Source organism: Callionymus lyra, chromosome 2, assembly GCF_982586985.1.
Source record: "Callionymus lyra chromosome 2, fCalLyr1.hap1.1, whole genome shotgun sequence".
Lineage (NCBI taxonomy): Eukaryota > Metazoa > Chordata > Actinopteri > Syngnathiformes > Callionymidae > Callionymus > Callionymus lyra.
This window is the reverse complement of record NC_141819.1, coordinates 37,769,254-37,877,164: the sequence shown is the minus strand read 5'-3', so window position 1 is coordinate 37,877,164 and position 107,911 is coordinate 37,769,254. Positions and strand designations below refer to the sequence as shown.

At 37.6% G+C, this 107,911-nt stretch overlaps 5 protein-coding genes and 1 non-coding gene across 8 annotated transcripts; 4 read left to right on the top strand and 2 right to left on the bottom strand.

Annotated features, from left to right (window-relative positions):
- Positions 1 to 8,917: 8,917 nt before the first annotated feature.
- fam20cb (FAM20C golgi associated secretory pathway kinase b) lies at positions 8,918 to 72,662 on the top strand. Its single transcript, XM_087785016.1, has 11 exons — positions 8,918 to 9,758; positions 12,451 to 12,626; positions 16,804 to 16,882; positions 60,571 to 60,663; positions 66,942 to 67,057; positions 68,000 to 68,180; positions 68,247 to 68,356; positions 68,423 to 68,504; positions 69,437 to 69,496; positions 69,561 to 69,711; positions 70,769 to 72,662. Exons 1-11 carry the CDS (start codon positions 9,265 to 9,267, stop codon positions 70,868 to 70,870), a joined length of 1,644 nt encoding a protein of 547 aa, XP_087641142.1. The 5' UTR covers positions 8,918 to 9,264; the 3' UTR covers positions 70,871 to 72,662.
- On the top strand, positions 66,125 to 66,197 carry trnar-ccu (transfer RNA arginine (anticodon CCU)). The gene has a single exon. It is a non-coding gene; the product is annotated as a tRNA-Arg (tRNA).
- A 5,398-nt stretch (positions 72,663 to 78,060) lies between the features above and the next one.
- Positions 78,061 to 82,530, top strand: foxl3 (forkhead box L3). Of its 2 annotated transcripts, XR_015710463.1 has the most exons (4): positions 78,061 to 78,472; positions 79,070 to 79,238; positions 79,308 to 79,812; positions 81,475 to 82,530. XR_015710463.1 is itself a non-coding variant. In XM_087783057.1 (3 exons), exons 1-3 carry the CDS (start codon positions 78,366 to 78,368, stop codon positions 79,758 to 79,760), a joined length of 729 nt encoding a protein of 242 aa, XP_087639183.1. In that variant the 5' UTR covers positions 78,061 to 78,365; the 3' UTR covers positions 79,761 to 82,530. The 2 variants fall into 2 exon arrangements, 1 of the variants encoding a protein (XP_087639183.1); XM_087783057.1 differs by having other exon boundaries at positions 79,308 to 82,530.
- Positions 82,531 to 87,599: 5,069 nt separating this feature from the next.
- tom1l2b (target of myb1 like 2 membrane trafficking protein b) lies at positions 87,600 to 98,315 on the bottom strand. Of its 2 annotated transcripts, XM_087785011.1 has the most exons (15): positions 98,188 to 98,315; positions 97,821 to 97,905; positions 97,125 to 97,203; positions 96,895 to 97,044; positions 95,855 to 95,989; positions 95,624 to 95,770; positions 95,059 to 95,175; positions 94,821 to 94,954; positions 94,704 to 94,755; positions 92,464 to 92,623; positions 92,213 to 92,339; positions 91,212 to 91,287; positions 90,951 to 91,010; positions 89,063 to 89,099; positions 87,600 to 88,941 (listed from the first exon to the last, which is right to left on the bottom strand). In XM_087785011.1, the coding sequence occupies exons 1-15, from the start codon at positions 98,237 to 98,239 to the stop codon at positions 88,793 to 88,795; spliced, it is 1,560 nt and encodes a 519-aa protein (XP_087641137.1). In that variant the 5' UTR covers positions 98,240 to 98,315; the 3' UTR covers positions 87,600 to 88,792. The 2 variants fall into 2 exon arrangements, with proteins under 2 accessions (XP_087641137.1, XP_087641138.1); XM_087785012.1 differs by lacking the exon at positions 90,951 to 91,010.
- An 853-nt stretch (positions 98,316 to 99,168) lies between these two features.
- On the bottom strand, positions 99,169 to 102,169 carry atpaf2 (ATP synthase mitochondrial F1 complex assembly factor 2). Its single transcript, XM_087785014.1, has 8 exons — positions 101,903 to 102,169; positions 101,786 to 101,830; positions 101,533 to 101,681; positions 101,126 to 101,223; positions 100,535 to 100,615; positions 100,355 to 100,467; positions 100,153 to 100,268; positions 99,169 to 99,523 (listed from the first exon to the last, which is right to left on the bottom strand). Exons 1-8 carry the CDS (start codon positions 102,012 to 102,014, stop codon positions 99,386 to 99,388), a joined length of 852 nt encoding a protein of 283 aa, XP_087641140.1. The 5' UTR covers positions 102,015 to 102,169; the 3' UTR covers positions 99,169 to 99,385.
- A 238-nt stretch (positions 102,170 to 102,407) lies between these two features.
- Positions 102,408 to 106,846, top strand: LOC148086775 (glucose-induced degradation protein 4 homolog). The gene is made up of 6 exons (XM_087785015.1): positions 102,408 to 102,743; positions 102,978 to 103,037; positions 104,220 to 104,327; positions 104,412 to 104,513; positions 104,581 to 104,711; positions 105,640 to 106,846. The coding sequence occupies exons 1-6, from the start codon at positions 102,552 to 102,554 to the stop codon at positions 105,701 to 105,703; spliced, it is 657 nt and encodes a 218-aa protein (XP_087641141.1). The 5' UTR covers positions 102,408 to 102,551; the 3' UTR covers positions 105,704 to 106,846.
- The last annotated feature ends 1,065 nt before the right edge of the window (positions 106,847 to 107,911 follow it).

The following is a 107,911-nucleotide window of genomic DNA, read 5'->3' as shown; positions in this document are numbered from 1 at the left end:
AGTAAGGTAGTTCTTCATTGGGGGGTAATGGTGATAAAATCACAGGTACAGTGGTCCTCAGACCCAGGGCAACTTATGTCCACATCCAACTTTCCAGACCTACACACATGCAACTCTTTCCTCGACAACTTTAGGCTTTAAAACTGTTTTGGGTCCTTCATGTCTCTTGTTCAACACTGCAGAAAACTGACCAGAAACTGTTTCCTTCATTTGAGAAAAATCTCTCAACTCAGGAAAATGTTGTCACAACACGATCTTGAGATTGTAATCCATGCGTTTGTGTCTTCTCGTCTGGACTATTGCAACAGTTTATTTTCATGTCTAAACAAGAAGGAGCTGTCTCGCCTGTAGTTAATATAAAACTCTGCAGAGAGAATTTTTACTCGCTCTTGTAGAAGAACTCACATTTCCATGATCCTTAAAACTCTTCACTGGCTTCCAGCTTCAAATTCTGGTTATTAGTTTCAGATCTGTTCATGGTCAGACCTTACATCAGTGATATGATCCAGCCTTACACTCCAGCTCGGGCTCTTAGGTCTGTAGATCAGAATCGAATGATGGTCCCACGCACAAGCTTCCGGACAAGAAGAGAGAAATCCTTCCAGGCAGTTCCAGTACCTCTAATTCATTCATTTTTATTTGTGCTTTTTCATAATTTTTAAAGTGCTTTGTGACCCTGGTCTATAAAGGCACTTTACAAATAACTGTTAATTAATCTCTCTGATTTTCAATAACTTTTGTCAGTCGACAAAGCTGTTTTTCATGGTTTAGGAAATGGTTACAGCCAAAACCGATGCAATAATTTACCCCTCCAAGTCGATTTCTTCACGACGTGCGCTAAGTCCTTTCAAGGGGCGACTTTAAGGATTGGTGACACGGTGTGACAATCCTCTAAGCCTGATCAGTCACAAAAGAGTGGCCATGGTTTGGGTGAAAAAGATTGAATCTCCTGTAAAGTAAGTGTTTTCAGTGGGCGGGGCTTAGCCACTGAGAAGATGTGGCATAAGTAGTAATGTGGATGAGTCCAATGATCTAAAGGGATGTATCGTTGTGCCTCAACTCTGGGAATTGATGTTGGAACTTCCGCAGTGAGATTTATTGCTCAGTGAAATGTGAAGGAGGCCTTGTGGTGCTCTTGGTTTTCTGCCAACAAAACAAAACTTAGAAGTGCTTTGCTGAGTGGCCTTCACAGACTTACTGGCAGAACAAAAACTGTGGTTCATTGTCAAATCTTCTATACCTACGACAGTGAATTCCTGCTTCGGTGGCTCTAGTTCTTTCTCATTGATCACTGGTTTCTTTATAAATCTGTTCGGAGCCCAGTTATTATGCACGTAGGTGTAGAAAATGTATAGAGAAACTTCTTTCAAGATACTTTTTACTGAATTTCGATTTGTGTTTAGGGGAACAAAAAAAACGGCCATGAGTTTTAATGGGTCTCATTTTTATTTTGTTCAAGAATGGAGCCTCAATAAATACACAGAACTAAATGGAGGTAATCTCAAACATATGCTTAGGAATTACTCTCGTGTTTTAATATGTTTTCAACACCATAGACCAAAGTTGCTTTTGATTCTTCGGGTTCTGTTATTTTGGGGGGTCACCCCGTATTAAAAATATTCATGAACAAATACAAACACACGTTATTTTTCATTTATCATTGGATTTGGATTACATTTTTTAGATTTTTATTGTTAATCTTTTTCTTTTTTTTAAAGCACTTTTTAAGCACCTTATGTTTGCAGCCTTTTTGAGCAGCAGCACTTCAGTCCTTTTATTTAAAATTGCTCTTTTAGTCAAATCCATACAAAAATACCAAGAGCAGCAGGACGTAATTGCCTTTTATTAGGATTCAAATACTGAATACTGTCAAGATGATTGAACCTCTACTGTTTTATAATGGCATGTTGGGAAATTATACATCTTATTGGACTTTTTTTTGTTGTTGTACTTAATCTGTTTTATAGCTAGAAATGCTGCCAAAAGCGTATGATTAGTTCAAATCTCCCGGCGTCATTTTTCAGAAACAATGAAATCCCTCTGAATAATGCATTTAGTCTAAATGAGATGCCAAATTATTCTTATCACCAACTTCTCCTCCCCCCTGTGAGCGATGATCACAAACAGAACACGTCTTTCCTTACACAAACTAAATATGCAATCAGGCATAATGTCAAACTTGTTTTGCGTTGACAATGAGACGAGCGTCAACAAAGATATTTGGTGTGTTCAGAAGGAAGAAAAGGAGATGACAAAAGAACACGGGGGCCTTAAGGGATGAAAGCGATCTATAGTAGGAGGATTTTAAAATAAAAGTCAACTGAAGAGTAAAGAATTTGCCAGTGCAAATACCTGCTGGTGTTGAGAAGAGTGAGCTTCAGTTAATGGAGTGAAGATCTGAACGACTGGTAGAAAGCAGCAGAAGAAGAGTTGAAGAGCAGCTGAGAGCAGCTCCAGGCTTATTGGGGCCAACAGAGGGCATTGTTATCGCTAATATCCATTCAAATGTGCTCTATCAGATGCAGCGAGTGTGGCGCTGCTCAAGGATGGAAATTAGTCTTGTTCCCGACTAAATCCTGGTCACGCCGAGGGCAGATTCCGACAAATGAATTTACCCAGACAAAACATGTGGAGAACCAGCTGTACTGGAAGAGACGAGCAACTTTCCTTCCACTCTCCGCCTTAATATCTTAGATTTGAACCTGCTGCGTTCACTCAGTGTTCGGTGAAGTGAAAAGTTTGAGTAAATTAAATATTTTATGCTGGAAAAACTTTGATTAGTTTTGTGTTTTTAATTGGATGACATTCCTTTACTCTTTACCCTTACTCTTTGAGGACATTTGAATTATCGAAAAAGATTAAACATACAGTACACATACTGACAAATAATAATATAAACAAAAATCAAGGATTCAATTAAAAAAACATTAAATGGAAGTTCAAATGCAACAAAGTACAGAAATGGGGGAAGGAGTTAAACACACTAAATAAAACATTTTATTTTTGTTATATAACCTGGTGTAAAAACATGTGAGAAAGGTAGTCGCCTTTTGTTTATTCAATATATTGGAGTAGCCACATTATATTGTATGTATGCCAATGTTTTTTTGAAGATTTGTAAATTTAACTTTTAAAAAGAATAAAAAAAAACGTGTTTGAAAAACTGATTAAATCTAATTTTGTTTTACAATGTTCTTGTGAGGGTTATAAATATTAGGGCCTTATATTTCATTTAAAACACTCACTAACAACTCTGTAAAACCTGAAGACAGGCATATCCAAAGGGCGACCATTGGGGCCATTTGCTGCCCTTGAGCTTCTTTCATGCGGTTCCTCATCTCCATTATAAATAATATAAAAGTCTTCAAATATCCACAAGCTATTTATGAACAAATCCAATGAGTTTTGGTGTTTATTCCATAAGATTAAGGAGCTTTTATTTTTTTAAATCTATCTTCTGTCTCTGTTCACATTAGACCCCGGCTTGTTTTCCCTTCATCAATCGTGGCCATCCTTAAAAAATCAAAAGTTTGGACCCCCTCCTCTTAAAAGAAAACTGCTGAGGCTCACACGTTCCATTGATTCATAGTAGATCAAGTCCTCGCTTCCACTATCATTCATCTCATAGTCCAGATGTCTTTCATACCAATAGTGTCTTTAGCGGGTGTAGTCTTAGGTTAGGGTTTAGATGAAAAAAAAAGGATGACTTTGCATATTTTAAATCAGGTGTTTGTCTGACACACTCATGTCTCATGACTACAAGTCACATCAAGGCAGGGACACGAGTGAAAATATCATTTTCTTAACTTGAGAGATCGTAATCAGGTCAGAGATGAACTTGTTGATCAAAACAATGAATTCAAGTTGAATCTTGAGCCATTCAGTGAATTAAAAATGAAACCAGTCAGAGTTATGTTTCTCCTGGAGCTCACAAGTTCACAGGGTTTGTCTTTCGCAGACATAGTAATTGCAATTATAACCTGTATTTAAGATTTCCTCATGAAAGAAGAGTAATGAAATAAAATCCTTGAGTGAAACAGCATCACATGCAGCATGAAATGATTAACAAGGTTGGGTCTTTTTGTGTTTTTCTTAGAAAATGTTTTTTAAAGCAACCTAAGACTGTGTAGTGTAACATCAGCGGAACACGTCTTGCAAAGCGGCAATACCATTTTAATCTAATACACTTTTATTCTTCCTGTATTCAGGAAATGTATTAAGTAACAGCAGTTAACAAAACATATATACAGTATATTACCATACACATTATATTAGGCATATAGTACACATAATATGAATAATAATGAAAAACAAAATAATACATTTTAAATAATAAATTAAATAATAACTAACAATCATAACATTATAATAATAAAATATAATCATAAAATATGATAAACAGGCGAAAACATAAAATAATAATTACAACACTCATAGTAAAATGAAATCATAATATATAATAAACAGGTTAATATATGATATAAATATGATGCAAGTGTGAAACTCCTCTGGTCAAACTGTCTGGATGTTTGCTGCACACCTCTCCTCAGATGTGTGAGATTAGCTACAGTACAATCCTGAGAGACACAGTGAAGTGTTGAAGACATTAATCTTGTGTATTTACAACCTGTGCTGGAGTCAGCTATCTCCTCTTCTTCCTCCTCCCGCTGATCTTGTCTCCGCCAAGTCTTCCGATGCTGTTGATACAGAGAATATCAGCGGGTTGTGTTCCTCGGCCCTGCTGTGATGTTTCACGATACTGATCTGAAGGCCAGTGTCAAAATAAAATCGCGTTCACCGTGCGTCACAAAGGCTGATATCTGACACTGTAAAAAGGCTGGTCCGTCCGGATTAGCGCTCAGATTTCATTCCACATAAAAGAGCTGGATTAATAAACTGCCGAATCTCACATTAGTCTGCTCATATTACAGGAACAGAAGCAGTAATGACCTCTGACAGCACACGGAATGAGAATTCTAGGCTGAGAGGAAAACGAGGAGCTGACGTTGTACAGTCTTGATTCCTTCAGCGACACAAGACGGGTCCTTGTGAGGAAGCACTGACCCATCTGCAGGCCCTGATCCATGTCTGAGCGACATCGATACACATTTATCTCTGATTGTTTGACCTCAGGCGAGTCAGCCGCAGGCTACGCTGGCTCTGGACAAGCAGACCTTTGTCTTGCACCGTATCACTGACATCAGACACTAATGGAGTTGATGGACTATTGTCTCTAATGGGAGGCACTCGTTGCTAACAGTCCCCAAAGTATTGTACTTAGAATCTGTACATGTTCCATCTGGAGCCTGTGTCTTTCACTTTTTCAAAACTCTAAATAACCTAATATGGAACTCTAACAAATGAAAACAAATCTTTGGCTGCAAACATTTTGGCCTCATGTTCTCTAGCTAGAGAAGTCTTACTGGAAACAAACTATTTTAATTGATTCCCAACAATCTTGTGCAAAAACGTCATTCTTCTAATATTTACTTACTTAAAGCTTCTCAAGGCAGTTTATTTATCTTGTGTTAGTTTCAAGGGAAGCTAAGAAAAAAAAAGAAAAAAAGAAATGGAAATTATGAAAGTTTTCTAATCATTTCAACCATTTTTTACTATATTGGTAAAATAAATGCTATGAAACTAAATTAAAATCCTCACATATACCCACTACTATCGGTTATTTGTTTTGTGAACTAAAACTCATAATCTATAAAGGTAAAACAGTTGGCCTTTTATTAGAAATGTAATGTCATATTTGTGTATTTGTAATTTCTGTCCAATTACCCAATTATTCGTTGTATTCGTTTCGAATTTTCAGTAGAATACTCAATATTTTTAGGAGAATACTTAATTAAGATAAAAATATTAAATGTAATCAATTATAATAAAACGTACATATTGGGGATCTGAATAGTGGTTTAATAAACATATGCCTAAAAACAAACATCAACAATTTATTTTTTTTCTCTAATTTAATACTTAAAACGCTATCAATTAATGAACAAGGTCTGTTGTAAAATAAACAATATGTGTAACACGTAGAGATTATTCACATTAATACACTGAAATACGAGCATAATAATATGTACGAGTCGGTCCTGGATGCTATTTGCTGTATTGGATGTAAACTGCATAATTCAACCACAGATGAGATATTTAAACGTGTTAAAAATAAATCTTTAAAAATGCCAAACAAGGTTTTCCGTCAAGATCCGATGAGTCAAATGAAAAGGACATTGAGTGAAGCTTCAAAGAGTCTTCATAGTCGTCAATATTTTGATCTTCTGAATGAGATAACTCTCGGAAACCAGCTCGTGTTTACGTCTTCAAAAGACCCTTTTTTTATATAAAACCCTGAAAAAAAAATCACACCCAAAATTTGATCATTCCTCAATGCTAACATCACGCTATGTTTTTGGCTTTTTTCTTGGAGTGTTGAAGACCAGGGCGAGCTTTAAATGTTAAGTAATGATTCATGGTTAGCTCCGTAGTTAAAGATCATCACGTTGAGTTCAAGATTAGCTCTCATCCCGACACTGCTATTTTAAATCTGCCTGTATATCAACTTAATGAACATTGGACACAAATGTTTTCGTACCATGACGTAAAACAACCATGGAAACCGTCTCCATTTGTCCCTCTTTGCCGTCAGCTGCTGCCCGAGTACAACTACAGTCTCTCTCTCACGGCGCTTTTAATTATAAACTAATCTAGAGAGGTGATCACAGACGCCACCATCACTTACTCAGGCGAGGATGCTGTACTATTTAATGTAAGCATGGCTGCAAACGTGGCGCTGTTGCAATTATCTGTGAAAGAGAAAACATTAGAGGATTTACAGGTGAAAGGTCAAAGACGGAAGAAAGATGAGTTTCTCCTTCTCCCATGAAGAAATGAGCTCCCTGGTTTTTCATTTCATGCAGCTTTTATACATGATAGGAGACGTGATTGGAAGTGAGTGGCAGCAGCGAGAGATGGAACTGGATCCTCGGACAGATGAGAGGACTAATAGACTCGTCTCGTGTATCGTCCATGGATTTCGGGAGGAATCTCAGACATCACATTCCACCAGATTAATTTTCGGAGCGATGGACGAGGTGTGTTTGTGTATCAGAGGATCCATTGTTCAGTGGATCCATTTAAAGATGTCGAAGCCAGTCTTTTATCAGCACCTCTAATCTTCATCCTCAAAAGAACCTCCAAGTAAAAGGATCTTCATTAAAACTTCTAAGCTATTTACGGACAGTCCTCTGAGGAATATCCATCAACAGACAGGGTGTGTCCCCTCCTTAAACATAATGGTGAGAACATCATCAGGAGTGACTCACAAAATACCTCAATATTATGTTTCACAACATGAGTCAGTGTGAGAAGGCGCTCTCTAATCATTCTTTTTAAATTGAAATTGAATTTAATTAAATCTCCTTGTAAGTGCTGATAACCATGACTTGAAATATATATTTAGATATAACATTTTATTTGATGAATACTGTATTTAAGATGTAGATATACAGTATAGATATCATTTAGATATATATTTAACATTAATATAAAAAAAATAAAGGGAACACTTAATGGCCCGTTCCCCAGACCTTAATCCAATTTAGCACATCTGGGACATCATGTCTCGCTCCATCCACCAACAGAGACTGATGCTTTAGTCCAGGTCTGGAAAGAGATCCTTCAGGAGACCATCCCCCTCAAGCCTCATTTTGGCTTGTTTTAAGGACATTACATCAAAGTTTCATCAGCCTGTAGTGTTTTTCCTCTTTGATTTTGAGTGTGACTCCAAATCCAGACCTCAATGAGTTAATACATTTAATTTCCAGGGATAGTTTTTATGTGATTTAGTTGTCAGCACACGTAGACAACCAAGTATTTAATAAGAATATTTCATTAATTAAGATCTAGGATGTGTTGTTTTAGTGTTCCCTTAATTTTTTTGAGCAGTATGTATATTAAAAATTAAGAAAGTAAGTAAGTAATTTTTATTTGTATAGCGCTTTTCCAGCCCAGGGTCACAAAGCGCTTGAACAATCAAAACAATATTCAATAAAGTATATATTTTAAAGATCAAGATAAAACTGAGAACACAACAGGAGTTCCAGAAAATCAAGTAAAAGCCTGAACAAATAATAACGTCTTCAGATACACGTTTAAGATTTAGATATACCTGTATAGTAAAGATAAAGCTACCTGTTTATATTTGAGATTTTGATATATAGTCAAGGTGTAGTTGAAAAGTTAACATTAAGATACCAATTTAATGTTTAGATGTATAATTAAAATGTATATTTATAGTATTTTATAGATAATCTAAATGTGGATGTCATGTAGATGTAAGATTATGATATATAATTTAAAAAAATCTGATATATACCTAAGATCTAGATATGTAGTAAAGCTGGAGATACATATTTAAGATGTAGATAAATAAGTAAAATGAGGATCTATTTTCAATATTAAGAATTATTATAATTAAGTCAACATTTGGATACAGATTAAACATTAAGTGCTTGTAGTGAGAATTATTGTTAATTATTATTTGGCATGTCATGAAAATAAATAAATGAGTAAATAATATATTTAACACTTAATAGATGCACAGTTATGTATTGTTGGTTGATGTTTATATTTAATAAGAACAGATAGTGCCTCATGTTTATTTATTTTGTCAACAAGAACGAGCTCTCACAGTTAAACGGACTCCTATTAAAAGTATTCTGGTCAAGAATACTAAGGTAGTTTCTCTGCCCTCGTCACTCATCCTCCTCTGTTGCGTTCACTGACCATCGGTGCGCGTTGGAATCTTCCAGCCAATCTGCGAGCAGTGACGTTGCGTTCAAGGCTGGCTCTATCTGCGCTCATATTTAACTCACACCCACAGTCGCACATGCTGGAGGTGAAGCTCCTGCTCTACCTGCGCACGGATCCACGCCGCGTGGATGTGGACCCCCGGGACTCCCCTCCACTCTTTCCCCGGAACCTTCCATGGCCGGACAGGACCCACGCACGCGCGCATCCCCGCACTTGATCGGATTTTCCGCCACTTTCTGAAGAGGATGTGGTCTCGCGCTCCACGGACCTTCTGAGCCCCCCACGCTGAAGACTTCAAGTGAAGATGGATCCTTCGCCTTCAACGTGTTCCTGCTGCGCGCGGCGTCCAGTGTGATCCACGTCCTGGGCGATGTAGCGAGCCTGCTGCTGTGCGCGCTCATCCTCTGCAGCAAGTACTCGCATCTGCTCCAGCGCGGCACCCTCAAGATGATCCTGCTGCGGAAATTCCGGGTCCTGATCCTCATGGTGTTCCTGGTGGCGTGCTCCATGCACATCATGATCGACTTGTTACCCAGGCTGGAGCGACACGGCGGCGGCGCCGGCGGCGGTTGCTCGTGCGCGCACACGCCGAGCGAGGAGCCCCAGAGCTGGGCTGGCAAGCAAGGCTGGAACAACAAGCACACGCTGCGGATCCTGCAGGACTTCAGCAACGAGCCCAGCTCCAACGTGTCCGCGCACTCCCTGGAGAAGACCCCGGGGGACAGGAGCCAGGTCTCCAGGAGGCTGGAGCTGCGCGGCCAGGACCGGAGGAGACACTTCGTCCAGGACTCCTTCTCCATGCCGGCGAGGGGCTCAAGGTTATCGGCTCTCTACGACCACCCCTTGTATAAGAGGGTCCTGCCGGCGCTGACGGACGAGGACACGCTCTTTAACGTCAACACCGACATCAGATTTGACCCCAAGGCGGCCGAGCAGGAATGGTACACCCCCTCTTTTAGTTTCATGGGGCCACAGGGTCCCCCAAACTACAAGAATAACCTTTTAAAACTAGTGATAAATGTGCGTTAAAAACAAACAATGAAGTGTTCTCTAGTTATTACATAGTAATTGGTCGATTACACTTAAATCCTGACATCTACTTGTAGTTATGATTATAATATATCACATTGGTATAAGTATTATTATTTAATTTAGCAATAAGACCAATGTTGGGCGATTGTTTTTCGATCAGGGGCCACATTTTATACAGTGGCTGACGGTTGTGAAGGGCTGTCAAACTAAACTTAAGGAGCGAAAAGCATAAAGTCAAGTAATAAAATTAAGCTAAATATGTTTAATTTTTCCAAATATTCTTTTCATAGTCACTTAAATCATTTTGATATACTTACAAAAAAGACCAAAAGCAAAGGGAAAAGGGCCTACATTAAAAACCCTGTCCGTGTAGAGAACTATAGAAATGAATACAAAATAAAATTGTTATTTTCACGAAGGGCCACATGAATAAAGGCAAAGGTGCGCACCTGGCCCCCGTGCCACACTTTGCCCATGTAAGAAACTAATGTTTGACATTATTAAAAACTATAGATAAATGTGCTCTGATATAAAAAATGAAGTTTGCTCATGGTATTTGGTAGTAACAAGTTGATTCCTAATTGTAATTCCACTTTATCTTAACATCAACTGACAGTTATGATTATAATATATATTAGATATTTAAACACTTATACAACACTTATATACGTTCATATTTAAACTATTATGGAAGTTGTTATGTTACACTGTGCAACATCAAACATTAGAAAATAACATATATAGTACAACTTATATAGTTTCATTAGGAAGGAAAATAAAGGACAAGTTGGAACTTATGTAAAAGTGGAATGACTTTGTCATTCAAATGTGGGAACGACAATACAAGGATAGAACTGCAGAGTAATTATCACTCGTCTGTACCTTAAACTAAGCAAAAAACTGTCCGAAGTTGATTTCAAGGGAATGTTTGCCATCCAGGTGTTTTAATAAGATCAAAGAAAATAGTAATTATTAAAAAATTATACTGGTTAGAACTGATACCAAAAGAGTTGCTTAAGGAAAGTATTACAACATGGAATTGGACGTAGTTCCATGAACGTTGTAATACTTTATTTGTCAAGCAAAAACAATATAATAATCATTATAGGTATTGAATATAATGTATGCGTCATAACATGGAGATTTACTGTACGACGCACAATTCTATCACCGTTTTTAAGATAGATTTGATTCCAAACACCAAATTTGAACCAAGAAAAAAACAGAGAAAATCTGTTATATAACGTTATAAAAAAAGCTTGAACGTTCTGACCCGGTTGGGTATCCTTCCCCAGGTGGAGGTGTAAGTAGGTGTTCAAGTATCTGGTGGATTTGTGTGAGATCGACAGAGGAACTGGTGCAACGTCTTCAGTCATCAGTCCAACCTCGCAGTTTCTTACCAATAAAAAGAAAGATTGGACGCTTCTGTGTCAAAGGATTAGTTCACACAAAATTACAATTCCTCTCATTTTCTATCCACCCTTAATTAACATGAATGTTTAGAGTGATGCATATCTTTTTGGATTTTTTTGTTTGTTGTGTAGCACCATCCTTGACCATTAGCTCACTTTTCTACGTCCAAAAAGAAACACAAATAAACATCTAAATACCTCCACACTGCTCGTCTGTAATCCCCCTCTTGTATTCAAGCGCTGACATGAGAAATTGTTCAGAATGAAATGTAATCTATGTCTATGAAGGGAACTTAAGTCAGCTAGGTTACCTTCTCACGGATGCTTCAGGGGTCCTACATGAACAGTGATGTGTTTTGGCCTGTATTGTCCACAAAGGCGTAAATAAGCTTTTTTTTCATATTCCAAGGAAGGTTTTAAACTAAATTAAAGCTCTGTAGCTAAAATATTAATTTTAAACGTCGCAAGTCTTCCAATGTTTGTTGCCTTCTTTAAGCCTTTTACAACTTATGACCCAATCTTTCAAATCATTTGGCGATCGGCTGAAAAATCCGCTAGCCCTTTTAAGTCCATGCAAGCTCCCCGGGCACTTCAGCTACTGAGTCTATATTTTAGGCCTGTAACAGTGGCAATGTGTGTTAGTATGGCAACGCTGTAAACATTTGCCCTGACAACTGCATCAACCATGAGAGGGTAACCTGGTCAATTCTGTATGTGGATGTTTTGAAGTGTGTCTTTTTGGACGTAGAACAGAGAGCGTCATTCGCGACCATTATATTGACACTGCACAAAAATCCCCTGTAATTCCACAATGACTCAGATCACTCTGAAATGATCCCAACCCTTAGTTGACACGAGGTTAAGGAGAAAACGAGTGAAATTTAAATCTTAGGTGAACTATCAATTTAACCATGAAACCCGACCGAAGCATATCCACCAATAAGTGGTAGATGAGCTCAGACTGTGGTAACTAGTAGAAGATTTCTTCTAGATAAGGAAGCAGCTCGGTGGTGCAGAGGTTTACGTTGTTTCCTTAAGTTTCCTCTGGAGTGCTTCAGGTGCTCATCTGCTGCTGCTCTACGCTGCAATTATGCTTCTCCAGTTGTGCACCTCTGCTCCGGGCTGTCTGGCAGCGCATCAATCCTCACTTCACTCTTAAAACTCTGCCAATCTTTTCCCTCTCACTCAGGAATGTGGAAGGCACCATGGAGGAGTTCAGCCCGACGGGGGAGCTGACAGCAGACTCCTACCCCAACTGGCTTCGTTTTCATATTGGAATTAATCGCTATGAGCTCTACTCCAGACACAACCCCGTCATCGATGCCATGCTCAAGGACCTGGTCACTCAGAGGATCACCAGCGTCGGTGAGTTTGATTGACCTGGTCTTAATGATTGTTTGTATGATTGGAGACTATAACGTGTCATCATTTGTTTCTTTACTGTTTATTTCCGTTGTGAAATTGTAATCAAAACTATATTTTAAAAATCCTCAAACGTAATCCAACCATTTTCATCTGTAATCAAACAATTATCAATTTTAATTTAAACAATTTTAACTGTAATCAAACAATTATAAATTATAATTTAAACAATTTTCATCTGTAATCAAACAACTATCACTTAAAATTTAAACTATTTTCAACTGTCATCCAACAATCTTCTTCTGTAATCAAACAATTGTCAATTATAATTTAAACAATTTTCAACTATAATCCAAAAATTTCCAACTAATATCAGACTATTTTCAACTGTCGTAAAAATGTTCAACTGTAATCCAACAATTTTCAACTGTAATCCAACACTATAGTCCAACAATGTTTAATTGTAGGAAAAAAGAAAATAAAAAACTATAATTAGCTCTAATAGTGAGGATAACAATGCATGGGTTATTTCAATTTTAATAAATTTCAGTGTGCACCCCCAAATAAAAACTACTATTTTCGGACCTAAAATATGTTTTTCTAAACTACGGCAAAAAAACAACAACAACTTTTGTTTCACGTGACGTGACACAGCTACACTTGTGTTTCCTCCGAAAGCATAATTCAACTTCTCTTACATTGTTGAATGGTTTGGTCAAACTTCTGCAAATGAAACACGTGATGCAAAGTTTCATCCACGCCAGGCTTTATTTACGTGACAAGCGTGACTCAGTGTATAGTGTTGCTGAACCAGATGATAATGCCGCGTGCACTTTACTGCTCCTCTATCCACACTCTACTACTTACATTTACATGGGATTGTCTTCCCCCCCTTTTTTTTCTGCTCAGTCCAGATCCCAAATTCCATGCGAGTAGATTCAAGGTCACCGGTTTTTGCACTGGACGTGAAAAGCGATTAGGGAATCTAGGTTTATCTGCCAATGACAAAGCTTTAACTGGCCCATAGCAAAGATTAATTACTCAGTGGGATTTGTGGAGATGAAATTCCTGCTGAAAAAACAGTTTTCTCTTCCATATTTTCTTAGTCGTATGCTCATGAAAATGAGTGACTCCTTATCTTCTTCTTCTTGATCACTTGATCGAGAGATAGATAGACGGAGTGATCTCACATTAATGAAAATATAGTGTTTTATGAATTCTTTAGTAAGTAAGTAAAGGTTGTTTGTAAAGTGCTCTAGACCAGGTTTATCAATCAAAAACAATATACAGTTAAAATATATACTTAAAAGATCAAGACACATAAGACAAACACAAGAGTCCCAGAAAATTAGGGAAAAGCACAAGTAAAAATGTCTTAAAATGTTTCTTGAAGGAGTCAGTAGATCCAAGCGCAGAAAAAATTTAGAGCAGGGATGTCAAACTAAATCACACTAGGGACCAGCGTTTGTCTTTCTTCATCAATTATGAAATTCCTTTCCTTACACTTAATTTTCACTTTAATAGGAAATCTTTGAAAAATGTTCTACATCCATAATCCATGTTTCTTATCTTATCTTCAACATAAGCATCTTCATAGGTCATAAACATAAACATTAATATACTTTTGTTTTAGGCCAACAATCTGGCGAGCCATAGTTTTAGAGCAATGATTATCGCAATGTTTAAAATCTCAAACTTTGTAAACAGCTGCGTGTTAAGTTGTACACTTGACTTTCAAATTCTACCTCACATGCTTCATTTCTGCCTAAAGTAACAAGAGGAAGTACAGAAGTGAAGGCCAGCTGGAGATTTGCCTGATGCAAATCTCAGTCCAGGAGTGAGTTTCAAGAAGAGTGATACGGAGAAACATTCTCAAGTGCTGATGTCCATTAAGTAGAAGTGAGAGTTCACCTGAAATTCAAACTTCACTCATTTTCTAATCTGTTCTTTTTTAGAGTTATAGGCAAAAATTATGGTAATTTGAATGTAGTTACTTGAGCTCAGTTGTCTTCGTCCAAAAAGACACTGAAAAACATCCTCGATACGTCTGTCACGTCCATCTTGCGTTAAAGCCTCTGCAAGAGGAATTGTTCTGAAAAAAACCTCATATAAGTCTATATTTTAAGTTTTTTTGTAGCAAAAAAATGCTTAATGCTAGTGTTTTTAGTTTATATAATGACATCAAAACATTGATACATAACGTAGGTTGTTCATGGTTTGTCTCTTAAATACGTTTGCAAAATTAAAAAAGTTACTTATGTAAAGTGAGATATTTGAGTCAACTTTCTAGTCTGATTAACAATGCAAACGTTACTTTTAAAAAGTGACGTATCTTCTACGTATTAACATATTAAATTAGACCTTTAGCGCCCCGAAAGAAGAAAGAAAGTTCAAACCAAAGTAAAGGTGTGTAGATGTCCATCAACACTGATTTATTGGACTTTTATTTTCTTAAAAACCTCATCCAAGATGGATTTACTGCAGAACAATGCAGACCTTTCAAATTCAAAGATTTCCTGAAATGTAGATTTTCTTGTACACAGAAAGAAAAGTGGGTTCAGGTGCTCCTTGTTATTTCCCATCTTGAAACATTAGATCTCAGATGAACTAGATTGATTTCTTCTGAGTATAAATGTCACAGCAACACACCTTTTGTTAAAGGAACTCATCTGAAAAATAACAAAATTACTTTTTAACAAACGTTGGCGAGTGTTTGTTGTTCCCTGCTCTTCATGTCCCAAGAGTACCTTTAGAATTCATTACAGTTTCTCATAAACAAGGGAACAGGAAGGCTCAACCTAGAAATATGAGTCCAGAGAGAGAGAAAGGGGATTCTCCAGAGAATAGACAAGGCGGGTAAACAGAGGAGGAACAGGTAGTGTCAGGGGAGCTCTCGCTGTCCTTCCTTTCTACTTCACTTTCTCTATCCATCGCAGAAAAATCTGAAAACACAAAGAAAAGCCAATCAAATAGCAGTATTTCATAGTCTTCTTATGTATTCTATCCTTTTTTTGTTTAAGTTATCTTTGTTTTCCATGCATTATAAAACGTCTCTTTACATTTTTTTTGCTGATGACTGCTTCATTTATATATCTGAAATTTGCGTTGAATAATTTAATCAATCTGTCAATAAACCAACCAATCAACTACCCAACTTAGCCCATACCTACCTACCTACCTACCTACCTACCTACCTACCTACCTACCTACCTACCTACCTACCTACCTACCTACCTACCTACCTACCTACCTACCTACCTACCTACCTACCTACCTACCTACCTACCTACCTACCTACCTACCTACCTACCTACCTACCTACCTACCTACCTACCTACCTACCTACCTACCTACCTACCTACCTACCTACCTACCTACCTACCTACCTACCTACCTACCTACCTACCTACCTACCTACCTACCTACCTACCTACCTACCTACCTACCTACCTACCTACCTACCTACCTACCTACCTACCTACCTACCTACCTACCTACCTACCTACCTACCTACCTACCTACCTACCTACCTACCTACCTACCAGCCTGCCTGCCTGCCTGCCTGCCTGCCTGCCTGCCTGCCTGCCTGCCTGCCTACCTACCTACCTACCTACCTACCTACCTACCTACCTACCTACCTACCTACCTACCTACCTACCTACCTACCTACCTACCTACCTACCTACCTACCTACCTACCTACCTACCTACCTACCTACCTACCTACCTACCTACCTACCTACCTACCTACCTACCTACCTACCTACCTACCTACCTACCTACCTACCTACCTACCTACCTAACTACCTACCTACCTACCTACCTACCTACCTACCTACCTACCTACCTACCTACCTACCTACCTACCTACCTACCTACCTACCTACCTACCTGCCTGCCTGCCTGCCTGCCTGCCTGCCTGCCTGCCTACCTACCTACCTACCTACCTACCTACCTACCTACCTACCTACCTACCTACCTACCTACCTACCTACCTACCTACCTATCTATCTACGTACCTACCTACCTACATACCTACCTACCTACCTACCTACCTACCTACTTACCTACCTACCTACCTACCTACCCTACAACTTTATAGTGTTACTTTTACTTTAACAATATTCAATGTTTAAAATATTAGGAATATTGATTTCTGTTTTGATGGTGTGTTTCCACAGCGATGAAGTCTGGAGGAACTCAGCTCAAGCTCATCATGACCTTCCACAACTATGGCCAGGCTCTGTTCAAGCCAATGAAGTAAGTGCAACAGCTCCTCCATCTGTTGTTATCATGTGGTCACGTGATACGAACGCTTCACGCTGGTCCATCTGTGGTCTCACCCTCCTGTGCTGCCCCCTAAATAGAAAGAAAATATATATTTTTCTATCAACCCATCGAGATAGGCCGCCGTCTACCTGGTGTCGCCTGGCTCGCTCGGCCAATCTCATCTCCTCATTCTGCTCTCTGGCAATTTCAAATGGCTTTCATTTCAGCACAACCTTCGTAGTGGATGGAAGGCTGACATCACTCTGCTGTGTCACAGCTAAATGTTGCGCAGGCATTTTCACCTTGTGGGCTCTTTCACATGACACCCGTCATCCTTCAGTTGGCGCTCTTCGGTCCTCGGGCGACACTTTCATTCATCCTCTTCACCATTATCATCATTGTGTGCTCTGACGGCTGCTGATCCACACATTTGCTGCTGTTGTAAATCAGATTTAATCACTTTACAGTCGCTTTATCGCATTACAAAATGGCTTGAAGGAATGTTTTGGGGGTTTTCTACAGAATTTATTTTAATGATTGATGAGGTTTGCGGGAACAAACACACCTAAATGCTCTGAATATACAATTATTGCAACAATTTAGTTTGCGATACCATTAAATGGGATTACGGTAAAATCCTCATTGACAGATTACATTTTTTTTTTTTTATTTATAATAGAGCAATTCATTACATAACCATGTTTGTCATGTAAAATGTATTATTCATTTAAAGCTCTTTTAATAAAGTAAAACACTTTTCAAATTCTAATTAACTATTATTTACTGTAGTCTGTAGATACATATTGCCAAAAATACTGTATATATAAATATAAATAAATAATATAAATACACTACTAACATACCTTTATAAAAATATAATTTAAAAAAAAGGAATCCTTACTTGATAAACATCCTTTTAAAAAGAAATATAATACACATAATATCACATAATACAACACGATAAAGTATCAATTACTTGCATAACTAAGAAGATATCCATATAAATACATAATAAATACACATACATACTACCTGATTATCCCTTTGACTATATACCATACACCAAGTTGATTGCAATACAACAATCAATTCCATTATATGTATAGATTTATCCACTATAATCCTTATAGTTAAAAGTCACATATATATTTACAATATAAAACATTAAGATTGTTTTAAAATACTGATATAAACTTCATGAACATTCATCGGAAAATCCTTTCTTTATTGACCATAGTCTAGAGTTCTGGGCTTACAAATGATCAAGTTCTTGACCAAAAATAAAACAAAACAAAAAATGTTTATTATGTTTAAAATGAATTAGTTCCATCAATACTGATAGCATTACCATTATATGACTTAACTTAAGTTCACGTGAATCAAAGTAGGAGAAAAATACTATGACAATACTGTTTAATGCTATGAAAGGTTCTGTAAATTCACTTCCCGACTGTCATATTTAGACGATAACTCATCCCAGGAGAAGTGTGATTTCCTCCTAATCCGTCCCTGATTGGTGGATTTAACTGTCACCCTGTCTTTGTGACGGGGCTGGTAATTTAATTGTGGGTTAATGGGTCTCTACACAGTCCAGTGTTTGGCGGGCGGGCGAGGCCGCATGGAGAGCAGGGTTAAGCCTGCGAATGATAGGTAGTAAAGCTTTTTTTTGCAACTCTGCGGGAGGAAAAGCTATTCAGAGACTGTTGTAATTACCACTTCGAATCAAACCACGCTTAGTCGGTCCAGGCGCAACAAGCCTGAAATCATCCTGACAGGCTGGGGGGGCAGGAGGGGAGGAGGCTCTGGTGTCAAGGTCAGATGGGAAGAGGGCGGAGGAAGCAGAAGGAACTAGAGAGGAGGTGAAAGAAGTTCTTGTAAAGTGAGAAAAGTCGGAGGAGCTGTAATTACAGTCAACGCAGCTTGAAGACAGCGTTTAAAGCAACATAAATAAATATAACCCCGAGACTAGGTTGGCAACACTGTAGGAGTTTTTCTCTAATGCTGTTTATCATCGGAAACAAAAATGGTGAATGGAAATAAAAAGGAACAATCTCACAAAGTCTGCCTATTTTAAAATAATGAAATAAAGATATACACATGATACATAACGTCTTGTTGACTGAATAATTGCCTCAACTGTTTATCTACAGTGTGTCAATTGGAGCCAAATATACAATTACCCTATATTTTTTCCATAAGTTTACCAGAGGACTCCAACAAAAAGCTGAGGCCAAACCCCTAGAATAGGATTGTTTTCCATTTTTTTTCTCGTCTAATAACGGCAACAATTTTCATAGGATCATTTGGGCAGGAAACCAGTTATAAAAGTAAAATGCATCTGGTCAATTGATGAAATATATGTTTTTCTTTTAACAGGGATAGATGGCCAACATTGAAAAAAATATTTCCACAATCAAATGAAATATTTTAAATTATAAAACAAAATGCTTTTTTTTTTATTTTTTTATTTTTAATTTGATCGCATTTTTTTTTCATTGAAATCATAATTTTTCATTAAAGCATTTCAGGGGGGATTTCACTTTATTAAAAAAAAAAAGAATAATAAGGAAATAAATCTACCTCCATAATTGTTATCCACACTAGTGCTGGTCTGGTTCAATCAAATCTGGAACTTCCAAAAAAATCTCTCCCAGACTTTGTTGTTTCAATAAAGTTGCCATTTACCGGCAGCCATTAAAGAACCTTACGACCGAAAATAAAAACAGTGTGTTGAAGTTGTTAGAGGTCTTGTTAAAGAGGGAGGGATGGAGCGTGAGAACAGTATACTGTATATGGATCAGTGCCGTGTCAGCAGTAATGACGATGCCGAATGAGATTTACTATTTTTGTTACAACGGTATAAAGCTCAGTCTTCTAAAGGAAATCATAGTGTCCTCCATTGCTGACGGTTCTGGCAACATGTCAGGAAGCTCACTGGACCCGGCCTTGCTCTGAGCACTTCTCGGGAGATTCAAGAGAAGGAGGAGTTTTTATTTGTCCTTATTTATGTTTAAATGGGCCTTAAAAAGCAAAGTGAGGACAGCGAGCGTTGTCAGTGGAGGCACAAACCAGATGATTATCTGCCTCGGATTTGGATCCAGACGTAAATATGGAACGACAAAAGGTGGCAGAGTCGGATGTAAATCTTCCGCCTGACAGTCTTGTCAGAGCTGCTGTAATTTCCGGACATTTGGTAATCCTGGAGTGCAGGAGCAGAAAGAGAGAAGAAGAGAAACAGGGACTTGACTTTAACAAAACAAAGCAGCCATGTTTCTGCTCCTTTGGGAAACTGACAGATTTCGCAAAGTCATTCCTTCTCCATGAAAAGCATTCCTGACGCTCGTCATCATCACGCCTGTTTTCCTCGCTGTAGTGTGGAGTCTGAGGCCGCGATGCAAATGTCAGGCGGCGAGGCGGCGTGTGCGCTAACGATCCGCCCTCCAACCATCCATATCTCAGCAGAACTGCTCCCCGGCTTTATCTGTTTATCAGCGCTGTCTTTCTCTGGCTCTGCATCCTCCATCATTCCCGGGAAAATCTGTTTTCAATCGCCACTCTCTCACATGCACGGAACACAGAACCGCTGTGTTATTGATCCGTCATGTCGTCTCTTTGTGCGTTTTCTCTCGGAGGGATGTCGTTTTTTGTTTATTTTTCAAATAACCAATCAACATTACAATAAAGACCACCCGCCGTCCGGGATAAAAGTTGAGGTCAGGGGTCGACAGGTCGCATCACAGGATAAGCCCCATTCTTCACTATACTGTGTTTTAATTTTAACATTTGAATATTTTTTTGAATTATTTTTTATTTACACATAGAGATTGATATTTTTATTCAAATCAGTGAAAAATAAATGTTCTAAATTCTATATTTTTTCATTTGTAACCTTTTAAAATCAATATAAAAATGTTGGTAAATTGTTCCATCAGAATATCAAAAGAGTACTTATGTCGTCATCGCATGATTGGCTGAAAGTTTGATTTTGATATTATCTATCTACCATGTCAGTACTGAGTAGTACTGTATTGTCAATACTCTGTTGGTACTGATTTAAGAAAAGTTAAAGCTGGTTTATTGGTAGAAATGTGTTGACTCAAGTCTGTGTGGGCCCCTATTTTCTGACGTTTTGTTGACATAAAAGAGCAGAAAATGATGGAAAAAAACCCAATAACATCTGAAGTTATTTATTACAAACAGGTCTTTCAGAGCAAACCTGTTTACTTATATATAGCTTACAGATGTTATTTCATTTTCTACACTTAAAAATAAGATATAAAGGACAATGTCTGACATATTTGTTTTGCTCATATATATATTTGTTGGGACCCATGGATTGATTTTATCTCTTAAATGAAACAACACAGTGATCTAAGGTTTGTTTTATATCTTGAGTATTTAAGTTGTGTTAACCAAAAATACATTTTTCAAACACTAAAATGGAAATAGTTTACATCTTATTCTTAGTAAAAAAAAAATGTCATATTTGAATTGTCATATTTGATCACCCGACAAGTCCAGCAAAGAAATAATAATTTGAAGAGATTCAATCAAAAATGAAGGCCAAATTACTTGTTTGTACATAGAAAACGAGTCTAAAAACAAGATTGAAGTGTTTTTTTTCTTCCTTTCATGGATTTATTTAACAAGCAATTTCAGTAAATAACATGTTTTTCTAGACTTGTCAGGTAAATGTAACTCAAATGGAGTCTAATTAGACCGTTTCACTCTTTTTTTTAAAAAAAAATCATGTCATATAATGTGGCATGAAGGAGTTTCAAAATAGAAACTTAGCTCAAAATTGCAGTCTTCACTGATAAATTATTTTCCAGCATCATGTTAGATATTTGTGTGGCAAACAGATGTCAAAAATTCAAATGGAAAAATAAAAAAGGATTCTGTGGTGAACTGCATTGACGTTACATTCATATTTGAAATATCATGAAATAATTTTAAAAACAGACTGATATCCCATCTGATGAGTCTCTTAGGAGGACATTCTGTCGGTTACTAGTCAACATGTATAAGACCAAGAACATAGAACATCAATGCCGGGACAAGACCAAGACCATAGACCGCCAGGTCTGAACCAAGACCCTGAAAACTCTTCTTGACACTAGCTTTTAAAACTAAACCACTCGTTTTGACTTACTGTATTTCACAAGACTCAGCACCTTTCTTTGAGAAATCACTGTCATTGGAGGTGTTGCACATCTAAGCCATTGATGATGGTGTAGCTGCACTGTAGCTGCAGTCATGCTTGCTAAGCAAGAGCACGACTCTGGTATAAACTTGTCCTCTGATGCAAAAGATAAATCCCTGATTCACCGTCTGCGGTCGAGATCACCATCCCACCCTCGACTCACCCACATGTGTCTCGCAACATATTCGAATAACACCGTGTGTGTGGGTTGTATGGTCGACTCCTGAGCGTGTTGCTCAAGGGAACAGCGGGAAACACCACTCTTGCGTTTCTCTGTTACAACAGCAGCAACTGTAACCTGACTAGCGCCGCCTGATGACTCGGCCGGATTATCCTCTTCGTCATCTTGTTTTGCCTCCAGCTGAGGCTGGAATTTTTTCAAGGTTTTTTTTCCCATAATTCAGGCTTTCGTATTCATAAACAAATGTGTTTGACAGCGCTCCGGGCGAAAGGTTTACAGTATTTCTCTTTCGCCGTGACTCTAAGATTTATTCTTTTGAAGGCTGGGGACCCGTGATCTGAAAGACGACCTGACAAGTTTCAGTTTTATGTTGCTTAGCCGTAAAATCCGGTAATTAAACAGTCATGTGGTCAATGAAATGTGAAAATATATGCTCATTCTGACAGCTTGGTTGGAGCTGGAATTATATTTCCATGTGTTCATCTCTTCCTGGCACATTGACATTATATATGTGAATTATAGCCATGAATATTATGGGTTTTTAGATCATAAAGCAGCACATTATTATTTAGCTTGATGCTAAAATTATTTATATACCAATTTATTTTTTATTTTTAATATACCGATTTTATTGATGAAAAGAACATGGATAACATAACACAAAAGGAAGCATATGAGTAAAACTACAGAGTCTGTGGGAGTAATACTATGAAACCTCAGGCAGAGATACTATGAAACCTCCGGCAGAAATGCTATGAAACCTCCGGCAGAAATACTATGCCTTTAGGAGTTTTACTCCAAAGCCTGCGGGAATAATACTAAGAAGCCTCCAAAGTAATACTACGAAGCCTTCAAGAGTAATTTTACGAAGCTTGCGAGAGTAATACTACAAAGGCGCTTTGAGTAATACTACAAAGCCTCCGGGAGTAGTAATACAGAGCCTACGTGAGTAATACTACGAAGCCTTGCGGTGTAATTCCAAAGAGTCTTGAGGAGTAATATCACGGAGCCTAATGTAGTAATACATCTGGGCCTCACATGGTACTACTACAGAGCCTTGTGGTTGTGCAGTGTAATACTTTGTGGCTTCGTGAAGTAGCATTTAAGTTTGAAAAACATGTTAAGCATAACCTAAAAAATTGTGACATACTGAGAAAATGTTTTTTTATAAACATGTATTTTCAGTTCTCAAACCCTCACAGGTCATTGAACACATCGTGCCTCGTGTGTACCTTCAACTGTGTGGTGAAGATACACATCCCTTGTTTATGGCCGTTTTGCCTTCAGCTGTTTACTTTGGTGATCAAACATGACTATTGCGGTTCCTGTCACTCATTAAAGGTCCGATCTACGGGAATAGAACACAGGATGTCTTTGCTTGTACCTGCTTGACGAGAGCAATATTTCTGTGGGCTGAGTCTCTGGAGTCCCGGGGGAGTACGAGCTGATGATCGACGGGGACTGATGATTGATTTAATGCTGGTCTTCCTGCTTCTTCCTGTTTCTGCTTAATTGTATCAGCTGTCAATCAGCCCACTGGCTCAGCAGCACAACAATCAATCATCTATATTCCTAAGAGAGATATGAGCGTTTTCTGCGCCCCCCCCCCCCCTCGTGAGATCTATACTGATACCGGCGTGTAATTTTTGATTGACACACGCGAGCTAGACAGCAGGCGTGACATAATGTCACCTTGCTTGTGTCAATAACATATTGACGACGTATTACAGCCCGCGGCGTACGTCTGTGCTAAAAGTGTCAAATATTAGTGGGAAAAATTGACTCCGTGCGAGAGCTGTTGTGTCGCCGAGCTGCGACGCCTGTGAGAGAACGAGCTGCAGCCGGCGAGGGCATGTCTCGACAACCAGCCCTTATTATCTCGGCTCAGAGCTGTCTTTGAATGCATCGCCTGAGACTGAGGGACGTTTGTTGTTTTCTCCTACCGTATAACTGATGGTTTATCATCTTGATCTTCCACTTTGTTTTGTCTTATACAAGATAATATTTCTGTTTCTCTTATCACAAAAACGGATCCATTCAAAAGTGGCTGAAATACGCGGCGTTCTCCTGCTATAATAAAGACATTTAGAGCCCCAAAGAGAGGGGGAGGAGAGAAGAGAGTAAGTGGAGGTGGATTATGGGTCTTTAATTGCAGAGAGGAGCATGAATTATGCTTTCCATAACTTATGGAAAGCATGAAAATCTAAAGCTGATTTATCTAAAACTGTATGTCATAAAATATGGTATAAATTGTGTTAAAATAAAATGTATAAAATTGGCAAAAGGAGCTGAAATTCTGGAATGTTGTTATATGTTTCTTATTTAGGACTGAAAAATGTGAAGGGTAAAAGTCCAATTGCTATTACATTACAGGTACCGTTGCTATTCAGTATGTATTAAAAAATATCACACTAATTTGAGTGCAAAAATTGAAATACATTCATTAATAAATAAATAACGCAATTATTTAAACATTCCGCAAAAATAAAAATAAGTTTTTGCAAGAAGAAAGTTAATTGGTTACACCAATATTTTTTTATACATTTTTAATATAATAAAAAAAGAAACAATAAAGTGTGCACTGCGTAGTCTCCGGCCGCTTTCGTTTCTGGCGCCACCTGCAGTAAAGTAAGTCCATATTTGATGATCAGTCTTCACAACATGGGGATGTAAGGTTGAATTATTTAATTCTACACATAGACGAGTCGGTCATATGCGATCTCAGCCTTTCGGTTTTCATGAGTCATTTTCAGTATTAGTAACCGCAGATTTATTCAACTGGTGCAAATAAAACTTTAACAATCTCCCTGATCTTCATCCTGGATCTTTGTCCAATGTTAAGAGAGTTATCAATCATTGTTTCTCTCTCCGTTTTCATGTGCTTGTTCTTCTTGGTTAGTTACACATCAGGACTATGTGTTTTAGTGGATGCCTGACGCTGCTCCTTCTTGAAAACAGCCAAGTGTGAACGTGCGGGTCGTAAACAACAAAAACTTTTATTGGTCTTGAGGGTGTGTGAAGAATCTGGCGGTAGGTCATGATGCGCGAGAAAAGATACAATAATTCCAAATATCTTCCTTAAAAGCTGCTGAGGGCGACTGTATCTTCTCGTTCTCAGTCGTTTTCCATTATCCGAGAAGGACTAATGTCTTCTAGCCATCTAGTGGCTGGAAGTTTAATTACAACACAAAAATGAAAAAGACTGTGAATATTTGCACATTAAAATAAAGAGATTTGAATTATTTTATTTTACACACTATATTACAACATAAACCATAAAATAACTAACATTAAAAAAAAATATTTATTGATATATTGCGGTTCAATATCTATAAAGAATCATTGAATCAATATCAATATTTTTTCTTGATAATAATTTCAGTCGTCAGCTTGAAATTATTTCAAAATGATATACGTTAACTTCACTTGTCAGACGTTAGCCTCACATGGGGAAGTCAATATCAAAATAAAACTCTTTGTGAAGACGCTGCGACTATGACGTTGCATCACTGGGACCTCATTCACTGGTGTTTTTTCACTGCGAGTGAGGAAATAAAGAGCTGGAGCGCCGCGGGACGAGCCATTCACGCAGCCAAATAAAAAGAGAGCTGCTTCCTTTTAGAGACAGTCAGACAGAGACACAATAACCTTCAGTTGCCACCACGCTGATCCATAAATGTTGCAACACACTTCAGAAATATCCAGCGCTACCGAACCGTGACCTCAAGCATTTACGTGCTCTGGCAAGAATAATTGCATATGAAGCTCTGCTCAAAGGCTCCGGGCTCTCGATACTGTAAATGTATTTGCATGGATTCCATGCTTCTGACTCCAACGCTTTATGGTTCTAATCGCGCAAGAACAAGTTATTATCAAGCAAATACACCAGGAGTGACAAAGAACTGCAGCCACGGCCGGGTCACTGTCCACCTCGACCACGTTTGTGCTCCTCATTCCACGCATGACGAAGAGAAACAAGATTGCGATCACAGAGTGAGATACTCAGTGACCTGGAGAAATATATGCATGTTCTTCCTCCACCGAGAAGGTCAAGTGTTCGACGGTTCTTTTGTTGCTGAGGAGGATTCTACACTCATGGCCCGTGGCACAAAGATACAAGCTGGAGAACATTTCTTTCTTTGTAATTTTTCCTGTATTTTTTTATTTATTTATTTATATTTATGAAGCTTATGTTCAAATGGAAAGTGGAAATAAAATAGAATTTATTAACACGCTCTTATCATCTGGAGATTCGGTCATTTCACAGTAAGTCCTTTTAATACATTGGAAAATGTTAATAGTATTTAATTATTATTGATCTTGACTCTGTGTTTGTCAAATAATTGTCACCAAAAAGGCAACCCGATATTTTTATGTTAAAGGCAGTATAGAAATAAAAGGATAAAATAAATATATATGAAATGAAATGAGATTAATAAAATAAATTAATATAGGAGACATCAATTATAGTAGGGACTTACCATAAAACAATAAATTCAATGACTGTCAACTTCATTATATATTTGATATATATTAAAAAGTTTATTTTGTAAAGATTTTTGTTTATATGTGCATTAATTGACATCTATATTTGACATACTATTTTATCTGATTTTAATCATCATCATATAAAGGTTTTCCGTGAAGGCAGCAGGTGCCAAGAAACATCTTTTTTTAATGGTTTTTGGTCCATATATCTACATAATATCCGGTCCTCTTCAAACGTTCTCATCTTCCCCATGAAAAATGTGAATATTATTCATTTATTATAAATCATCACAGCCAAATATTTAGACGTGTGGAATCACATGACTGGGTCTTTGTCCAGTGACTGTTTTTTTTCCTGGTCGCACCGAAACAATTCATAATTCTATGGTATTTGAATGCAATTCTTTAATAATCATTTATTTTTAATCAGATGTAGCATGCAGCTGTGCCTCTTGACACGTGATACTAATGATACAAATATGAACCTCTGCAAGGTAGTGAAAAATACATGTAAATACATGAAAATAACTGGTCCCAGGTCCAAAAATAGATAATTACACACAACACGAGATTTAACAAAAGTGATTCTGAATGTTTCTGCTCCGTCTTAAATGAAATAGAATAATAGATAGTTTAAAGTAGATTAAAAATCATAAAGACCTCTTCAGTTCTTAAGTGGCATTAACAACATAAATTCATGAGACTATCATGGAGGAGCAGATTTACGAACAGTTTTCGTTTTAGCAAACCAGCCTGTGTGTGTGTGTGTGTGTGTGTGTGTGTGTGTGTGTGTGTGTGTGTGTGTGTGTGTGTGTGTGTGTGTGTGTGTGTGTGTGTGTGTGTGTGTGTGTGTGTGTATATGTGGGGCATGTTGCATACTCTGACACACATCGTGTGTAACTATAGTCACCACACACATACAATCCATTGACTGTCAGGGGTTGTGTTTGAAAGTGTTTTTCTTGGATTGTTGAAGAGACAGCTGCGAGTCCTGATTGTTAATGTCAGTTGTGTGTCTGAAGCACTTGAAGATGAGTTATTTCAACATAAATGCTGTTGAACAGACTGAATCAGAAGTGATTTGCAGTGATTTGAAAGAAGAAAATACACCTCAGGACATACACTTACGCATCTAATCTTGGGTCCTTTGGGAGGCGGAGGAGGTGCATGAGGGTTTTTGCAGATATAGATATTTAACTTTATTGATAAACCTGAACTGGACAATAACAGGACAATTGCATTATTTTTCCTTAAATTATTTGAGAAGTCGTAGTTGTTTCTGCTTCGCCTTTTTGGTGTCATTTAAGTAGATTTTCTTTTGGCCAAACAACAATAAAAACATATATATGTTTTAACTGGCCTGGCAAATGTTATGATACATACTGTCTCATGCACACACAATTTAGCCCACAAATTATACTGACAGAACCATATGGCACCAAACAATTGCTGTTTGCCAAATTTTTGATTAAAAAATGGTTCATTTGTTTTTTTCATCGTCACATAGAGAAGGTTTAACCAGGAATGAGAATTTAAGAAACACAAAATATAATTCCTCGAGTGAAGGACGAGATGAATCCTCCTCCACTTCTCCAGTGTCCCTCTTTCAAACGATCACATGTTCGTGTAGATATACTTGGGAGCGTTTCCGTTCTCGCTCCATCCCAGCAATCGCGCTTCCAGGATGAGGAACGTGTGGATGATCTTATCGACTCTCCTTCAGGTGAATGTTATCAGCTCTAATGTTGCCATGTTGGAGCTGAGATAACACACTGTTGCAGCCAGTGAAGGCGTCTGCATCTGCATATCAAAGCAAGAATTCCTCTCCCATCTGTGTGTGTGTGTGCCAGGACTACACACACAAACACACACCCACACAAACACACACACACACTTGCAAGTAATTCACTTCAGCTGCAGAGGAAAGCCTCTTCTGGCTGCTCCTCTCTCTGATCATTCCTGATAAACTCTCTCATTGTTCCTCAGAATTAATAAAAAGCTGTTTAATTAGGAGCTTCATAACATCCCAAAACCATACCGTACGAATACATGCTATTTATGGATAAAACATTATATACGATTCACGATCAAGCAGATTTGTGATTTTAAAATAGAATCAATAACAAAACTTTTTGAATCCTCATTTAAGCTTGGTTTCTTTCACTAAGCTGACTCGTACAATTTCTGAAGTAGGAGTAAATAAGTTTAATTTTTTCTAATTAATAAATACTCTTTGGCAAGTAGGAATAATGTCATTTTAATGTCTAACAATAGAAATGTACCAAATGTTAATTGAAAAAAGAAAGAAATAGATTCAGATAAATGTAAAGTTGTGTAATTTATTGATTTTAACTGTCCAACAATTTCCTGCCATATTGATATTTAATCTGATTAAATAATTTTCATACTTGATCTACCGAGAAACATATGATTATATTCATAATTGAGTCTTGTTTAGAAGCTCTGGCTCAACATCAATTAAAAACTTTTTTAAATGAACATTCAAATGATCGATTGGTTTGTTTTTGTGCTGCAATTATTATTGTATCAAGTCCTCCATAACTAAAGTAACTGTGAGACAGTGAACTGGGGACAAGAGGATACAGTCGCCTCCAGCAGCTTTTAAAGCTGATGTTTGGACATATTTTGGTTTCAAATCAAATTAAAGCAGTTACGACTTCATCAAGAGTCATGTGGTCTGTAAATACTGCAACATCAGAGTCAGGTTCTCAACAATACTACAAATATATTGTGGTTCCTACAGTATCAGAATAATTTGCACTATATCGTTCTGTTTCCGCTGTAATGTGATACATAAAGTATGGCCTGATTCTTTATTATTACAAAATGTAAAAACAGTGAAATGTGATTACGATTTTAAATGTGACATAATATGTGACAGAATTACAGAGAGAAAAGTTAACGTTCTTTCAGTTAGGTCTTAAAATATCTTCCTGTTTCCATGACAACATATCGTATAAGTTGACAGAAACGATAAATTCATGTCGACATAAATGTCAGTGGTACTCAATACTGTAAAGAAAATATATTTATAGAAATCTACACGAAGCGTGGAACGTCTTTTCCTGGCTCATAACATGCTGGATGACCAGCGAAGTGTAGCTTTGAACATAAATGCGCAAAGTATTACTTTAGACTTGGCAGACCAGTCATCAACGGAGGTTGGAAGTTTAAATCTAAATAAATCAAACCTGTCTAGCCGCGACCGAACATGAAGGACTCACTGTTCTTCTCTGTTTACTTCCTCAGAAACCACATAAAGAAACAACATCATCCATCCTGTCTGCACTTTGTTCCGTTTTCAAACAAGTGATTCAACATTGTGTGTACTGTAGGTCTGCTGAGACACAACTCTGCTTTTATTACTGTCCAACCGCGAGAGTATCTGGGGACACGTTCATGTTCAATGTCAGCAAAACTGCACTGCTCAGCAAAAAAGTAATAAAGCGTTTATAGTTTCATCAGGATTTGTGGGTTTCATATTGAGGCAAATAAAAGTTGTCGTCAGTTGGCTTGTGTCTGCTCAAGCAAACAAAGGGGAGACATTTAAACCTCAATCATATAATATTTGCACAAGAAATTAGATTGTTAACATGCTATATTTACTGTCACGACAAATCAAATAAATGCAGTGAAAGATACATTTTGTATTCAGCAGTTTTCCAACATTTTGTGTACTTGAACACGACTTTAAATATGTGACCCTGCACCACCTTTGTTATTTAAACGTATCAGTTATGTTTGTTTTCATTCTGTTTCAGCACGCTTAAGTTTCACGAAGCAAAATCAGAAATTTAAAAAACACTTAAAAGTCTAAATCTGGGCTTTATAGAAGGGTTACAAGGAAATCTGAGTTTTTTTTAAGCTCATTTTATCAGCTTACATAAATTCCATGTATTTATTTTATTGCAATAAAAAGTTTCCGACTCGAATCATGGTAGATTGTAGATCAGTTATTATTTATGTCCCTAATTCTCCCTTTATTTTATGTTTAAATAAACATATTTATGTCTATATTATTGTTATTGTCTACAAAACTAATAATCATAATAATGGCATATGGTCCAATTTGTATCCCAATTAATTTTACTACTAATTTCCCAAACATTCTTGGCAAAGAGGACAAACAAATGAGTAAATTAAATTCATATAAATTAAAAACATGCAAAGAAGAGCGTTTACAACATACATTTTTTTAATGTATAGAAGTCAACCTTAAAAAAACTTTAAAAAGCATTTTCCTCATCAATGGTACTGTATATACATTTAAAAAATACTTTACATCCTAAAAACTGAAAACAAGTTTTAGAAAGTTAATCAGAGACAATAAGCGTTGAAAGATATTTATATTTATTAACAAACCTAAGTCAATATTTTAAAAAAGTTTCAATAATGTAATGATTTTGGGGAGATAATGTGCTTTTATGTGCATCTGTCTGGAAATAACTTAAAAAACGGATTAAAATAAAAATGCAAGGAAAGTTTTTTTTATATTCACATTTATGCATTTAGCTTCAATGCTTTTATTCACAGCGAGTTAAGATTTTTCCACATTTTCACACACCATTAAATGAGTGATGGGAGTAGGCTGCGATGCAGAACCCGCAACCAGGCCACAACTAACCACTTTACTGTCTAGGCTGTGTCACTCTGATAATGGAACTACACACAGATGACAAAATTGCGGTAGTTTGGATAACCATCCGGATCCTCAAATCATTTAAAGGATCTAGAATAGAGAGCTCCACTCACATTACTAGAATGCTGTGTATTTAAAAACATTTTAATTTGACCATCAATGGTGTCATTGCGATAACAAAGGCTACTAGAGTAAGAAGTTATGTAGATAAAATCAGAAAAAGTTATTTTCACGTCTACAAATGCTTCCAAAAGTATTCTTGCGCGTGTTTTCCAAACTTCCAAGCAGAACAGGAATGTTGTGGATCCTCATGACGGAGCAATTCAATGAGATATTGCAAGAGTTGAAAAACATCCCAGGATTTTATTTTCGTCCTCTGACTCTTCTCGTCACTTTCCTTCTTCCGTGATATTGTGTCGTCCTAATTCTGTTCACAAGGGTTTGCGATGGGAAGAAAAGGGCTATGGATACAGCTGTGACACATATTTTAAGAATCTTTTTTTTGATCTGCCGCGGCCTGGAGAGGCGGTGGTGGTTGATATGAAACAGGGTATCTGTCATCCTGCCACAGGGCCAGACAGCTCCAGTTTTACACAAGTATGCAGCGTTTTTTTTATGGTGCGGTGACGCGGCTTCAGACTCTCCCCGCTGCTTATTCTCTGAATTTTCCCCTCTTGCTTTCTGTCCTAACCTTCACTTACTATTAGAGCTTCTCTCCTTAGTGTCGCTGCAACACATCCCTTTTCTGAGCCGCAGTTAGTGTCAGCAGAAGCACCTTGGGGCGGTCATTATTCTGCTTTGTAGCAGGAGGTAAACTACCACATACAGCCATCACTCTCCATCAATCCCCATCGTCTCGCCTAATTATACCGCCACGTCCATGAGACTCACTTTTGGTGCTTGGATCTGTTGAGCGTCGGAGAGATACTTGGTCTAATTACGGCTTCCTCTCCTGCCGTACGAGTCCCAGGAATGTGGCGTTATGAGGGCATGTTGTGATGTGTAATTAGCAAACAGCAATGTAAGAGTCGGCGTGGAAACAAGATGTGTGAACGCGGGCTGTCAGCGTTCTGGCTCCGCAAAAGTCGCAGATTAAACAACATCTGTTCTCTGCTGCTGCGTTCTCTGTGACGCTGATTAAAGTGGAAAGCTACGGTTTGAAAACTAAATATCTGCGTTTTCTAATAGCTGCCACTGACAATCAGAAACACACACATGGTACGTGGACCAGCCATAGTCGAGGGATGTGTCAGCGGATGTAAATCAATGGCGTGGGTAACTGATTTTGGGATACCAGTTTTAAAAAAATAGACAAAAGTTATGTTACTTGGTGCACTTCAAATCCTTTAATTTGTTGAGATTTGTCATTGCACCCTGTGTATTGATTCTGGTTTTAATCGCTGACTCCACAAGAATATGTCAATATTTAATAAGCTACGAAGCCACTCATCCAGGCCCCGTGCTGTTACTCCACCAGGCTCCGTAGTATTACTCCACCAGGTTCCATAGTATTACTCAACAAGGCTCCGTAGTATTACTCCACAAGGCTCCGTAGTATTGCTCCACCAGGTTCCATAGTATTACTCCACCAGGCTCCGTAGTATTAATCCACAAGGCTCCGTAGTATTGCTCCACCAGGCTCTTTAGTATTACTCCACCAGGCTCAGTAGTATTACTCCACCAGGCTCAGTAGTATTACTCCAGCAGGCTCTGTAGTATTACTACACCAGGCTCCGTAGTATTACTCCACCAGGCTCCGTAGTATCACTCCACCAGGCTCCGTAGTATTACTCCACCAGTCTCCAAGTATTACTCCAACTGTCTGTCTAGAAGTTCTCAACATTGTGTTTAACTGGTTGATGATGCAGGAGCTTTTATTTTGAAGTTCTGAATGACAGATGACTACTCTTGATTTTGATGTCGTGTGGTGCTGGTGGAAAAATGTTTGGACACCCTTGACATCACAATCTCCTGTGATTGAACCAGAGCGATCTGAAGAAGAAGACACGTGGTCGATTGATCTCATGGAATCAATGTGTAAAATTAAATTGTTTGTGAGTTGATTTGAACGATAGTCTCATGTATAATATTCTATTGTCACTGCTGTATTTTGTCTTTGTGAGGGACATCAAAGACCTCTATTTGGGTTCAATAAATACTGCTAAGAAAAGAATCTCTAAAAAAAACACAATATCTTCAGTATTCATGGGCTTGAATCATTATGTAGATTATTTCAAAACCAAGCTAGTAATCTCATTGTGTCTGACACATTTTGTTTTGTTTAAGAAATGATTCACTTAAATTCTTTAACACAGAAAAATCATTTCTCCATTAAATTGGTTTGTTTGAACGAAGCCATATAGAGTATTAGACTTAGTTTTTTTATTTTTATTTTAAATCCACATTGTTTGAAACCCCTGCAAAAATGTTGAATGTGACCCTTATGATCCTGCGGCGTCCTCGCTTGAGCCGCTTCTTAACGCCTGATGGTTTTTGTGTCTGCAGTCAAAGACACTTTCAAGGTTTGCCTAAGTTTCCAATCGGTTTGACCTTAAGTTCTTAAAGTGATGGAGACTCTGGTCGCTCTTAACTTAGCTGTTAAGTTTGTCCATTTATTGCTTTAATAGTCGACACACGGAACTTTTAGGTTCAGACTTCTGCACACCTGACGGTTCCGACAATAAACCTGACAAGTCACGTGAGAAGAAAAAGAAAGTTCCAATTAGACGTTGATTCAAAATCTAATTAAAACTAAACTTGATGGTTGAGGGGCGGACGTTATGAAAAACAGAGAAGCCCATTGGTTCAAGTCCAGTGGTAAGAATAATAGAAAATGTAATAAGTAATAACAATCATGTAATAAGCTTTGAGACTCTTCATTCCTTCCAATAAACTTTAATGTCAATAAAGTAATACATTTAATTATAAACACAAGTAATTGTGCGACATAAATAAATGCCATAAAAGTCCTTTTGATCAGATTTTGACTATAAGAAATGAAGTAACAAAAATTGACACATTTGATTTAACAAAAGGTTCCTATATGTTTGTGATTTAATTGTAAATTGGGTTTTATACAGTTTCAGTTTTTGCTCTTAACAGCTGTTGTTCTTGCAAGAAGGAACACATAAAAGCCATACAATTGAATGGCCTTACCTAAACATTTGTAATCCAAAACAGGAACTGAAAGTATCCTGGAATTTATTCATTTATATTGCTAAAAAACTTTTTATTTTTATTTTTATTAAGAGACAGACGGCCAGAAATATAGCAAATAGCATAATCTCCTTTGGGGGGAAGGAATAATTGCTTTGTGGTAGAAAAAACCCAACACAAATGTTAACACTTCTCTGTCCTCACTGTAACCTTTATCACTGTGACTCAACCAGAGCAATTTCATTTATTACACAGAGAAAACACTCATTAAATAAAGTATGAAAAAAATTAAGACAAAAAGTTGACATTTATATTATATATTATATATTATATATCATACTTATGTACATAAGCAGTCCTGATACACTGAATACAGATAATAACCAAGAACAAAGAATATGTTGGTGGTTAATCTGAGACACAAAAGCTAAACTTTTGACCGGCAGAGCAAGATTTATTTGTTGGAAAAGTTTTCCTCAAAAAATGACCGCAGCGCCTCCATTAAATGTGATTTTAAATGTCATTAAAAACATGAAAGTAGATGAATTTAGTGTCACCGCTCTCCGCAGGGTTTGTGTTCTATCTGTGAAGATTATTCATGTCACAGGGCCGTGGATAAAGACAGGATCAAGAAAAGACCATATGGCCCGGCTCACCACCGGATTATGGTTTGTTGTTGTTTGCAAAAATAGCAGAGAGAGAGATCGAGGGAGGAAATGTGACTTCAGCATTGTTTGGCCGGCGAGGAGAAAGCAGCTTGGCAAAATGGCAGGGATTAGTGTGCTGCAAGACTCCAACTGTGATGCTGTGTGCTCAGTTAACTCAGGGAGGAGGCGGGGGGGCGTGAGCGGAGGTGAGCGTATGGCATGTTTGTCCAGTGCTTATTCAAATATGAGCTTTGGAGCCAAATCAGGCTGACTTCTGTTGAGGGGGGGGGCTGTCTCATCATTTAAAGTTATTATCGCCGCTCCTGACACTGATCTTTGTGTTCACTTTTAATCCGTCATATAAAATATTCCTTGGAATAACTTGGAGTCCGGCGTGCGCTCTTCATTTATTAGTCGCTCAGAACCCTGCGCTTCCTTCAGCAGCATTTTTAAGATACATTAAAAGCAGTTTTATTGAGCTCTCGCTCTCTTTTTTTTTCCACTCGCCGTAATGGAAAAGGGGGCGAGGGAGTATTGAATGTTTAACTTTATCTTGAATATGGAAATGTAAACAGTGTCAGCTTCAATTATTTCCTTAAATGAAATTTACATATGTCAATCACAGTCCGTCAATCATAAGTTCCTTTCCTTGGTCTGGCTGCAGAAGAAAGTCTTGGTAAGTCTATGATGTGGTGTCTTGTTCCGCGTCGTGGGGAATCCAATGACTGGAGGAAATGAATTGCTGATGGACACTTGGCTGCTCGTGCGGCTCCTTCACCAAACCATAGTTAGAGACTCTGACTAAAACAACAAGAAGCACAGCTTTAGCAGGCGCTTCATTCCCGCCCGAGAGACATCGTATCTCCAGCGTGCCCTGGGTCACCTCTGCGGTCTATGTCCAATTGGACACCTCGCCCCGGAGGCTTCCTAATCGAATGCCCAAGCCACCTTGACTGACTCCTCTCTCGCAGCTGATCCAGATGCCACCCTTCAATGAAAACCTATTTCAGCCGTCGGCAATGTCGGTTTTTCCGTCACTACCTACGGCTTGTGGTTTTATGTTATAGTTGGGACTAAGATAACAATGTCAGTTTTGTTCCATTAAACGTTGTGTTTATTTCTCTTTATTCTTTATTCGGGGCTGAATCGGTGCCTTCTGGGTTCACCTCACATATTATTGCCTATTCCTTTGCATCTTCAGTACATATTTGTGGCTTACTTTCACAGTGAAATCTTGTTTTATAGAAGGGGACTCTCAATTGTAGTTGTAAAGAACAGATATTAGTGTCGGTTTTCATTTTTGCTCTCTTTGAGGATGAGACCAGGCTTATACATTAGCAGGAAGAGTCAATTGATGATCGAGAACTGCTTGTTTACATTGAAAGTAAATGATCATTTCATATTAAATATTAATGAATCGTTTCAACTTTCGGAAAATACCCTTTTAAAGACAGAAGTAAAACACTTTTTTTAGTAAAGGGATGAATTAAGAAATCGATTTTATTTTTTTTTGAGTAAATTTGGTCTTTTTTCCTCAGTGTCAACATGCCTATTTTTCTTTGTGACACTAATTCAGCCACAAGTATCATTCTTTGTTCTATTTTCTTTTGTGTTGCACGTTCCTCTTCCTCATTCTCATGTCTGCGTCAAATCGAGAATTCCACCCACAGCATACCCTTGTATCTTTTCAACCCCCCCATTCCTTCTCTTTATACCAATACTTAGGTTTTCTTGAGCCACACCTCTCATTCTACGGCTTAAGCAGGATTGAAAGCCTTGTTTTTTTTTTAATATAAGAGATCCAGTCGAGAGAAAATCGCCCTGCTCCTCCCTTATTCTTTCCCTTCTGCCCTCTCATCCCTGGAAAATCTGAATCCGTCTCTAATTGTTCCTAAGCTACAAAACTTGTTTTCTTCTGCCCATGAAAGCAGCAGACGCTGCTTATAAACACTTAACAAGGCCACTTTTGTGTCCATCTCTCTGTCGTTGTGACTCAGTGTTCTATTTGTTGCTCCGTTTCAAATACAACCCTCCTTTTATACGTATTCTTGCTGTTGGTTTTTCGGGACAAGTTTATTTTTGACCCTCTTCCGCTTCCTGCATAGTTCCATTGCATATTTTTCACTCCGTGCCTCCAGCTTTCCTCCCTTCCCTCCCTTCGTCTCATGGCTCCAAGGTTTCATTATGTGTATTTATAGTGTATTTATAGGCACTTGGCCCTGTTTTCTATCTGCTTATCAACAGCCATGTTCCCCACCCACCAATTTACCAAACGCAGCCCTGAGATTCAGGACACCACAGGCCCAGTTCACGGCCACTCTCATCCACGGCTCCTTCTTTCTGTCGTCCAGGTCAAAATGCAACCCCAAAAATGTTTGATTTGTGACCTTCTGCAGTTGTTATTGTTCACTTTCAATCCCTTCGTCCCTTCTAACCTACTTTTCTGTGTCTTTCTCTGGTGCTCACTTGTCAGTTTGTGCTTTCCTCTGCTGTTAAACAAACCATCAGAGACACCGAAGACCCTCTCTGTTGCTCAGGGGCTTTCAAGGACGGAACCGTGGAGATGCAACCCTTGTCTCTTCTTGTCTTCCGTGCGTGATAGCCCTGAGATTTTAGAGGCAACTTCTTTTACCACCAAGGACATCACATGTTCTTGCCTTTGTCTAAGCATACAAAAAAAATAACCTTTTTTTTTTACGGTTATCATTTTTGGTGCGTTTCAGATAAAATGTCTATTTTATTGGATGAAAATCACAGCATAGTTCACTTTCCTGTCAATCATTCCTCGACATGACAGCATTTGATTGGATGTTGTTACATGCTTCAAGGTGGTTTGAAGTAAATATATTCTCAGAGAATGGCGTGGAATACTTTATTAAGTTTTTTGTTAAGTTGTAACATAAATTAAAACCTTCAATGCCATCAATGTATTCAGTTATCTTGGAAACTGACTGCATTAGTGTGGCCCTGGTGAGGTCAAAGTCCAACTGTATGATCTTGTTGATATGTTTCTGACAGCTAACCAAACTTTTTTTTGTAATTTGCTTAGTAAGCCATGTTTTATAGCATAACTAGTTAAACTATTTCATCTTTTTCCAACATTCAACGCTGTATGATTTGGACCCTTAGACGATGTAATTGCACAATCATTTCTGAGTTTCAATTGGATTTAGTATGAGACTCTCTGACTCAGTTTTTATGAATTTATTCCTGTAACTGTAACCTTTATGTTGCCGTTTATTTCTCCTAAAAGAAAAGAGTTTAGTTATTCAATTTCATGACTATTATTAATGCAATAGCTTGTAAAAAGAAAACGATTTCAAGCTCTTTCAATTTACTGTCATATTTCTTTTATAGCAAAGTTTCAGAATCACTCACAAGTTGTGAAATATTCCACTTTTTGTCATAATTACAAGGTCAGTGAACGCACCGTTGGGTGTGTTGTGCCTGTGTGGGAGCAAAGCGGCTAATTTTTAGTCACAAAAGCAGACGAAGATAGAAGTTGTTGGTTCGGTGCCGAGAGCACTTTGCATTCCCTAATCCCCTGCTGCAGCAAAGAAATCTGTCTAGCATAGAATGATTTTGAAGCCTCCACTCGCACATGAATGACTCCCCTAGTGTTGCTTTGATCAAGGACTTTCCAGGAACAGATCTAATGTGATTCGGAGAGAGTGAGACGTTGCACAAAAGCAGACAGCACGCAGCAGAACGAGCCACTTCAACTGGAGTTGACGTTGCTTGCAGATGTATGAATGTTTCATCTTCATTTTTCTCTCTTCGTTTCTGCCGCGTTCTTTGTGTTCTACGCTGATGAGAATGAAGGGAGGTTCTACAGGTGAGTTGGACCTGACTGTGATGCACATGGAGGGATCGTATCAAGGGAAAGACTTTGATCAGCTCATGCTGGACACTTTATTAGATCTATCCAGAATTAAATCAGAAGCACTGGTTCAACCGGTAGTCAGCCGACCACTAGGGGGCCACCAACTGGTTTACACCTCGTTAAATGGCCTGAAATCACAAGTGAATTTTTTTTTATCACGAAAGTTACCACTAGAAAAACAAGTGTTTTTTTCCGTCTGGGTTTTAATGTGTTGACTGTTTGCCATAGAACGGCTCATTGACTTTTACTTCGAGCTTGGCCTAAAGTACAAGGAAATATGATCAGTTCTTGAGAGTAGATCTAAGAACTGTTTGACACACTTTAAATGGACTAATCTGCAAGAAGTTGTTTCCGACTTTGTGTTTCATTTGTGATATTTCTTCTTGGGAGTTGCTCTTGAGTGCAAGTCATCCTGCATCGTCAAAGTGAGATTTCATTTCTTAATACAATCTATGGTGTCTCTCAGCGGCCAAAAATGACAAGATCTCAAGTTGAGGTTTTACTTGATCCCCGGAAGTAATTTTTTTAAGATCTTTTTTTAACTCCTTGAGGTATTTTTCTTTTAACTGGCATGTCTCTTTTGGGGCTCCGTAAGAAAGAACCAAACTCAGATACAGTGAAAGTTGCCTTTGTAAATGCATTTTTGGATTCTTCATTTCTAATCACAAGGTTGTATTCAATTTTTTTTTAATTTTGCACCTAAAGTTGTCAACATATTGTTTTCCTCCAGAGAAATATAAATACAGACCTAAGACCACAAACTGTTTTATCATAATAAACGTATTAACAATCAGGATTTTGTTATCAATCAAAAAAAATTGTGATCATAATTTTGTCCATTATCTGCCTGAGAATATGCTCTTAAGAAATCCCAAAATTCAGCTCAGCCTTTGTTCCAGAAGTGCTGGATGAAATCTTTGCTAGAGTGTAAATCTTTCAATACTAATATTTGTGAACTAGAGCTAACTACTTTTTTACTTGATGAAAATGTTTGTAAAGAGCCGGCAACAACCTTTCTGACCCTGGATTTAATAGCTTTATAGTGGCAGCCAGAAAGTAAGTGGATTAGCACGTTCTAATGTGGGGGTTATTTTGCATTGAGGAAGGCTCTATCTGTTGTACTAGGGTTTTGGGTTCTAAACATCAACACTTGGAATCAGTAGATGTTACGATTTCTACATGTACTTCTAGTGTTTTATAAATCAGAATTTTTGAGTGTTGGTGGCTTGACAAGCAGATCCAAGTTGCTGGAGGCGACTGTATCCTCTCGTCCTCAGTCATTGCCGGGACCTTGAGGGATTTCATTGTTCCTTCAGGACATTATAACTGCTGCCATCTAGCGACCAGAAGTTTATATAAAATAACAAAACAACTGCCAATAACTTGAATTGTAAACAACAAATAAATACCATGTCCTGAATATCGATACAGTATTGTTAAATAAATGTTGCGATATACAAGCAAAGTATTTCTGAGGAAAATTGTGTTACTACACACATTGTACATCATTATTAGTATATTTCATCATGTAGTTTTCAGTGTGAAACATCAGACTCTACAGTGATGGAAAATATAAGTTTGAGTCTTGTGAAATCTTTATCTTGAATAATAAATAATCCTTGTATTGTACAGGGATTACCACTGGGCAAGACATGAGATGAGTGGGATTAAATATATATGAATTATCTTTGACTGCACATGTGAATTATTTACTAAAAAACCTTGAGGAAAATTTTAAAAGTATTGACTTGCTTCATGTTCTTTAAATCTTATCTCGGGGAATAAACACTGTTTTATTTTGGCAGTCTGATTGATTTTCACTGTTAAAAAAACAACTTAGAAAGAACATCTGATCATGACACTTGTGTGTGTGTGTGTGTGTGCGTGGGTATGATTTCTAAAAGTAGAATATTTCCACGATCCAGCTCATATCTAAAATTCCCCTTTTTGTCCGAGTCAACTAACTTAACAAATCGCAGCTTTTTGCATCAGATTTTCTATCTTTCAAGTCCAAAACCACAGGAAACGAGGAAAATCCATTAGCTGAGTGGTTAAGATCCCCCCGGCCTCCTCCTCCACCTCCTCCACCTCCTCCTCCTCCTCCTCTTCTTCCTCCTCCTTGGTTTGTCAGAAGCCAACGCTGCCCTGTGGGCCCGTATGACCAGGGCAGAGGAAATGGCCGGACGTTAATGGTAGCTTTGATTACTCTCCTGTCACTAATGTATCCGACATGAAAGACAAGAAGCAGAAAAAAGGATGACTTTGTTCCGGGTCTCAGTGATGGCATCGACATGTAAGCAGGACACAATCATCGCTCCTCTTGGAACCCAAGAAGACGAGAAATAATAGAATAAGATCCAATCAAACACAAGAAACAGGCCTTGGATTAAAGACGAAATGTTGGTTGCCGCCATCTTCTTGTCTTTTGCACATGAGCTATCAAGGTCTTAGTTAACTGTCAATATAATTCATTCCCTGGAAGCCTGTTCTAGTAGTTTTTGTCAATTTTTTTTATTGTTGTTTATTCACTTTATTCAGTATATTTCTGCAGACATTAAAAATCTTCTTCTTGAGGCCTCCTTAACTTGTTCCGATTTAGCTATTTCAAGTATTGTCTTTAAACTAAACCCTACATTTTAAGACCCGAGTCTTGGACCAGAACTGGTCCCCGACGTATTTGTGACCAGGCCAGAAAAAGAAACACTACACTGTCTGAAAGATAAGGGTGTGAGCAATTATCCATACACTTAAATAAAGTGTTTCATGTTGAAAAAAGGAAGGTATTTTCACTGAAGTAACAGTAGTGTGTGACTCTTCACATGTGACTCTGGTCTGTGAAAGGAGCTTTACAAATAAAAATGAATAACTTACTTGTTACTTATGTCAAGACGTTTGGTTTTATCCATGATATCTATTTCTTTTTTTTTTTTTTATAAAAAAAGTTAATACTGTTAATGACAATATCACAAATAATAAGTAATCATTAGGGGTGTGTATTATCAAGAGTCTGCTGATACGATAAGTATCACAATACAGGGGCAAGGATGCAATATATTGTGACACTGTAGTAACAAGGATATATTTGTAGTATTGTCGAGTACTTGACTCTGGTGTTGAAGAATGACTCTTGATGAAGTCTTAACTGCTTTGATATGTTTTATGAAACCAAAATATGTCCAAACATCACCTTTCTAAACTTCTCGTCCTCGACAAAGTAACGACAACAAAGTGGCCACAACACTTCCAGAATCCAAAACGAAGCCCGAGGCTTTCGTCCGTGTGAATTGTGGTGCCAGTGAGAAGACAGTGTTGCTCTGATGCTAAATATACAATGATCTCTTTGTGAGTTGAAGCTTCAGTTCCCACTCGACAACAGTCTAAAGTTCACCTCAAGATCCCCTCATCGATCCGTGCGCTGACGTGGTTTGACCTTGTTTGTCTCAACTAAAGTCTGTTTGGCCAACATCCCCGCCGCCATCCCTCGCCGCCTCCCTTTCGATGAACCTCTTCCTCGTGAGTTCATTCTCGCGTCAGACGTCGTCGCCCCCGAGACATTGTCATGGCTTCAGCCGTCCTCAGGAAAAATCCCTTTAACTTTCGCCGCCTTTCTCTTCTCCTTTCACTCCGTCCTCATAATTCTATTAGTTGCTGCCATTGAGGAGCCGCGTGATAAGACACAAAGAGCGGCACGATACCGACATTCTTCTGGGATTCGGTTGGCGCTGGACTGGACGATGTTCTGCTTTGTTCTCAGCAGCCTGTAGCTGTGATCTCTCTCGTCCGTCAGCGTTGGAAGTGCTTGTCGGGCTCAGAGGAGGCCGACGACTTTGTGTTGCTACATGCAGCGAGATGGACGATGTTGTGTGTTTTATTAAAACCCAGTTACACTGAACCCCCCTCCCAGCATAAAATGCTAATTCCTACCTATACATGTACATTCACTTAATCACTCTGACTCATCGCTGCATCCTCAGGGTGTGTTTGTGTGTGTGTGTGTGTGTGTGTGTCTCTCTTCTCTGCTCTCTTAGCAACATCCACATTTTGTGCGTTTTTGTTTACTTCTTCCCTCCGTCGCCTTAATCTTTTATAGGTAGACCTGGCATGGCAATTGGGTGACTTGTCATGCCTGGCAACCTCTGCACTTGTTTGCTCAACCTTGTGTGTTTTGCAGTGTGAGGCAATATGATGACAAACAGTGTGTTAAGAAACAGCTCCGGGGGGGGGTTCTGCTGTAGTTTCCAGAGAAAGAAAAGTCGCGAGTGAAAATGGTTTTGAGTTTCATTTTCAGGGTGAAAAAATATGCCCGAAAAGTGCAACAACACAAAAGCGATGGTGAGAAATTGAACCATGGTTGGAGAATGGACATAAATAACTGATATCAACTCCTGTTACTATTGAATTGTTAATTAATTCAGGGGTTTCAAGTAATACGATTAATAAGAAATTAATTCATCAATTTATTTATTTTAAAAATTAATCTCATTTCTAACATTGAGTTAACTGTTTAAAAATATGTTGTTTTGGAATACTTACAAATAGGGCTATCAAAATATTGCGATTAATTAACTTCACTCATTATTTGTGCTTTATGTTTTTCAAACTCAAGGATCAAAATTGTTATCTCTAACTTTACCGCTTCTGTGTGGAATTGCCTTTTTGTTTAATCAATTGTTTTATGTTGGTCTTGTTGTCCTTGTGTTTGAATATTCAAAAGTTTGGTTGTCAACTTATGCGATTAGTTGCGATGAATTTTAATTTGTTCTTTATTTTTTTCAAACTCATAAATCTATTAGTTTTTTCTCTAACTTTACTGCTTTTGTTTGCAAGTTTCCTTTTGTAAAATCAATTTTTGTGTTTCACTTGTTGTGCTTAAATTGCAATACAAAAAGTAGGATTGTCAAATTGTCAAATTAAGTAATTGCAATTAATTAACTTTAGTCATATTTTTTCTTTTTCATTTTCTTTAAAACCATTGATTAAATGTTATATGTCCATCTTTACTGCTATATATATGTAAATATTTAGATCTGACAATTTAGTACATTGTATTTGTTCTTTAGTAGGTTGAGGGCTTTTCTGGTTATTTTTATTTTTAGATCAACAATGACATTAATTCAATAAATTAATTATAGATCACGATGAATACATTTTCCCGTCTTTCTTATCTATTGACGTCAATTATCTAGATGTAAATAAACTAATTAAATATGATTCTAGAACCACATCTTCTCTTTCTTAGTCACAAGGCTGGATATCTGACTCATACGGGAAATGTCTTGCACTCACAAAAAAAAAATTCTGATTACACGTCAATAACTACAGTCGTGTACCTGATTTGTGGTTCTTTTAAGACAATAAATCTTGAGAGTGTTTCACTTTTTAATCATAAAAATGACAGTTTCCGATGATTGAATTTCGTCCCAGGTGCTCTCTCACCCAGTATAGAAACTATTTAAACAAAGGAATAACTTGTAACTTGTCGGAGACTATTTTAAATGTTTAATAAGTCAAAGCACAAGTCATGAAAAGTGAAGTCCACCTTCTCTGTTCGCTCTTACAAATGTATGAACCGAGTGTACTTTTGAAAATTGTTTTGACATTTTTCAAAGCTGTCGGTCCGTGATTGAAATCGTTCAATTTTTACGAATGTTATGTCGAAGTGGCCACTTTTTTTTTTACGGTCAAGATTAAAAGTCTTGCCCTCAGACGTCAGAAGAAAAGCATGTGTTGTCCTCCCCGACGATTGATTTGGTTTCTATCCTTTGCTCAGCTGGACCGAGGAAATGAAGCACTTTCCTCTCCCCCTGCTTTTGGAAAACACTCATTTTCATCCCTCCTCGAGCTCGTCAGGATGTAGGGCCCTAATAAATCCAGTGCACGTCGCGAGAGGTTTGACGAGAGGATTGAGGAACAGGAAGAAAGGCGGACAAGGACACAGAGGCTATGAATAATGGGAGACGAGGCGACACCTTTGCTTCCATGTTGTGAGCGGCCAGTAAGATGGAGGCGGGCGAGGAGATGTTGGTAGAGCGAGTGTATCCTGTTCTCTGCAAATGATTTCAGACCATGTTTCATGTCCTGTTACTGGTGATAAAAAGGCTTCATTGATTATGCTGTGGTCGGTCATTGATCTGCTGCTTATGAAAAAGTGTTTCGATATCATCGCCAGCTCATTTCCCATCATTAGCATTTAACTAACAAGACCTTTCCTCGGCGGTACATGATGAAAAGACTAACCAATGCACAGATATTCAGATGGATAAGTAGATGGATTAGCAGCGTAAATGGTTCATTACGGGGTCATATATTATATAAGCACCAGGATGTAAACAGTAAATTACAGTCAATAATGGATAAATGAGCAGGTGCACATGATGCTGAATAATATGATGGATATTTTGTTTTTGAACAATTGAACAAGTATTAGAGTTAATAGATATGTTAGTCAGCAGAGCAAACACACACATTTGACTTAAAAAAAAAGTCCCTATATGCAGTTTTTAATTATAGTGTTTCTCGCCCCCTTGTGTGTGAAAGGTGTACCTGCAATGTCATAAAATGATGTACTTTATTTTTTATTTTTTTTACAAAACGAGATCTAAATCGTGTCTTTATATTATATTTATTATGTTATTTATTTATTTTTATCTCACGGCAAATCTCTCGGAACGTTTTGGTGGTCAAATGACACTCGTCTAGTTATATCGTGAAAAGCAGCGTCAAATTAACGGCTAGATAATTCTTCATTTATTCATTAATTTTCTGTGCAGCTTTACCCCTTGAGGGGGTCGCAGGGCGCTGAAGCCTAATCCCAGTTTCTTCAGGCGATAGGCGGTGGACACCCTGGACTGGTCTGTCGCAGGACACACAGCTCCCAATCAACCTCTGTATGTTTTTGGACTGTGGGATGAAAACATAAGTGCCAGGAGTAAACCCCCGGCAAAAGGGGAGATCAAACAAGAACACAAGTTGGCTCCCTCCCGACCTGGAAGCAAACCGGCAAAATCCTGGCGCTGAGGTGATCCACTGACCAATGCGCCACCGTGTGCGTTAGATAGTTCTATTACATGAAAATCAATAAAAATAAAAACCAATACTTTTTTGGACGATATTTAACATCACCTTACTATTTTGTGTTTACAATAAACATTCAAACATTCATTTTTGTGTTGCGATTACATTTCCAGCCACTAGTGGCAGCAGTCATTACATCGTCCACAGCTTAAGGATCAATTAAATCCAACGAGATCGGATTCTCCAACACCAGAGTCAAGCACTCCAACAATAATACAAATATATCCTTGTTCCTACATTATAATAACATATCGCTACGTATCCTGATCTGTACGGTGTCGCCAGATTCATGCCATTACACACTGCTCGTCATGACTGTTGAAAACCAGTCATTATTGAAAATGGTCATTTGAAAATGTGAGGTAGTGTTGCTTTTATAGCTGTGGTTGACTTCATAATAATACTGCTTTTCTTATCTGCTGTCTGCCAACACAACTTGAGGTTGTGTACTATTTGCTCTGGAGAACGGTACCTGGCCAAGAGAAGTGAGGCCCTGTGGTCGGACACGTGTGCTCTATAAATACAGAGCTGGAAAAGAAGCGTCCCACTGCTGCTCGGCGCCTCCGGCTGCAGACATAAAGCCAGAGTCAGATCAGCCATGACAGAGCTGTAAGAGAGCTGCTCTGCATTCACTTACGTGCAGGCTGGGGACTCACGCTTTTGTTGCTGCAGAACTGCTCACTATAGGAGAAAGAGATTACTGGGCGCTGAGTCGTGAGAATCTTTACACGGGGTCAAGGCTGAAGTGTGCAAATCTCAGCTTCTGCAATAATAGTCGCTTCACAAGACTGAAAAGGGAGTAATTATTAGAATTTCTTTGAAGCAGCTCGAGGTAGTTTTGGGTACCTTAACATTTTTGTACTAAAATAACTTGTGATGACACATCAACTTAAAACTAGTTGAAGGACTTGAATACCGTGACTTGAGGTGTTTTGTGTGGTTTTTATTTTCACTGTAAAAGTTATTGGGGATGAAGCGCAAATGTTGCTTCACAGGACAGGGTCAAGTAGGCGTGTGAGAAAATATTGATATATCTATATATCGCAATCCTTTCTTCATGATACTGTATTAGTATTTAAAAGCACTGTAAAACTGTACTTTTTAAATAATTTATTTAAGATTTATATTTCCATAGAGTGGGTATACAATATGATCATTTAATTAATTTATTATTATTATTTAAACAAAAAGCTGCTAGATGGCAGCAGTCTTTAAGTCCTCCACTATACAAGGAACTATGAAATGACTGAGGACAAGAGGATACAGTCGACTCCAGCAGCTTTCAAGCTGATATTTGGACATTATTTTGTTTCAAAACAAATGAAAGCAGTTACGACTTCATCAAGAGTCATGTGGTCTGTAAATTCTACAACACCAGAGTCAAGTACTCAACAATACTACAAATATACAGAAGATACTTGCCAATACAAGTTCCTAGTGTCAAGTGTTTTTAGGGGAATAAACATTAATGAATTTTTTTTATGTTCAAACCCGTTGTTATTTTTATTTAATGGTCTTGAGTATAGGGAGGCACAAAAATTAAAACGCATGGTCAAAACTGAAAATCAGGTGTGTGTGAAAACACTATATGATCTATTTATAGAAATTATTGGTACCTTTCAATTCATGGCTATTACTGTGGACTTACCTAACAAAAATCAAGGCAAGGAAATGGCTTCAAATACTTCAAAGCTTAATTTAATTACAAGTTTATAAAATTATTTATTGGGCACTGACATTTATACAATGTGCAATATGAAATACAAAAGCAAATTTTAACAAAATGTTTTGTTTTCAAGCTAAACCACACTAATGCCTAATGGTCCAATAAGTTTATATTAACGTTTATTCGTGTTGCAATACTACAAAAAAAAGTACAACTGCTGAAAGATAAGCTGAGCAGTTGAGTTTGTCTTTAACCCCACATATGAGAAAGTCCTGAGGGACTTACTTATGAAAGGGACAGAGAATGAACTGATTTGACATATTTAAAAATAAATTCGTTTTTTTGTTTGTTTTTTAATGCAAAAATGGGAATACCAAATCCACTTTTGTGTCATTATCATTATCTGTGGCAGAACATTCAGTACATCATGAGTAGATCGGAGACAGAGTTGAGGAGGCCAGACCTTGATGATTTGGACACATGCAGGAGAAAAACATAAAGAAGACGAGGAAGACAACTAATGAGGTTCATTGATATATTAAAGGAAATGACTGAACTAACAAGGGTTTTGGCCTTTGGCAGGAAGTTCTGATAAAAAAGTAGAAGGGTTATTTTCTCACCTGACCAGATGTGTGTCTCCAGACAGCTTTTCACATCCAATTACAAGACATTGAATGGAACGCTGTCACAAAGTCTGTTCAGTGACACACACACAGACACACACACACACACACACACACACACACACACACACACACACACACACACTGGAGGCGGCCTTTTGTTAATGCAAGGAGAATTCAAAGAGAGGACATCAATCTTGTCATCAGAAATCAACACGCTTGTTTGTCTGTGTCTCTCTGCGTGCCGGCCATCTTAAACTTGTGTGTGTGTGTGTGTTCAGAAATGAGATTCACCTTTTGGTCAGAGCGAGGTTTTAGTGGACTGTGGGTCGATAGATCAATGTTGAGTGGAAGGCACACACTCAGCAGAGCCAGAATAGCTCGGGAAAGGCCACGGCAATCAGTCTTGGCCAAAGCTTGTCCCCTAATCATCCAGTCGTGATTCCTGCTACTGAGCGGTGAGGCTATTTTTACGAGCCCCCAAAGAAGTCAATCGCAGATACGGATAATTGAATATGATGATGGATTTACCTGCACTTCCATTGTTTGTCGTGTACAGTGGACGTTTAGGCTAGAATCAGGCATGAGGGATACATTTCTCAGCCGTGGCAAGACCGGAATTATTATAGTTATGGTTAAGAAAAGCTGCAACTCAACTTAATGTAAAATGTGTAAATGAATATTTATTAATTGTAAAGTGTTACTGTACCATGGATTATCTTGGTTTAGATTCATTGTTATTGGTTGTAAGATATCAAAGAAAAGAAAATTTAAAACAAAAACCACACCCTGTTCTGTTAAGAACTCGTCTCTTATTTATTTAACACTGGAATATAATTAAAGAGAATCCTTGTATATGCATATGTGTTAAACCCGGCTGGAAATATTGTGTTTAATGTAGTACATTTCAAGGTGTGTACATGGCTTGTGTACATGGCTTCTAGTCTTTCTGCTTCCAGAAACACAAATTTTCTTTCCAATTAATGTAGTTTAAGTTCAAGTGAGACCACATTAATTCATGCACAATTCACATTTAATTTCTCTGATGAGAGGAACAAAAGAAAAAGAAGAAGCTTTTCAAATAGTCCTTTCACATATAATTTCAAAAAGCTGAACTGAAAAAACAGGAATTCAAATTCAATATTAAATCAAGCTTTACATGGTTTCTTATATTTAATTTTGTTTAATTTGTGTGAAGTTATATTTGTTATTTAAATGGAATCAAAAATTGATCCGCTCCTTTTTTAATAGTTGAATCCTGAAGAAATGATGTTAATACAGGGGAAGAAAAGATCCCTTAAGAAGTTATTTGTTATAGTTTTATTATCCAGCTATAATAAAAAGAAAACAATTTTATGTAGAGATGAGATACTGCAGATTATGTTTAGAATTGTCCATTTCTTGGTCAATTTAAGCACAAAGAGACCAAATGTATCATTGTTGTGGTCATAGAGGTTCAGTTTATTGAATGTAAACCTGGTTACTGTGCAACATAAAGTGATTTCTTGGTCAGGTGCAGGCTCGTGCGTGTTGACTGACGGCGGCGGTGCGTCATTGATGGGATTCGCTAGAATGCCAAATGAATGGCAAAGATTAAGGAGCATCTTTTGTGCCATACGGAGAAAATTCATCATCTCTCCTTCCCACTCAGTGAGTCGCACACATGTGTAATCCACCTCTGCTTTTGAAATGAGATTAGGCGAGAGCAACCCTCCAGAATACGCGGAGTTGTGTTTCATAGAATTCCCTCAATCAATTCACTTTTTTTGAAACCACCAGTTAAAACCACAGAGATGATGCTGGCAAATAAAGCACGAGCTAGCTCACAGAAATGTGTACCGACTCTCTGGGATGTGGTCATAATCGGGGGCGCGAAAAATGCTTAGCAACAATCCTCAGATAGAGACTTAAATGTAAGTAAGTAAGTATTTTTTATTTATATAGCGCTTTTCCAGACCAGGGTCATAAAGCGCTCAAACAATAAAAACAATACTCAATAAAGTATATACTTTAAAGATCAAGATAAAACTGATAACACAACAGGAGTTCCAGAAAATCAAGGAAAAGCCTGAACAAATAGAAACTTCTTAAGATGTTTCTTAAAGGAGTCAGTAGATCCATCAAGTGCAAAGAGAGAGGAAGATCTTAACACTTAACATTGGTCAATGAAGTCAAACTGTGTTTTCTGTAGCTTAATGCTTAGCAACCATACACTTTTTTTCTACTTAGCTTCCCTTCAGATGTAGCAGCTACAAAGCTATGGAAGTAGCACTCCTTCAGAAGCAGCACCGACAGAAATCAAATAAATAAATGTTAAAGTCAAGCAGGCAGATGTCCAACAGCAACAGAGTTAGTTTAAGATCTTCTTGGCACCCTCTCCTCCTCTCTCTTAGTGCCAGTGAGCAATGTGAGATTACTAGTCTTTTACAGTAATCTCTTTTATCTCCCCCATGTTTCCTCTGCTCCAAGCACGTCTAATGTGATTCCAATACTGATAATACCGACTGTCCTCGGGCTGGTTCTCACAAACTGTTGGTGCCGTTTAATGCTTTTAACTCTGATGAAATGATTTAACTCTTGTTTAGGAACCAGACGTCAGACTCAGAGCTTTGATTTATGATGAAAATGAACTGCTGACCTGAATGAAATGATGCAGATCTCTTTTGAATAAGGGGAAATTGAATGTTGTCATCCCTCTGTGGAAGTTGACGACGATTTTTGGTAGATAAACCTTCTGTCTGTGGGGCACAAATCAAATAATTCCTGAATTCATCTAAAAACAATGTTACCATGTACATATAAGGGGTGTAAGAAAATATGTATACACGATATTATTGATTTCTTATTTACAATTAGCATGCAAATATTCACAGCATTTGGTCATTTTTGTGTTGCAATTAAACCGCTGTCTGCTAGATGGCAGCAGTCATTATATCCTCGGGAGCTAAAGGAACTATGAAATCCCTCGAGATCCCATCAATGACTGAGGATGAGAGGATACAGTCGACTCCAGTAGCTTTCAAAGCTGATGTTTGGACATATTTTGGTTTTAAAACTTTCAATTTTTTTTTTAAGTAGTTACAACTTTGTTAAGAGTCATGTGGTCTGTAAATTCTGCAACACCAGAGTCAAGTACTTGGACAATACTACAAATATATCATTGTTACTACGGTATCAGAATATATTGTAACATATAGTATTGTTGCCCCTGTATCGTGATACATAGGATTCTGGCATACGAATTGCCAGATACCCATAGTATCAATATTTTTGTGGTGCTGTGAGCCTGTTTATATCACATATTATATGGGTTATATGTTCTTCGGGAAATCATGAGCAACCCTTATTTTAAATTCAAAGCACCCACCCACCCTTCATAATGTACCCCCCTCAAAAATAAAACGGAGAAGGGCGTGGTCAGAGCAGATAGAGTTTGATTGACATATTGCTATCAAACACTTAAACAGTGTTTTGACACTACTGTACGTTCCATGAGAGATTCAACTCGCTAACTAAATATTGCATATACGTTGCTTTCACTCTCAACAACCCTCTCTGTAACGTCCCGAACAGCTTCCATAATGCTTTGCCTCCCAGCCGACCAATCACAGCCGTCAATCACTTTTGACATAGCAACATAGTAGTATTTAAATACAGTATTGTAGCGACAAATTGGTCGTCTCTAATAGAGCCGTGTGTAGAAAGGCATCATGGGAGTTTACTGTTCTGTTGGCACCATACGTAAGGTGGGTGTGATAATAAGTGCCTCATACTTAGTTCTATGGTTGTGTGCAGCTTGCTACAATATATTTAAATATGTTGTAATGTGTCCTAGTCTAAGGGAAAGTGAGTACGAAGAGTCTTTATCTCAAAGTGTATCTGTTGAGATGGTCTTGGTGTGTTTGTTCGGTTTGTCAGCGACTGAGGCCAGCTGTGCAGAACAGTTCATTTGTTGTGCGTGTCTCTCTTCATACACGATTCATATAAGTAATTGCCCGGCAGATCTATGCAGACTAAAACTAACGACATGTGTGTTTGTTATTCTGCCCTCTAGTATGTTGTTACCATCTGGAAATGTCTCAATAACAATCTAGTTAAACATGCCCCCCCCCCCCGTCTGCTCCTCTCCCAGTTCTTCATGGTGTCTTGCCACGCGTTAAACCTCTAATAGCGCTGTTTTGCTCAGTGATTTTCATTTATGTCTATTCTGCTCCGCTTCTCTTTGAAGTGGCTCCAGATATGGAGGGGAAATTGTGTTGTGTTCTGAAGGCGTTGGCTCTTTAATATATATTCAGGATGGCTGTATTTCCATGTTTTGGCCCCGAGGAGACAGAAGCTGAACCCATGGTGTTTCCTTTGAAAAACCATCTCATTGCATAATTCATTTTATTTGCTTTTTTTTTATTTACACAAGTTTGGAACTGAGTGATTATGAATGGTGAACGGGAAGCTTGGATAGTTTTACAAGGATAATGAACTGTTAAATGTAAGAGGGAGGATGTCGATGTAATGGAACCTCGGAGGCAGTGTTGTACTTACCAGACGCAAAATGTCTGGACCTCGTCCACAGACCACGGAAACACTTTTTGGACCAACATATCGCACTCCTGCTTGCAGTGTTTGAAATCTCCTTATGACTCTTTGGTAATGTTCTCTGACCAATCAGTGGCCAGCATTCGGTCGACGTCAGCTTTTTAGTACTGGCTCGGCTCGCTTGGAGTGGAGCGGGTACAGAAAATAGTGCCTGCTTCGTTGTACTGGTCTGGTGGAAACACAACCAAAAGCAGGTAGAGTCTAGTTGTGTAAGGTAGGGCTCATGGAAAAGGTTTAACATTTTCTTAAATCATAGTTTTAACCGTCTTCCCATATTGACATTCCTTTAAGATGCAAGTAAGCTAAAGCCCAACCGTACCCTTTAGCTCAGCTTGTCCAGGCGTGACTGAAATAATCAGCAGAGATGTGAAAAAAATGTGTAAAAAATGTTAAGCAATGCACTCTTGTTTCCCCCCTTCTTACACTAGATTATATGAGTGTGGAGTAAAAATGTTATTGTGCAAATGTTTGGTTCAATGTAGGTGATATCTAATGGATTCTTTAATGCCCCTTAGACTAAACATTGAACTGAACTTTATTCTATGAAGCAAGGTGTCAAATGTACCTGCCAAGTCATTTTTAATGGGCGGCTGGATAATCGAAGTAGATTGATTTTCTTGTTGATATCGTGACCCATAGATGTCGATATAACATAAGATAACATAAGATTTTGAACTTGATTCTTTCCTACTTCCTGCCTGGTGCTGTCTATGACATGTGGACATCGTTAACATTAAATAACAGATTTCATTTTTGAAGTGTATAATAAATCATTAGAATCCATTCTGTAGGTCTAGAATAGCCTATGGTTGACAATATGGAGCTACTTTCGTTTGTCTTTGGTAGTGAAGGAGCATGTGTTTGCTCACCATTAGTTTGAAGCGAGGGCAGAACAATAGAAGAGGTTCTGTGCAGCGTCACAACATTCTTAGGTTACAAGGGTGTACATCGTGACACAAGCTCTAAGATTCTTGAATTGAAAAATAAATAAATTAGGAATCTTTTGTGATTAGCGTTCGCTGAAATCTAAATCCGATGTAATGATGTCAAGTCCAAGAGGAGCCTCTCGCACGAAGCATCCAGATCTTCTTTTAAGTCTTCATTTCATTTTTCTTCTCATTATTAATTCATCTTTCATTTAATTTGCGTTCCATTTTTCATCATCTATTTTCTTTCCTGCCCGCCACTACCTCTACACATGGAATGAAAATAGCACTTCAGTAGTTTTTTTCTTTCTGCCCCTAGGCTTTTTCTCTCTCTCTCTCTACCTTCTTTTTCCACTTTATTCTATCCTTCCATCTCGTTTTCTTTAAAGGCTTTCCTCTTGCTTCTTCTCGCAATTTTTTTCTTCACATTTGCTTTTTATTTATGTATTTCTGTTGCGCACAAACCAAATGTCATTTCCCGGAGTGTACACAGCACTTACTCACACCAAATAGCATGTCACACCTGCCCATTAGAGCGCCACCACCCATCCCAGACATGGAATTACGGTGGAGTGATCGAACCCGTAAACAGGGAGAAAGTACTGTAGGCGCAGGTATGCTCGCCTTGTTTGCTGTTTTTTTCCTTTTTTTTGTCATTTTAACAATTGTGCAAAGGTCAGTTTTCACAGGCGTCTGCTTGAGATAAAAACACTGTGCCGCCTCCTCTCATTGTACCTTCTCATCAGGGGACGCTGAAGATCCTTTTCCCGTTTCTCTGAGCCCTGGTTGGGATTCGCTGTCTTACCCTCTCATGCATTTACAGCTCAGAGCTCGACACTCCCCTCCTGAGGTTTTCATAAAACCACGGCGTAGCGCGCTGTGATACAGTGTTTGCGTACAGGGTGAAGTAAAGTTTGACGGATGATGTGTGACAAGTGTGTGGAGTCAGCCCTTTGGTGGAAACCTGCTGGGGCTAGAAGATGCCCTTGTCCTTTCATATTTTACAGCATTTTTTTTTTTTCCCGTCCTCGCCGGGGCGACCACACAGTAGCGGCGGACTCGCCGTGATCGATAGCCGGTGTGACTTTGAAAGTAGATAAATGCCAGGCCGTCGTACTTTGTGACGCTGACAAATAGGGTGAAAAGTTGATTGAATTGAAAGTTAATATCTCCAGTCACTTATCCTGAGTGCTTCAGTGTTTGTCAGAGAAGGAGTTCAGACACTCTCTTTTTTGGAGGTTGTTTTACGAAAGTGTTTCTTTATCACCAACCGAGAGATGCTAAGGTGAGCTAGAGATGCTTTGCTGTGTGGAAGTAGTCCTTTGGAATAAATACAGGGCTTGATTTTATATGGAAAGTGTGTAGTGGTATGAATCTGGCGATATGATACGTATAACGATAAAATGGTGACACTAAAGGAAAAAGTATATATTTGTAGTATTGTCCGAATAGTTCACTCTGGTGTTGCAGAATTTACAGACCACATGACTCTTGTTGAAGTCTTAACTGCTTTTTTTTTGTTTTGAAACCTAAATATGTCCAAACATCAGCTTTAAAAGCTGCTGGAGTCGACTGTATCCCCTTGTTCTCAGTCATCACCGGGATCAAACTGGATTTAGGTGTTTCTTTACTTGTGACATAAGACATGATCTAGCGGCCGGAGGTTTATTTGCAACATGAAAATAAAGAAGTGCTGTGAATATTTGAATGTTAATTGTAAATATAAAATTGGTTTTCTTTGAATATTGACGCAGTATTTTGAGAGGAGGAGGAAGGGGCGTAATATGTGGGTGTCTCGAAATTTTTTACACCCCTAGTTTAAGCTAAGATACAGATATTATTGATGCAACCTATGTGTCGCATCGAAATACATATATGTATATTTTTCAAATGCAGGGCGTTACAGTGAAACAACTGAAATGATAGCAAATGTTTATGTCTTGATTTAAGTAAAAATGTACTCATGTTACCCAAACACCGAACTATAGATTTACCTGTCGAGTGCAGAAAAGTCTCTGATTGTAATTTATGGTTTTATACTTAAAAATTCTGCCAATCGCCTAAGAAACATTTTCTCTTAAGTTTCCAAAAACAAGAAAAAAAAGAAGAATGTTAGTCAAATGTAATTTCATCAGACAGTCGTTCCTCAAAACGAGACTTAAATACTTGCTTAGATGTTCAGTTGCTGCTGTGTGCGACTCTGTGTTCTGTCGTCAGTCCGCTGACCTGCAGGCTGCGGAGGCCTCTCACACCTGAAGTACAGCCAAGAATCTGTCCGGCCACCCAGCGTCAACTATGTGTTTACAGCAAAAGCCAGCCTTACACTGAGCATGCTCAGATCGGTGAGACCCATGTTTTTCCACCTATAGGTGAGATCGGAACGATAAAGATTCTCTTCAGCTCTTGAGCAAGCCAGCAAATCTCTCATGTTAAAACATTTATAGACTTTATTACGTGTCGTTGGTTCACTGTAATGTGTCAAAAGTAGGTCACATGACGGCGGCGAATATTTCGAAACACAGGTGTCGAACCACTGCATGTTTGTCAGGTCAGAGGAGAGCGAGGAGAGGGAGGAGAGGGAGGAGAGGGAGGAGAGGTGAACTGTACTTTACCCTCGCTTGCCGCCGACATGCTGACTTCCATTTTTGTTTTTTTCCCCCCTCTCATCTCGGTCGCGTGGGTCAGTGGGGATTTAGTGGGGCTGTCATTCTATGCTCCAAATAACCTCATCGACATCTGAATTGGACGTGGATCACAGTAATTATCCTGCCTCCGCGCTTCCTGGCTCGCATTCACATCACAGCAGTCGCATCTCCGGGCCCGGGTGCAGGCAGAGGAATTCTCAAAAACATCCAGCTCAATTATACCATCATCCATATCCGTGTTAGATAAGCCGCGACACAAAACATGTGCAACCATCACATGCGGCTGAGATGTGTTCCGGTGCATATGGGAGCTCCAGAATAGCAGCGTGAATAAAGCAGCTTATTGTGCTGTTTCTCCACGTATGGACACAGAAATGTCGTGGGAGCATGTGAGGTATGCTGCACGGCGGGGAATCACTCCACGACTATGTTTGCTTATCCTTCTAGGAATCTCCGGGACGACGCTGCAGCGCCTACAAGGTGCTGGTGAAATGTTGGGATCATGTCAGACATTTATATAAACGCTCTTCCTCATCATCTTCACTACACAATCGTTGGATTTTTCTCCTCGGCGGATAGTGTCGCCACTAGCACTAATGTTGCGTCAAATCATTTGAGCTCCTCAGACAAAAAAGAAATGGTCTTTAAGGTTGAACTGTGTGAAAAATCCTGTTGACAGTTTGTAATCAAACAATTTGTCCGCCCGCTCAGCTAAGCTCTGGTGACCCTGAGAGACAGAGTCCCAGAAAAACACATCAAAGCTCAAATTGAAACTGCTGTGTCGACCCACTTCTGATTAGAAAATAAGTCTCTGCTGTCAACGTTTAACGTTGGGACAGTGGTGAGAAATATATAAGACGTGTAATATGTCATTTTACACATTATTTATTCTGTGTTTAAAAGATAATGCGATTAATCTTACTCTAAAAATAGACCCACGATCCTATTCTAACCTAAACAAGAAGAAGCTGTGTCACCTGCAGTAAAATACAATACTCTGCAGAGAGAATTCTGACCCGCTCAAGTAGAAGAACTCACATTTCTCCGATCCTTAAAACTCTTCACTGGCTGCCAGTTTCTTTCAGGATCCATTTTAAAATTCTGGTTCTTACTTTCAGATCTATTCATGGTCAGACTCCTCCTTCCATCAGTGATCTGATCCAGCCTTACACCCCAGCTCGGGCTCTGAGGTCTGTGGATCAGAATCTACTGATGGTTCCTGAACACGGTTCAGGACCAGAGGAGAGAAATCCTTCCAGGCTGTTGCTCCACGATCTTCCTCTCTCTTTGTGTTTGATGATCTACTGACTCCTTTAAGAAACATCTTAAGACATTTTTATTAGTGCTTTTTCCAGATTTTCTTGGGGCTGCTGTGTTTGTCTTATGTTGTCTTGACCTTTTAAAGTACTGTATATATTTGAAGTGTTGATTGTTAAAGCGCTTTGTGACCTTAGTCTGAGAAAAGCGATTTACAAATAATTACTTACTTATGATTGCAGAGACAGATACACATCACTCCACACTGATTCTACTATCACTTATGAAATCCAAAATCCGATGGGTGATCAGTTGCTCTTGAGGAAGTTGTCGAAACAAAAGCGACAAAGGCGCAAGTGTTTGTTCGTGACCACTTCCTGATATTTAAGATGCAGTCAACAATGACACCTGTGTGTGCGTCAAAACAAAAACACACTGTCGTGACTAACCCTGTAACATCTGATAATAGAACCTGTTCAACCTTTGTCACTCTTGGATGACTTACAACATCATGTAAAATGACCTGAGTCTCGCAGTATTTCCTCCTGATGAGGCGTGATGCTCGTGCCCCTGAGGCGAGGAGATCCATAGAAAGATACAATCTAGTGACAGCTCGCAGCCTCAACATGGACACGGAGGCAGGAGAGCGAGAGAAAACATGTGAAAACTGGGTCATTGTGACATTCTGAATGTCTACATCGGAAACTCTGAAACATGAAAACTGGCGTCCGAGGTTCTAGCGAGAGACAGAGGGATGAGGGAAAAGAAGAAAGGAATTTCATCTGATGATTCAGGCTCTATATTAGGTTAGCTAATGACGGTGCTTGTCAGACACAGCTGTGGAGGGAGAACGAGCCAGTCGAGTGCAGAAGAGGAAGAAAAAAAAAGAAAAAGTCTGGAGTTTCTCACGAGGGAAGTGGAGGTGAGATGGAGGATTTCACAGCGATAAACAGAGAAATGAATCCAGAGGGAGAATTCGGAGAAAGTTGCCAAGATAGTTTTCCATTCTTCTCATCCTCTCGGAGGCAGAAATAAAAAAGGAGAGGCCCCAAACACTCACTGGAAACTATTTTCTGTTATCAATTAAAGAAAAGCTGGCTCACATAGAAGGAGAAATATCTCAGAGTCTTCTATTCACCTTTTAGGTTTGGGATTTTTTTCACCTCGGCAGTCCTGCCCTGGTCCGGCCCATGTTCAATCAGCTCTGACATTTAAGCTGTTAAAAGCTACTTTTGGCTTCCATGCCAGCTTTAAGGCAGAAATGTGTGTTGGAAGCAATTTTTTTTGGAAAGGATCAGAGCAGGAGAGGAATTTGTTCCCACCGACAACAGTGGAGGAAGTTTGTGACTCGGCAGAACATGATTAGAGAGGCTGCTTTCATAGATGGACGTCCTTGACACTCAAAGTGCTGCAGTAACAACTTTGATACTACCGGGCTGGAGCGGCTCCTTCTTTTAACGTCCCAGAGACTCCATCTGTGGTCCGGGTCAAACGTAGCCCTGAGGCTACAAACTTTTATAGATCAATCGTTAATCTTTAATAGTTGGATATTTCAAATAAAAGAGAGAATAAGGAATTTATTGAGGAAAAATGTTTTCGACTGAACTTTTATTTTTGTATCAAAGCATTGAAATACACAGTGTATTTTAAGCGATATATACCGAAAAGTTGCACTTAAACTCGTAAAATGTTCTTAAAAATCAACAGTTGCTTTTGCAATCTATTGCGCTTACTGTATTAGTTCCGATTGTACTGACCCCTAGACGGTATTATCTGGTACACAGCGCTCAAACATCTGTCACAAAGCTGCACCACAGGACTCTGTAGTATAACTCCAGGTAGCTCTGTAGTAAACTCTGCTAGGCTCCATTGTATTACCCTTCCAGGCTCTGTAGTATTACCCCGCCAGGCCCCATAGTATTCCTCTGCTAGGCTTTGTAGTATTACCCCGCCAGGCTCCCTAGTATTACCCTTCCAGGCTCTTTTGTAATACCCATAGGCCCCATAGTATTACTCCACCAGGCACAGTAGTATTACTTTGCCGGAGCCTTGCAAAGTACAATATGAATCTGGTTCTCTTTATATGGCAAAAATTACATATTAAAAAGTGTTCCAGGGAAAAAAGTAACCCTTCATTTAATGATCTAACATGGACAATTAACAATTGAAAGTTAACGATTACTTGAGGCAAAGACCGACTCAGTCTCAACAAGAAATGACCTTTCAGATCTCTGACATACAGTGACTGTTGTGTTGGAAACGAAAGGACAAAAAAACAGTTTGAATAAGGGTAAGAATACACTTAAAGTACAAGAACATTCAAAGGAAACGTTAAATTTGAATGTTATATAAAATCACTTTTTGGAGACAAGGGACAATAATTACTTAAGGACAAATGAGGAGAAAACGAAATAGTAAATAAGAATTGAAAATAAGATATAACAGATTTAAAACATTAAAGCTTGTGCTTCGGACCTCATGTTGACAACATAAATGCAAAGAAAGGGCCGCATAAGGCCCCCAGGCAACGCTTTGCCTATTTCTGATAAATATATATCATGCGCATTTAAATTGAATGACAAAATAAAACATTTGCTTCAATGTTTAGAGTTCTTGTGAGTTACCCTGGCTGACTGCAGGTTCACAGATGATTAACTGCTGATGTTTGTCTCTGCAGGCAGACCCGGGACCAGGAGACGCCTCCAGACTTCTTCTACTTCTCTGATTTTGAGCGGCACAATGCTGAGATTGCTGCTTTTCATCTGGACAGGTGAGCGGCGCTCGACGGGGGCTTCCTTTCTTTGTGTGGGTCGCTCGTAGTACAGTGGATCTGGATCGTAAGCCGGGTCACGTGCTCTGTGCTCTTAAATGATTTAGCTCAAGCCTTTTAAAAACCACTGTAAATATGTAGCACTGAGAAGACACTTTCTGGTTTGGATTTGTTTCACTGTCGCTTTCACCTGAAAACGCTTCCATCCAGTTAAAGAACAACGTGAAAGTCAAGATGTAAGAATAATCACGATATCTGAACTCATTTCAAATGTACAAACTAAAAAATAGATAAAACACTTTGAAATGACGACGAGACTCCATGAAAGCTGTATCTCTGACTTTCACATCTTTCTTCATCACTGTCTTCATGTTTTCTTTCCTTGTGACCAATCAAACCAATCGAACCCTCAACCCCCTGCACTCTGAAATCTACCTGTCTAACGAACTTGAAGACTGACCTCTTGAACCCTGGACTCGGAGCAATTTTTTGGTTTTTGAAATGGTCTTCAAGACCCTCATCATCTGCCCCTATGACTCAGTCTATGTTGTGTAACATTACGACCACCTGCCATATTGGTTTAGTCCTTTTTTCGCCATCATTTTCATTGGTACCAAGTGTAACAATGAACAAATACCTGCATTTGCATACTGTGTACTGACATATTTCTGTATCATTACTATTTATTTTCAAATAAAAAAATCCCTTTGAGCCAAATTTTGCCTTCCCAAATATGGCGATATTATATGTATCACGACAACGGGGCAACAGGATAATATATTGTAATATATTCCAATACTGTAGGAACAAGAATATATGTGTTATCGTCCGAGTACTCGACTCTGGTGTTGAAGAATTTACAGAAAGCAATACACTTTATTTTAATTAATAATATCTTATCGTATTTTTAGGCATCATTTACAACTTTACTGACCCCACTTTACGGAGCGAGAGTCTTCAGAAAGACTCATTATCGTCCTCTCCAAATTTCATGTAGCATTTAAAGTGGTACAACAGTTGATCTATTATTCCCCTGGAAACCAGCAGGTCTTTGCTCCTCCGTGATTGCTAATTTACCGCTCCTCGTATCAGTTCATTAACTAGCTGGAAAAGGAACCCGCGGAGCCGCTGAGGAGAAGGGCACTGCTGTCGCGCCTGTTTTCAGGGTTTGACTTCCGAGTAAATACTGTGTTTCGTTTGTCTTTGGCAGGAAAGTTTAGCAGAAAGTTCTGCTAATCAAGAGAGTTTTTACATAACGGCCTAATTATCGTGGCGGGATTACGCTTAATAAATGTCAAATAAATGAGCGGAGGAAGATGAAAGGAACGCTCATCACGTCTGCCGGATCAGATGAGATGATTGAATATTCAGAGTCGGGGGTGAAGTTGAGGTTGGGGTTAACCGTGAAGCTTTAAAGGTTTCATTCCAGTCAGAGGTGGAGAAGCAGCGAGCGCCTGCAGGATGAGGGAGCTGCACGGATCTGTGGCGGAGTGACTCACTGAAAGAGGCTTCCAACAGAATATCTCAGGCTTGTAATATTTGGGTTGGAAAGACCACAACAACAACACTTGTGCTGCAGAGAAATCCACCGACCACATGAGTTTGTGATCGGAGGAAGCCACAACGTCAGGTACAGATGTTGTGGTGGCACTTTAGCTCTCAGTGGTCAAACAAGACTTTCAGCACCAAATATACTCATTCATCCCAACAATAAATGGCCGTCCCAGGCATTTTTGGTTGCCAAAATATGGCGATATGATATGTATCACGATACACGAGCAGTACAATATATTGTAATATATTCCAATATTGTAAGAACAAGAATATATTTGTGATATTTTCCCGACTCTGGCGTTAAAACACAAAGAAAGACTCTTTTTTAAAACCAAAATATGTCTGAACATCAGCTTTAAAAGCTGCTGGGGTCGACCGTATCCTCTTATCCTCAGTCATCGCCTCCATCTCTTGGGATTTCATTGGGAGTCATTTCTAGCAGACAAAAGTTAAATTGCAACAAAAACATTCTGAATATTTACATGTTAATTGGATAATTTTAGAAAAAGTTTAATTATTTTATTTTAAACACACTTAAAAATATAAACATAAAATAAAGCAACTATGATTAAAAAAATCAAATATGATTTAAAAAATCATTATGAAAAAGGAATTTAATTTAATTAGTTAAAAATACAGTGCTGTTGAATATCAATATGGTGTTTTGAAAAGAAATGTTGTATTATATTATATATTAGCAACGTATCTTTACACCCCTAGTCGCAAGCAAAACCACACACAATGACGAAAAATGGGGGGGCAAACATTTTGCGCGTCAGTTGTGTGTTTGTACAAACTAATTAACACTTGTAGATTTACTTGAGGGGTACGTGTAAATAAACAAAAACATGTTGACTCCAAGAAGTTAGTGTTAACAGTTAAAGACCATGGTCACAAAGTGCTTTAACAATCAGAAATAATACACAGTTAAAACTATATAGTATAAAAGGCCAAAACACATAAGACGAGGAAGCAACCGAATGAAACTCTCTCGCCCTCACCTCTCTGCACATCAGATGGTGTTAGCGGCGTTTGGCCTCAAGTTCTTCCTGCTGAACTCTGAGGCCGGTGTCTGTGTGTGTGGAGCTCAGAGTCATGAGTCACCGAGAACGAATGTGCGCCCTCCTGCAGCGAGCCTCCAACCCAACAATGACTGCATCCTCCGCACTAACCAGGCTGCAAACACTCTCCGACTCCAGCGTCTTTACGAGGCTAGAACCTCGTTTTCTTTTTTCTTTTTCTGCGGCCGGGGTCTGGCGCAGAGCCCCCCTGCTGGGCGGATGAACAGAGAGGGAAAAAAATACTCTCTCATCAATTGAGTGTCAGGATCACTGTCTGTGTGTTATTATGGGCTGAGGGATTGTGCGGAGGCCGGTGTGTGTGCGACACAAGATGGAGCCGGGGTCACACACACACACAAACAAACACACACATGGAGAGGATCGCGAGTGTTGGATCTGCTTTTGCTTGAGGCGCAATGACACAGTTCAGCAGCGATTGCATTAGCAGCAGCAGCTTTCACCAGTCTGCAACACATCTGGTGCTCCACACACACACATTCACACACTCGTGACATATGTGTGGGTTAAAGGGAAGCGCAGGAAACCAAAGGCATGAAAGGCCCTGCGCCCGTTCTAAATATAAGTCAGGCAGGGTTAGCCAAAAGCAGTGTATTATATTTTCCTGTATTTTGTCTGTTCTAAATTAGAGCTGGCTGTAGAGCTGCTGGTGCTGCTGAGGCTGCCTCCCAGGGGGTCTACACACACACACACACTCTCACACACACTCACACATACACACACACTAGCTCTTTACAGCAAATACACAGAGACACACATGGGCGACAGAAATATGATATCACTAACTGTGTAATTGGTAGGGCTGTAAGAATATATCCATACGCTTGAATATCCCAAAAATGTATTTACAATACTGTATCAACTGGATTGTGTTTTTCTTTTCACTCATATTTTATTTATAAACCGTTTTTTTTACAGTTTACATTTCAATAAAGTTCATTTAAAATTAACATGAAAAACAATCATTTATTTTTGTGTTGCAATTGTACTTCCGACATTTAGCTGCAGTCGTCACGTTCTTCACAGCTAAAGGAACAATTGAATCCTGCATGATCCCGACAATGACTGAGGACCAGAGGATACAGTCGACTCAAGCAGATTTTAATTGAATGTGTTTGCACATATCTTGGTTTTAAAACGAATGAAAGGCGTTACAACAACACTACAAATATATCCTTGTTCCTACAGTATCACAATACATCGCATTATATCGTATTGTTGCTCCTGTATTGCGATACATATCGTATCGCTAGATTATAAAGATTAAACTGGTAATTGAATTAAAGGGAGCAAGAACCAAGAGACTAAATATGTACAAATATACACTATATTGTGACTTTAAAATGTCATGTGATATGAATCAGCTGAAAGTGTAACACACTATACATCTCTCTACACAACTGTGATGTAGACGACATGCTAAGCTAGTGGCTGCTGGACCGTGTGGTCAGTAGATGAAAACAAAAGCTGCTTCCGTCAAAAAGGTGTCAGAACACACCATGTGTTCGCTCTGCTGCACTGTTGAATGAGCCGAGGAGAAGCACGAGTCGGGGGATACAATATGTATCATGATACAGGGACAATGATACGATATATTGTGATACTGTAGTAACAACGATATATTTGTAGTATTGTCGAGTACTTGACTCTGGTGTTGTGGAATTTACAGACCAGATGACTCTTGATGTAGTCGTAACTGCTTTCATTTGTTTTAAAACCAGAATCAGATTTAGTGCCAGAGTCGCCTGTATCCTCTCGTCCTCAGTCATCACCAGGACTTCACTGTAACTTCTTATATAGGATATAGGGACTGCTGCCATCTAGCGGTCGCAAGTTTAATGCAACACAAAAATTAAGAAATAGAACTATGAAAATTTTAGATTTCTGTTGAATATTCATACAGTATTGTGAAATAAAAAGCGCAATATTTAAGTGTATCGATACCTAATGTATAGACAAACTTTTTTTGCCTACTTAACACGGACATTTCCTACCTTATATTCATCATGATCTTCCGTCTTTATGTTACCACCTCGTAACACATACGATATACTAAAATTGTTTCGACATTACAGTTGAAACAGTTTGAAACTGCTCTGATCTAAACCCAAGGGTTTTGTTGCTAGCTTAGCTGGCCATCTGTTTGAGGTTCAATTTAAAAACCCCATGTCACTTTGTGTATTTGTACATTTCTGATTAGACTACAATCAAAATAACAACACACAATAATGACCCACAACGTTAATTAAGTAAATTCTAATTAAAATTGAAATAGCAGCTTTTTGCTAGAATGACCGAGCACGGAATATTCTCTCTGGTTTGTAAAAAAAGAAACCTAAAACACAAGCTTTATTTTGCCAGGATAGTAAACACTAAGACACTGCATTTTCAATGTGTCTGATGTCAGGCAGGTGGTCATAATGTTTCTGTTGGAGGCAGCCTGACGACAATAGAGGAAGAGTGAGTGATGAAGGAGCACGGCAGTCGGGCCCTCAAGGCCAAGCGGTGTCACATCCTTGCGTCTGCTAGACAGGAGACTCGTCAGCATCCAGACTCACATCTTCACCTGCTTCCTGTCCTCCTTCTCTCCCTCCATCTTCTCTCTCAGGTGCCTGGAGCCCTGACCATCAGTGGGTTATTAGTATTAGGAAAACACACATTTTTGAGTCAACAGTACGTAATCAAAATGTGTACTTAAATTGTATTTCAAGTATTTAATACATACTCGACTTTAATTTAAAGATGCTGATGAGACGCACATTGAAGGCGGCGACTGACCCCTAGTGGAAAATTAATGTATTGACATGTACACGTTCACTCTATCGTCAGCCCCAGTGGCCTAATGGATAAGGCACTGGCCTCCTAAGCCAGGGATTGTGGGTTCGAGTCCCATCTGGGGTGGTTTCTTTTGGCATTTTCCGCACCAACACCTTTATTTTGTTTGTGCGCCGTTTAAATCCCTACTTTCTTCTCTATCATGATTTAATGTTTGACTTCTTTATGTGTCATATGCATTCCTTCTATATTCAGTTTTAACATTGAAACATATAATAATCATAATTTATTAAACTATTAGACTTGTTTTTCTATGCTATAATTTCAATTCATTTTTGATTATATTTCTTTCTTTCTTCGTAATAAATGTCTAGTTTCGATAGATTATTTTATTTTGAGCTAAAATTAGGTTTTTGTAACATTTTTTCTATTGTGTTGTTGTTAACAATTTTGATTATATTTGTACTAATTAATAAATATTTAGTGTCTACATCTAAATGTACAGTATATATTCCTCTCTTTTTTTTAGATTTAAAAATGTAATTATTTATTTAAAGTTCCTTTTATCCCACCAAAAATAAGTTGTTTTTAATTTTTATTAATTAAAACCATTTAGGTTATATTTTTTCTACTGTTCTAACTATTAAACAAGTTTGTTTTGAAACAACTTTTTCTCATTTTTGTTTCTTTACATTTTTTTAAATTTGTCAATACATTCTAGCACAATTTTTTATTGGATTTTAAAGCCTCCTTATTGAACAACTTTTTCTTGTCTTCTTGTGAAATAAAGAACATGTATAAATGAATATACATATAAATACAGTGATTTCAGCCAAATAAAGACTTTATTTTATTTTCCATCTTCTTCAGAATCCTGGACTTCCGTCGTGTCCCTCCTGTAGCTGGACGACTGGTCAACATGACCAAGGAGATCCGGGACGTGACGCGGGACAAGAAGCTGTGGAGGACGTTCTTCATTTCTCCAGGTAAACACCGACTGTTGCTGAACATCTTTAATCTGCTTCAAAGAGCCGAAGCTGGCGTGATGATGTTCTCTCAGGAGACCGAAGCTTCTGATGGAGAACAACAGTTAATTAGCGCCGCGATATTACCTTCACACGTTATTCATGAGGAGCGTCTCGTGGGAGCATCGGCGCTGGTGTCCCCGGGTCACACCTGGGCTTTATTTTCATCTGCGTCCACAGTCGTCTTTTGAATCTCTGTGCAAAGATTCGCTTCTAGTATAGCTGTACGTGAAGTTTATTTTATCATGTATACTTAGGTATAAGTACTTATTTTTGCTAAAGTATGTCAAAAGTAAATGTCAAGTAGTCTACTTCTATTTTAGTTTAAAGTATACTCATTGTACCATTGAATATGCATCTTTTTGCTAAGATATGTCAAAAATAAACTTCAGGTATACTACTTCAATTTTAGTATAAAATAAGTATTATGTAGTACACTTCAATGAACTTCTTTTTTAAGGGATGTCAAACATATACTTCAAGTATACTAATTCAATTGTAATATTAAATAAGTATACTGTAGTACACTTGAATATACTTGTTTTTGCCAAGGGATGTCAAAAGTAAACTTCAAGTATTCTAATTCAATTTGAGAAAAAAATAAGTATACTGTAGTACATTTGAATGTCCTTTTTTTAAGGGATGTCAAAAGTATACTTCAAATATTCTAATTCAATTTGAGTATGAAATAAATATGCTGTAGTACAATAGAATATATGTTTTTTAATGGATGTCAAAAGTAAACTTCAAGTATACTCCTTCAATTTAGGTATAAAATAAGTACACTCATAGTACACTTGAATATATATCATTTTAAGTGATGTCAAAAGTATACTTCAAGTATACAAGCTTTAATATAAGATAAGTACACTCATAGTAACGTTTGCTTCGATCTTCTTCCAGCCAACAACATCTGTTTCTACGGCGAGTGCTCGTACTACTGCTCCACAGAACACGCTCTCTGTGGGAAACCGGACCAGATCGAAGGATCTCTGGCAGCCTTCCTGCCGGACCTGGCTCTGGCCAAACGCAAGACCTGGAGAAACCCGTGGAGGAGGTCGTACCACAAAAGAAAGAAGGCAGAGTAAGAAGCATTGAGACTCTCCTTCAAACTCTTCAGGTCAACTCATGTGAAGTGACTTGTGTACAGGTGGGAGGTCGACCCGGACTACTGTGAAGAGGTGAAGCAAACGCCGCCGTACGACAGCGGGACACGACTGCTGGACATCATGGACATGACCGTCTTCGACTTCCTCATGGGTGAGTCATCTGTCAACACGGGTGCTCGTCGCACGGTGTCTCAACATTCCTCTCTTTCACCTCCAGGGAACATGGATCGTCACCACTATGAGACTTTTGAAAAGTTTGGCAATGAAACCTTCATCATCCACCTGGACAACGGCAGAGGGTACGTCAGGTCTGGGAGAGGAAAGCTTCCAATGAAGATTCAGAAGAAGAACTCAACTATCACAATATATAAAATAATAGAAACGTATTGTGTAGAAAGAATTTGGTTAGTTTCAATATCCAACAAACATGGAGAAAAAAACCTTGACCTGTGCTCATAATCTTACGTAACAGATGATAAAAATGTATATATACTTGTGTTTATATATATATATACTGTATATAATAATAATAATAATAATAATAATCTCTATTTATATAGCGCCAATATATATATATATATATTGTTATCATGCCTACCATAACCATCACTAACTCACTTACTTACTTACCTGTGCCAGACAGAAAAGTAGTGTTCCGCATCCGTGATCCTCAAGGGGGCAGCATAACGCTGTCATTAGATGAAGTTTTAGTTTAGTTTATTTATTTCAAAGGACAATGTGCAGTTACATTAAAAGACAGACAGTTTACATAATACATACACATACAAATAAAGTAAAAACACAATAATAAACAAAAAACATTATAACATTATTGCTTATATTCTTGGTCATTGTTGTTTGTCAGGCCTACGCCATTAAGCCACACACCCAAAATGAACCACATGTTTTTGCACCCACAGTGTAAACATTTCCTTAATTAACCTTCTTTCATCTATAAAATTGTATAACCTTTGTGGAAATGCCTTTTCATAGCAATGAGCTCAATTGAACAGCAGGTGGTAGTAGCGTTCCAGAAATAGCTCACACTGTAATAGCAGAAAATGAAAGTACTTTGGCTTTCTTGTCACTGAAATAACAAATACTTCAAAAGACAAGTGGATCCAGATCATAATACAAACAGCATCCACTATTAAACATGTTTCTTCTCCCTCATAAACATTTCCATTATTATAATTTTATTGTGACGTTTTCGTGTTGTTGTTTTCTTCAGCTTCGGCAAGCATTCCCATGATGAAAAGTCCATCCTGGTGCCTCTGATCCAGTGCTGCAGGTGAGTCACCTTAGACCTGAAGACCCAGACCTGCTGAGTGAAGGGACCACTCTTGTGTGCACAGGGTGAGGAAGTCCACGCACTTGCGTCTGCAGCTCTTGGCTAAAGAAGAGTACAAACTGTCCACTCTGATGTCAGAGTCGCTGGTCAGAGACCGACTCAGTCCCATCCTGATCCAGCCTCACCTGGAGGCCATGGACCGACGCCTGCGTCAGGTGAGACGCTTGCAGAATGAGAGTCAGTCAAAGAAACAACACATCAAACCGATAGTTTGATGTGGATCTTCATATGGAAGTATATGAATTATATCACAATACTGAATTGTTTAATTTATCATTTTCAAGAAAATAAATGCATTGAATGTTCTTTTTAAGAATTTAATTATATTTTTGAATTACTGAATTCAATAATGTCTCCTTGGAATGGTAGTTTTTTATTGAAAGGACTTTTTCTAAAACAAAATTCTTTGTAATTCTAGTAACTCAGAGAGAAAGCCAACAAGGCAACAAGATTAAACATATTGAATTTAGCCTGTATTTTATCTTATTTAAAAATGAATTCTTGTTTTGATTATTTTATGTATGTACTTTTTTTCCCATCTTGTTCCTCTCTTCAGACTTTCTTACAGATTGAATTAGAATTGTAGCACGATAATCGTGAGTTCAGTTGTTCAGAGCTCAGTCAACCTACTACTAACCTATATTTTATGTATATTATCATTAAATCGTTTTGTAAATACCTTTTCATTGCAATGAACTTTGATGATCATTCTAATTTTTAATTTAAAAAAAATAACTATGTGTAATAAAATATCATTCATTTTGAAAGTATTCATTTTATTATTATATAATTTAAAAAAAAAATCAACCATTCAATACACAAACTATTGAATTCCAATATTCAATAAAAACAAATGCAACCTTTCAAGATAATAATTATTGAATACATTTTTTTATCCAAAAAGAAATACATACTTGAATAAAATTAAATTATAAAAAGTCAAAAATGTTGAATTCAACCATTCAATATTAAACATGGCGCTGATAAACTTCCATAGCTTTAAATACTGACACTTTTAGATGACGAAAGATTGATGTAGTTACAAATATGTGCCACTAGAGGGAAGCAGAGATTCAGGTTTGTTCGTTCGTCATCAGCGTCTGTCAATCTGGTTAAAACAAAACTGTCAAGTGATATAAGTATCATTATATTCCTTTTTAGCTTCAAATAAAATTGTCGTTTTCCAGCTGCTAACATCTTCTCTGCCGACAGGTGCTGAACGTGCTGTCCGAGTGTGTGGAGAAGGAGGGCTACGGTTATGTGGTGGAGGACGACCTCAGCGGGCTCCGAGGGTCAGACCGCTCCATGAGGTAGCTGTCTGAGCGCTCATCGGGTCTGAACGGATCCTCACCAACTGGACTTCTCAGGGGGGGAGGCAGGTTGCACCAGACCACCAGGAGAACTTTTCCTAACATGAAGGATCCGGTACTGGATCAGTGACTAAACTGGACCTTTTCAATCAGCTGGACTTGTTTCAATATCCACCTGTAGGACAGAACCACCACTAGAACGACCCCACCACCACACGACCACAGAGATCTGTGCTTTCAGGACCCTTGTCGTTTGAATTCAGTGAATTCTGAAGGGACACGTCACGGCACCGACCCCCGCCTCACGAGCTGAACTGCGTGTTTCTACGTGTCGTCGTAGTGTTTTACTGGAGAAGAGGATGTGACGTCTCGGTGTTCTGCTTCATGTTTCTGCTCAGATGTCTTTATTTTCTCCCCCGGCGTGGACATATTGGAGCTGGAGTGCAGGCCAACTCCTGGAGCTTTATTTTGCCTTTTTTTTTGTATCCAAAAGTGTCATTTCGAGATTATTTATTAAAGATAAAATTATTTATTGTTTCAAATGAAAAGTCTAAGATTGAGAAAAGCCACACAACACACTTAGTAACCTTCTCAACGTTGATTCATAATCTTCTTTTTCTCTTTAATTTCAGATACAATCGAGTTGCATTCACTTGAAAAAAATACTTGAAGCAACATGTGTCATTTTACATGTAGTGGCTTAACATTACAACTAATATTACAAGTAAAAAGTATAAAAACAAGTAATAAAGGGAAGTAATTTTATAAAACACAACATTTTTTTGGTGTTCACTTAAATATCTTTGAGGGACAATAAATACTCGCAAAAATGTGCTGAAACAAAAAATCTATAGTCATTGTTAAAGAATGGTATGGAATCATAGTTTTTGACCCCCCTTGTTTAAATGTGTTGAATATATAAATGCAAATTTCACAAAAATAATGAAAAATATATTGAATTTTTATATTTTTTTCTTTTATTGAATCAGAAAATGTTCCATAATAACTCACTAATGTTACAACCCATACATTATATCCCCTGGTCCTCGCCTTGATAGAGTCTCAGCAATTATTTTCTATTTATTATATAATTATATAAAAAAATGTAATATTTAATTTATTTTTTCAAGTAAATGCAACATCAGTAATTAAAATTAACATCCTTGATTAATTTAATTTTTACTGCTTAGTTCTCGTTCAATGCAAAACACATTTTGGTAGCATTAGCCAAATGTGACAAAGAAAGTTTGAAGGCGTCGTTTCTTTGTATCATATCGATGTTGTGGAGAGATTCTTCTTCAGGGTGTGTGTGTGTGTGTGTGTGTGTGTGTGTGTGTGTGTGTGTGTGTGTGTGTGTGTGTGTGTGTGTGTGTGTGTGTGTGTGTGTGTGTCGCGTCGCTCACGGATCGTGGCGTCTGATAGAAACTCTAGTGCCTGTGCAATGATAGAACTTTACTTGAATGTCTGATAGTGGAAACGGTTCCTGGGTATAGATAAGACAGAGGAAAACAACATGTTTTTAGGTTCGATGCTGCCATTTTTTTCTCGTGTGTGTGTCTGAGAGCGTGTGTGTGTGACTGTGTGTGTGAGAGTGAGAGTGTGTGCAGGTGACTCAAGTGCTTCAGGAGGTTTTTTTGTGTGTTTTAATGCGACCTTTTGTTTCTGTGGATTCTTTCTGATTCCTGCATCATGGTAAAGTGCAATAAAACTAAAAATGACCAGAAGGAGCTTCGGGAGCCACGTGTGCGTGTTCTTGTGTTTTATATGAATAAAGGAGACGTGTGTCTATGGCTGCACTTCCTCGTTGATTCTTTTTCAGAGATTAGTTCATGGTCTATGGAGTTTTGAAGGTGACATGACTGTCATTCTTGTTTACATATCAGTATCTCAAGAAAGTAGTATCTCAAGATATTCATATCTTGAAATATTGCTAACTAGAGATATTTGTATCTTGAGGTATTCATTTATTCTTATCCCGGGATAATTGTATCTCAAGATATTCCTATCCCGGGATATTCATATCTTGAGATATTTGTATCTGGAAATATTCGTATATGGAGGTATTCGTATCTCCGGGTACTTTTAACCCGGGAGATACTTATCTCTTCATATTCTTATCCTGAGATATTCGTATCTGGAGATTTATTTATCTCAAGATATTCATATCTGGTGATATTTGTATCTGGATTTACTTGATAGTAATATCTGTAGATTCAAGTATCACCAGATACGAACATCTTGAGATACAAATATTTCGAGATATTCGTATCTCAAGATATTTGTATTTGGAGGTATCCTTCTCTCAAGATATTCGTATCCCAAGATATTCTTATATGGAGATATTTGTATCTGGAGGTATACTTATGAAAAGATATTCGTATTTTAACATTATATTATCCCTAAATATTCTTATCTCAAGATGTTCATATCTGGAGATATTTGTATATGGAGATATACTTTTCTCAAGACAATCATATCTGGAGATATTCATATCCCAAGATATTCATATCTGCCAGTATTCTTATCCTAAGATATACCTAGATCATTGTAATTCAAAATATTCTGGAGATATCAGTATCAGGAGATAAGAGTATCTAATGATCTGTGCATCCAATAAGTAATATTTCGAGATATTCGTATCTCAAGAAATGTATATCTGAACATATTCATATCTGGAGATATTTGTATATGGAGATATACTTATATATGTATATCTGGAGATATTCATATCTGGAAATATTCATATTTGGAGATATTATTATCCTATATACCTTGATCATTGTAATTAAAAACATTCTGGAGATATCCGTATCAGGAGATATAGTATCTAGTGATCATGCGCATCCACTTATTCAACCTTTTTGTTATTATTTTTTATCTCTTAAATCCAGCACGTTCTCCATACATTATTATTGTGTTGTTTGTTCACAGTTGTTTCTTGAAGTAGGAGACTGACAAATCAAATCCAATATGTCAGATTATTTTTTACGAAATTAGATCACCATGATCCCACTTATGATGCTAAAACACCAGACTGAGTATAGGCTACAATTTAATGTCCCTGATTAGATTAAAAATACCATAATCCTGGTCATAATGTTTCAGGTATTTATGTCCTTTCGTAGAATTCAAAAAACCCCACAAACAAGTCCAATAATGCATTGAAGACTCATCTAAAGAGAAGAGCTATAGGGTTTAATCGAGGGCCCGTGAAATGATATTCTACAGGCCTCTGCTGCTGACTGATAAAGAGGATTTTTACGACGTTAGATGGTTATAGAAAAAGGTTATTACATCAAATGTCATTATTTATATACCATTGGTTTTTAAGGAAAGATAGAACAAGAGGAGGGAAGACCTCCTTTTCTTGCTTAAATGTTCTGATAACCTGTTCCTCGTCACGGTGTGGCCCTCGGAAACACAGATGGTTTACAGCCATAGTGTAGGTTTAGTTCACACACACACACGCACACGCACACACACACACACACACACACACACACACACACACACACACACACACACACACACACACACACACACACACACGAGGAAGTATACACAGACAACCATCAGTGAGACACAGTGATCTGAGCGGCAGCAGTCTGGACAAACTGGTCATGGAAGCAAATGAGACGACTGATCTGATAACAACTTTGCCCTGTGTACAGCGCCTCCTGCTGCTCAGACAGTATATGAGTAAAACATGTGCAATAATGTTGAACTTTTGCACAACGTAATTCCATTTCAGTACCACATAAAGAGAGTCAATACAACAATATATGGCACAAATGTCACACAACTTGAAGAGAACTGAAAGCATGTAAAATAATATGAGGTAAAGGTATGAAAGCAGTACCACAATACTTTTTTTTTGGCATACAGAGTATAAATCTTTTTAAACATTTTAAATATTACAAATGCTACAATTTTCTTTAATTACCTGGGGTTTACTTCAAAATGAGAGAAGGGAACTCTTTATAGAGGAACCACATTATACTAAACTTGCTTACCTCTAGAGTTCCGTCATGTTTCTCTTGTATTCTTTATGCTTAAACCTCAATATGCTCAGAGAAAACCATCGAAGTTTTTGAGACTTCAAAATGGGCCTTGAGTTTGGAAAGGACAAGACAACTCTCTATTATTTTAACATACAGAGCCCGAGAGAGTGTCATGTGACCACCAAACTGGTTTACTGCAGTGGGTCAGCTGGTACAGTTACACTGCTCTGACTTAGGGTGGCGCCAAAAACAATGTTTTCAAACTTACATATTGCTGCTTGTAGTTTAGTTTAATTGAGCTAATACTTTCCTATTTGCAGTGGTCCCTTGTTATCGTGGGGTAACATTTTGTAATAACCAAAGGTGCAAACACTCTCTACAAACCTTTCCAAAATTGTAATGAACATTTTCCAAATTCTTATCCCTTGTTACCTCAAGGTCAAGGTGACCCGAAGGCCTGAAAACAAATGTGTTTGTGGTATCCCTTTCGCTGTTTCTGGGTCAAGATGAATGATCTCCACCACTGAATATGTATTTCTGTAAGCCAGGGAGGTCGTTCACCTTGAACCAGAGACAACACAATGTTTAAACAGTTATTATTAAGAACCTACATACTCTGACTCTGATTGCATGACTTGAAGATGAAATGAAGACTGTTTGAAGCCTCATGAGCCTGGAAAACTACAATAAATGACTGTGTCCCAACCCTCGTCTGTAACGTTGTTTCCACAGAAAATCCTTTTCCTTCTTTATTTGATAAACCGGATTCCTGCTCTGATGTTCACTTTTATATTGTCTTTTTATTTGTTTAGATTATCTATTTATCTTAATATAATAATAATAATAATATTTGATTTTTAGCCAACTCAGCTGGACACATGAAATGACTTGGCGGGCAAGATCTGGCCCTCAGGCCATAAGTTTAATGTGATAAAGACCATATCAGTGCAACTTTAACTAATCTTACATATAGAACGATAGGTAAATAAACAGACGTTCTGCTAATGCCAGCTACTGGCTGGAGTCAACATTTATAATTGTAGAAAACATGCCTTGTATAAAACCGTGTCTCTAAACACTGACTTCAGTTCAAATCAGGGTTTTCGTCAGACTGACTAAACGATCCATAGACTGGACGTGAGTGAGTTTAAAACAAGTTGAAAAGTTCAATTAAGAGTCGTACATTCAAACCAGGAATCAAATCGGCTCTGCGGGTCAAACGAAGTGTCAAGCGGTGGCCACAGCGCCAGCGGGGCCACACACGGAGGCCTGCAGACCTCGGGGTGTTTTCCCGGCTGCTGCAGCCTCACGAGAGAATTAAGAATCTGTTGAGATCCTTCAGGATCCACGTCGTCCTGTTTTATAGACACGGAAACAATTTAGAGCCATTAAAGAGCATTTTAGATAGAATCTACTCAACTTCCTCTTGTTGACTAAACCTCTGCACACACACACACTCACACACACACACACTAACACGCAGATATACACACACACGCACGCATATACAAAACAAAGATGTAAAAGATGTTGTTTGTTGTTTGGCTTAAATGTTTTGTAGAGATCAAACTGTTAAATAACCAAAATAAAACATGGAGTCCCCCGGGAGAGCGGCGGACCACCCAGCAGGAGGTGGACCTGGTTCTGTCCGAGCTCACTGGTCACCATCAAGATTTGCAAGGCTACTGTCTGAACCGGACTGCTGACTTTCCCAGATGCTTTTTTCAGGTTTGAAATGTCATTTATGTCCAAATATTGTCTTTATTTAAGCGTCTGGCTGAGAAGAACAAGATATATATTTGAACTACGGTAAATGTAAAATATATTTAGGTTTAGTTTTTAGAATATACAGTATAAATCTTCCCAAACTATTTGTCTCTACTTGATCATTTCTAAATGCTCAATGTCACCAAAGTGGTTGTTATTTGTTGGAATTTTTTTTTTTTTTTAGAATTCAAGGGCCAAACAGAATCATCAATACATTGACCTAACAGGAAGTATGGGTCTGTAATATTGTCTCTTCATTCTTTGACGCTGAAATGATTTTAATTATCACTGTATTTTTTATTCTTCATTAAACAAATTTACTCCAGGTTTACTCGTATTGTTGCTTTATTTGATTACATTTTAACCCAAAACATGCAGGTTTATCATAAAATATATCCAAGGAAGAAACCTGAGGTTAGTTCATTGTTTAACTCTAACCCCAAAATCATTCTAAACTAATATACATATAAATAAACGAATGACAGTTTGTTACTGGAAACAAGAATCATAAAATATAAAAAATATATTAACAACTCCAGTGTTTTGCTATAAGAAATGTGTACACCATGATCCTTATTCTGTAGTCATCTTCCTATTCTTCTTTTATCCCCTAACTTCATTTCTAACTTACTTCTTTTCTTCCTTCCCTCAATACAAATCACCATATCATCAGCAAACATCATCGTTCATGAATGTCCTCCGTTAACTAGTCTCAAAGTCTGTCTGTCAACAAAGCATTAGTGTGTTATCTTTTCAAGATGTACCTCATGTTGATTGACTTGGATTTAACTGACATAATCAGTACGTTGTTAAGTACTGGACATTCAATAAAACTATTACGCTGCACAATTATTCCGCAACTACAAATATCATAAAAAGTAAGAAAACCCACACCAGCTCCTTTGCTGTCCCTGTAATTATTTTACAAAAGGAAAAACAAGTGTAGTGGAAAATCTGGTGATACATATCACGATACAGAGTCAACAATAAGATGTATCGTGATACTGTATTAGTACTTAGAACTTGACTGTTGCATTATGTACAGATGCTCTTGACGAAGTCGTAACTGCTTTAAAAGCTGCTGAAGTCGACTGTATCCTCTTGTCCTTAGTCACTGCCGGGATCTCTCAAGATTTTTATTGTTTTTATTGGTCCTTTAGCTGCGGATGATACAATGACTGATTTTCATGTTCATTATTTCATTTAAAACTTTATTGAAATATAAGCTATAAAATAAATATGATAAAAAATTAAATATGATAATTAATTAAAAAACATGTTGATATTGTAAATGTTCACATATCACAAGATATCACATTTTCTAATGTAAATATTGTATATAGAGTGTCATGTTTATTTTAGATTAAGTAAAATACTTCTCAAGAGCTAATCGTTGTCTGGGAAAATATAATCATAAAACTGTTTGAAAGTTAAAAGCTGTAAAGAAAGTAATAGTTTGTCTTTTATATTTCGGCTGATGGTTGCCAAGTGATCTCTTTGAAAGTTAAAAAAGATAAAAAACCAAGCTAGTGATTTAAATGTCAAACGTACCGGGTTGTGGTCCTCAGATGTGGTGGGACTGGGGGGAGGGAGAGGAGGATCTTCAGGCTCCGTCATCAGCAGACCTCAGAGTAGGAACAGCAGCTCGAACAGCAGCAGCAGCAGCACAGCGGGAGCTGCTGGACTTTGACCCGTCCGAGGTCCACCCTGGATGTGACCGGCGCCGCAGACATGTTCGACAACTCCCACTACCCCTTCAACTGCTTCAACTACGATGGAGACGGATACCCTTCCTGCAGCACAGACCAGGACAAGAAAATGTGTAGACCTGCGTACAGGTATCTGTTCTTCATTCACAAAAGTTGCTCTTTTCTACTCATTTGAAGCGTTTTATACTTTATTCACGTCAATTAACTCTTTCACTAGGTGTTTGTATTAATACACAATTTAATACAATTTATTTCCATTTATTCACAATTTACTATTGTTGTTCATTATATCTACAGTGTATCTGTTAAAAGGTTTGTTCTGTAAATATATTTAATTAAAAAATGTAATTGCAAAAGTGAAAAAATATACAAAAACAAACTTCATGTTGAATTTGGTTCACTAGGTATACATAACTTCCACATTTAAATCACCCTCCAAACATTTGAATTAAACTTTAAAATATAATGTTAGATTCTTTGACAGTAAAAAAGTGACTTTTTAAGCACAGAAAAGAAAAAAAAAAAAAATTAAACTTGGATTTTTTAAATTTCCTTTATAAATAACCAATTATTCTAAAATTAACTTAAATCCATATATTATATTCATCTAAAATAACTCAGTTTATTATTTTTTACATTAAGTCCTGAAAAATAGTAGTTGTAGTACCAAAATGTCAAGTAAATCATTTCCGCATTTATTTAATTTTTTGTTCCCGTTGGTGTCAGTTACATAGCTCTCATCGCCATGGCGATCCAGCAGAGTCCGGAGCAGCGGGTCACTCTCTCCGGCATCTACGAGTTCATCATGAAGAGATTCCCATATTATCGCTCCAACCAACGGGCCTGGCAGAACTCCATCCGACACAACCTGTCGCTCAACAGCTGCTTCATCAAGGTCAACACCGAGACAGAAAGATTCCGTCAAATCTCTCTGCGACTCAGTCTCTGAGTGTTTGTCTCACAGGTTCCGAGGACGGAGGGCAACGAGAAGGGAAAGGGGAACTTCTGGACTTTCGCCTCCGGATGCGAGTCCATGCTCGACCTCTTTGAAAACGGCAACTTTCGCCGTCGCCGGCGCCGGAGGAATATGAAAATGGGCTTCCGAGAATCGGCCGAACCGTCTTTCCATCAGGGCGAGACCCACGGTGGTCTTCACGGGGTCCGACACCCGGAACCGGAATCCGACCTCTCCCCCTGTGAAAGGTCACACCCGGACCCGCAACCCTCGCCCAACCACGTGCTACCGAACAAACCCGAGTCGGAGATCAAGTTCAGCATTGACTACATCCTATCCACTCCCGATCCGCCCCACTTTGGGTTCAGAACCACTCACGGGCCGGCACACATTCGACCCACCGCTCCGCCCGTACACCTCCTGGAGCCGCAGCACCTCAACCTGCACTTCTGGACTCTGTGAAACTGGGACGCAAACTGACTTCAGATCAGAACTAACGGAGGAGAATCAACAGGTAAAGTAAAGAAAATGGGAAAAACATCATCATGTGTTGACCTCAGCTGTGTCTCCTACTGTGTGTATAACTATAGTGTGTGTGTATCATCGTCTGTCAAACAAACACAAAGATCATCCAACTTTAACACGGATGGCGTTCAGAAGAAAAAAATGAACTTTAATCAGCAGATATACATCGATATTTGGGGATCAAAGCATTAGTTAATAATTTAACGTGTGTTTAGCTTATGATGATACAACACAGAGAAAAGTATAATAAGGAAGAACAGGTAGAATATCTCACAAATAAAATGTCTTTTCAAAGTCTGTTCTTTCTTTGTAGATTTAGTTAAAGGTTTCATATCTAAATCATGCAAATATGTCCAAATGTTTTCCCCAAAAAAGGACAATTTGAGTGAGGTGAAAATGTGACTTCTGGAAATCTTTTTTTGTTAAAAACATTGTTGTTTTTTTCACTTTACAAAAAAAATCCTAATATTTCATCAAGTTTCAAATTACAACCAAGTCATCTTAAAACACTTTACAGTTGAAGTCAGACTAAATGTAAGAAAAGATAAACAGCTTCTGGCCATCAACAATGTATGAACCTCAATGTGACACTTTTGTGTTTTTGTTTAACATTTTCTGGAAGTGGAAGTGAAACACAAACGTTATCTTATAACTGTCTCGTACATTAACTGTTTAATCTTTCTTTATATATTGTAAACACAACGTAAAGCTACTGCTGTTTATATTAATGTAGGTTTTTCTCAGTTTTTCTTTATGTCTTGTGTTAATTATTAAAAAAAAACAATTTGAACACGTTAGAAACTGCTATAAAACTAATAAAAACGTCATATTTTATCACTTTAAATACATATATTTTGATATAAATTAAATACATAACAAGTGGAGAACCTGTTACTTCCAACTCCTGTGATTAAAAATTCGAAGACACAAATTTTTTGGATCAGTTAAAAAAAGAAATCTTTGTGTTTAGAATGAAAGTATAAAGATAAAAGGGAATGAAGGCCACCTTCCAAAATAAAATAATTAAAAAAAACAACAAAAAGGAAAAAAAAAATGTAATCTGAATGTAACATGGATGTACTGGAATAAAAAGAAAGTCAAAAGTTTTGACTTTTAGCTTTAGTTTCAGTCAGTGGCTTAACAAGATGAATAAACCGATTATAAATTCAATTTGGACCAGCAGATATACGTTGATATTTGAGGATTAAAGCAATTATTTGAATGAATGATGGATTTAAACAGATGAAGTTGGTGAGTAACTTCACCAACACAGAGAAAAGTATATTTCTGCAGAGTGGGATTGAATATTCTGCTCTACAAAAATAATATGTCTTTAAAAGGCTTGTTTTCTCTTTGAAGGTTTTATTTTGCAATATTTTATTAGGTTTGAAGTTTTCATATGAAGGGACCTTGAAACTTTTTCAAAAGGAAGTAAAACATTTTGTTGAGGTGAAAATTCTAGAAATCCTTTCCAGTCCCAATATAGTTTGTTTTGTTTATACATACATACATTACTACGTACATATAAACATTACTACATACAAAACAATACCCATTGAAAAATTGACAAGAATAATCTGTTTAATCTTTTTTAATGTCTTTTTTTTAATTATTGAATTAATTGATTTGTTGATTTGCATATTTTTCACAGGAATCATCCATCTTCCAACAACCTCCATCACTGCATGTTTTCAGGGCTTCGGGTCACTTTGACCCAGAGGCAACACAAGGGATACCTCAAACACATGTGTTATATATATAATCTTACATATATATAGTTTAATTTTCCAATCGTATTTTTTTCTTTTTTACCATCGTTCTCCCGGCAATGACTGAGGACGAGAGGATACAGTCGACTCCAGCAGCTTTTAAGGTTGATGTTTGGTCATATTTTGGTTTGAAAACAAATGAAATCTGTTACGACTTCATCAAGAATCATGTGGTCTGTATTTCTGAAACAGAGTCAAGTACTCGACAATACTACAAATATATCCATCTAACTACAGTAAGACTATATATTGTATTGTGATACGTATCGCGAGATTCTTGCCAATACAAACCCCTACATCCTAGTATAAAATGTATCAGTGTTTGTCGTCAACCGCTGTCAAGAATGTGCCTCATTCCGTCTTCTTGTAAATGTTTATTGACCTTTGGAAACTCTGATTGACTGATGCTTACATTGTAAACCAGTCGCTCCTCATTACAGCACATTACCATCATATATACACAACAACACTCTAATGAAAAGGTAACATTTATTTGCCGCACGGAGAGATCAATCACGCCGCAGTTGAAGGGACATTTTTCTATTTAACCTTTATATTACGTCTTGACTACATCAGAGGAGCCTTCGTCGCACTTTACATGAGTGGCATTTAATATAGTGTTACACTTGCAAGGTGAGGCTGATGTGTGACCCTATTTAAATACAAGAGGGGGGGGGGTCGGCCTCACAACAACAACGGCGCCGTCCCTCCCCCGCTCGCACAATTCTAATTAAACACACCTTTTATGCCTGCTTTGCAAATGCCCCTCATCGATCTGAGGGCTGCTAGCATCCGTACGAGCTGCCCCCCAGCCAACGTCTGCCTTTATGGATCAGCAAGTTTCCATTACCAAAGTTGTTGATGTTGAATAGCAGACCGCCCTGGCCATGACGCCGCCGATATATTTGGGTAAATTAACTTAGCATAAAGTGCTCCGAGGGCCACGGTAAAGGGGGGGGGGGGGGGGGGTCTTTTCCAGGAAGCTAAAGAGAAGCCAGGCCCGAAAAGTCAATGCACATATGGAGCTGTGGCATCGTGATGGTGCCGTCTATTAAACACAGACTCCACTTGTAATTGTTTACCAAATACCTCATTTATGTCGGCAACGCGTCGCCGTGGAAATGAGAAACCACTGGAGCGCGACATTAATGCTATTAAATCATAAACAATAATGGGACGTTTAGTCTGGACTCGGACGGAAAGGTGGGAAACTAAATACCAAAGTCTTGTTTTGCTTTGATGGGAATCACTTTGAGCGATTATCGGGTTGTTTCAAATAAATACTTTGACAGTTGTGGTGGGCAGCACTTTGGACCCTCAAGCCTGAATATTGGCTTAAAATGTCTACTGGTTTAATGTTGGCATCATGTTCAGGGACAGGAAACATAAATCATAGTTTGTTTTTCACTCATTTTCACTAGTTTAAAGCGCTTTTTTTTAATAGATTTGATAGAAACGAGTGTCTTGACGTGTCACGAGTCACAGGCTAATGTTACTTCAAAGAAATACCATCTTTTTTCACAATAAAGGCCTTTCAGACACTAATAATCAATAGAACAGGATTCTTTTTTTATCATTATTTCTGTGTGTAACATATTTCTAACAGACTGGTACTGGTCTTAGAACCTGGGGTTTTGGACCATTGCTCTAATGAAGGTGACGAACAACAGAATCGGGCTCTGACAAGTCACTGACTGTGGCCCCTCAGATGGTTTGCTTGTAATAGATTCAAGATAATTTTGTGATATATTATGACGTTCACATGTTTAATATAAGCATACAAAGATGGTTCATGTCTACAATTATACAGACTTCTAATAACAGTAAAGAGTGTGTTGAAGGAAATACATTCTTTAGGGAAAGATTAAGATTATTCAAGCCTCCAAAATAAAATAAAGCATCATCAAGGTCATACTTCCTGTTTGATATTTTTTTAAACACAGACGTGTAGTTCAGTTTATCTATTAAATTGTGATTAAGTTTGACTCACCTGATCTTATAAATCAAGACCATCTTTGGACCTGATTCTAAGGTGAATTCACACAATTATAAACCCCTTTATTTGGAACATTTCTTGTAATTTCTTCTACAGTGTCATCTAGTGTCATCAATATATTTATTTAAAATAAAGACACAATACGCAATGAATACTTAAAAAAAATAAAACCGTGTTCTTATGATGAAAATGCTAATGAAGTAATTCAGTTTGACTTAAATGAAGAACTTTTTTATTAAAATATAAAACATATTTATGTCGATAAAGGTAGATGTGTTTCTTTATTATGAGATTTGTTTAAAAGTACTAAAAAATGTTTCACTTGAATAAAAATAAGATTAAAAAATACACTTAAAGACTTTATTTGTTTCAAGGGGAAAAAAAGACTTTTGTCACCTCAATTGAAAAATGATGCTTTGTTTGGGGCAACTTTTTTGGGACTGAATAATAAAAATATAGATGTTTTACCTATAATTTTATCAAAGAAAACTGATTAAATGAAAAAAAAAATGTTAACTATATTTTTGCACTAATTGAACCCATATTTTATGATTGAAAACATGTTTTTTTATGATTAAAAACATATTTTTTACGCAGCTATAAATCTACCTTCATACATGTCAATCATTCAGGAGTTAACATCTCTGTCACTAACTGGTCTCCAGGAGGAAGAAGCAAAAGACTCGGTCCTGCACGTTCGACCCGGAGAGTTAATGAAGATCCGTGCAACAGCCCGAGGTCTGTGACAAACACTCGTCGCTGCCCTTTGTGTGGCGGCGACACACGAGCCGGCGTTTGTTTCGATAATGAGAAAATCAACACGGCATGTCAATCAATGCCGTTGAGGGACGTGTTTTGTATTTGTTTCCAGTCGACGGGGGCTGAACACCTCGGGGACCAGAGGTGTGGGAGCAAAAGACCAGCTTGACATTCATGACATACAAATGAAAAACAACTCAGAAATCTGTTTAAATGTGTCATTTAATAAACATGGAACCCCCTCACAGCTGCAGAGTTACAGCCGACCTCTTGACCCCACATGAACACAGACTCTAACATGTATTGATTCATGAAAAACACTTGATCAATAGCTTTTGTTTGAAATATTATAAATCAAAATAGAATTGTTTTAAGACAAGAAAATAAATACTTTTTTTTAACGATACATTTTGAGAAGTTTTAAAAAAAATTAAACTTACATTTTATTTTTTCAGAAAAAAAGGTATATACTGTACATATCCACATTGAATGTTCATATTGTAGATATTGTAAAGTTTTATCTGTTTTTATTTCATTTCAGATTCAAAGATAAAAAGTTTAAAAAAAAGGCTACAAATTAAAAAAAATAAATCTTAAGGTTACAAAATTAAAATGATATTATTTTTAAATTAAATTGTATGAGGAAAAAATATTGGTTGATTGAGAAAGTATTTTTATTTTAATAATTTGAATATTAAAAAAAAAAAAAAGATCAAACTTTTCACTATTTAAATCATTTTTTTAATGCAAATGAAAAATGAAAGAATTCTTCTATTCATTTCCCTCTGAATAATTTGAACCCTTTTGAAATCTAAAGGTCAAGGTGACCCGAAGGCCCCAAAAACATATGTATTTGTGGTATCCCTTGTGTTGTCTCTGGGTCAATGTGAACTGAGATAAAACAACGGTTAAATATATTTATTTAGAATTTATTTTATATCTTGTTTTCCAGCTTTTTCCATGATTATTGTTTTGTGATCTGACCTCTTGACCTCACATGAACATACATGGTCAACTCTTAAATGGATATGATTTTTAAAAAATTAAAATAAAATCAATTGTTGGAAATTTTTGTTTTATTGTTTATTAATCATAAATACATTTTGTAAGCAAACCAAAAAATACATTTAGTCATAAAGGAAGTTTTACGTCTTTCTTTCTTTTTATTATTTGTATTCTTTTAGAGAGAACACATATGACTAAATACATTTGCAGAGCTAAACTCCAATAAAGTTTATTGATTAAAAGTAGTTATACATAAAAAGAGAATATTTGTAAGCATGTAAGAAACATACATTCAGTTATTTTTTATCCATAGTAGATGCATATTATCCACAATAAATGTTCTTATCATACATCTCAACATTTGTATTTGATTTTATTTCATTCTAAAAGTGATGCATTTGCAAAGTTAGACAACAATAGAATAAATGAATTTAAGTCATTTTAATGACAAAATGTTGAAAAATGTACTATTGACTTAAAAAGACATATTTATAGTAAATAGAGTCAAAATATAGATCTTGATTTTGACTTGAATTAAGAGAAATAAAGAAGTGTTTTGAACACGGAAGAATTGATGCTGTTGTTCTGACGAGTTCTGGCCCGGTTCTGTGCTGCGAAGCAGAAACATTGCACTGCATCAACGGAACATGCAATGCAACTACAATGCACCACAGCTCCGGCCACACACACACACACACACACACACACACACACACACACACACACACACACACACACGGGTCTTCACCAGTATGGAAGATGGAGGATCCGGCCACGAGGCGGGGCTGCCTGGACACACATGGATGGGTCATCACTCCTTCAGGGACATGGAAAACAGAAAGAAGAAAAGGAAAAGAAAAAGAGAATCAGTGTATTCCCGCCTCTCCAGGAACAGTGAGAAGTCCAGAAAAAAGCTTTTTTTAATTGTTATATTTACCATTAACAATGACTTTTAAAACCACAGAACAGGTATTAACACTTGATGTGAATCCAAATAAATAAACTCCAGTACCTTTCTCATGAAGCCTCCTGCAGCCGCTCCAGTTGTCGATGGGCTCCTGTGGACCTGTGGTCTCCGACACACCCCTCGCTCTGGTTTTTAACCGGGAAAAAAGTTCCCTCCACTGGCAGAGGCCGAGCGTGAGGGGCCACGCTGCCAGATGAGGCGATCCAAGAGGACCAATGGGGAAGCCCCTGGTGTGGGGCCCATGGGCCTCTGGAGGAGCAGGGCGGGGTGCGAGGGAGGGTTTACTACAGGTCAGCTCGGAGGGTACCGAACCACATGGACCATGTGGGGCAAGAGAACTGTTGTGATGCTTCAGACAAGCTGTGCTGAAGAATATTCCTACAACATAATCAGATACATGGAGGAAAAGAACCATGAACACCATGTTGGAGAAGAAATTAAAATATAAAAATATAATTGGACGTCACTAATGAAGTTTAATCATAAAACTAATCATGTGAATTAATTTTCTTTTTTCCTATTTGGATTATAATCTGTTCAACTTCTTTGTTTCAAGAATATGTTTATAAAAGTATTGAATGAAAACATTTTGAACGTTCAATATTTTCGAAGTATTTTATTGCAATTTTATATTTTTTAAAGCATTTTTTAAAGAACAATTAAACTAAACAATTTCTATATTGAAAGGTTAATATTTTTTTTACGTTTTAAATGATTGAATTTCAAAATAAAATACTTTTAAAAAGTTGTTTTTCTACATGTAGATGATGATATTCCAATCCTAATAATTAAAATAATAAGATTCCGAAATATTTGAATCTACAGCCTTTTAAATTCAAAAATATTGGCACTTTTGTATCAGCATTTTATATTCAATTAAATTATAATAATGATAGAAAATATTAACTCCTTCTGGAATTTTTTATTTAATTATTTTTAAAAAAAAGAAAAGAAACAAATACATCGACCTTTCATAAAGAAATGACTGATCTCAAATATTAAAAAATTACAACTAAAAACAATTAAAAAACATAATTCTAATCAAAAATATCTTAAAGTCTTACATTTCAAATGTTAAATTCAACCATTCCACATTCAGATGGAACTGATTAACTTCCATATCTTTTCTGTCAGAATAATTTTAGATTATTTAATACTTTGTCAAGATGCTTTTTCCAAGATAATTGCTTGAAGATTAATTTTGTTTAATAAACTATAACACAGAATCAAAAAACCTTGTTTTAATTCCTTCCATGTGTTTAGAAAGAAGAGAGGTCCACACGCTGCTAATGTTTTATTCGTCATGCAGAAAGCGAACAACACAAGAGTAACGAGAGATGAATCGATACAGGAAGTCTTCCCGTCGTGACAATAGAAGCAACGCCTTCTTTCCATAGAGTGTAGTGTTTATTCTGCAGGGACAGTGGGCACAGAATCCAACATGACAGCGACTACATGAATATTTTTTTTTTCCTCCATTCAACGAAAACACAACATGGGACACTGAAGCTTGTGCCATGAAAAGGTTCTTCTTAACGTGTTAAATGGTGCCGTGACTTTGTGATGACGCACTAAATAAACAACACAAACACACAATGATAGTCTTGTTACATCCCTTTGCTTTTTTTGTAACCATTCAAATACTGATTGAATCATGACAACGATCACGCGTGTGTTCAAGACACATGGATGGATCCTCATCCCAGCCTGGCAGCTCAGTCAACAACACAAAAATAGATCTATGTTCACCTTCAGCATATTTACTCAAACCAGAATTAGACAAAAATTAAGCAGCTTCCAGCGATAAAATCCCATCAAAACAACCGTAAATATCAAACGACGGCATCAGGAAATCTATATTCAAAGGTTAGTCACAATCATGCCAAACACGGAAACTTAAATTCCCTTCTTTAACGTCTAAAATTATCTTTAGAAACGGTCCCTTCTCAGGTACATACAGCAGGTCGTCCCTGTTGATTAAGCAGCTGCAACAAGAGTTCCTCAAAAACCCTTTTCTTTAAACAAAATCTACGATAAATCATTTGTCCGTACATACAGAGCATAAATATACACACATGACATTTGTCATTTAAAGATTTACAGTTCAACTGAAGGAAAAAACGATACAAACACAAATATATATATACTGTATATCACGCTCGTTTTAGGCTTTAAGTTAATGATGCTAAAATTAAACCGAGTCACTGCTGATGAAACCAGACGTCTGGCGTTCACTCATGCTTGGGGGGAGTCCTCGGGAGGCAGGCGGGCAGACGCTTGAAAATATGGTCAGCTGCATCCTGAAGTCTATCGCAGCTAGGAGGCGCTATTTCCCCAAAGAAGGAAAAAGTGCAAATTTGGGCAGCAAATGAACAAAAGAAAAGAAATCAAAGATTTCATTGAAAAGGAAGAATGTGATGAGGAGGATGCGTTTGAGTGTCTGTCGTCAGGATGTTCAGCTGGTTAGTGTCGTCTACATGGCGAATAAACCGTCCTCAGGTCTGTCCTGCTTCTTGCGGTTAGGAGTTCCCTGCGATGCACCGGGGTTGCCACTAGGGGGCGTGGGTAGACTGGGAACGCCCTCGGCAGCTTTGGCTCTCTCTTCCAGAAACTTGTCGAACTCTGTCGGTCAGAAAAGTAAAGCTCATTCTTCAAGGCACTCCTAAAGTTATCACCACAATCCCAGCCCTTGTCGTTCTATTGAAATGTATTTTGTATAATCTTAAAGACAACTTAGTCTCACCTTCACTGGTCACACCTTCTTCTCCTTCATCTCCTTTCTGTTCAAGAAACAAAACATTTTTAGTTTTAACATTCCAGAGTGACAGAAACAAATGATTCTTGTGCCTGGAAAGAAAGACCCCCAGCCAACACCGTAGCATTGATTCAAGTGTAAAGCAAGTTAAGATGATCAAACCAAAGTGATCAGTGAAATACATGCATGTAAAAGAGCATGAAATAGTTGATTCAGGCGAATCCGTTTTAAGATTTACAATTCATCCTTTAGATTTGCAGTGTGAAAATAATAATATGATTTGAATGCAAGGTATTTGAATATATTTACAAAAAACAAAAATGTCAAATATAATGGAATATACTGGTGGTCTCTAACATAATGAGTACAACGTCAAAGTCAATAAGAAGACAAACAATTGAACAATAAAAAATACAATGTCAAGAATGATTTCTCCGAATGATGGGGATGTAAAAAGGAATAAACAAAATATATATATATATATATATTATATATTATGTGCTAGGACTGACTGATTATTCAAAATATATATAATTGCGATTATTTTCCGAAATATTGGGATTATTTTTTTTAATTTCCTATTTTTCTGCATTTTTTAATCTAATACAAAAAATGATTAACTTTACATTAAAATGCATTTCTCTTTGATTGTTAAGATAAAGTTAATTAGTCATTTTTATGATAAGGGCAAATTAAGCAAACCTTTTATTTAGTTACTCTAATTACACCTGAAAACAAACAACATATTCACTGCAAATACTAAAAACTACTGTAAAAACATGCTGAAAGTGTGATGCACACATTTGTATTTATGAGTCAATAATAAATCATACTAACTTCAGTGCAGAGTAATGAAAATAGAAAACACTAGTCAGTATTCTTCTTTTTCTTACTGCATATTTTTGCAGTTTCTTGTGCGTTTAAGTGCATTTCCACACATGCGCGCACAGGTAGAGATGAGAGCAGCGCGCACACACAGACAGATATGTCGGCAGACACACAAAAATGTAATGTAATATAATTTAATAATTTAATATTGAGCGACTGAATTCAAATGTACGAACCGATGTCAGGATGTAACGTTTTTGAAAACACTATAGTTTGTTGATGACTGATCAACGGGTTAAAGCTTCTCTCTCCGCTTGCTGTGCTCGCAATTCATTTTCACGGCTCGAAAATTAAATGAACATTAAATAAAATCAAGCAACCTCTGCGATATAATAATATTTTTTTTTTAACCATCTTTAATAACTATTTTTGAACATCGCTATTATATCGCCAAAGCGATTAATCGTTCAGCCCTATTAAATGCACATTTACTACTCTATTGTCGTTTATAAATGTCCTTTTTTTTTATTATTGTTTTTGACATTTTTTAACATGTGTATCGTAGATTTGTCAAATGAGGAATATTGAAAAATCAAAACAGTAATATAGGAAGGGGAATTAATCAAGCAATAAATACAAAATATATCCCACATTGTGATACATAATTGGATGTAATAATGTTAAACACATAAATGACATACAAGAAGACTTATTCAACAACTCATGCTCATTTCTAGTGTTTGTCTGATGAAGCTTCATGAAACAGTGTCATTATTTTCATAGTCCACTAGATGGTGGTCTCTGGATTATTTTCCTTTATTTAGAACAACTAATGAAACATCCCATCAGTTTTACCTACTGACCTCTGAACAACATGACACTGCTTCATGAAGCTTCATCAGACCATGATTACTCGTTTCACTCAAGTTAGCATCAAGACGCCCACAGCACACTGTTAGTCATTGATGGGTTGAAACGACGGAAAAAAATGTGTTATAAGTTAAGGAAGAGGCAAGAGGAGAGAAATAAAAATCATGATTGGTCTCACCACATCTGTACTAAGCCACTGCTCTATGTCATCCATGTCAGAGGCCTGGCCTTCCACAGCCTAGAGACGAGTGTAAGTGAATGGTCGGGCATCGAGTGCCACAAAAAAAAAAAAAATCCAAAAAATAAACAAAACGAATTTAGATGGTTAAACAAAACTGAAATAATAGTGACGAGGTCGGCTCTTTAACTGCATCACTCGTGGTCACACAACTAATGGTTACATTTATCGCGCACCAACTTCTATGGACTTCACACTCACCGTTCCTGCAGTAGGTTGAACGACGTCCAGAGTGGGGGGGCCGTCTCCCACAGCCTGACGGTCTGCTGCTGGAGCGCTGCAACAACAAGGTTTGGTTAACTATTGTTTGTCAGCATATACAGGGTTACTACACCTTGAGATGAGTTAAAGGCTTCTTTTTTTTTAATAACATTTTTAATTATATTTTACACCAACTCAACAATCAACCAAAAATCGTACAATTAAAATACAATTTAGAATATTATATTACTTAACATGCTTTTACATTACTTTTCAAAATTGAATAAAGGACATTTTGATGGCAATTGAGGACTTAATAATTAGAGTGACGTATTGAATCCCTTAAGTACAAGTGTTTTCTTAAGGAGTGTGGGATTACAGAAAATGGCTTCATAAGTAGATTTAATGTCAAATAGGAATGCACTGATAAACATTTATCTAAAGTCTATATTTATCAGATCAGAGTATGATCAGTTTACCAATGAATACTTTGATTCATTAATGTGTTCATCTTCTGATTGGTATGATATCATTACTCTATCATCATTTTTATTATTTATATTTATATTATTTTATTATTTTTAGTATGTGTACCGTATGTGTCAACATAATGTGCATCAATGTTTCATCTTCTCTACTGTAACTACTCAAATGTCCCCAATGAGGGAAGAATAAAGGTGTATCAAATCACGATTTAACGTTGACATTTTGACCTACCAAAAAATGTTGGCGAAGGGAACTTCGCCAACATAAAAATGGAAAAACGACGCACACACAGTCCCTTTTTACATAATCCACCAATAAATAATTAACCTTCTAGTTACTTAATCCTCTATTTGTTACCGATTTTATTTCCTGTTGAAGGAATGCCAATAAATTGCAATACTGGGTCGTTTCCTGGTTAAAACTATGTGTTTCTCTGTGTGTTCATTTAAAACTTAATAACTGACTTATAAACTTCTTTTTACATAATACTGATAAGGTTTTTATTGCCGACTTACGTTTTATTTGGTTCAGGCAGAGCGCCAGTCCTGGTCTGGGCAAACACATCAAAGTCATCCTCGGCAGGTGGGGGTCTGCAGCTGGACAGCGAGCTCAAGGTGCTGCTCACGCTGTCTGCTCCCATGTCTGAAGGACAAGGCGACACATTGAGTCCGTTTTCAGTGGCAACAATAAACAGCACAGGACAGATCAGAAAGAACCAGTTGGAAATGCCAGTGGTCTTTCTCGAACAAGGTTCAAGTGCACGTACCGAGACCGGCTAAGTGGGAGGCCAGGGTTGCCGGGGAGGAGGGCCGTCCAGCAGACGCTTTGAGGGAAGAAGGGACGCCTGTTAGTGCAGTGTTGCTGACCACTGCCGGGGAAGCAGGACCGAGGTCAATGAGGTTATCCTCGGTCGCCTCGCTCAAGACCTGAAGGAGGTATGAAAAACAGAAATGTTGACACCTCGAGGGTAGAGCATTACTTAAACGTCATGAGTAAAATAAAAATCTTGTGTGTAGCTTGAAAGGGTCTGAAGCAAACAATAAAACGAATGCATGTGATTGAGAAAGATGAAAATCATGAGTCAACATGCATGTCATGGTACAGGCATGTTGATCATTCCATACTTGGGCATGTTTAGTCGGAGAAGACTTATTATCAATAATGATATATATATATATTTTTTTCAAATACCAACAACCATCAAACCACATAACACCAGGCCCGGAGGCAAATTATTTTAAGTGGCCCGCCGAATAGTCAAAATGAAAGAAGATAAAATGTTCATGTCAATATTGTAACCTTTAAAGATTGAGTTTAAGATAAGATCAGGAACAGAGATTATTGATGCCCACGATTTGAAAAACAGTAAGGAGGTTGAAGGGAAAGGATTTGATATTAGAAAATTAGCAAGTGTTTGAGCTACAGGAAAACTGCAATGTTTTTCTCCTTCTCCCGAATTCTTGTACCGAATTGATGGAGGTTTCTAATAAAAAATAAAATCGTTTTTTCACAGTTCTTTTATGGTTTGTATTCTGGCTGCTGGATGGCAATCATTACGTCCTCTGCGGCTTTAGAAACAACGAAATCCTGTGATCCGGCAATGACTGAGGACGAGAGGATACAGTTCGACTCCAGCAGGTTTTTAAGTTGATGTTTGGACATATTTTGGTTTTAAAACAAATGAAATCGGTTACGACTTCGTCAAGAGTCACGTGGTCTGTAAATTCTGCAACACCAGAGTCAAGTACTACAAAGTATATATCCTTGATTCTTCACCATCACAATATATCCAATCTATGTTTCATCAGATACTTGCAAACCCGTTTTTTATAGAAGAGTCTACAAGGGTCCATTAATATTCTTGTTTTACAAAGAAACAATGTGTGGCTTACTGAACAGTATTAATTCAATTTCAAATCCAAGGATGTTTTTATTTATACCACCAGCTGACTTCAGCAGAGAAACATAGTTTTTCTATAAGATCAGATATCGGGTCATCATGATTTAGTGGTGGGCCTAAGGGTCTAAATATAAACATCCCCAGGTGGAGCTGGAATATTTGGGAGGGGGTGATGATGCTCTTTGTACTTGCCTGTCTCAGCTAGCCAAAGAAATAGTAGAAAAGAACAGAAAAGGGAAAAGACAGTGAATAACATTAGCATGCGAGTGAAAGGACTTGATGGCGAGTACGAAAGACAGAGAATGCATTAACAATGAAAACCCCAAAATTAACTTACAAACTACTACCAGAAGTACAAAATGTATATACACACACAAGTCTTAACACAAGGATATGCCTGATGTGCTGTTATTCATTTTAAATGTTTATGACTCTCTTGAGCCTGGTATATCCAAAGAAGGGTGTGGAGTGTAAAACTGTGGTCTCCATTATACAGTGTCTTACTCGTCCAAAAAATCACTCATTTAAAAAAAAAAAGAATTAAACTGGTTGAAGAAATAGGTTGTTACATTTTTAACTGCTTAATGAGAAAACTATGACATCACTGCTCATTTTCACGTGATGAAATATAGCACTTCCCCCAATAAAAGTTGTCGTAGAAAACCCATCTTGTAATTATGAACAGATGTTCATAAGAAAAAAAAGTCAAGAAAAAGAAAGTACCAACTTAAATTTAAAACATGTTTGAAAGCAAACTTATTCCAAAACAAAAATGTGATTAAAAAGTGGTTTGTGTGCCTGAGTAGAATGTAGAGGGTTTTCCGATCTTCTGGTTTAATCCAGAACTTTGTTTCAAAAAAACCTTTTGATCAAACTTTTGTTCAGCTCAGTGGGAAAACCATATGCTCCAGAAAAACAGGACCTGGATTAGGAAGGGTTTCATTACACAATGCATGTAGGTGTGTGAGCTGCATTTTAATACAACATGCGGAACACATTAGACAAATGTTAAAAAGCAACATGTGATGCCGATGAAAAAACAACACGTCGAACTCAAACCAAACGACTATTTAAAGGAATTTATAAAAAAGTCTTTTTGCACTCACCCCATTGTTGACACCCGGATTTGTAGACCTTCCAGATTTATACCGTTCATACCTGAAGGAAAAGAGTCAAAATTGAAATACACCAACTATGAAATATGTCATATTGTTTTTATTGACCTTTCATAGCGCAAGAAAATGTTATTGAGGTCATCGTTGACATGCAGCAGCTCCTCGGTCACTGACTCATTGGAAACACAAGAGATGAGCTCAACTATCCGCTGCTGCATGGCTCTGCAGGTCCTGTTCAGCTCCTGCAAGTCAACACTTAAATGATGAACAAGCCTGAGTTTACATGTTAAGGCCATCACATGCAGCCACTTTTTAAATAAACAGTAGATGCTTTAAAGGAACTTGCCTGAAGTAGTTCGTAGTCAGAAGAATCCTCCTGTCCTGGTACCATCTCGGTCAACATCTCAGACATGACTTTGGTATTTCCACGCACAATGTCCAACTCGCTGCGCAGTTGGCAGATCTACACAAAAAGAACAACATTTTTTTTTCAAAACATGATTCTTAATTCCATAAGAGTGTTTTATTTACGTTCTGGCATAGTTTGCATTTACTTAAAGAGCTGACACTTACAAGGTTGTTAGTATTATGTTACACGGATTGTCTTTGCTTTTTTCAGGTTATAGGGTTAAACAAGTTTACAATTTGACTGTATTTTGTTTATGTTCTCAAAAGGCTGTTAAACATTTAAACACATTAAATACATAAATAGCAACTTGTAGTCATTGTTGCTTTGAATTCAAAGTAGGGCAAGAAAGTGTATACTTCAAACTGGTATTAGATCTATCGGTTGATACAGAAAACCAAGAGTATGGGGACAATAAGTTGGATTGGTGCATCCCTTATACTCACTTAAAACAGACTTCAGCATCTCAGATGATCCTGAATCTTTGAGGCGTTTTAAGACCTACCTGTTCAGGTGTAGGATTTATGGACCCAGATGCAGCAATGTTAGGGACCTGCGGGGGGATGTAGGCAGGTGGGACCACAGCTGGGGCGGGCTGAGGTGTTGTTGCGTATTTAAATAGAGTCGAGTCTCCTTCTGGAGCAGATGCCGACTAGAAAACAATGGCAGATAATCAATTTCATAAAAACACATTTATTGTACTTGTATTCAAGGATAAAGCTGAAGCATCTCATACCCTCAGAGGTGTGTGTATCGGCGACAAGGTCTCCAGTTCTGATGTTGGGAACTCAATGCCTTTTCTTTTCAGTTCTTCATACACCTGAACCACTCCGGTCAGATCTGGACTGCTCCTGAATGCATCTGCCCAAGCCTGGAGAAATGATGAACAAAGAAAAGGGTTTAAGGGTGAATTTGCTTGGTAAAAACATTCAAAATGTATTTCTCATTAGGGAAAGAGGGTGCGGCTGCTGCAGCACTGACATCTTTAATCATTTGTTAAAAAGAATGTGACCGCAATACCATGGTGCTTGTCCAACATTTTATTAGTATGAATGGGCGCGTCTCTTATCTGCTCACTCTTGTCCTTTTTTTTTTTTTTAAATGCGCAAGACAAAACCACACATTCCTGAATAACAAAAACTGGAGGGTAACCGAGAGTTTTTCTGTGACATACTGGTGTATGTGAATAAATATGTACAAATAAGACATTTCAATCCCTTACAACACATCCCTCTACATAGGGGACTGTCTTCTCCAATTAAGCCCAAATATAACGTCGTTGGAAACAATATTTAACATTCAACCTATGAAAGAAACTGAATAACAGCACCACAACTACTATTTTCGGAGACAACATAACCAAGAACAGCAACTCATACAAATGTGGGTGTTAAAGAAACGGTCAATAAGAACAATAAACTAACATACCTAAAATTAAACTACCTCCTAAGCTTTGGAAACTGGAGCTGGTAAACAAACAGACCATAAATCATCCACCAGACAAACAAAAAACAATTTTAATAATCCCTCAGAGCAATGCCATTACTATGGTTAAACAGTTCAGTCACATGGTTTCCCTGAGGGAAATAGGAGCGGGCCCTGTGTGCAGAACAGTTACCTGAGCTAAGGCAGGTAACCTGAGCCGCTTGCTGATGAGCCCTGGAGACACTGTACTTCACCTGTAGCCCTTCAGCTGCTTCACGGCCAAATTCAACTTCTTAAATAGAGAACTCTAACGCCAGAGAAAAAAAAAATGGGCAACATTTAAGAACCTACCTGGATAAGAGCGAGGACTTTATCTTGAACAATGGTAGGCGGGTTGTTTTTAGGAGAGATTATTTTGACAAGTACTCCATCAACAAAGTCTCTGGCTGTGATCAGTGCATGAAAGCGATGGCCACAGTTTTTCACACACGTTTCTAAGACCTGTGGAACAGGGAGAGGGTGTATATTAACACTCGTAAACATCTGATGACAACACACACACATAAATCATACAAGTTTACCGTTAAAGTCAACATCACTTCTCGATAGTTCCTGTTGCCATTCAGTCTTTTTTTCACTGCTCTCATGGCATCTTTTGGCCTGCAAGAAAAATGTAAACAACACATGAAAGAGAATATAATGGAGTTCACCACAGCAACACTCAAACGTAGATTATTGAATATGTGACATAAAATATGTACAAATTCTATTGTTTGTATTTAAATGTTCAGTCGTCCAATTAATTAACATTTAAAGACGAACACTACAGTTGTTGTTTAGACGCCTCACAGACCAGGGAACATATCAATGATTCTCTCACTGTCATGACGGTTGCATAAGACAGACTTCAAGTTAGTAATATTTAACTCGAGTTTCACATTTCCTTAATCAAACACACATCGGTTATTGTCTTATCAGTGGTATATGATTACTAAAAAAAGTGGGACTACGTATGAGAGCTAGTCCACATTGTACGGTTTACAACATACTAATCAAACAAGATCTGGACTTCACACGCCACCTCTTAGATACTGGTTCAAGGGTAAATGGAGCAGCAAGATAAGAAGCATGTATTTTAGAAACCCAAAAGTTGACGCCTGGACATTAAAGCTTACAGCTAAAATAACAGCTGTTCAACACACACTGTGTTGACAGAAGGGTGGAGTGAAAAAGATCATGCACACGAGCGACACACATAAACATGTATTCTAACTTACCCATCCTCGGTTTCATTTATAATGTCACATATTTCCATGTTGAGAGTCCAATCTTCATTTTGCAAGGAGCCATCAGTGGCTCTTTCTGAAACACAACATCATCGTAAATAGGTGTAATTTGAACGGGAAGCCAACATGGGGAATATTAAAAGTACTTTTCCGTTTGTTGGAAGACAGGAAAGCCTAATGACAGCAGATGTTACCTTAACTGTGCGCTAGCTAGGCGGCTAATGCTTAACTATCTTAAGGAAGCTAACATGCTAACGACTAGCAATGCGTAAATTCATTCCATTCAGATTAAACGCAGTTTCCTGACATGTTGAGAAATATGCACGCAGTGCTGTCGGTGAAAGGTGTCAGTACGTACCAATACAATGACCCACAGGGGTACTGTAAGGATTCCCTAAAAGGAACTCCATCTTTGCTCGACAACAAACAAGTCAGTCCATGGAAGAGATGATGATGATGACGGTGATCATGTAGGAGGAGCCTCCGCTTAGCCCCGCCCACAAATATCCAGGATTGGTCGAAGAGGCTCGTCCTTAGGATGTGATTGGTCACTGGGTTACAAGGTCCATTGGTCGTACATAAATAAAAAGGTTGGTGAAAATAATAAAACTAATGTACTGTAAAAATGGGTATTAATTAAAAAAAAAAAAAGATGTACTCAAAAGTAACGATAATTAAATGCACTTCAATATATAAATGAAAAAAGAAAGCATGTTTAGTATATTTCTAACTTGTGTTTATTGCCATTAAACTCAATCCATAGATGACATATCTATGACAAAAACAACGCACAGAAATCTGTATATCGGAGTCACCCCATCAGGAAAGTACAGATACACAGTACAGAGGCAAAAAGCACCACACACAATACAAAATGTATACTTTGATACCAATGGAGCTGAAAAAGTTTGTGAAAAGCTGCATTTAAATGTTGGATTTTTCAAACATTCAGATGCGTAAAGAAAAATGTAAGGGAGGGAAATAGAAAAGGAGAAATGACAACCTTATTTAAATGCACCTAGCAGTTGCTCAACAAACGACCAGTTCATGGCCTTAGTTTTGAGTAACACAGAACCATCGTCTAATAAATAAACTTTTAGTTTCGGTTGGGCAATGCCTTTCCCCATCTGTTAACATGTGTTTGTTTTTCATCAAGTGAATTGTGATCATTTTTTTATCCAGAAGACACAAAAGCAGTGTCTTTTGTCATTATCGTCTTCATTTTTTATTTTAGCAAATATTTAAACAGACTTGCAGAAATACTATGCAAAGAAAGCAACATATGAGATTAATCTAGTTTTCTGGATATATATGCAGGTATGGTGAATCAAACAAAAACATCATTCCCCATTAATTTATTTGAATCACAGATTTTCACAGAGGGAATGACAATCAACTTCATGCCTAACAAGAGACAAACATGAAATGCTACTATTTATAATGAAAACAACATCTTATTCAGTTTATCCTCTGGTTGTTTTGACAAAAATGAGTTATGTAACTGACAGACATTTGTAAAACATCTTAATACGGAATAATTGATTATATGCACATTTTCAGTCCTGCATAAGTTTGCGTTTGACTGTTGAAGTCTCAGAAGAGAGATGAACAAAGAGCACTCCTGCAGCAGTCCGTGCCCTCAGTTCATACATGTCGTAGTCATGAGCCCACTCCACGTTGCCCCAATGCTGAATCTAAGACGTGAAAAAAAAGGGGGTTAATCAAAACGCTCTATATAACCAGGTATATGAATAACTGTCAACAGAACATGTCTATGTGACTTAAATAAACATTCAGTATCTCAAGTGGGAAGTGCAGGTGTGTTGTCCAACTTGAGATAGGAAATCAGATTATTATTTCATAATAACTGTTGCTTGATATTACACAAATATTACAACAGTTTTCAGTTACTCTAAAACTGTCAATTCATTCCAAATTTAAAAAAAAAAAAAAACTGTGTAATGTCTCTATAAAATGGCCTACAAATAGAGAACTCTCCAACATTTACACACAAATTCCAAAATTGAAACGTAAATGTAATTTTTTTTTAAATTAATTAGACTTACTTTATGACTAATGTTGACACATTTGTTTTAGAAAAAACAAACATTTAGTATAATTCAATCCATAGCATTTTAGTGATTCTTATTTTCTATCATTTAATTTCAATAACCTAAGACAGTCCAAATACAATCCACATCACATGGATGTATTTTCAGATGTACTATACGTTTCTTTTTTTTAAACAGAAAAATCACTTATGTGTCAAGTTGTATACACTATACATGCTTTTCTGACATTTCCAAAAGATGTGAAATATTACCTGATACTCTTCCTCCAGCCGTGAGAGCAGCACAGCCTGCTCAACTGTTAGATGTCTGTCAATCAACCCAAACGACAGCACAACAGACTTGAGTTGAGTGATCACATACTCCAGTCCTGTTGATGTTTGAACACAAATATTGTAGAATATTAACCACTATACAATTACATTGTAACATTTGAATGGTAAATGATGTAAAGACCTGTTAGGGACCAGAAATTGTAGGATTTGAGGTGTTGTCGGAATGTTTCTTTGGTTTGATCTGGGATCTCAGGACCCATGATACTTGGGGAAGAACCTATTTTGACATCATACCTGAAGAAGGAAAATCATTACTAACTAGAAACAACTCTTTCCTTTAACAATAACAAACAATTCTTACCGGTTTTCGATCCAGTGAAGAACCGGATCCCATTCATTCTTCTGAAGCTCCACCAAACCATGAGGCTCGTCTACTCTGTAACTAGACCAGAAATAGAAGGTTCACCATTTCATACAAATGACTTCAGGCAGAACTATAGAGGAAACAAACATGTTAAGACCATAGAGCAGCAGTCCGCAAAATTTCTACATTATTATTATTTTCTGTAATTATTAGTTGAATTGTGAACAGTCATGACTTATGTCAAAGAGAGTGTTTTCTCATGAAGAACTGATAAAAATGTAAAGTTACCAGGAAGTTAAAACCAGGATCTGACATCTCAAGATCCTTACCTTATTCACAGAAACAGGTTTTTTTTAACACTTTGGGGATTTTTTTGTTTTTAATTTTACATATTAGGAGTTTAATTGCAGAAAACCCACTAGCTAAAATACTGCCTCTTGAGCTTGCATTTGCTCTTGATTTTTTCGATAATATCGAGTGCATTGCATTGGGAACTACTTTAGAGACTCTATAAAAAGACTTTGTTATGATTTGTCAATTAAAATATTATATAATGTATATATATTTTATTTAATTGATGCAACTTACCAGACTGTGTCAGTTTCAAGAAATTTTAGAGCTCCATTGATCATTTGGTCTTCATCGCGCTGGGTAGGATTATCCAGGGCTGTGTTGCACAATGTAGTCTGTGGGACAATAAAGCAAAACAGAATAACCTAGTCAACAGCCCAAAAATAAATAAATTATATCACCAAGATAACACTTTAAAAAATATAAGGGACAGAATTATTTAGATACGAAAACTATACAACTACACATTTATATATGCTGTATACATCAAGTGCAAAAATAGCTAAGAGCGATTATATCGATAAAGAAATGTTCCATGTTCAGAATACTAATGCAATTAGCAGAAAGCTTGGAGACTAATGGAAACATTAAGGGATAGATATTTCTAATGCACTTTCATAATACCAGTTAAAATAAGCTTATACCATATGCATCGTATAGAACTTCAGAGTGTCTCTTTGTGCATCCCATTCAGTAGCTACAGCGATGGCCAAAGCTTCGTTTGGTGCTGTGAACAACTTTCCTCCGGGAGTCTTCAGTTTCCTCCTGTCTAGATTTATCTCAAACAATCCACCTGAAAATAAAACATACACAAGAAGGGAAGACAATGTTTTATCATCAAGCAAAGAAAAAAGTTAAAAGAGGGTGTATAGTTAAAATAGATGAGACAACACTTACCTTCACCCTGTGATATACTGACATCTTGATAAAACCTCTTTCTTTCTAAATAAAGAGAATAATAGAATAAGAATCGATCAGGTGTTACACTGAAATATTATAAACAGAGATTCTTACCTGCTGTTGCTGTAGAATATTGTAGTAAAGTTAACTGTTTTCTTTGAGCTGATTTGGTGAGAGGACATAAACCTCCACACCTACTGTAAACCCTAGCAAGACCCCTCAACATAGTGGCAACAATACAACAATGCTGTGTTTAAACAAAAGTAATGGTTATCATAATCTGACGTACCTACTTGTTAGTGGCAGAATAGTCATGCTTTAAGTCTTATTAACACACAACCAAAACATTCCTGTCACTCCGCTAAAACGCGTGTGACCTTCTACACGCTAGACAATTTGTGATGATGTTAAAGTTGGGAGCTGTAGTTTTCATCTTCGATCACTCCCGGTGTACAAAACCAAAAATAAACTACAATTTTGAATCTGATTTCTATTTCCGTGGTGTTAGCCAATAGACGTTAAGGATATTGGCCAGTCAAGCGTATTGACCAATGAAAGGAGAGGTTGCTATTACCCATAGCGTCTCTGCGAAGTCTACTTACTTTTCCAGGAGCTCGGCGCTGGTGGTGAGCTTGAGGATTCGGGAAACGGGGAGAATTTGGGAAAAACCGGATGACAATCACGGTCGCTCCAAACACCGGGCACACATCGACAGAGTAGTGAGACGGCCGTTGAGCAGTGTTGGTGCCTGAAAGCGGGAGCGATGCCTGTCCCCGCTGGATACATCGGCGACTCCCGGGGCGCGGCCTTCACATCCTCGGCCTCGCTTATTCCGCCGCCGCCGATCAACACCCGGCAGCCCGGCGTCGTCACCTCGCTACTGTACAGCGGCTCCAAGTTCCGGGGCCACCAGAAGAGCAAAGGGAACTCGTATGACGTGGAGGTGGTTTTGCAGGTGAGGCTCTGGTGGATCCGTACGACGGTTCGGTTCGAGCTGTCAGTTTGTTTATGTCATCTGTCAGCCGGGCGCTGGGACGCCTGACAGCTATCGAATCAATAAGCTGTGGCCTGCAGTCTAGCCATCTGTGAGGCTGCGGCGTCATATCTGATCGTCTGCTAGCAATCTGATCCACGTCTCTCATAAACCGCTCATCCGTTGTAAATAAAGTGCTGCATTTGTCTCTCCAAGCATGTCACCATGGAGGACTCTTACCTGTGTGGCTACCTGAAGATCAAAGGTCTGACTGAGGTGAGACTTTTCATATAGAAAGTGTTGTGCTTGTCATGTGTTGACACACATCCTGCTTTAAAGTGTTGACGAGCTCAATGTGAGTCTGATGACCAAGTCATGAGCAACCCATTCATTTTGAGTTGTGTACAGATGATTTTACATTTATTTCAGTAGGTGTTTTTCTTTGCAACGTCTTTTAAAAATAAAATAAACGTAAAACAGCCTCATAAAATCAGAATCAGTTTATTGCCAGTGATGTCGACGGGATTTAACCGTATTTCTTTGCCGAAAATATTCTCCCGTTTACCGGGAATATGTAAGGAAACCTATATAAAGTAAGATCATATCTGAAAAAACATGAAATACGTAGTGATGTGTTGATGAGGTGTATGATGGTGTATCATGATACAGTAACTGTAGAAAAGTTCACTACAGTAGATGGAACTCTTAGTTTGAAAATAATGCCAGGTTTCATTGGATTAGTAAATCAGATTCTAACATTACAAAGCACAGAGTTCTGGTAGTGTTGTGTAAAATGCAATACAAATTATAAAAAGTGGCTCGTAAACTAAAGCACGTAGAAAATTTAATTTGTTAATTGACTATATTAAACATTGAGCATGAAGGGAAATATAATCAAATAAATGAGATGAATGAAATAAAACCAGTGTCTAAGGTGCTAATATGTACAGGTGTAAGAAATGATCATGATTTTCCGTATTGATATTCAACATCATTCTATCAACATTAACAATTAATGAGCATTAACTTACTTACATATTATCTTAAATTATCTGGTGAAATACAAATCTAGATCCCTGTGTTTGAATTAGGTAAGCAGATTTGAAGAAACAGCCTCAGTGATTGACTCACCTTTTTCAAATTACCATGAAAAATACATGTTTTGTTTTTTTTACAATACTGCCAATAGAGTCTGATTGTGTGTTTACTATACTATGACAGTTAAATTCTTTAAAAGAAATCCAATCTATAACTGCTCCTACAGTTACCCAATATATCATATCGTCACCTGCCTGATTATGAACAGTACACATTCCTACTTATTTGACGATATTAGCATTGAACACTAAATAAAATAGGTTAAGAGGAGTTGTCGGGTGGGTTTGTGCCCGACATCAGACGGGTAGAATGAGTTCTAGAGAACATGTGGGTCGATAAGTTGTGATTGTTCTCCGACAGGAATACCCAACTCTCACCACTTTCTTCGCCGGAGAGATTATAAGCCGGAAGCGACCGTTTCTGACGCGGAAATGGGATGCGGATGAGGATGTGGATCGGAAACACTGGGTAAATAAAAGTGTTTTATTTCATCACAAGCAATCTCATTGGTCCGTGTATTAACACGGAAAACGTTTTTTTTTTAATTTGAAGGGTAAATTCCAGGCATTCTACCAGTACGCCAAGACGTTTAATTCAGATGAGTTTGACTATGAGGATCTGAAGAACTCTGACTTCATTTTCATGCGGTGGAAGGTAAGAGGTCTCTATGGACCTGATTTAAGGAACAAATACTAAGACGTTACTGGTTTTGTTTCCACAGGAGCAGTTTCTCGTTCCAGATCACACAATTAAAGATATCAGCGGCGCTTCCTTTGCTGGATTCTACTACATTTGCTTCCAGAAATCCACAGCAACGATAGAGGGCTACTACTACCACAGGAGCTCGGAATGGTAATGGAGCTTGTGCCGTTGTAGGATCTGTTGAAGGACTGCCCAACCTTTTTACACAGTTAAATGTCGGCATTATATTCACAGACCGACATTCAGTTAAAAATCTCAAAAATGAAAGTAAAGACTACCTGTCAGTCTGTCAAGATTACAATTTGGGAAGAAAAGAACATTGTAATGATTTCTTATGTGTTACAGGGTTGTAAGGTTGAGGGAAGAGATGAGGAAATATGAATACGTTGATATATTATTTATTTCACATTAGTGTATACATTTATTTCGCTTTCATATCTTATTTTAATTTTATCGTAGTTATTTCATGATATATATTTTAACCGTTTGTGTACATATAATCATTAGATTTTATAAATGTTTACAATTAACTCACTGATTTAAAAAAAAAAAAAATGATTTCATTATTTTCATTATGTGTTGCATTTTATCTTCGGGCAATGAATTCCCGATATGAATGAGGACGAGAAGATGCATTAGAATCCACGTTGTTCATTTTTGTGAGGGCTTGACATGGACTTGATACAGTTTCATGTTCTTATTAAGTTTCTTATTCTTAGTTGACGTTATATAACTTAGAATAACCACAGATCCTTTTAATGTCAGCATCATATTCTTGTACCAACCTTTAGATAAAAATGGTAAAAATAAACCGTATAAAGTTTGTGTTCCACTCATTTTGTGTAGTTCATAGGTTCATTTATTGAAGTAAACTTCACTGAAATAAACTTCTTGACATGTCAAAGGTCACAGACTCGTATTACTACAGAGAAAATGAAATAATAATAATAATCAAAGTGTTCATCAATAGAAAGGAAAATTATAAAAATTGTTAGTTCTTTCTTTGCAGACCGGGTGTTAGATCATTCTTTTTTAAACAATCAATGAATTAATTGTATTTAATTTGTTTCTGCTGCAGGTATCAGTCGCTCAACCTCACACACGTCCCTGAACACAGCGCTGCCATCTATGAGTTTCGGTGACCCCGGCCGTCTTGTTCTCTCCTTCTTTTTTTAATTTCATTTTTTAAATTATTTTTTTAGACTTGAGGCGGTGAGTTTGAAAAAAGCTACTGAGGAGAGAGAAGAGGGATGAGCTGCAACACGAGTGGATGGAAAGCTCATTACGGCATTGGTGGACACATGAATGTATGAAGGACAGGGATGACGTCCTGCCCCCATGACTGGAGCTTCTCAAGGCCGAACCGGTGTCGGAGCTGGAAGATGGATCTCCTTTTCTCATCCATTTCTGTTCCTCGATATGAGAGCTCCCTTGTGGAAAAGACTCCAGCGATGATTTTCTTCTACTGTTGGACAATGACTCCTGAGAGTTGTGAACACTATCAGAAAGATGCTCTTCAGGTTTTAGAATCGGAGCCTAAATAAGCTTAAAAAAAAGACAGTATTTCTTTAAAAGTTAAGTCTTTGTTTGCTTGCCAAAAAGGATATTTTTGATATTTCAAAGCTGAGTGGCACTTTGAAAGGCTGCAATATGAGTGACACACACACACACAAACTTTCCCACGGTGTCATGGCTCGGGAGACTTTGTTCCTCTCACACTGAGTGCTGTGGATCTTGTTTTACTGAGTGACGTTTGCACAAACTCTGACAACGTGTTACTAATGTGTGGCTTTTGTACAGAGAAGTCCCATCATGAGCGTGTAGACGACAAACCCGGCTCCAATATTACCAGAACAAGAAATATGTCACGAGCCCAAACAATCACAGAAGTGTAAAATAGCGTTTTATACTCAGATTTGCATTGAAAGTTCGTACTCCCTTTGGATCCTTTTAAATTCACACCCTTATTACATCCCTTCCCTTTCTCCTCGACTATGCAACACTCTCCAAACAAACCCATTATTTTTCTCCTCCAAGAATGACATTTTATTCTATCCCTGAAGTATATGAAAACAGATTCTATGTTCAAATATTTTTGTTAAAACGTCTATGAAATCACTTCCTGATACATGTTACATGTGACGGTGCCATCTTTTTAAAGCTGATCAGAGTCGTATTATAACTGGTTGAACGTGTGTTTGCGTGAGAAAAAAAACCCTGGATTTCATTGACAGTGTGACTGTAACAGAATGGAATATGGATTTAAAAGAAATCGTACCAAAAAACGTCTTGACTCGCTCTCTGATTGCATAAACACACTGGTTTACGCCAAACATGTGAAGGATTTTCTTCTTGACATTTTCCAATAAAATCAAAATTAATGAATGGGTGAAAAGTTGAACTGATAAACTCGGCTTTACAATTTTAAAGATCTAAGAATTACATTATACATTTTAACAAACTAGTAAAATAAATCGGCATACAATTACTAACCACTCAACCTTTATATTTGCTTAATAGTTTTTTGATTTATTTTAATTGTAGATTAGTTTAAATAGTTTGTTTATCTGTTTCACAAATTTCCTAATAGTTTGAGTAGTTTGTTAATTGGTTTCAATCGTTTGTTAATTCGTTTTTAAGGCCCTATTAAGACACAGGGAATTTCTCTTTTTAAATATCTAATAAACATTATTTACAATATAACCTCCATATTATATAAAAGAAAACTTAAATAACGAATCTTTATATATATACATATATATATATGTATATATATAAAGTTTAATTAGAGATTATTTAAAGATTGTGGGTGTTATATTTTATATGCCATATTATGTCGACACAGAAACTAAAAATAATCCCTGCACTTTAGAGTCACACCGCCAGATGTCGCTATGCTACAAACAAACAACTTGATTTCGACTTTGCCTCACTGCGATACCTTTCTTGTTTACGTCACACAAATAGAAATATGCAACAGGACGAGTTTATATATAAATAAACACGTCATAAAAAAGTTTTGCACCATATACTGCATGTCATGAAATAGAGAAACTTGTAACAATTACAAATCGTTTTTTTTAAGTAACAGGAAAAATACGTTTTTTATTAACATAGATTTAATGTCCTCAAAATCTAAGGAAGTATGTCAGTGCTATCAGAATACAACATGGTTGAATCTTACTAAATCAAATTTTAAAGCTTGTTTTTGAAGCTTATTTTCTTTTATTGCAAAAGTTATTATTTCTGAATGATCATTTTTGGAATAATTTAATTTCGTTATTTCTATAGTAAAAGGATGAATTTTGATGGAATTGTGTCGAAAAATTAAATTCAATAATCTCTATTTT

Excerpts from the sequence above, each read along its gene's own strand:
- tom1l2b (XM_087785011.1), bottom strand. The coding sequence starts at position 98,239 with ATGGAGTTCCTTTTAGGGAATCCTTACAGTACCCCTGTGGGTCATTGT. Across the intron at positions 92,340-92,463 it reads CTCCCACTTAGCCGGTCTCG|ACATGGGAGCAGACAGCGTG; the intron begins GTACGTGCACTT and ends CTTGTCCTTCAG. Across the intron at positions 91,011-91,211 it reads TTCAACCTACTGCAGGAACG|GCTGTGGAAGGCCAGGCCTC; the intron begins GTGAGTGTGAAG and ends ACTCGTCTCTAG.
- LOC148086775 (XM_087785015.1), top strand. The coding sequence starts at position 102,552 with ATGCCTGTCCCCGCTGGATACATCGGCGACTCCCGGGGCGCGGCCTTC. Across the intron at positions 102,744-102,977 it reads ACGTGGAGGTGGTTTTGCAG|CATGTCACCATGGAGGACTC; the intron begins GTGAGGCTCTGG and ends TGTCTCTCCAAG. Across the intron at positions 104,712-105,639 it reads TACCACAGGAGCTCGGAATG|GTATCAGTCGCTCAACCTCA; the intron begins GTAATGGAGCTT and ends TTTCTGCTGCAG.
- atpaf2 (XM_087785014.1), bottom strand. The coding sequence starts at position 102,014 with ATGTTGAGGGGTCTTGCTAGGGTTTACAGTAGGTGTGGAGGTTTATGT. Across the intron at positions 100,616-101,125 it reads CTTGAAACTGACACAGTCTG|TTACAGAGTAGACGAGCCTC; the intron begins GTAAGTTGCATC and ends TTTCTGGTCTAG. Across the intron at positions 99,524-100,152 it reads GGCTGGAGGAAGAGTATCAG|ATTCAGCATTGGGGCAACGT; the intron begins GTAATATTTCAC and ends TTCACGTCTTAG.
- fam20cb (XM_087785016.1), top strand. The coding sequence starts at position 9,265 with ATGATCCTGCTGCGGAAATTCCGGGTCCTGATCCTCATGGTGTTCCTG. Across the intron at positions 9,759-12,450 it reads AAGGCGGCCGAGCAGGAATG|GAATGTGGAAGGCACCATGG; the intron begins GTACACCCCCTC and ends CCTCTCACTCAG. Across the intron at positions 69,712-70,768 it reads TGGACCGACGCCTGCGTCAG|GTGCTGAACGTGCTGTCCGA; the intron begins GTGAGACGCTTG and ends CTCTGCCGACAG.
- foxl3 (XM_087783057.1), top strand. The coding sequence starts at position 78,366 with ATGTTCGACAACTCCCACTACCCCTTCAACTGCTTCAACTACGATGGA. Across the intron at positions 78,473-79,069 it reads ATGTGTAGACCTGCGTACAG|TTACATAGCTCTCATCGCCA; the intron begins GTATCTGTTCTT and ends CGTTGGTGTCAG. Across the intron at positions 79,239-79,307 it reads TCAACAGCTGCTTCATCAAG|GTTCCGAGGACGGAGGGCAA; the intron begins GTCAACACCGAG and ends TTTGTCTCACAG.